The sequence below is a fragment of the Vigna radiata genome, chromosome 10 (genome assembly GCF_000741045.1).
Source record: "Vigna radiata var. radiata cultivar VC1973A chromosome 10, Vradiata_ver6, whole genome shotgun sequence".
Taxonomy (NCBI): domain Eukaryota; kingdom Viridiplantae; phylum Streptophyta; class Magnoliopsida; order Fabales; family Fabaceae; genus Vigna; species Vigna radiata.
This window is the reverse complement of record NC_028360.1, coordinates 18,635,442-18,754,027: the sequence shown is the minus strand read 5'-3', so window position 1 is coordinate 18,754,027 and position 118,586 is coordinate 18,635,442. Positions and strand designations below refer to the sequence as shown.

The 118,586-nt window shown below is 32.0% G+C and overlaps 15 protein-coding genes across 24 annotated transcripts; 7 read left to right on the top strand and 8 right to left on the bottom strand.

The window, feature by feature from the left end:
• Positions 1 to 1,638: 1,638 nt before the first annotated feature.
• LOC106774966 (polyphenol oxidase A1, chloroplastic-like) lies at positions 1,639 to 3,608 on the bottom strand. Its single transcript, XM_014661987.2, has one exon. The coding sequence runs from the start codon at positions 3,581 to 3,583 to the stop codon at positions 1,805 to 1,807; it is 1,779 nt and encodes a 592-aa protein (XP_014517473.1). The 5' UTR covers positions 3,584 to 3,608; the 3' UTR covers positions 1,639 to 1,804.
• Positions 3,609 to 10,553: 6,945 nt separating this feature from the next.
• LOC106775306 (stem-specific protein TSJT1-like) lies at positions 10,554 to 11,733 on the top strand. The gene is made up of 3 exons (XM_014662417.2): positions 10,554 to 11,070; positions 11,158 to 11,278; positions 11,388 to 11,733. Exons 1-3 carry the CDS (start codon positions 10,621 to 10,623, stop codon positions 11,570 to 11,572), a joined length of 756 nt encoding a protein of 251 aa, XP_014517903.1. The 5' UTR covers positions 10,554 to 10,620; the 3' UTR covers positions 11,573 to 11,733.
• A 2,157-nt stretch (positions 11,734 to 13,890) lies between these two features.
• On the bottom strand, positions 13,891 to 17,199 carry LOC106776271 (pre-mRNA-splicing factor SYF1-like). The gene is made up of 5 exons (XM_022786826.1): positions 15,532 to 17,199; positions 15,035 to 15,219; positions 14,783 to 14,953; positions 14,225 to 14,665; positions 13,891 to 14,136 (listed from the first exon to the last, which is right to left on the bottom strand). The coding sequence occupies exons 1-5, from the start codon at positions 17,030 to 17,032 to the stop codon at positions 13,990 to 13,992; spliced, it is 2,445 nt and encodes an 814-aa protein (XP_022642547.1). The 5' UTR covers positions 17,033 to 17,199; the 3' UTR covers positions 13,891 to 13,989.
• A 9,553-nt stretch (positions 17,200 to 26,752) lies between these two features.
• On the bottom strand, positions 26,753 to 28,158 carry LOC106774613 (dof zinc finger protein DOF3.2). The gene has a single exon (XM_014661658.2). The coding sequence runs from the start codon at positions 27,714 to 27,716 to the stop codon at positions 26,892 to 26,894; it is 825 nt and encodes a 274-aa protein (XP_014517144.1). The 5' UTR covers positions 27,717 to 28,158; the 3' UTR covers positions 26,753 to 26,891.
• Positions 28,159 to 31,962: 3,804 nt separating this feature from the next.
• LOC106775980 (splicing factor 3B subunit 2) lies at positions 31,963 to 39,288 on the bottom strand. Its single transcript, XM_014663255.2, has 18 exons — positions 38,943 to 39,288; positions 38,239 to 38,358; positions 38,029 to 38,154; positions 37,870 to 37,932; positions 37,628 to 37,735; positions 37,040 to 37,117; positions 36,331 to 36,423; positions 36,153 to 36,239; positions 35,474 to 35,575; positions 35,267 to 35,386; positions 35,108 to 35,170; positions 34,245 to 34,384; positions 33,188 to 33,269; positions 33,046 to 33,104; positions 32,897 to 32,942; positions 32,713 to 32,804; positions 32,557 to 32,626; positions 31,963 to 32,466 (listed from the first exon to the last, which is right to left on the bottom strand). The coding sequence occupies exons 1-18, from the start codon at positions 39,144 to 39,146 to the stop codon at positions 32,395 to 32,397; spliced, it is 1,725 nt and encodes a 574-aa protein (XP_014518741.1). The 5' UTR covers positions 39,147 to 39,288; the 3' UTR covers positions 31,963 to 32,394.
• Positions 39,289 to 42,771: 3,483 nt separating this feature from the next.
• On the top strand, positions 42,772 to 45,707 carry LOC106776274 (probable polyol transporter 4). Its single transcript, XM_014663672.2, has 2 exons — positions 42,772 to 43,329; positions 43,985 to 45,707. Exons 1-2 carry the CDS (start codon positions 43,128 to 43,130, stop codon positions 45,370 to 45,372), a joined length of 1,590 nt encoding a protein of 529 aa, XP_014519158.1. The 5' UTR covers positions 42,772 to 43,127; the 3' UTR covers positions 45,373 to 45,707.
• Positions 45,708 to 47,669: 1,962 nt separating this feature from the next.
• Positions 47,670 to 49,064, bottom strand: LOC106775580 (uncharacterized protein At4g19900). The gene has a single exon (XM_014662726.2). The coding sequence runs from the start codon at positions 48,962 to 48,964 to the stop codon at positions 47,726 to 47,728; it is 1,239 nt and encodes a 412-aa protein (XP_014518212.2). The 5' UTR covers positions 48,965 to 49,064; the 3' UTR covers positions 47,670 to 47,725.
• A 4,681-nt stretch (positions 49,065 to 53,745) lies between these two features.
• LOC106775047 (NADH dehydrogenase [ubiquinone] iron-sulfur protein 8, mitochondrial) lies at positions 53,746 to 57,276 on the top strand. Its single transcript, XM_014662080.2, has 9 exons — positions 53,746 to 53,836; positions 54,139 to 54,201; positions 54,541 to 54,619; positions 55,171 to 55,224; positions 55,321 to 55,412; positions 55,496 to 55,609; positions 56,536 to 56,603; positions 56,680 to 56,791; positions 56,968 to 57,276. Exons 2-9 carry the CDS (start codon positions 54,148 to 54,150, stop codon positions 57,061 to 57,063), a joined length of 669 nt encoding a protein of 222 aa, XP_014517566.1. The 5' UTR covers positions 53,746 to 53,836; positions 54,139 to 54,147; the 3' UTR covers positions 57,064 to 57,276.
• Positions 57,277 to 60,063: 2,787 nt separating this feature from the next.
• Positions 60,064 to 63,787, top strand: LOC106775944 (clathrin light chain 1). The gene is made up of 3 exons (XM_014663200.2): positions 60,064 to 60,538; positions 62,766 to 62,919; positions 63,006 to 63,787. Exons 1-3 carry the CDS (start codon positions 60,174 to 60,176, stop codon positions 63,429 to 63,431), a joined length of 945 nt encoding a protein of 314 aa, XP_014518686.1. The 5' UTR covers positions 60,064 to 60,173; the 3' UTR covers positions 63,432 to 63,787.
• Positions 63,788 to 64,376: 589 nt separating this feature from the next.
• LOC106775486 (putative serine/threonine-protein kinase) lies at positions 64,377 to 67,774 on the bottom strand. 5 transcript variants are annotated; one of them, XM_022787289.1, is made up of 7 exons: positions 67,522 to 67,774; positions 67,172 to 67,277; positions 66,886 to 66,998; positions 66,236 to 66,446; positions 65,885 to 66,122; positions 65,414 to 65,576; positions 64,377 to 64,885 (listed from the first exon to the last, which is right to left on the bottom strand). In XM_022787289.1, exons 2-7 carry the CDS (start codon positions 67,272 to 67,274, stop codon positions 64,580 to 64,582), a joined length of 1,134 nt encoding a protein of 377 aa, XP_022643010.1. In that variant the 5' UTR covers positions 67,275 to 67,277; positions 67,522 to 67,774; the 3' UTR covers positions 64,377 to 64,579. The 5 variants fall into 5 exon arrangements, with proteins under 5 accessions (XP_022643010.1, XP_014518099.1, XP_022643011.1 ...); XM_014662613.2 differs by having other exon boundaries at positions 67,172 to 67,268; positions 67,522 to 67,773; XM_022787290.1 differs by lacking the exon at positions 67,522 to 67,774 and adding an exon at positions 67,404 to 67,479.
• Positions 67,775 to 70,507: 2,733 nt separating this feature from the next.
• LOC106775794 (mediator of RNA polymerase II transcription subunit 16) lies at positions 70,508 to 85,396 on the top strand. 5 transcript variants are annotated; one of them, XR_002669977.1, is made up of 17 exons: positions 70,509 to 70,845; positions 73,674 to 73,742; positions 74,776 to 74,864; positions 76,069 to 76,181; positions 76,521 to 76,622; positions 77,095 to 77,185; positions 78,416 to 79,009; positions 79,264 to 79,882; positions 80,011 to 80,090; positions 80,263 to 80,345; positions 81,096 to 81,332; positions 81,659 to 81,830; positions 82,225 to 82,742; positions 82,901 to 83,077; positions 83,468 to 83,833; positions 84,233 to 84,550; positions 85,085 to 85,396. XR_002669977.1 is itself a non-coding variant. In XM_022787226.1 (16 exons), exons 1-16 carry the CDS (start codon positions 70,544 to 70,546, stop codon positions 84,292 to 84,294), a joined length of 3,720 nt encoding a protein of 1,239 aa, XP_022642947.1. In that variant the 5' UTR covers positions 70,508 to 70,543; the 3' UTR covers positions 84,295 to 85,396. The 5 variants fall into 5 exon arrangements, 3 of the variants coding, with proteins under 3 accessions (XP_022642947.1, XP_014518474.1, XP_014518475.1); XR_002669978.1 differs by having other exon boundaries at positions 84,233 to 84,578; XM_022787226.1 differs by having other exon boundaries at positions 70,508 to 70,845; positions 84,187 to 85,396.
• A 1,851-nt stretch (positions 85,397 to 87,247) lies between these two features.
• Positions 87,248 to 88,559, bottom strand: LOC106775052 (stem-specific protein TSJT1). The gene is made up of 3 exons (XM_014662087.2): positions 88,006 to 88,559; positions 87,798 to 87,918; positions 87,248 to 87,688 (listed from the first exon to the last, which is right to left on the bottom strand). The coding sequence occupies exons 1-3, from the start codon at positions 88,453 to 88,455 to the stop codon at positions 87,504 to 87,506; spliced, it is 756 nt and encodes a 251-aa protein (XP_014517573.1). The 5' UTR covers positions 88,456 to 88,559; the 3' UTR covers positions 87,248 to 87,503.
• Positions 88,560 to 92,127: 3,568 nt separating this feature from the next.
• LOC106776087 (acetolactate synthase 3, chloroplastic) lies at positions 92,128 to 94,393 on the bottom strand. The gene has a single exon (XM_014663410.2). It carries the CDS (start codon positions 94,302 to 94,304, stop codon positions 92,358 to 92,360), a length of 1,947 nt encoding a protein of 648 aa, XP_014518896.1. The 5' UTR covers positions 94,305 to 94,393; the 3' UTR covers positions 92,128 to 92,357.
• An 8,043-nt stretch (positions 94,394 to 102,436) lies between these two features.
• On the top strand, positions 102,437 to 104,609 carry LOC106774432 (CBS domain-containing protein CBSX5). The gene is made up of 2 exons (XM_014661424.2): positions 102,437 to 102,921; positions 103,492 to 104,609. The coding sequence occupies exons 1-2, from the start codon at positions 102,554 to 102,556 to the stop codon at positions 104,294 to 104,296; spliced, it is 1,173 nt and encodes a 390-aa protein (XP_014516910.1). The 5' UTR covers positions 102,437 to 102,553; the 3' UTR covers positions 104,297 to 104,609.
• Positions 104,610 to 111,791: 7,182 nt separating this feature from the next.
• On the top strand, positions 111,792 to 116,771 carry LOC106776104. Of its 2 annotated transcripts, XM_014663432.2 has the most exons (6): positions 111,792 to 111,992; positions 113,055 to 113,205; positions 113,298 to 113,364; positions 113,457 to 113,691; positions 113,936 to 113,985; positions 116,227 to 116,362. In XM_014663432.2, coding segments are annotated over exons 1-5 (534 nt in total). In that variant the 5' UTR covers positions 111,792 to 111,912; the 3' UTR covers positions 113,937 to 113,985; positions 116,227 to 116,362. The 2 variants fall into 2 exon arrangements, with proteins under 2 accessions (XP_014518918.1, XP_014518917.1); XM_014663431.2 differs by lacking the exon at positions 113,936 to 113,985 and having other exon boundaries at positions 111,796 to 111,992; positions 116,227 to 116,771.
• The last annotated feature ends 1,815 nt before the right edge of the window (positions 116,772 to 118,586 follow it).

Below are 118,586 nucleotides of genomic sequence, written 5' to 3'. Positions count from 1 at the left end.
TTTTTATCAATATATATTTTTTATACAAAATAAAGTTATTTTACTTTCGAAGAAACTAAAACATTAATTTATTATATATGTATTCCGCAAAGCACTGGAAATAGTTAAACCAATATAGGCTACCACGAATGTAAATACTAATTTATAACTCAAAATAATCAAAATTTAATATTAGATTTGTTTTTGTTTTGACATTGGTAAAAGGTCTCGACGTCTAATTTCTTCTTAAAAAAGTTGAAAATACTTTATTTTAAATGTTAATATTTTTTTTATCATATAAATTTCCTTAAATCACACGTCAAAGGTTTATATATAAAACTAAAAAATAATATTTTTATTGTCTTTAAAAGTTGACTAAAGCGTTCCCAACATCTAATTTGATTTAGATGTCAACTTTGCTTTTTATGAGTGTAAAAAATATCCAAAAGTACTTTAGAAGTAGCGTCAAAATGAATTTTTTTATCAATTAAACATCGGTGGTGGAGGGGACCGACGTCAAATGTCATTTTAAATACTAAAAACTCAGAACGTGAGTCTCACTTTCTTTCGCATTTTCGTTTCGTCGCGTTCGTCATTGATGCTCCAAGGTATGTTTGATTGATTTTCTTCCAATTAATTCATTTTGTATCGATTAACTTTAGTTGACAACGATTAAATTTCGTTTGCACCGATTAATTTTGACGTATGATGTAGTTTTTTTTCGTGAGTTGACGAATCTGGGCAACATTGAGTGGTCAATCTTCATTGCTTCAAAATCATAGTAAATATAATTTTATGATGTGCTAAAATCGTTTTCTATATTTCGTATGTGGTAATATTGTAAAAATAAATTAATTTAAAAAAAAAAAACAAAAAGAACGTTGGTTTAGGAAATCCGATGTTAAAATTGACGGCCGATCTAAATTGGACGTTGAATGTAAAAATTAACCGATATTAAAAGTCTTTTTTGCATGAGTGAAGATCAACACTAACTTGTAACTCAAAATAATCAAAATTTAATATTAGATTTGTTTTTGTTTAACTTCATTTTCATTACAATCTAATACTCATAGTTTTTTTAAAAATATTATTTCGATTTCCAACCTACTCCTTTCAAAAAAAAAAATAAAATTAGACATTTTATTGAAATCCTTTTTAAATTGTAAATTGTTCTTTTCTTTTTTATATGCCACATAAAGTGTCATCAACTATAACAACGTTTCCTCTTTATTGATGTTTCGACTCTAAACTTCATTAATTCCAACACAAGATTATTTGAAATCCAAATCAAATCAAACTATTAAAATTACACAAATAATAAAAAAAAAAACATACGGGTGAGCAGAAAAAAGTTTCAAATTCAAACTAATAACACGTCAATATAATGGAAAGTTTATCCTCTCGGAAACTATCAGGCGGCTGACGAACTCATTTAGGGACAGAAAGAACAATCAAAAAGAAAAATATTGTTTTATAATGTTATATATATACACGGCCAGTTTATTTTTTATTTTAAAAATGCATCCAGATTACAGAGATTAATATTATTTAACACTAACCAGTGTATAAGCTTCATAGTTTAGTCAATATATATAATAATTAAAAAGTTTAAGAAGCTAACTTAAAAATTGGAAAATGGCTTACACTCGTGGAAAAAAGACATGAAAACATTATTTTACTCATCAAGTGTTTTCATACATATAACAGTAAAACAGCATAGGATAGAAAATTAAAATAATACAAAAAAGTAACAATCATATATCTGTAGATATGCAAGGCTTCTCCTATGATGAATCTGGGAAAAGCTTATTTTGTTGAATATTTTTCAATCTGCAATGAGCTCTATTTTGATGTTTCTGATTGTGACACGTCCTTTCCCATACCTGGGAACTAGCGTCACCATGACACTGTCATCATCTTCCGCTTCCAACTCTTCTAACAGATCCGTAAGTCCAAGCCTCAAACAAGTTTTGATATTTTTGTTTCTGTGCTTGTGCGTGTGAGGCACACTCACAAAGCTTCCTGCAAATTCTGTATTATCTGGTCGGATCTGCGTATCATCTTCGTCATTAATAAACACATCAAATTTGACAGGTGTGTTTCTATCAAACTCGATCTCTTCAATCACCAAAACCTCTTCCTCCTCTTCCTTCTCTTTCTTGCTTCTCGACTTATTCGGCCTTTTAACCCTTGTTCTCACAACTGAATCCAACACCAGTGGAAACTTCACACTCCTTGAAGTCTCAGCAGCATGTGCTGCACCAACACCAAAATTTTGTGCCAGTGCTACATTCCTAGCCCTTGGCTTACGCAGTGTGGGCTTGGAATTTAACCATGGGATGTCAACATCTTGGTAAACATACCCTAGTTTTCGGGTGTCAAGACAATCCTTGACCTTTACACGCACAAGGTTCTTATTCTCATCGTAGAAGAGAAACCCGGATTCTAACCAATCCGAGTCGGTGAAATCCCTTCTGTTCCCACCAAGTGTTTTCCATACGGACCACAACCTATCAATATTGGAATGATGAGAATAGAAAATGGGGTCTCTTGCGGCCGAATAGAAGGTCCCCATGTTCTCGTTGTTGGGCTGGTTGAGATCACCGGTCCATCCATGAACGGGGCCATGTGGAACATTCTCTACGGATCCACCACCCGGGTCAGGTTCATCTCCAGCACGGTAAGCATTGCCAAGGAACAAAGTGGGAGTCTTCCCATTAGACACAACTTGCCTATACATTATGGTAAGGTTGGAGGAGATGTTTCCTTCGGCATCAGGATCATCGAGGTTGAAGTCAAGGTCGACGAGTGTTGGTGGTTGATGATTAGGATTGCGAAGAGGGTCATAGAGAGGTGATTGACGTTGTGCATAAATGGAAGGAAGTTTCATACCCCCGGGAGCATCCCAGTTCCAAAATGGAAGGGCAAAGGTTGGGTCATTGATCAAGCTACCCAAGATCCTTTCATAGAAATATAGATACCATCGATGGTAGGGAAAGAAGAGCCAAGAGTTATGGACTTGCAGATCAAGGTCAGGGAAGCCAACTTGGTGATATGCACCATCACAATAAGCACAATGGACGTTGGCTTGCTGCATGAAATTACGTGGGTCCTTAGATGGGAGCTTTTTCATGAGGTCAAGGGCTTTTTTGTATTTGGCTAGATAGTCGTCAGTGACCAAATGTGCGGCTGGTCTCACCCGCAAGGGTTGGTTAGAGGGAGGAAACTTGAAATCGATGATTTTAGAAGATGGAGGACAACAATTGGTGGGTTTTACACCTTCAGCTAGGTCTGGTGGGCCGCATGTGCTTAGATCCGGTGGGGAAATCGGAGCCGCAAAGGCAAAAGGACTGTTATTCAGAGAAACAGCCCCACAAAGCCCTCCTAGACCAACTAGAACCTTCCTCCTATTTCCTACAATATCAGCAACTTCTGCTTCAGAAGCTTTTGGTGTTTCATTATTCTTATTTCCACTGCATCTCACTCTTGTAACTTTTGGGTATTGGAATTGTGGAAATGGATGGAAGGAAGAAGGGAGAGTGATGGAGTTGGGACAGAAATTATTGACTGGGGACACAAAAGAAAGATGAGAGATAGAAGCCATTTTCCATCATAAAAAAACCACACCTTCTATACCTTTTTATAATGACAAATTTTCTTGGATTCCGTACCTTTCTTATCTCCCCAGAGCAATTTTTCTCTTAGGATTAAAATTGGTGGTTGATAATAGTTGAATTTAAGACCAACGTGTGCAATTTGAGCTCTGGCTTGTACTGATTTAGGGACCTCATTAATGGACATTTGTTGTCATCTATCTAATATCCACATACACGTATTCAGTTTATGAAGGTTTACACGCAACGTCCGACTTCCTAATGGTGGAGAACTCTCATGGTAGAATAGTATGCATGCATGAACGAATATACATAAAATAAAAAACTCTTTTTTGTGCGTTCTTTTCCTTTGTTATTACATCATCTTGTATCTATAATATTTATCTCCCTCGTAATTAACAGTGCTGATATCCTTTTCCATATTGAATTTATTCTTTAATTAATTATTCTCAATTGTAACACACTAATTGTTACAATAATCTCAAATATAAATGAATTGTTTTGTGATATTTATGATGGTAGCTCCAATATTTTTCCTTAGTTCCTCTTTGAGCATAAAGAGAAAATCCAAATCGACGGCGGCTTGAAGGCTTTTTATGACGAGAGTCCAGACTGCGATTTACATATGTATTATGTGTGAATTTGGATTCACTGATATATTAAAGAAACGAAGTTTCTGAGAACACCACGCAATCAATCTTACAATTCAGTATTCACGTGTTATTATTTGCTGGTAACATATATCATCACAGATTCATGTTGACCGGGTTAACAAGTTTGGCGTGGATTGACTAATAAATTGTCAATATTTTAAACTAAAGATAAATTTGTCTCGATTCACACAACGATATATATAGAAGAACTTATTATTCTTTATTTTTCCTCTTAATTAATTAATATATATTAGTTTTTTTTTTTTTACTTTTAATCCCATGAAATAATTTTTTCGATCGTAGTAATGTGAATATGGTCACTAAAAAATTAATAACCATTAACTTTTTATATGTTTTTTCGTACAACAAGATGCCCTTCAGTTTTACTTTCATCATCTGTTAATAAGAGATGAAGCGATACAGGAACAACGTTAAGCTGGGTTTTTTGTTTTGGTTAGTGTTGGTGTTGTGATATATAGCATTAAATTGGAAGTTGCAATATAAAATTGTTATGCTTACGAAACAGTAACAGTAGCAGAGGATATGAATTTCTGGTTGTTACAGCAGCGCTTATTATGGTATAAGTACTGATATTTAGTTTAGGTGTTGAATTTAAGACTCATTTGGGAGTTTCGCATCTTCGGGACTTTGAAGGAACTGCTTGGCTTGTCAAGTTTATTAAGTTGACTTTAGAGACGCCATTGGGTACATCAAAATCTGAGGTCTGTATGCAATGTATTATTTTTGCTGTACGTTGTATCGTACATCTCTTTTTGCTAATTAAATATGGTAAAATTATATTACCTACTTTTTTTTATGTAAATTTAAAAATATTTATATCTATTGTAGCATTCGTACGTACACTAAATCCAAACTTTCTCTTGTGTGTTTCGATATTTATATGTTTTTAATTATTTTTATTATTTAAGTGAATAGTTGAAAGAAAATGTGTATTTAGATTATGGATTCACCTTCTTCAATAACATTAAAGAGATACAAAGTTGATTTAAGAAATATAAAATTTAGAAAAAAAAGTGGAAAAAATATAAATTTAAAGAAAATTATTGATTAGAAATTTACTGCAACTAAACGCACAAAGCAAATGGTTCCTAAATATTTCAAATAAAAATTAAACTATCAACTTTTACAGTAGCTTGATTTGTAAACTTGTGCCTCGTGTTATGGAACTCTCCAAAATCTACCATACTTTATAAATTAATGTTAATAAGTTTATATTCATATATTATGTGAAGTCAAAGGAACACATAAATAAATTCATATAACACTTATCCTCGTGTATATTATATATAGAGAGAGAGAAGTCTCTTTAAAATTGTCTCTCAACTTTGAAATTGGAAATCAAATTAAGAAATATATGTACATGGAAATAGGTTCAGATAAATAAATATATGTCTAATCTATTTCAAAATAAATCATTTGTTAAATATTTATACACCATGTATATTACACTAAAAGTTAAAATTTACCTAATAATAAATATTTTGTGTTTTTTTATGATAACAAAAAATAATAAAATTATAATTATAAAAATAAATATCTTTTATTTATATCATAGGTAATTTTTATTTATTTAACTTAAAAAATAGTTAAGTTCAAAAAGATTAACGCTCTAACATAATAACTGAAATAGTTAAGTTTTTCTTTTCTTTTAAACTTCAAATGGAAAGTCGAATTTACAAAATTAATATAAATTGTTATGTTCGTTATTTTTTTTTTTTTCATAATCATTACCATCTTCAGAGCATAAATATTAATTTTGTATTTATGTTTATAGGCTGAGGAGACGTACTCAATATGCAATCCATTTTATATTTTGTCTTGCTTGACTACAGCGTTGGAGAGTAGCACAAGTAAATTTTAGAAGCAGGAAAAGTCTTGCATCACCTAAAATTTAGAAAAATATACACACATGTATATGATTAGTTTGATTTATTTTCCAATTATTTTTTATCCCATCTTAATTTTTAATATAAAGTTTATTTGAAGTAAATATGTATTGGTTTTTATATATTTTTAGACATTTGAAATATTAGATTGAAAAATAGAACAAAATTAAGATAGATTTGAAGCTGATGGGCCAAACCTAGAGTGGGGTTCTTGGAAAAGTAGGTTAGTGGCGTTAGGTTTGGTATCCTAAAGAAATTTATCACGGAAGAAATTTCTTCCGTACCAAATTATAAATGCATTTAAATATACAATTATTTTTATTTTGAAAAAGTAAAATTCATTTATTCATACAAACAGGTAAAATCCTAATAAAAATAAGTTAAAAATATACTTACGATTAAAATAAAATATTATCACTGTACCCAAAAGATTCTGATCATATCTATAATAAGAAGAGAATCCACTTTTTATTATTCTTTTAATAGAGTATGGAATATCTGGGTATTAAATTAATAATATTATTTTATAATTATGGTTACTACAATATTTTAAATAAACTAATCATACGTTTAAATATATTTAAACTATTTTAATAATGTTTTGTAAAACCTGGTTTCATGAGCTTGCTTACAAATTTTGTAGGAAAAAAAATGTTAACAAGGAAGATAAAGTTACAGAAAATCAGCATCTAATTAATATAATAGGTCCCAAAACTGAGATAATTAAATATTGTGAATCTAGGTTATTAGATTCTTTATTACCTATAAAAAAGATAATAAATATTTGATAGGTTTATAGGTTAGTACGTTGAACAAACTCCCAAATAAAATTGTCGCTATTAGATTTTTGTCAATGTTTTTTGAATGAATATGATTTACTTAGAATTTTTTTTCCAATGACAGCTTGAATTTTGCAAGTCTAATTTCACTCAATAAATCCAATTCTTTGATTGAAATTCCTTCAAACAAAAAATCTTTATTATAGGTAAACTTTTACTGAATAAATTTCTAAATATATTTATTTATTTATTTTAAAATGAAAAATAAGTTTAGATGAATAATAATATTATTGTATTAGGTCAGGGGTATGAAGACAGATCTAAGGTGTACATATTATTTAGGCTAAAACTATTGGAGGATGTAGCTTCTTTTTTTCAAACTCAAATGAAAGAAAGATCCCTTCATTAATGTGAAAGGTTGTATTTTCTAACTTGGAAATAAATTCACTCACTCATTCAATCTTTTTCTTCCACTATCACCTATGGATTCAATGTCTATGCAGGTTTTTTTTTTTCACCTCTTTTGTAATGTTTAAAATTATGCGTACATTATTTTCGTTTTATTTCATTAAAAATTATTACTAGTTAATCTATTTAATACAATTAATAAAGGTAATTTTAAAGAGAAATAATATTAAATAATTTTATTTCAAGTTTTTTTATCACTAGTTATTAATATTTAGAATAAAATTATGATTATTATTAAATAGTATATATATATATATATATATATATATATATATATATATATATATATATATATAGACACACTCATTGGCTGTAATTAATTTTTATTATTCTTTGTTATTCATTTTTGTATTATATTAATTTTTTATTCATAAAAAATAATATTTTTGACAGTAATTAAATTTATTCACAAAATATATATTAAATTCAACTGCAGAGTTATTATATTTTTTCACTGGATAGTTTTATATGTTTTTAGATAATATGTAAAACATATTTAAATTAAAAGGCTAGCGAAAATTTAATAATAATAGTATTATTATTATTATAGAGGTAATAATAATAATAATAGGAGTTGAATTAACAATTTAATCTACTTTGATATTTAGTATGAGCCTTCAAACTATTGGAGGAAGTACCCCTCTCTAATTCCTAACTGCACCTCTAGGAGAGTAGGGTCAGGCCCGTTCTGCATAGCCCATCTTTAATTTAGTCTTTTCATTCACCGAAAACCTACTCATTTAATAAACCATATAAACAGACACACCTTATGCTATTAAATTAAACAAAAAAACTACTAATCTGTATTCATCAATTCTACTAACTAAAATTTCTAAAGAAAATTAGTTTTAATTTAGAATGTTTTAAATAGCATTTTGAGGTGCTTTCCAAGGCTAAAACCAGCCTAAACTTGTTTAAAAGAAACTTACTTTGCCTAGTTAAAAATAAATAAATAAATAACCAAAATAGATTCTGTAGTATGAGGGTGGCTGGCCGGTCGGTAATGGGGCGTTAAGGGTGAGAAGATCGGCAAATCAGTTGGGTCAAGGAAGTCCGGTTGCAAGGTTGAATCGCGAATGAACGTTAAAGGAAGCATTAAAAGGTAATTAATGGTATGAGAAACACTGTAAATGGTCTTAATAGGCGAATGTTACTTAAGGAGAAACAGAAGATATAACATTTATGGGCAGTTAGTGCTAATTGTTGGGAATAATGCCTATAGATATAGCGTTAATGACTAGGTAAAACCATTTTTGTCTAATCACATTCACATTGACCTTTTTGAGACCTATCTTACTTAAGTGTCGGAGTGATTCTGCATATCACAACCGTTCGATATTATGAAGGAAATCTTTGACAGACATTAGAAAATTGGCAGATCAGAGGAAATTTAGAGTGTCTTCAGTCTTAGATCGTATAACTGAAACAGATTCTAAAAAACAAACTGTTAGATGATGTCAAAATTTCATCTTCCAACAATTTTTATACTTAATCTATTTCACAATAAAAAAAATATTTATTTTATAAATCAGATCACCAAGTATTTTGACTTTTTATTAACTTCTTATGTATTTAAAGTTTGTAATTTATAAAATAAATTAATGCGATTTATTTAATTATATATTATATAAAACGTAATCAAGTATCAAGTACCCGAATAATTTGTTTTTAAAGCTTATATCTACTTTAAAGAAATAGAGTTTCTACATAAAATTAATAAGATTAAGAGTTTTTAAATTAGATAATAAATATGAAAGAACATAAATAAATGTTAAAATTAAATCATAATAAAAAGTTATTTTCTAAATCAACGTATGTTGTTATATAATTATAATTCTATGCTCTTTTGAATAATTATTTAAAAAGAATTAGAACATGTGTTTATTTTTATTTTTTAAAATTATTTTGAATAAAAATTTTATTTGAATGAATTTATCTAATATGTATCAATTATTTTTTTATAAATTTAAATATTTTTATTTTTTAATTTAAACTGCTTTTATCTACAAATTATTTAACAATTTTTATCGTATAGAATTTATACGTAATTAGTACTATTTATTTTAATTATCATAATATTTTTTAATTGGAAAAACTTCTTTTAACAACACTTTTTTAACAATTTTTTGACAACGCATACGTGGCAGCTTGTGATTGGTCTGTTTTAAATATTTTTTAAACATAAATTCAAATAGACCAATAAAATGATGACACATGTCCCGTTGTAAAAAAAAGTTGTCAAAAAGTGTTATCAAAATATCATTATCCTTTTTAATTTAAGTTATATAAAAAATTAAGATAGAATGCAACAAAAATAAAAAATAATATAATAATTAATTTTAGTATAAAATTAAATACTAATAAATTAAGAATAGGAAAAAAATATTAAATTTAATAAATTAAAAGGAAAATAATTTTCTTTTTATATAAATCAAAATTAAACTCCTCAAAGAACGTGAGATGAAAATAACAACACTGTGACTTAAAAATGCATTTAAATTTATAAGATAAAAATAAAATAATATATCATTTAGGATAATGATATTTAGATAACATTTTTTTTTACAACATTTGAACATTGATTATGTGTCAATATGTGATTGGTCAAAAATTACTCCACAATCAATAATAATAATCATAAATATTATTGTGAAGTAATTTTTGACCAATCACAAATTATATAATCAATGTTCAAATGTTGTAAAAAAAATATTGTCTAAATATCATTATCTATCTTTTGTATGAAAAAAATGCTGCAGAATTTGGCCGGTGTCAGAAGGAGCATGTGAAATAGCTGAGTCAGATCATTGTCACGTTACATTCTGAAAATGGATAAGATTTGCTAATTTTAATGATTCTCTCCTAGTATTCAAATCCAACCACCTCGTTTCTACTCAACCCGTTCCCACAAATCAATGTCATAATTTTTTTTTTCCTTTTTCACAAATATTCATTAAGTATACTTTTATTAGTTACTCTAACTATTATAAAGAACTTTTAATTTTCAGCATTAAATTGTTTCATAAATCCTATCTGTCTTACATTATCATCTTTATCTACTTTTTTTGTTAGGATAGAATTACCACGTTGACACACGCTTTCTCTCTTCCTGTACCATCTGTATATATTAAACATGAACGACTCCTTCTTCCCATCACCATCATTCTGTTTTTCAAAGACATTCATCATTTGCAGCTGTTCTGATTCCTATATAGAAAACATGTTGGGAATTTTCAAGGAGAAGTTGGTCAATGCACCAAAGGAGCTGAAGAGTCCAGCTTCTATGAGTTGGTGCAGTAAGCCTAAGCTAAGCAATGAAATCCTGAATGATTTCATGTCCTCGAATTCTTCGAATGCTTTCTCCATGTGCTTTGGAAATGATGCTTTGGTAGCCTATTCCCCTTCAAACAGCAACTCCACTCATCACAGATTCTTCAGTGGTTTGGATGACATATACTGCGTTTTCATGGGTGAGTTGCACAACCTTAGTAGGCTGAACAACCAATATGGGCTATCAAAGGGAACAAAGGAGGCCATGTTTATAATTCAAGCATATCGAACGCTTCGAGACAGAGGTCCATACCCTGCTGATCANGTTCTCATTCAACTCGAAGGCAGTTTTGGATTTCTCATATATGACCACAAGAATGAAACTGTTTTTGTTGCATCTGTAAGTCTCTTTCCCTCATCTCTTCATACTTTTCCAACATCACATCACTTTTTTGGACTTACCCACGTCTTATATGACTTTCATCAGGGTTCCAATGGCCAGATTGGGCTCTATTGGGGTGTTGCAGCCGATGGTTCGATAGTGATTTCTGAAAATCTGGACCTTATTAAAGCAAGTTGTGCTAAATCATTCGCACCATTTCCAACTGGTATGTAAATGTGATTTGTCTTTATGTAAGGAAGGATTCTGTGATGTCAGCAGCATTGATTGATTGTAAGTAATAGAATTATAACGCATAAATGGGGTTGGAATTGCAGGGTGTATGTTTCACAGTGAACATGGTCTGATGAACTTTGAACATCCGACGAGGAAGATGAAAGCAATGCCAAGAATTGATAGCGAGGGGGTTATGTGTGGGGCAAACTTCAATGTTGACTCTCAATCAAAGATCCAAACGATGCCGCGTGTTGGAAGTGAAGCTAACTGGGCTACTTGGGGATAGTTGAAAACTTTGTGATTCATGCTTCAATGTTGAACATGACTTTCGTAATTTATAATATGAATGACAAGTTTTTGCTTTTCACTTGTAAATTCTTGGTTTGCTTATTATGTAATTGAATCTTTCATCGCAAAATGAAGTAAGAGAGAAGATAATTAATGACTCATGATTCCATTGAGTCTGGGTATATGTGGTCTGTCAACATATGGCAAAGACATCCTTAATACATTACAATATTGTAAAAAGTTCATATGGATAGGTAACTATTGTATAATGAACAAACGATTTAATCTTAAAACAAAAGAAAAACATCATCTTGTTGTACACCAATAGTATAATATTTCATACATTTTAACGTGAATTGAAATGAAAGTTATTTATTAATTCTTTCATTAGTGTTGTTAAAATACTTATTGATAAGCTTTGTATCCCTTTAGTAATTTTGCTATAAAAATTATCTATAAAATATAATTATCTATAAAAAAAATATATTATTTTCTTAAAAGAAGTAAATTATTTTTTCTACAAAAATAAATTATCTTTTTGTTTAAATTTACAAAATAGCCACAAAATTACTTTATATCAGGTTTGAAAATTACCAAACAAGTCATATATTTTGGTATAAAATAATTAGCTATTTTTTTAGAAAGAAGAAGAAAATATAGATGTAAAATAATTGATGCTTAATTACTATGAAAAAAAAAAGTTGTCTTTTAAATAAGACCCACTCCTGTCTTTAATATAAGACATTGTAAAATAAGTATCTTGAAACAACATTTTGTAGTTTTTTATAAATGAAAAAAAAAAACTGTTGCTTAATCCAATTAAATATTTGCATACATATATGATTTTTTATTAATAAATAACTATTTTTTTATAATATTAATAATACCTATAATTTTGTGTGGTTTCGTTTTAAAAGTTAAAAATTAAATAAAACAACTATTTGTTATTAATATATGTAACTTTTGTTAAAAGTGTTCTACATTATGTATAAAGAGCTTTGTATTTAGGACGAGGAAGAGTAATTAATTAAACTATTTGAAATTGTAATCAAATTGTATTTTTTTTTTGTAATTTAATTATTTTGGACATTTGTAATGAAATATAAAAAACAAAATTTTAAAGATAATTGGTCTTTAATAATTAAAAAAAATTCTAAGAACAAACCAAAACATTTATTTGATAGTGTTCTAATAAACTCTAATCATTCTTGTTAATTATATATAACTTAATTTGTAAACTATGAGAAGGTAAAACTGACTAATTTTCGTGAGATACAATTTTTATTATCAGTTGGTAATTTTTAATATTTTATATGTTGTCTTTTTTTATTTTAATAAAATTTCATATTATAATAAAAGATGGATGAACCTTACATATATTAAAACTCATAATAATACTTGATAGTAATACTTCGTATAAGTTTATTTATAATTAGTTTGGCATGTCATAGTTAAGAAAGTTCAAATTTTGGATTGGTTCCACGGTGAACAGCTCCACCACTCACATCAATTTTAAACTTTTTTTTTTCCTAGTGCTATAATATTTTTCCATACACTAATCTATCTTAACTTAAATATTCCTAGTGTCATGATATATTTCACAATCATTTATCTCATCGAATCTTACAATTCTTATCAATGATCTTTATAGTATGAAGTAATTTTCATTGTAATTATTATAGCATCATTAAGGTATAAAAAGTTTAATAATGTGATAGGATAAAGAAGATTAAAAGGGTAATTTATTTTGATAAACAATTTAAAAATAATTTATTATTAAAATATGTTATTTAAGTAAGAAAATTATAATTATAAATAATTTCTTAAAATTATAACATTTAATATTGTATTTTAAAAAATAATAGTTTAAAATTGTTCATATTTTTAAATTTATTTACTTTGTTTTCTTCAATTCAATTTTCGTTTAAGTGTTGTGGACTTTGATTAAGATCGAAATATTATTGGTTTGATTTTTCTTTAATTGACTTCATCAATTATTTTATTGTTATCTTATCATATTTATTTATTTATTTATCAATTAATACTATTTAATATTTTCTTATCTGTATTAATACTGTTTTGTCTGCTAATTTTAAATATTACTTCTTTCAATTTTATTTTAATTGAAAATATTTTTAATTGATGTTAACATTAATTTTTTTCCGAATAATATTGAAATAACTAGCTAGTTGTTAGTTAGTATCAATTAAATTTATTTTATTAATGTAAATAACAGTTTTCAATAAACTTTTTTTCCTTGAACTTATTAGTTTTTTCATAATAGGTATTCTGCTTTTATATGTATTAAGATCAGTATTTTAAGTCTAATTACAACACTAATTTATAAAATGAGATTTATGTACATAATAGAAACAGAGCTACCAAAATTTTATCCCAAAGACCTAGACCGAGTATTTAATTTCGTTTTAGCCTCTTTATTCTCTCAAGAGCACCAAGCCGATTTTCTTTTGCAGCATCTACCTCTCCGTTATTTTCATCATCGTCTCTTTTTCTAATCAAACCACCAAACACAGCAGAAGGAACATCTTTAATAAAATGTGCCTGGAAAAACAGTATAAATAAGATTAGAATATATGGCAAATATTAAGGTTAGTTTCACAGAAAATAAAACATTAAAAGGCAAAGTAACCTGGTTGTAGCTTAAAGAGATGTTTCGCTTAATACGAAGCATTTCTCTGAAAGTATCTTCATTTCCATGCTGAACCTCAAACTCATGCCACTTATTCCAAAACTCAGAATCTGCATACTGAGATGCAAATACATATACTGCACGGGCCCGGTCAATTTCACCCAAGCTTTTTTCCAGCTCAGCATACTTCAAACACATGCTTTTGACATCCTTATCTGTGAGACCAGATTCAATTGCCTGCTCATAGATCTCTCTTGTCTTGGAGACACCAAATATCTCAGCTGCACGAGAAATGTATATCTCATACATGCTTAACTTCTCATTGTTAGGAACAGCCTTGGTTGCTTGATCATAAACCTTCATAGCTCTTTTAGCTAGACCAAAGTCCTCCTCCAGCTTGGCATATTGCAGGTAAAGTGGCTTCACTTGATCAGCTGGAGCCTGCTTGGCAAGCATGATCCAGAAGACGGATTAGGTTAGAATTGCAATGCATTAAAAGAATTCAAAAGGTTCAACAAAGGAATATAATATATCCACAATAAAAAAAATTGTGCATACCGATTCAACTGCATTTTCAAATAATTCTCTTGCTCGCTCCAATTTATTCTTTCCATATCTTTTCACAAATTTAGAGAGATAAGTAACCCATATGTCTTTAACATGAGGGTACTTAAAGATCTTTACTCCTCTTTCAGAAACTTTAAAAGCATCTTCAAAGTATTTATGTTCCTGCATAAATAAATGAAAGAAATTGTCGATAAGCCAAAATTAGCTCAGAAAATCCAAAAGTGCAAAAAAAGTACTACCTACCTCCAAAAAGTATGCATAATTGATTATTATTTGTGGTGTGGCTATTCCTAAATCCAAAATTCGCTCATAAACAGCACGTGTAGATTCCAAAGAATCTAAGCTTTCCTCCAAATCAACATAAAATGTCCACAATCTCAAGGATTTATGTAGCTTCATCTGGACTGGTTCATTCCCATTCGCAGCCACTAAAAATAAGGCAAAAGGAAATTGAAAAGTTAGTCCACTCTCCATAACAACATTTATTGGGTGGGGACGACATGAATTGTAATAAATTCGATCTATATACAAACAAAAACCACTTAAAGGGGTTTGAATTTAAAATCTAATCCATTTTATTTAAAACCAGTTATGAAAGTTTTTAGCTGAACAGGCTTCTGTAGGATATTCTTATAAAGAAGCCCCTTTGTCAAGTAGATCATTAAATTGAAAATCAAAACTGAATGGAGATAAGAAACAAACACAACATTTACAAACCATTATGTGCACATAATAACTACCTTTTCGCTTCACCTCAACTGACGGCTCAGCTGTAGCCCGTCTTATCAGCTCAAGTGCTCCTTTGACATTTTTCTGCTTCAACTCCATTTCAGCCCACTCACACCACACACTAGCCAGATTATCGACAGTTTTGTAGTTCATCTGCACTGCCTTTTCAAATATGACACGGGCATTAGCAAGATCTTTGTGCTTTTCATACAATTTAGCAAACCCAACCCACAAAGTGTGAGGCTTTCCCACTGCCTTCATGGGATCAATCGTCCTCACCGCTTCAGTGTAAGTCAGTATNTGCTTGGTAGGATTCCCTTCAAAGAGCTTCACCCTCCTGTGCCACTGTTCTACATTATGAGGATTTTGACGCAAAAGCACGCTGTTAGCCAATTCCGGCCTCCTCTCCATAAGGTAATCAAACCGAGCTAACCTCAAGTCGATGTCATTCTTGTCATTCAACCAAAACCCATGCAAAATCTTCCTCTCAAAATCCTCGTCCACCAATCTTCCTTTGACACAAATATCCTCTTCTTCCACTTCCTCAAAGCCATTTTCCTCACCCTCATCAATTTCTTCATCACTCAACCCCATCTCCTCCGTCTTGTAAGCAAACATGCTCTCTTCAAACTGCGAGTAAGAATCAAATATAACACTAAAATCCCTAACCGTGATAACAGTAGACATACCCTCCTCAAACACATCCCTAGCCTTCTCATGCAAACCCCTCCTAATGTAATACTCAGCAAGCGAAGTCCAAAGCCTACCCACCTCATCAGTGAACTTCCTAATCCCGCCCCTAATGATAGCGTCCACATTCAACCCAGAAACCTCATTGGCATGGCGAGTGATCAAATCACATAACTCCAACCAAAGCCGGTGCTTGGTCTTACCCTTAATAGAGTAAAACTGGTCATCATTGAGGACAGAAGCCAAACTCTCAGAAGCCTCTTGCCAGAGACTCGAATTAAGCAAAAATTCAATAAAATCCTCAATGTGAGAAGGATCATACTTCAAATACCTGCGATAAACCCGAAGAGAAGTCTCAATTGGAATGCCCTTCTGGCTCACGAACACAAGATAAGGTTCCCAGATACGGTCGTGCTGGGTGACGGGGAGGGCGCAGAGAGCCCTGTCGAAGGTCCTGCGAGTTCGAGTAACCAATTTCTGATTGGTTAGGGTTTGCAGATACATAATCCAAATTCGCGGCATCTTGTGCATTGTGACTAATGCACGCTCGAAGGTATTATTGAGCGTATCGTATTGAGAGTGAGTGACGGGGAGGTTGCGAACGAGGTCGAGGCGCTCGCGGAGGTACGCGTGCCACAGCTTGTAGCTTCCGGGAAGCGCCTTCAGTGCCCGCTCGTAAATCACGAAGCGCTTCTTGAACGGAGCTTCCGAACGCGCAATTAGGTAACGCCACCATAGCTTAAGGCTGAAAGGGTTTCGAAGCAACTCCTCTTCGTACAAAAGGTCGTCTTCTGAGGGATACAAATCTTGTGCAATCGCCATTTACACTCTCTGTAAAAACTCTAACCAACTAGGGGTGTGAGTGTTACTGGGATTAGAAGACTCCACGCTACGCCCTATTTCAACTATAAGATTTTACAGGACCGGGAGACTAACCTTGAATCGCCTGCCTATGAAATTTACCAAACTTGGCAGATGCTGCAGCTACCACCATATAGAGAGCCTTTCGGATCTCTTTTGAAGACACTGGGTTGGGCCTGGATTCAAGTCACTGGGTTGGGCTCTCATATATTTTAATGTTAACTATCAAAAGTGAAATATAATGACAAAGGGAGAATTTGTATAATCTATTTTTGTTTATATAATTTTTTATTTCAAAAATAAGCATTTTTTAATGAGTAAATTTTATTTATTTCTTAAATAACTTATAAAATTATTTTTATATTGGTATTTATTTTAAATTTAATCACACTAATGTGATTTCTTTTTTACTTAGATAATGATACGAAACTATAAATATTTTACTTGTAAATAAGATGACTGAAATATGCTCAAATTATTTGAGAAGAGTAAATGAAAAATTGAAATTTCTTCATATTCAGTAATCACATCTTATAGAATCAACCTTCACAGATATGAAATTGAAAATTTTTGTTTATTTTATTTTATTTTATATTTTATTTTATTTCATTTTGTTTTATTTTATTCTATTCTATTTTATTGTATTTTATCTTATCTTATTTTATCTTATCTTATTTTATTTTATCTTATCTTATTCAATTTTGTTTTATTTTATTCTATTTTGTTTTATTTTCTCTCTTTTTTGGTTTATTTTTATATATTTTACTTTCATATTTCATTTATTTTGTTGTTTCCCTTTTAATCTGTTTCTTATATTTTAAATTCAAGAAAGGATATCTTCTTAAGTAATATATAATATTTCCTAAGGAAAAAAAAAAATACTAAGGAAAATAAAAGGAAAGGTGCCGGCAGCACCATCCTCATTCACGCCCATTTGGATTTATCAGAAGGACCTTTTGAGATGGAGCGCTTTTTCAATTACGAGGGAGCGCTTTTTTCAAACCTTTACGTTATCTCCCATTTTTGGATGAAGATCTTTTGCTCAGAACCTACACTATCTTTGGCTTAGGCTTATTACCACAAGTGGAAATACCTTGTTTGACGGTGAGAAGCAGGAGAAAAGAAATAGGGTGGCTGATGGCAGTGTGAGTGGCAGGTGCCCTGACCTTAGCATCTGCCAAGCATTTTTTGAAATAAAGAGAACCATTGGGGCTCCCTTGATAAAACAGAGAGTCGGGATTTGAAGAGAAAAAATTCCTCTGAGGAACTCTCTTTACTTCCAAGCAGCTGGTAACCATCATTAGCACTCACCACAACCCTCTTGCACCCACAACAACAGGAAAACGATATCACAGTCACATTCAAAAAAGTAAGGAAGAAAGAAGATTTGGCTATAATAGGAGCATTTGCACAGATACAAAGTAAAAAAACAAAAATCGTCTTTAAAGGTAAGCCATCCAACTCTAGCTTACTGGGTCTCTGCATATATAGATTGATGTTGATTTTGTGTATGCGAAATAGTTTTATGCTACTTTCCTTTGCTGTTCGTGCTATATATTGTCTTCATTGTCTGAATCACTAGCTCCCACCGCGTTGAAACCATACCAACATTACAAACATGGCCTCGCCATATATCCTCACCCTCACCACGAAATAATCACCTGGAAAAGAAACGTATACTCAAAATAAATTCCTTTCTCCTTAACAGCAGATACCACTCTAGCCCACCTCATTTAATCTGACCATAGCCTTTCATCTGCATCAAACAAACAAGCTGGATCAAATCACAAACCTCGTGCCAATCTGTTCAAAATTTGTTCTCTTGGGCAAACCACCAACATTCATCTTTTTGAAGTAACCATGAACCATTTCCCCCAATCCTCAACTTCTCTTTGAACCATTGGCAGCCACTGGTGCGTTTCCCTGTAACTATCACACCAGTCGCACCCCACCATTTGTTGTTCTATCTAAACCTGCATAGAGGAATGTAAGTCGGAAACCCTCACACCTTTGATCCCAAACCCCGACCTTCTTCTGCATCTCCGGTCACGAAACCATCCGCGTATCCATCAGGGCGAGATACCAACCTGATCAAACAGAGATTAGAGTAATAGGAAAGCCCATCGTCAACGGCGACGGTGGCGGTCGTCGAGTAAGAAGGCGGGAAGCGAAGGTCACGCGTCCTTGAAAGTCGCCGGCAATGTCTCCCGCTAACGAGTGTTAGGGCGTTAAGCCGTTAGGGTTCGCAAAGAAGAAAGTTGGACCGAGAGGAAGGGCACCGCGGCGGCTGGCTGGTCGGTAGCAGCGGCACACATGCATAAAGAAAAGACGACGCCTCTTTTGGGTTTTCTGATCACGAGATGATGAACTTGGCTCAAACCCTTTTCCTCTTTATCTTTAATTTTATTATATTTCATTATCATTATTTTTCTCGGGTTTTAGTTTGGACCTCTTCATGTATCTTTGGTTTCATTAGTTTTTTTTATGTTTTTATTTTACGCAATGTTTTTTTGTCATCACAGATACATTTTATCTCTACAGTTTATTTTACTCTGAAGCTAATAAGCGTTCACCTTTTAATTTATTTCATACTTTTATTCTATTTTAAATATTTATGTAATTATTATTTTGTCGTGGAATAAAAAATATTATAAAATTAAAAAACTACAAGAATTAGATTTCATAGTTTTTTAGTGTTTAAAATTCTCTTTTATTTAATAACTAAATAAAGTCTTATTTCATTTTAAACAATTATTTTCATATAATAGGTAAAAATCTATAAAGTTATAAAATATAAAAATATAAAGTTATAAAATCAAAAATATTTTTTTTCAAAAAATGTTTTAAAGGTTAAGTACACATGTGATCCCTCGTTCTTGTGATAAAAATCTTTTATCTTTCTTTTATAAAAAATAACAAAAAATGTTTTAAAGGTTAAGTACACGTGTAATTGTTCGGATCGTCTTTGTGTTAGAAACATTTTCTCTTTCTTATAAAAAATAATCAAAAAATGTTTTAAAGGTTAAACATACGTGTAATTGTTTGTATCGTCCTTGTACTAGAAAGAAACTTTTTCTCTTTCTTATAAAAAAAAATATAATTACTAAAAATGTTTTAAAGGTTAAGCACATATGTCATCGTTCGCATCGTATTTGTGCTAAAAACATTTTCTCTTTCTTATATAAAATACCATAAAATGTTTTAAAGGTTAAACACACGTGTGATCGCTCCCGTCTTTCTTGTGCTGGAAACCTTTTCCCTTTCCTATAAAAAAAATAACAAAAATATGTTTGAAAGGTCAAGCATACATGTGAACGCTCGCATTGTCCTTATGCTGGAAACCTTTCCTCTTTCTTATATAAAAATACCAAAAATATAAAACATCCATATTTTCGAACAACAAACAACCTTTCAGCCAGAAGTACGTGATCCTTGATTCTCCATCCAAAGTGCTTCACTTCCTAAAAATCCAATTTTTTTTCCAAACAAATTTTCTCAATAATTTTCCAAAAAAATTAAAACATATCTTTTGCATCTTTATATTGTCTTTTTTGTGATAGACAGTCATTTTGAAAATCACATCACATTCGTATATTTAATTAAAGGTACTGCCTTAGGGCAAGCGTTGTAGGGTGCTAATACATTCCCTACACGTAACCGACTCCCGAACCTAGAATCTGGTTTTCGTAGACCAAGCCTTATCATTTTATGGTTTTTCCGTAGTTTTCCAGAATAAATTATGGTGGCGACTCCAAAAGCTCTTTTTTAAAAAACCGCTTCTTTTTGGATCGTCGTCCCGTTGCGACACCGATTGCAACAATATACCATACATACTAGAGTTGTTAAAATGGGTCACAACCCGTGGGCCAACCCGGCCCACCACAGGTTTAGGCCAAGTTGGGTTTGAAAAAATTGTATTTTTTTTATGCGGGTCAGATTTCAACCCGACTCATTTAAACCTGACTCATACGGGTCGAATCTGTGGCGGGCCGAGTTGGCCCACCAACCCACTTACCTAATTTTATTTTTATTAAAATTTAATTTTAATTTTATAAAAAAATATTTATTATTTTTTTTGCTTGAAATAATTGTTTAAATTCCCTATTTTCAAAATTAATTGCACACTCATGTTGAGAGTGAAATTTGTTTAGATTTAAATTATAGAAAATTTATAATATTTTTTACTTAAAATATATTGTAAGTAAGTCAGTGAGACAACCCCTCTACCCACCAACTCTTGGTGGGCCGGGCTAGGTTCAAATTTTTCTGGCTCACTAATTGTTGAGACTTTGGCAAGCGTACCAAATCGCTCAAGTAGTAATACTGGTAAGACCGGATATCGTTTCCCAAGAGATTCGGTCACTACTTTACAATCGTATAATTGCTAACTAATTTAAGCTAAAGAATGATTCCATTTTAATGTGAGACTGTGCAATGAAAGTAAAAGTCATGCATAAGTAAAAGCTTGAACTACTTAGGGCCAAAACACGTGAAAATGAGATGATTGATGAATATGTTGAATGAATATGTTGGAGAATGATTTTAACTTTTACAATCATATGCAAATGCACCCAACCACTCTTCTTCATTAACTTGTTCTTGTCAATTAGCTAAGTTACTTAAACTCAATCTCTTGGTGAGAAAGTTTAGGTTCACTTGTAAAATCCCAATCCCTTGGCAACCCAACAAGTTCACCCGCATTAACAAAAGAAGTTTAAGACAACCAAAGGTCCTAGCTTTATCTCTAGACATTATTTCCTTTAGGTGTTTATGTTCATTTCAAGGTTCACAAAATATTTCCCAATACTAAGCAAACCCTAACATCATGCTATGGTTGATCAAGTCATAACAAGCTTTAAGTATAGAAATAAACACTAACAAGTAATGAGAAAAGTATATTTTCATTTAGAACAATTGCATTTACAAAAGGTTTGTATAGTTTACATCATTCCCCAACATAAAAGAACTTAGCTCTCCATAGTCATGGAGAGCTTGAGCTTACAATGGAAGAAAATGGGGTAGAAGGAGACCCAAGGAAGAAGAAGGGTGAGTTCCCACAGCCCAAAACTTACTCCAAGAGGTCCAAAACGATGCTTCAGAGCTTCAGTCGCCAAGAAGTTCCAACCCTCGAAAATCGTGTGCCTTTTATAGGTCTAGGGTGCCAACTCAGCAAAAAATCGCGCCCAACGCCCTTTTTTGGGGCGCCCCAAGCGCCACGAATTGAGCTCCAACAGCGAGTCCAGGGGCGCCCAGGCGTGACAAATCAGGGAAAACAGCGAGCTGAAGGGCGCTGGGCGCCACTTGTGCAGGGAAACATCTTTAAAACTTCATCTTCTAAACTTTTCCTTGGTTCTCCACTTTCAATAGCTTAAACGCCATTCCAAAGCAAACAAGGTTCCTACAAAATTTGAGGAATTAGTGATGAAAACTAGTGTGTATAACCTAAGCTGCACTTATTCACAAAGTTAGATTAAAAAGAGGATTAAGCATGTTTCAAGCTTCAGGAGTGTTGATTTGGCAAGAAAATTGCACCATAGATAATGGTAAAAATTACTGTTATCACTAATAAATGAGTCTGGTTGGGTTGACTCACTAAGTGACCAACCCGTGATGGGCCGAGTCGGGTCAGGCCGGATTATCTATTTTGACAGCTTTAATACATATTGTAAGGGCCTGAAAAGTATAAGGTCATTGGGCCTTATTTTGACAGCTTTAATACATCGTAGAGGGCTTTGCTGAAAATCTGATTCATTAATCTAAAACCTCTCTCTCTAAAAACAGAGTTCTTCACTTTGAGCTCTGCCTTCTCTCTAGACTTCCAATTCTCTGACTCAGTTCATGTTTTGTTAGGTGGTACTCCTGTGACCGCCCTAAAGAGCTTCAAAACCATCCGATTGGTTTTTCGTTTAGACCGGTAAGTAGTTTTTCCCTTCTCTGTTGTTTTATAACTTAGGGCATTTCCATTCTACCGGTTTCAAGCAACTGGGAGCATCCTTCCTCATATTTCTGTTTAAAGCTTTGTCCTAAAAGTTGTTCTATCACCATTGGGTGATCTGTAAGGTACTGTTAAGGTCTTGGCCGAGTGGGGTATTGCGAACATGTTGTGAGCTAAATTGTGCTTGGAGTCAAGATAAGGGGAGCTGAGTTTTTCTTTTTGATTTTTGTCCAATGAATTAATGTGTATGATTTAAATTTCCAGTTGAAGTTGTAAAATAATGCTTCTGTGAAACTGCCTTGTATGTTGATTTCTATATGTCCTATTAAATTGATGAATCTGTAATGTGCTGTGGTGATCTAGTTTGGATGAGCTTTGGTGTTGCAAATTGGGCAGGTTGGGAGTACTCAGGGTATTAAAACAGTTGCAGTTGAATTGGATAAAAGCCTAAGCGAAAATAGAGTGTTTTGGGTCTTTTAAGAGAAACTGATATAGTGATCTTGAGTTACTGTGGTTGAGGGTGTGTTTGAAGTGCTAAGACAATGTAGAGGGGTCATTTGGGACTTGTTGAGAACACTGTGTTGGTAGGATAGAGGAATCTTAAAAACCGGAGTTGGTACATCCCTGATCATAGAGCAGCCCTAGTCTAATCCAGCAAGTTATAATTAGTCATATATACCGGCGTTTATGGTGAGTTTGATGCGTCAAACATTTGATTCTTCTCCGATGACCAATTGGGCTGGTAAGGGCTGCTTGGGGTAAGATCCTGTTCTAATCTTAATTAGATAAATGGTCTAAAAATTAGGAAAACTTTGGCTATGTGAAGGAAGTAAGGTAGTGGTTTTGGGTTGTGAAGGTTCTGAGTGAAATTGGATGATTTAGGCAGTGTAAACAAGTCAAATGTGACTTGTTAGGAACCTTGAAGTGGTCTAAAAACATGTCAAATGGTAGAATTAGATTTGAACCTCTAAGTCATGAAAATTTGTGTTTTAAAGGTGAATTTGAGTTTGAATCACTTTAGAATGGAGCTAATAATGTTTATAATCAATTAGACAAGTTTAATTAGGCTTATACTACGATCTAGGATCATTAGAAGTTGGGGAAGAGGTCTAGAACGAGTTATGGAGTGGTGATTGCTTGAAATCTGCAGAATTTTGTTATGCAGAAATAAGAAACGTACACATCGAACAAATCGTTAGAGAGTGCACTAGGTAAAGTATGACGTCATACCTTGTTTGCATGAACTCAATCTTCAACTTGTTTTGAATTTGGAGGGAGACTGGAATTAGGTTTTGAAGATGAAATAGAACAAAGACGATTCCGTACATGTCTAAGAGAGTTGACACACGTTTTTGTCAACACCAAAAATTTTGACCAAAGAAAACTTAAATTTTTTATACATCCAAAAAAAGTTTCGTAAAAATCGTCTGAGTTCCAGATACAATATTCAGATTCTCTGTATATTCAGATTATCTGATATTAAGTTGTTGTTGTTAGTATAACTAAGATTTTTTATGAAGTTTATATTGATAAAGTTTTTTTTTTTCAAATCTTTTTTACCAGACATGCAATTATATGTATCACAAAAAGTGACCCAGAAAGCTTACATCAACCACCGAACTTTGTTTTGGTAAGTCAAATGTAAAGCGGGTCAAAAAAAGAGCCAAATTTGCATAGTCACTCCTAATTCATTCAATAGTTATTTTTTTTTTTTTGGAAATCACAGGTTAGGATATATCTATCATTATTGATTTCACTGCACTTATATGGTAAAATCTAAATTATTAATTTTATTAATTAAAATAATATAAAATCACATAACAAACTTTTTAAAAATAAAAATACATTTTTTTTTTGTTTTTTTATACCTACAATAGTTTTTTAAATACAAAACTAATACATTGGAATTTTTAAGTCTCAAAATATCTTTTAGTGAAAGTTTGAAATATGAAAGCTTAAAGTATTTCATTATTATTTTTTCGTAAAAATTTTATATATTTAACACTTTATTACTTGATAGTTCATATACTAAATTATTTTCTTATTTTATTTTCATATATTGTTTTATATGTTAATTTAAGCTTTTTTTATGTTTCATTATATTTTAATTTTTAGTAACATTAAAATTAAAAACAAACGGTTAAATAAAACGGTACAACGTTAAAATTATTTTAATATTTAATTATTTTTTAACTATTTTTTTGTGTACCAAATAAATTATATTGCATAATACTTACGGACATTTTTGTCCTCTAAATAAAATAAAATTATATTAATAATTATTAAAGTCAGAATTCATTTAATTTCACATTTAATTAAAAAAATTTGTAAAGTACTATGTTTATTAATTATTATTAAAAATATCCCTGTAACACTAGTTAACAGGATCCATTCTTTTTCACTTTATTTTCATGAAAATGTTAATTCGAAAGTAAGATGTAAATGGGAAATTAATTAATATTCTTTCGAAAACAAAGATAAGGAAGGATTTGCTTTAAAGCGTACACTTGTAAAAAGAAAAACGGTTGTGTTGCATTGGTATCGGAGGATAACTATCCAGGGATAGGTTGTACTATTTAATTTTAATCAATTTTTCACATAAATAATATATTATTTAATTTCTTTTTTGAAAAATCGAATTTTGAATTGCCATTTATATAACATGCTATTTGTGTATTATTTAATTTAAAACTTTTTTCTTATGATAATTCTGTAAGTGAGCGATTAATCAAGGTTAATCGAGCTTTCAGTCCAACAACAAAATAATTAGTGAATCGATCAGTCAAACAATTAAATAAGATCATTAGTGTATGGATCGCTAATATTAGATTAGTATTAATCGAAAACTTATTCTAAAAATCTATAATTACAAATTTGATATTTAAACACATTCTAATACTGATTTGCACGTGATATAATGACACCACATATAATTACACAGTATATAACATTTTAGTCACCATAATTTACCAACAAAAAGGTAAAGAAATAGAAAATCATATAATAACTCTTGTATGATATGGAATGGCCTTTTAGATATGAAAAATACATTTCTGTCAAGTAGCAGATTGTTAACCTTTAAACCACAAATTATCTGAATTTGATAATTACATTTCAAAAACCATAAGGATATCTTTTCTCTGAAAAATTTCAAATGTTAAAGGATTCTACTGATGATCCGTGGCGATGCAATCATAGAAGAAACCTTGAAAATGCAGTGGGCCAAGATGCCATACACTGTTGCATTAAACAGAAACAAATATGAGAAGAGCATGTGAAGTATAAGCCCACATATAAACATCCTTGAGGTATATAACAGTAACAGAATATCATAATATCAATAAACAACTCTGCAACCAGAATTCCTCATGGCCCAGGAGCAAACAATGATTCTCAACAAGTGGTGTTGATGAATCTTGGCCAATCAAATCCATATGTTATATCATTCCAACACATGCACAGTTACATATCCGCAAGAATCATCCATCACATTCTGTCAGTTCAGTGTGCTGGAGCAGACCCCATGACAAAGAACTCAAAAACCATTAAAATAAATACAAAATTTTCTGTATTTCTGAATAATGTTAAGTTACTTGAACACATTAGTGTAACATTTTATTACAGGAAATGATAGGAGAGATGAACAGGCAAACTCGTTTGGTTACAGTTAATTGGACGCCCTTGCTTGAATCTGAAGCTGAGACTAAAATAAGACAGCTCCAAAACTTCTCCATATAAGACTCATAAGAGCAGAAAGACAAGTGGATATTATGATTCATCTGAAAACATGAACACTTTCTACTCCTTATGAAACGCAAACACCACAGATAATTATCTATAAACATGGGTTACTGTTTTTTTTTTTTTTTTTTATACTTCCTCTTGTCAGGGTTTGATATCGGAATCATCCCAAGGATTATTTGGATAGGTTGAGACCAACGAATCGATGTCCTCCCAACTCCAATAGTTTGACATTTCCAAGCCAGAACTTGTTGCTGCGATCTCCCATGGTTGTGTCCTGCTGCCACCACTAGTGCAGGCCATTGTACTGTTCACGGTTGGTTCCTCCAGTATTTTAAACTCGTCACCGTAGTTATACACACTGGAGGATTGCAAAGAGTTGGATACTGCACACGTGTTTGTGTCAAAGGAGTTTGAGGTTGTGAAAGGGAAGAGAAGGCTTTGGTTTTGAGGAAAAGGCACGGTTGAGCTCAGAAAGATTCCATTGCCAATACCAAAGTCCTTGCCTTGGGAAACTTTGGTACTCGTCGGATTCTGTTGTGGCAGGCACAGAGATTCGTAGAGAGAGGAAGGTGTAGTTTTGTGATCATCCACTGCAAGAGGAGGAATTGTAACGGGGGTTCTCAATTCATCATCCATGCTTCCATTTGAGGTGGTGGTCGATTTCTTCGCTCGCTTATTCTTTCGACCACCGCCAACAGGAACGTTGCGCAGAGTTCCACCTTTGGTCCAGTGCCTCTTGCAAGCTCTGCAGAAATGGCGAGGTTGAGACTTGTTGTAGTTGTTGTAGTAACAGAATTTGGTGTTAATGGAGTCACATCTTGGACACTTCAAAGGCTCTGATGGCTGAGTCTGTTGCTGTTGTTTCCTCATAGGAGTAGGCTTTGGGAGCTCCAAGTTTTGAGCCTGCAACAAAGTCTGGTCCCAATCAAGCCCTCTATTAGAAACCTGCTTAGAACTCAACCCCATATCTTAAAGTGACCCCCCAGAAAGCACTATTAACCAGAAAAACAAAAATAGACTTATGTTCTGTACAATTAGATGAGAAAGGCAGTCGATTTGGGGAATTTTATCCCTTTGATCGAGATGGGAAAAGAGAAATGAATGTGAAGGATAAGAAGGCGATGAGATTGCTGCTTATAGCCCACACCCAGTGAAGGTGTAAGGAAATTGGTGAGTGGGAGAGGTTTGATAGAAGGAAAGGCCTAGGAAGCTGAGAAGAAGTGAGCATGTCTTTCTCCAATCTGTCTATGTCTAATACCTATTTAAGATCTTATCTATCTGTAAAGGATCAATAATTATAGGAAGAAGACCAGAAAAAAATTACTTGAAGTGGTGTGTGGTAGTAATGGAAGAAAATGAAACCTCATAAAACTTATGCAGACAATAGTAACAAGTTTAGTTTTGGTTCTCTCTATACAAGTAATATAAAAGGAGAATGAGGAGATGCTTAACCCCTAAGGTGAAGGTGGGTGGGTGGCACGTGGAGGGTTATAGGCCATTGATAGTGCTTTGTGTTTTGGCTGTAAAAGGAACGTAGATATGCATGATGCTGTGCTATAATAATTTAAGTGGCAAAGTTTGCCACCAATGCAAACACAAAGTTGGCAAAAAAGAAGGGAAGTACACTACGGTGTGTTTCTCTTAAGTTATTGACATTAGAGGAAAGGGGACCTATGATTCTTAGGAAGGTTAAAAACAGTTGGCAACACATGGTTTCTTGTGGGACACAAGGGAAAGAATGCATCTACTACTGATGCTGTTCTACGGACCTATATGTCATGTGATTACATGTTCTAATAAGTTGGGTATATCTCTATGTTCCATGCACGTGTTCCTTTGCCCTATCCCTCTTCTTCATTCAACCATTATATGTTAGCTTCCTGCATTTTCATTTCTTCTTTATAACAAAACCATCTGCGTTTTCTATTATGCTTAATCTTCTTTTTACTAGCTCTACTGTTTTACAGATTCAAGGATTTCACTACAAAATCATTATCCTGATTTGTATTCGCTCAAACATTATGGTGGCTGGAATTTTTTAAACAACAAAACCTTCAATGATATCAACTTATGTAAAAAGAGTTGAATAATTAGAGAGTTTTAAAATGACTTGTGGAAAGTGTCGTATGTGAATGTCTTGACACGAGTTCATATATATAATGAACTCATACCAGCCGACAATTGTGAGCAAAGAATAACACAAGTGTCTCGGACAGCCTCAATAATGTGAATTTCAAGCCAACTTACGTTATTATCACAATGAAAAAAAACATCTAAGAAAAGTTCCGGATAAAACATGGTTGTGCTTTTTCCTTGTTTGCCCTGAGACATAACCTTTTCTTCCAAAATCAGCAGATACAAGTTCTATGAACATTTGAATAAACTAATTGAGAACAGTACTTTGCACGTTATTTTCATCATTTTGTATTTTGAGATCACCAATCAAAGAAAGTAACAATAATAATATATTTCACGCATGAATGAAATGCGTACACTTAGTCACAATAATAATTTAGTGGTGAAGGGTGTCACAAGATTAGTTATCATTATGATTAATGGGAATAAGAAACCAAAGCCACATGCACATGTATAATTAAGCCACGAGTGGTAGAAGGAAGATCTAACAAATGAATGTGCTTGATTCCATTTTACAATTTAAAAAGAGAGGGTTTTGTAATAAACTAGTGTCTTAAAGAATCCATAACCATGAAGTACAGCAATACTTTTTTTTTTTTACTAATTTGAGGTTCTGATTAATATCATCAAAGATTACTAATCGAAGGGAAATCAATAATGGTGGGTTGGTTAGGTAAAGAGTGTCGTGCTGAGGTGCTACAAGACAAAACAAAGAATGTTTGTCGGATAAATAAAAAAAGGAAACACCCAATTGAGTCTAAGTTCAATTGCAGTCACTTAATTCCCAAGAGAGTCAATTTTGTACTTCTTGAAGAAAGAAAGTTAAGAGATCATAACACTTTATAAAAAAAAAAAAGTTAAAATTAGTATTTATAGGATTATTTTTGTGTAAAAAAAATTATGACTGAATTTTAAGTTCTTACTAAATTTGAATTTTTTTTAATTATTTTTTATTGAATTTTATTTCTATTGAATATATATAATTTATACATTTTTAATTAAATTTTACCATTTAATTTTTTTAATGTTATGATTTTCTTACTTTTTGTTACTTTTCTTACTTATATTTATATATTAAAAATATAAAGTTTTATGGTCAATATAAGATAGTATTAAAATAACTTTAATTTGGAAAGATATTGAATTATAATATTGTCATCATTTTTTGATAATTTTAATGTTATTATCTATGACGATAAAAATATTTTTATTTTCATCACTGTTGATGTATGTTACTGTGATAAAAGCAACTAATTAAGATGAGGGGAAAAATTAATAATTTTATAAACTCTAAACTTGATATAATTATATTTTTATGTAACCATTAAGCCGAAATTTAACACTAAATGAGAAAATCCTTATGATTAGCATGAATTGATTTGGAGGTAAACAGGTGGAGCCAGAAGCACGTGGGTTTTATAGTTTAGTAATGGGTGGAATCTATTGCTGGTTATTTAAATGGCATTGATTATCTTAAGAAGGACACGTGTCGCTCAATCATGGGGCAACTGGGCCACTTGATTAAACCGTTTGGGCCATTGATGCTTTCAAGAACATCTACGACCACTATCCTCTGTCTATATCTTATCGCCTAATAGACTTAATTTCACATTCTTCCTTTCACTGTACATTCTTCTATTATTTGGGGAGATGTACCTTAATTCTTGGGTCAAATTAAGTACATCTATTTTTTATTTTATGAATTAAATAGATTAAATTAATTTTTATTGTATTTATTTAAAATATACAAAAATTTAAATGAGGATGTTTCAGAAATAATGTCAGCAATGCTATTAAATTACCGAACTTATTTTTTTCCAAAGAAACTGATAACTATAATTGAAGAAAATTTGAGACGATAACTTGTCTATCATAAAAATGTATTTAAAAAAAGGTATTAAAAACTCTTTGAATTGATATAAGAAAAAGAAAATGAAAAATGTTTGGAGAAAGTAGTATGTGCGTGGTATGCAGACAAAACATATAGGATTTTTCATTTGAGGTTTTAATTAGAAAAGGAAAGTGACATACTCATTGTCGTCTGATTGATGAAAGAGACAGTACTTACAAACTATGAAAGTGACACTAACCATGCCATTTCAATATATGTTTAAATCAAAACCTGTAAGAACCAAAATGAGTTTCATCCTAATTTGTCTTTAAATTTTTAAGTAATGAACTAAAAAAAGTAATGAACCAATCGAATATTTAAAAAAAACGGATTAAATTTTTAAGTACACACATCAACGTTTCTTTCATCCTAATTTGTCTTTAAATTTGACTTTATTTACATAGAGAATGGATAGAAAGAAGAGCAAGAAGAAAAATAAAGGTGGTAATCCACAAAAGAATATAGTGTAAAAAGAAACATAAGAAAGGATGTATAAGAGGAGATAAAGACAAGAAAGTGAAAAAAAATATATTTTATATGCAGTAAAGTTTGAAATTATATGATTTCAAAAAATAAAAATGATTATAAAATAAAAAAGAAAAAGACTGAAAAGACACCGAAGAATGAAAAGAAAAAAAAATGTGAAAATTAATGATTTGATTAAATAATAATTCTATTAATATTTTATAAATCTGTTATTAATATTAATATTACTTTTAGTTATTTTTTATATTAAGTCATTATTATTCGATCATACTATTATTTTTAATATTATTATCTTTATTATGATTTTTATATTACTAACATTTTTATTATCTTATAACTTTACTATTTTTTGGTATAATTATTAGTACTTAATAAATCTATTAATATTATTTAAATATTTATTGATAACATTGTTAATATTTTCAATATTAATATTTCTTAATAACTATCCAGTTTTTCCTTAAAGGTCTCATGATCAATATGTGAAGGCAACCATTCAGATGGCAAAGTTGGAACTCGGACTATTCATCATGTTACAAAATAGGGCTTCCAAAACTATAACTACTGTAGCATTTTCACTTACAAAAGTTATGTCCTAATAAATTAATTTTCATTTCAACCTGACTTTCAGGTTTCATCTTACATTCAAGGGTGGACAATAAGTATTCTCAATCACAAATCCTTCAGCAAATTTCATCATTGCATATTGGAAAAAATTCTTTTCTTTCAGTAACTCACGCACAGCACTCAATTGTGCCATAAACATTACTTCAATGATGGAAAAGAAGAGAAATATAATGTTGTGTTGGACGCTGATTGTCCCAACAAACATCAACATTATGTGGTCAGAATACTAAATAACACTTCACGTGTATTGTAAAGCCTTCGAGAGATTCATGGTATTGACTTCTCAATTAAAGCTTGCCTACCGAGTTTTGATTCTACTATATATTCGTACATAATATATTCCTCCCATCCAAAACACTAACATTTTACTTCCAGGCAATAATACAGTCGCGTTAAACCGCTGCTAACAACATATTCTCAGCTCATGGAATGTGAGAACTGCCCCAGTAGAAAAGGGTAGCACAGCCCCATTTTCCAGCAAAAGAAACAAAAACAAGGCGCACCCTAAAACTTAAAGTCCTTCTTCTTTGACTTGCCCTCCTTTTCTTGCATCTTTCTCTTTCTCTTCTTTTCGTTCTGCACCAAACAACATTAGCTATAAATCACACTGGCAAAGTATAAAATCTAGTATGCATGTACACGATTTGAAGGGTGAGTGTAACACACCTCTGCAACCATATCACTGAAATCTTCACGCTGACTACGTAACTTCTCCTCTTCCCTTGCTTCTTCGTACCTGTATCCAGTAGATGTAAGAAATCACTGCCTTAAATCTGACCCAACTAACCAGCTATAAAAAATTGGAAAAGATAAAATCCATACTTCGCAGGCAAAACATTTTCCATTGCTTCCAACTCTTCAGGCTGTAAAGTGACATCCACTTTATCTGATTTCTGACCTCTAAGCAAATCAACCTGAAAGTGCCATAACCAGAACGCATGAAACATGCTACCCTTGAAAACAAAAGGAATCATCATATACAACCAATCACATAAAAAAGTCTTACCCTTTTAGCACCTGACTTGTCCTGTGCGCCTGTGCCAACCACATAACTGCAGAGTAGAGAATAAACGTGGCAACTCAACAAAAAAACAATGGAGGGAAAACCTATGATATTCAAATAATAAAAGAAAGGTAGGTGCAAGTATTGCATACGTGTGTGTGGTTCCAAGCAAAGTTCCAGGAGCAATTTTTTCTTCCTTCTCTTCAAGTACCTACATAGAAAACAACAAAACGATACATAACAAGTCAAATCAGAAGTTAAGACTGATGAAAAACAGCAAGAAAATATCCTCACTTGATAAAGGGGCCTTTCAGGCTCCTTCCTCTGTTGCTTCCGGAGGTCAATAACGTCAGGTGTTTCCACTCCCGTGGGAGTGCTGAGGTGAAAAATCCAAAGGAAAAGAATCAAGAGATGAGATGAAAGGAACAGTACATCATCAACCACCACCAAACCAAAAAAAAAAAAAAAAAACTCTTAAAAATCAATCTACACACATAAACCCAAAAAATTAGTTCATTCTGAGTGGTAAATGTTCTATATATTTATTTAATATCAATGATCATTGATTGTAGGGAATTACAATTGGGAAGCAGAAATGTTAAATGTTCAAATGAAACTCTACAAAACCACTTTACAAATTCTTGAACATCATTTGATTCTTGTTTCCTTTTCTTTTCCTAAATGTTTTATAAATTCTAGGAACCATTATATAAAGTCTTAACCATCGTTGGATGCTAGTGCATGTTTGATTGTGATTAAACCTTTGGGGGAAAATTTATTCTCTTCATAAGATTTCATGAAATGTTTTAGTTGACAAATTACCTAATCCAAAGACATCTAATCATAGCCACATCATTTGTAAATAATTTTCAGTAGTTATTTATCAAGAATGACAATGAAGATCACCAAAAAAATGCTAATTACAAGTCAGCCAGTTCAAAACGCCCATGCTACCATTATAATTTAATACCATTAAGAAAGGAGATTCTTCCTTTTTTGATATACACGATTTTTTTTTCAATTTTACCCTTTAAATAAGGACTTTTTTAAATTCAAATAGCTACTCATAATAAAAAAAACATCTACACAATAAAAGAATTACACAAAATAAAATTATAAAAAATATTTATTTTTATAATTATCTTTTTGTAAAAACATTTTATAATTTTAATAATATCTTCTATTTAAATAATTAAAAATCATTTTATAGTTTAATACTTTCACTTCAATAATTATTATATATACTAAGAATTTTTTTGTTATAATAAGAAAAAAGTGCACACACATGAGCATAGGGCATGTCTTTCCACTAGCATATAAATAAGAAAATAGAATGATAAAATAACAATACCTTGACAAACTATCAACTGACTGAATACCATCTTCAAGTTCCTCTTCCTCCATTTCTTCTTCTTCTTCCTCCTCCTCCTCCTCTTCTTCCTCTTCCTCCTCCAAGTCTCCCCAATGTTTGGTCTTATCAACTGGCTCTTCCTGCATAGTGAAAACATTAAATATCAAAATGAACTACCGCAATGAATTTAATAAGCATTTTTTAGTAGATATACTGCCACAGTCCTGTGTAAAATTGATTATCTGTATTTTTTTTACCAGCAGAAAGATAGCAATCAGTCGATGACATGACTGTCTCTTGAGAGCTAAATGAGATATATTACTGCAATCCTATGTAAACTTTGCTATATTCCTCACCCAAAGAAAGATTGCATTCAGTCAATGACAGAACTTTCTCTCAAGAGCAAAATGAGAAAAAAAAAAATTATTCCAATCACAAGGAAGGCTAAATCTTAAACGACTAATGTGTCTTCAATGAACCACTCAAGTTCTGTGAATTCTTGGCTCCTGACGTAAAATAAGTCTATCTGAGGCTCTTGACCACTTGATCTAGGAGATTAATCCCAGCTATTCAAGCCTCAAGCCCCAAAAAGATTTCTTAGGTGACAGGCAAGTTAGATAAAAAAAAAAATGTGAACTTTGAAAACAGCACAATTTTGGGATTGTGAATTCATGATAATAGGAATGGTGGAAAGCAAAATGACTTTATATACTGTTTAACTTTTTCCATTTCACTCGTTTTAATTTCTACAATGTTTTCCATATTAAAACACAGGATAAGAAAACAAAAAAATTACAAATGCACAGAAACAAGGAAGAATTCCATAAGCTTTAAGGAAATTTAAATCAGGCCTTAAACCAAACCTCATAGTTAGGCAGTTCTTGCTGTTGAACACCAAAAACATCTCCATACAGTGGACGTCCATACTGTTCACATGAAGACAAGTAAACAGGTCAATGAGATAAAGATCTGAAAAAAAAATTTAGTCTCATCAACCAGTGGATATGTAAAGAGTTATATACTTCGTCAACAGGAGGCTTGCCCCATCCACCAGGATGATAACCAAAGCTAGCTCCAGGGGGGATAGGAGCATTCAGTCCAGGAATCTTCAGATGAGGGTATGATGGTGGAGGCCCATATCTCTAAAAAAACATATATATGGTCAAATGGCAAGGAACAGAATAATATAAAAATTGCACCAGAAATCAGAAAACATGTAATGTTATTACCTGCATATTTATAAGCCAAGGAGGAGGGGCGCCCTCAGGCATGCCAAGAGCTTCTTTCAATTCATGAGATAACATGCCAGGTTTCATCTCCCTCAACTTCACCTGTGCACCAACCAATGGCATCATATAAAAATAAGAGCCATTTCAGTCAAAAGACATAAATAAAATATAAAAATCAAATTAACACTGCTCCGGATGCCAGGAACACTGACACTAAAACAAATCAATGAACACTTCTATTAAAAGGACAAACAAAGAAATTCAAACTCTTAGACGTGAACTTCAAAATGAATGCTTAAAGAAATTCAAATCCAAACCAAAAAAACCATAACATCCTAGCAAACACTACTACAAATGAAATAACTTTATTTAATTTCCATTGTTCATAAAATTTTCATTTTATCTAGGAGTGGAGATTGTACAAGGGAATTCCTATCCTAAGGTACAAACACTATATTCCAGCCAAACTCAATCAATTCATGGACTACCTACTGCTCCAAAAATATAGACTCCCTCCCAACTAAAATAACAAAAGAAAAAATAGTATAACACTATTCCAAGTCATAAGCTAATAAAGCAAAATTTAAATGAGAAATGCTGCAACAGAAAAATAGGCTCAACAAAAACAGAAGTTGACAACAGTTCAGATCTTCCTATGCTACTGTAGCATGGGCAATACCTCAAATTCTTTTCCTTCATGATAAAGGTCTCCGAGAGATGTCAGTTTAGGCTTTGTTTGGTATTTAAAGAATGCATCATGAAGAACCTAGTAATCAATAAAAACTATTAGAACGAATGGCACTTGGGTAAATAAACAACCAAGTAAGCAATCCAAATGGTGCAAAACAAAATGAAACCTGATAATCTATATCCATTTTCCCCATTTTTGGTTGCATGCGCTCCCTTTGCTTTTGTTTCAGCTTCTTACTATCCTCTTTCTCGATATAAGCCTGCATGAGACAGCATATGACACTTAACAAACCAACTACGGGAAGGAGTTAGGTAAATTAATTAAAAGGCACACACACACACACACACATAATATATATATATATATATATATATATATATATATATATATATATATATATATATATATCAGAGAGAAACTTTCAATATACATATGCTAAGTTCTTGGGAACAGAAAATTAAACAAAGGATGTGAAACGTAGCACAAGTCACTCTCATACGGCTATCCCATCAAGATCCCTTATATTATTGATCAATACTACAATGGGTTAACAATGCATTGATTTTACGGAATAACAACACCCTTACTTTGGAGGGATGCAAGCTTCTAATCAAAACAAATACCCATTAATCCATGAAATATATAAACAACAAAATTCTAAAATAGAAAAGAGCTTCTTACTTTAACCATCAGAAATAAAAACAGTAATAGCTTATGATACTACAGAAAATGTAGTCTCAAGGTCGCAAACAGCATGTAAAATTTGTAAGTCAATCACAGATAATGTTTTACTTATTTTGTAGGTCACTCCAAAAATAAGTCATAGCTTGTGAACACGTGATTTCTTGAAAAGCATATGCAAAAGATTGTATTACCTGTCTAATTTTCTCAATTCCAGTGGCAGCTATGAAATCGGGAAGCTGAAATGGTGGTTTCTCTATACCTCGTTTACCCTGACAACCAAAAAGAAAAAACTTTCGATGAGATAAAAGTACCTCGTGCAAACATACACTATGTAGTTGGCTAAGTTATATCAGTAATAAGAATTGAAGTAAGAGGAATTCAGCCCAAGCATTAAGCCCAATGGAAAGGTATCTGAAAATTCAAAGCAGAACTATTAGCATATTTATCACAAATAAATGCCCATTTACATTATGCAAAAATGTCATGATTCAAGATCCCCGATATGCAGCATAATAGAAGCCACATATTCCCATTTAATCTAATAAAGAAAATAAAAGAGAAATGACTCAAGGTTGCCCATTGCCAAACACCTACAAGTCCAGGATTGGTGATTGCCACAGCAGCTCCCCTGCAAGCACCACATACATACAGATAAGAGAAACCTTATCGACGTTATCTTCCTCACCCTATCACTGCATCCCTTATGCAGGCTACAATTATCAGACATGCTTGCATTGCATCTTGAACTCATTATTTATAAATTTAGAATGCAGATTAACCTGTAAAAATTTTCTCTTCTGACACCAATGCCTGGGTACAGGTACAGTGTTCCGATAAGACTTCAAAAACACCAGCAACTTTGGGTCCGATGCAGTAGCATCCCACACCTTAAAAGTAGAACAATAAAACAATTACAAAACTTTGGAATAGTGACCATGAGACCAAACTAATAGTGGAAACTGGGAAGGGGAGGCCGAACAACTTAAATCTAATCTCAGCAAGCTACACAGAACAATTCTACCTCAACAACATCTGGCCTTGAGCAAATTTGTTTTAGTTCAGCAATTTTCATCCTTCGTTGAAGCTGAACACATAACGGAAATTTATTTAAGGATATTTATGAAAAGGAATAAAATAGTAAAAAATGAATAAAAAAATAACATGCCACAAATTGCTACACCTTTTTCTTCTTGTTGGAGATGCCTTTCTCTTTTTGCTCGTTATCGTTTTCTTCTTCTTCAGAATCAGAATCAGCCTTCTTATTAGTAGCGGCATTTTCTTCCGAACCATCCTTCTTATCAGTATCCTAGATGTATAAAAATAATCCTCCGGTCAAACAATATACAGAGAAGATACAGTGAGAAGAAGACAATTGAGACATAAGGATTACCTCCAAAGCAGTAGCATCAGCGAAACTAAATTTCTCAAAGATTTTTCTAAACTCTTCATCCATGCCTTCAATTAACTCAGCCTTCTCTGGTACGTACTCAATTTCAACTTGTTCAACAACCTGCAAATGAAGAAATATAACGGCATAATATGCGCACTTGCGACTGTGTATTTTAAAAGTCATCAGCGAAATTTCAATATATAATAAGAGGAACAGGAATCTGCTACGAGACATGATCTAATCACTAAAATACCTTTGAAAACACTAAAGATTGAAAGAATGCAATAATTACAGTAATTATTCCAGTTTAAGAACTTCAATCAAAACAAAGTAAACTTGCAACAGAAGAGTAATTAGCGCAATGTTTGCAAGAGAATTAATCCACATTCCATGAACATGAGCAATGTCTTGTCCAAAGACACAGATCATTTTACTATCTTTACTCTCCAATACCCTTTCACCTGAGAAAGCCCTAGAGATTCTATCACTGCACTAAAAGCTCTCAAAAGCCAAATTCAAATACGGAAACCCTAATTTCGCTGTAATATTGTTTCAACAAAACGGAAATATAAACAGTCAGAATCTATCTATCCTTTCCGGCGATAATGGCGCTATCGATTACGAACCTCCAAAGGAATAGAAAAATAAACAACGCACCAAGCCTGAGAAAGTGTCAAAATAACATAAGTTAGATGGATGAGAACCTGATTTGAATCAGTGTTTTCTTTCGAATCGTCACTATCTTCAGCAGAGTTAGGCCTCAACGCCTCAGATGCTTTGTTGTTCTTCTTCTGCTTCCGGCGACGGCGACGGCGCTCGCTCTCCCGCGATTTTTTGGTCGTGGAGTTGGAGTCGTTGGAGTTGGCAACGACGCCGCCGTTCTGGTAGGGAAGAGTTTCCGCGGCCATCGTTGAAGGGTTTTGCGAAATCGAGAAAGTCGATTAACGAGTTCAGTGGCAGGGATAACGAAGAATCGGAGAGAAGAAATGTGAGAGACACGAGAAAGGAGCGGAAAATGGATTAATAATAACTTGCCACCCAAACAGTCTTCGAACCTGGGTACGTGCAACGGCGTTAGAAGCTTGGGCCTTTTTAGCTTTGACATTGGGCTGGCAAAGTGGAAAGGTGCTTCTCCCGGCACCTCCAAGCATTCTTTACGTACCTCCAAACTTTCTTTTAACTTTTAACGTTTAAACTATCCTTTTTAAAAAGAATAAATCCTTTTCTTTCTCATAATTACCTCCAAACTTCCTTAACCGGATTTAAAAATTTGATTAGAAAATTTATTAAATTTTAAAACTAAAATTTTAATCAAATTTTAAAATTCGATAATTTTCTAAATTGAATTTCAAAATCTATTAACTTTCTAAATTGAATTTTAATTTTAAATTTTGATGACTATGTTAGTCCTTTATGCTTTCTTTTTTTTCTTGCTCTTAAATCTCAAAGTCTTTATTGAGATAATATGTTTCATATTATACAATGAATAAGCTTTTTTCATATTTATAAAAATCTTTTTAATTATATAAACTTGAATATATATTTAAATTTAAAGAAAGCTTCTGAGCTTGTAATTCAAAATTTAAAAAAGGTGGTTTGAAATGTATGATTTTTAATGTCTTTTTATGTTATTCTTACATTTATTGCATCTTTTAAAGATTAGTCTGAAAGTAATTATTAATATAGAGAGTAGTATCTTCGAATCTTTTGAACGATAAAGACCTACAATTTTTAAGAGAATATAATGAATACTCTCGTATAAATTTTACGTAATGTGTATGTAAATTATGTATTTAGATTTGAGTAATATTTTATAAATAATTCCACCTATCGCAATTTAATTATCATCTCTCATTTAAAATATAAATTAAATATTACAACTTTTTTTCTACAGGAAATTACGATATTATTGATTAAATATTATGTTTAATGGGATAACATAATATTTTTTTCATAAAAAAACTTTCTTAAAGTGTTAATTCAATGTATATATTAAAATAAGGAGTCAAAATATTTTGAAATTCATTATAAGTTACATTTCAATGTTAGTTGGTTCGACGATTTCTTAATACGATAAAAAGTAAACTCTTATGACTTCATCTAGTATGATCATAGAATTTGTAGTATTATATGGTATGTTAAATCAATGAATATGGTTGATGAATCTCGTCACAGGAGTGTGTATTGTAAAAAAGAATGAAAAGTCTAATTAAACCATAACGTAAGAATTAGGGGTGGACAAAATACATTGTACTGCACTGCATTATAAAAGTTTACAGTTAACTATAAATCAATTTAAAAAAATTACACTCAACTAAAAAACAATTAAAAGTAACTGAACTAATTTACACTGTAGTACAATTAAGTTAACTGGTTTTCTATGGCTCCCATTCAGAATGTTACATTCCGTTGCAATTCAGTTCATCTTCCATTGGTCTTACATTGCACTTGCATTGTTCATAAATATATAGTTAAGCTGAAAGAAGACTCTTCTTCGATGCCCATCTCGCCCTCGAAGACTACACTGTTCATGATCATCTTCTCTTTCCATACTCTTCTTTCGGCTTCTCCCTCAACCACCATGAATATCCAATCCTTCTCTGAACCATACCTTTCTCTCTTCTCTACTTTACTTCAAACTCTATCTTTATACACTCTTCATTTTCTCACTTTCACCTTTCATTACTTCTACAATCTATCTGGTGAGAAGAGAGATACAGAGACAAAAAATCGATGAATTTGGAAATGAAATTCTAACTTAGGGTTTTCAATTTGGGAATGAAATTCTTAGTTAGAGAAAAATAGGTGGTTCACATTTAACTATATTGAACTGGTGTAAAGTTCAATTTTTTTTAACTGAACTGTAAAATAATGGTTTAATAGCCAATTTAGTTCCCACTTTGGTTGAAAAATCTCAATTTAGTCCCTTGTTATAAAAGTGTTTCACATCAATCATAACTTTTAAAATAGTGGGTCAGATTGGTCCCTTTCGTTAAATATAAGTTAACGAAATTAATGGACGACGATGTGACATAGTTTAAAGCTGATGTGTTAGATTGGTCCCTCGTTAGCTTTAAGTTGTGTCACATCATCATCCATTAATTTCGTTAACTTATATTTAACAGAAAGGACCAATCTGACCCACTATTTTAAAAGGTAGGACTAATTTAAAACACTTTTATAACGAGGGACTAAATTGAGATTTTTCAACCAAAGTGAGGACTAAATTGGCTATTAAACCTAAAATAATTTAACTAGTTTTTAGTTAAAACAAGTTTAGTTTTTTTAAGTATAACATAATGCAGTTAATTGTAGTTTTAGTACAATTTGATGAATTATATTAAGTCCTATTGAGAACAAATCAATTTTATTTTAACATCAATAAGAGTTAAGCAAGACAAAATATATGACATAGAATTCTTAATTGTTAAATAAATTGTATAAAGTGAACATATTTCCATATAACATTTGGGACAAACTTTGTGATAATAGATTCTCTTATCAAGACACTTTCTTCCTAAGTATTTCATTAGATATGTTACACTTATGGCTGTTTTACAATTTGATGAATTTTTTGTTTAATGGAAGTTAGTTATTTTTGTATTTTGTGTTCTATTTTCTATTTTATGTATGCAAATATTAACTTTTAGACATATTTAGTTTTATAAATATTTGATTTATTATTCTTCAATTATATTTTGTATATTAAGATTTTTTTTATTGATTTCATTGAGATGTAGTAAATATTTAAAAATACATATGAATAGATCACCTCCATATAATTTTCATGTCACATATCTCACGTGTCAATTATATGATTCTATCAACATTACTAATTATTCTCAAGATTAATCATGATTAATGTAATAAAAAATTGATTTGATTTTATATGATACGTAATTAATCAAGATATTTTAAATATCCTTAAGCCATATATAATGATAATTTGAATTTATTTCAAGTATAACACATTTATAAAGTTTTATAGATAAATAAATAAATATATATATATATATATATATATATATATACACTTTATCATATAACTCAAATTTTGTTATTAATCCCAATCTTAGCATGTTTTAATAAATAACTTTGATTATTTTTTTCATAATAATTAATACAATTAAATACAATATTTAAATTTTTTCTTGTTATTCTCATTGTTTTTTTGATGTATGTTTTTTATTATTATTGTTTACTCTTCCTTGTTTTTCTTATTGATGATATTGTTCTTATTATATGAAATACGCACTATTTTCAAACAATAATAATTATATTTTACTTCTGAAAGAAATCTCGTACGGTTAAAAATACTAAGTTGCATACATTTTGATTGAATTGCTCTCGAAAAATGGGATAAAATGGTTTACTAAACAACGTTCTCTTTCCGGAAATACCCTCGCCGACGGTGGAAGCTTCTTAACACAGCTCAGAAATACAAGGTCCAAATCGGAATTCAACAAGGGGTGATGACGTGTCTCAATTTGAGAGGCGATGTCATGAGAAAAACAGGAACAGCAGGGACAGAACCTTAGACATGGTTCGTTTTTTTCTTTCCGTCAAAATACGTTTCTTTGAAATGAACGAAAGGTAGAGAGTCCAGTGAGTTGACCCCACTGACCCTCCACACGACAATGTGGTAACTCTTTGCACACGGTTTGGCCAAAGCTCAAAGAAAACTCATTTTTCCAAAGGGGTGCCTGTTTCTCTTCCTCAATTCTTCTTCTTCATTCTATCGCTTTCTGCATTTCAGATCTAAGAGCTCAACATAGCCCACTGACGTTACAGGAAAAGGAACGGTGATTATTATTGGATCAAATGTATATTATCTTTTATTATTGTTATTGAATATTCAAGGGTTGGGGCGAGTCTAGAGAACGAGTGGAATGGGGTTAGCTGGGGTCCAGGAAAACGGGAACGGAGATGGGGTATCTGAAATTCCGCTGGGGACCAAAACAAAATACACCAAGATGACCTCTGATCCAGTTGAGGACGATGATGTTCTGCAAAACAAGAAGCACGAGGCCCATAAGTATGTCTTTGCATGTGCCGTTTTTGCCTCTCTGAATTCCGTGCTTCTTGGCTATGGTAGGTAATTCTAATTATTTATCTTCGTTTTATGTCTAATAATTCGATTCCGTTATTGTATTTTATTTATGCTCGATAAATTCCCCAATACGTGTCAATTAAAAAAAATTCTAAAAACGAAAAATGATTTGATTTAGTATCGTCTTTTGTGGGACTTGATACCTGTTTTTAGGACTTCGATAAGGTAACTCCCCACGCAGCGATGAATGTAAAACCCAGGGCTGTTTGTGTAATTTACAACAGCAGTTTTTGTATTTTTGGGTGGAAACTTTTTCCATGGCCGCTCATTATTCAGGAATTGAAAATTGACCTCGGAAGAACGCTGTTCAGGAAAAGCATTTGGAAAATGAATGGGTTATGATTCCCACTTCTAAAGTAATATATATGTGTATGCATGACTAGATGGATTAGTCTTATACTATCAGATAGCAGATATATGTGCTCAGTCAGACAATCACTAACAATTGAACGCAAAAAAACTTGCATTCTAGTCTAACTATTAGAAGAGAATCCATTGGTTGGTGCCTTGTTTGCAACGATTTTGTGTATTGATTTATTTATAATATTGACTACATCAATAAACTATTTTATTTATACTATTAATAGGAACCAAAACTAAGACCCTAGTTGGTTGTCTTTGCTTCTCATTTTGCAGATGTGGGTGTTATGAGTGGAGCAATTATATTCATTCAGGAGGATCTAAAGATATCTGATGTTCAGCAAGAAGTGCTTGTTGGAATTTTGAGCATAATATCATTGTTGGGTAGTTTAGCAGGTGGAAAGACATCTGATGCCATTGGCCGAAAATGGACAATTGGTTTGGCAGCCGTTATCTTCCAAACAGGTGGAGCTGTTATGGCTCTTGCTCCGTCCTTCAAAGTATTGATGATAGGAAGACTCATGGCTGGGGTGGGTATAGGTTTTGGCGTCATGATTGCACCTGTCTATATTGCAGAAATTTCTCCTGCCATTGCTAGGGGATCACTTACCTCTTTCCCTGAAATATTTATAAATTTTGGAATCCTTCTTGGCTACATATCAAACTATGCATTTTCCGGGCTTCCAGCACATATAAATTGGAGGGTGATGCTTGGCGTTGGACTTCTCCCATCAGTTGTTATTGCTCTTGCACTGTTTGTTATACCTGAATCCCCTAGATGGCTAGTGGTGCAGAATAGGGTTGAAGAAGCTAGAGTGGTGTTGTTCAAGATAACTGAGAGTGAGAAGGAGGCTGAAGAAAAGTTGCAAGAAATTCTGGTAGCTGCTGGGTCAGTTAATGCTGACAAGTACGAATCAAAAGCCGTCTGGAAAGAAATATTGTGCCCTACTCCTCCTGTTAGAAGAATGCTTATAACTGGCTGTGGAATTCAGTGTTTCCAGCAGATAACAGGCATAGACACAACTGTGTATTATAGCCCCACGATTTTCAAGAACGCCGGGATCACTGGCAACTCTGAGCTTCTTGCTGCAACAGTTGCTGTTGGATTCACCAAAACTCTCTTCATCTTGATTGCCATATTTCTTATAGACAAATTGGGGAGAAAGCCTTTGCTCTACGCCAGCACAATTGGGATGACAGTAAGTTTGTTTAGCCTGAGTTTGTCTCTGGCTTTTCTGAGTCATGCGAAAATTGGGATTGCATTAGCAATTCTTGCAGTTTGTGGAAATGTGGCTTCATTCTCAGTAGGACTTGGCCCCATATGCTGGGTCTTGTCAAGTGAGATATTTCCTTTGAGACTCAGAGCTCAAGCATCAGCTCTTGGAGCAGTGGGAAGTAGGGTCAGCAGTGGTGCAATCTCTATGTCCTTCCTCTCAGTGTCTCGCTCAATCACAGTAGCAGGAACATTCTTTATTTTTGGCGTTATTTCGTGCTGTGCCGTTGCCTTTGTTCATTATTGTGTTCCAGAGACAAGAGGAAAGACATTGGAGGAGATCGAATTACTGTTTAAAGATGCAGATGATTTGCAAGAAAGTGAGGTGGAAATGGGAGATGTAGAGCGTCTGGTGCAGAAATCACGAGTTGGTGTCACACCAAAACCTTAAACTAAATTCCTAGATATTCCAAATATAGTATTATACTCGTCTGGTTTTTTTGTATTAGCGGGCATTTCTGCTTTTACAACGTGAAAGGATTTGTTATGCATGGAGAGAGGGACATGGTATAAGTTTTCTAACCAAACAAGAGAGACTCCATTCACCCTGTGTTACACCCCAAGCCACCAGCACTACTACAAGCTTTATTATATCTTAATGTTCATATATATGTATTAAAATATTTTTTACACTCTGTTCAATGAGTTCATACGTTGTTTCATGTCGCCATAATGGAAAATGTGTTGTCCCTTTCGCATCACATGGATTATGTGTCTATATTTACATCCCTTCTCCCATTCTATTTATTTAGTGTCATTTATTAGCTTTTAAACTTTCACTATTATTTCATATCTCAAATTCATCCTATGCTTTCAAATATTAGACGAAACATAACAATTTCAGAGTTAAAGAAAAAAAATCGAAGGAGGAAGCAAATTTACTTATTTACCAAAAAGAAAAGTTAATTAGTTCAAAAAAATAGACAACTAAAATTTGATACCAAATTAATTCACCTTAATGTTCAATACTTTATAAAGAAGACTCAGCCACCATGTGTTAATTCACGTGTTGATACATCATTTCATTTAATATTTATCTCTCTTTAAATTCATGGGCCCATTATTTTATTTATTTAATATACAAAAAAAAATCAATTGAATATTAATTGTGACCCTTGTTTTTAGTCTTGACATTTTAAGATTTTGTAAAAAAATATTTACTTCGGTATTTTTTTCCCGCCGAGTTTTTCAATAGTAAAAACTTCCATTTAAGTTATATATTCTTTTCCGACTTTGATTTATGTTATATATACTTATCCTATACGTATATGATATTTTAGAATAATTGTGTATATGATATTTTAGAATAATCTTTTATAATAATAGTAATTTATAATTTGATCATAATTTTAATTTGAATTTACACCATTTCAATCATATATTTATTATGTTGTTAAAAATTATTGTACCCTCTGTGTTAGAATATCAATTGTATCCAATACTATTATCCAACATATTATATATTAGGGTTAAATATGTTTTTCGTCCCCCAACTATTGGCCGTTTTTGTGTTTAGTCCCTTAGTACAATTTAGTCCTTCAACTTTGGAAAACTATGGTTTTAGTCTTTTTACCAAATTTTTTAAACTTTATTAAAAATTTTAATAAAGTTTAAAAAATTTGGTAAAAAGACTAAAACCATAGTTTTCCAAAGTTGAAGGACTAAATTGTACTATACTTTGAAAGAGGGACTAAACACAAAAACGGCCAGGAACTAAACACAAAAACGGTCAATAGTTGGGGGACGAAAAACATATTTAACCCTGTATATTATAAAGAAATCTCCACATTGAACAATATCACTGCTATTTAAAATAAGATAAATATGGTCGGTTCTATTTCCATTAATATATCACATTCATTAAGGCATGTGGAATTTATCTTCACATTTTTACATGATTCTCTAGTATACATATATTTTTTTTTAGAGTGGAAGCTGATTATAATATTATTATAAAAATATTTCAAACTTAGTTTCCAACCCCTGAAGATGTGATGAGGCAAGAAGTATGTGTTTGAACTAACAGTGATTAAATTGAATACTTTGACACCCGAAAGTAGGTGAATCACCTGTACAATACTTGAAAAACACCCTTGTTGTTTCTTACCATTAACGTGAATAATCTCAAAATTTAGAAATTATAACAAAGTTGTATGATCAGTATCGTATAAAACAGCCTTCATTTCTGGTTTCATGGTTTATGCATTGGAATTCTTAAAAACACGTTTTCAGCTTTTATCTAAACATTAGTGAGTCAAACATTTCAATTGTAAAAGAGATCAAGATGTTAAGGATCTTCCAAACATATTCACAAGAGGTAAGACAAGAAGGTGAGTGTCACATGAAAAAGAAAAGTAGTTGCCCTATTATGATTGGAAGCTGAGAAATCACTTTCAGAATTTAATTGTCTTAAACAAGACAAATTCCTTCAATATCAATCCACTTTTACTTTTCACTTGTCAACTGAAATCCCAAACCACAGGAAAACACGCCACTCTCTTCACCATTCCGTGTTTCTCTCAAAGAACATGTCAGAAAACTTTCGCATCGTATTCCTCTCTCATCTTTCAAACAGATACAACAAAAAGGATATTCTTTTTTTATATATATAGTAGAGACACAACTGTCTGTAGCCACTTGCAACACAAACGTTGCTTATAACTTCTTTAATTTAAGACCTATTATTATTCTAATTCACTAATTACAATCTTTAATAACAAAATTAAAAACTACAAACTTCAAAGCTAAGTGTTGCAGAAGATACAAGAACTAGAAATTATACTATCCACAATGCTTCCCTTAACTACTTTAAGTTCCCTAGTATGCTTGTTCCACAAGTGCACTGCAAAGCTTTCTTTGCGAATTTGCTTCATTTTATTGACCAACCATTTGGAAGGAATCTCATCTCTAAACAAACCTCTAATCCCTCTCCAATCCACAGGATAAAACGCAGAAGGAGGGAGCACGGTGAAATTGAAACCCGGTCTCTCATTCACCCTGGACACTACCCTTGAGATCAGGTAAGGACCATTATGACCCCACTTGTTCCCATCAAAGGTGAGTGCAAACTCCTCGATGAACTTGAAAAGCAAAGGGTGCTTCTTGTCAAATATCAAGACTGCATTGTTCAAGCGGCTCCACTTGCCGGTTCTAACATCGAAGTTCTGTGCCCCAATGGTGTTTCTCAGCTTGGAGAAACTCTTCAAGACTATGATATCCAAGTCGATGTAAGTGCCTCCAAACTTGTACAACAGAACAAGTCTAAGCAAATTGGAGAGGTTTTGTCCCAAAGAGACCTCACCAGGATTCACATTCCCTTCCTTCAAACGGTTAAACCATAATTCAGCATGTGTGTCCTTGAATATGTAGCCAAAATCTGGAGCAATGGCCATGACCCTGAAGCCATTACTCACAAACGGTTTCAGAATTCGCGTTCCAGCGTGAGAATCAAGGGACTTTGACACTATGACCAGACAAGCATCAGGGTGAGACTTGAACAAGCTCTCTATAGAGACCAACTCCCTCTCACCAAAAGATTTCAAGGGAGAAATCCAAGTCATGAAGAACCTCATCTGGCATGAAGAAGTGTTGAAGAATGCTCTGAGTCTAGAATGAAAAAGTGAAACGGGGGAGCGAGGTTCTGAGCGCAAACTTCTAAGGCCACGCTTGTGCTTCTTCACTCTTTTGGCCCTTTGAGTGGAAAGGGAAAGGCTTTGGGTAGAGTTTGGAAGAAGAGGCGAATGGGGGTTCTTGAAGAGAGGTGAATTGGCGGAAGAAGAGAGATTGAGGAGCGTTGGAGCAGAGACAGGGGGAGGAGATTGATGGAGAGAGAAGACGCTGAAAGCGTTGTAGGAGAAGAGAAGGAGAAAGAGGAAGGCGAAGAATGAAGTGGGTAGGGAGAAGAGTAGAGAAAGCATGGATCTTTTGAGGTGAAGAACGGGGAACAGGGAGAGTTTGGCGCTTTGCTCCATTGGGTGAAACATCAATAAGCAGGGAGAGGTTCAAAATGTTTAAGGATGTTTTCACCAAGAAAGAGAAAAAGTCAGAGAACATTTTGCATTGAAAATGGCAGAGTAAGTGGAACCAAACTGTTTTTTTCTTTTAACAGTCTCAAACGTGTCCATACGCACGATTTGGTCTAAAATTTATTTATTTTTATCTAATATTTAATTTAAAATATATTAATGACTAGTAAGATATATAATAGTAATCAAATTAGTATATAGTAAGAATGTACATAATTATTTGAATAATATGGAAATAGACATTTAATTAATTGTTATCAATATTTAGTTTAGATTAAAAGATGAATTTGAAGATAATAAAAGAACTACTTTAAAAGATAAAATTGTAAAATAATCAAATTATTTTTATAGTAAAAAATATTATTATTATATTAACATTGTATAGATTATTAGTATATAAATATATTTATCTTATTATATTAGAAAAAATAAAAATAAACGTAAGTATAAAATGAATAATTTCTATAGTTTTATTTATTTAGGTAGTTTTTTTTTTACAATTATTAAAAATTTTTTTTTTTTTTACAATTATTTTTTGAATTTAACAAAAACCAAATCTCTTTACTCTCCATCCCTTAATAAATAATCTTACTTTTTGTTTTCTTTTTATCCCCTCAAATGTATCTGAAAGAAAAACATCCTTAACTATTTCATATTTTCTCCGTATAGGATTGAGGATACGAAAATATTCAGTCCTCTCATTTACGTCGTCCTTTCTTTTCTTTTCTTTCTTTTTTTTCATATCAGGCAAACATAATTCATTTCCCCCCTGTGCGTATACATTACATGTCCGAAACAAATTTTAAATGTCAGGTAATATTTTCGGTGTTATGAGTATATTCAAAAAGACATTTTCGGTATATTTTTATTATTTTATATTTTAAAATATTTTTTTATTGATGCTATGGGACATCCCAAAAATTACAAACTGAGTATAAAATATAGCATTATAATAAGATAGAACAATTTAAGGATATATATGGAGTTATATTTGGTATAGTCATCCAAAAGAATTAAACTTTAAAACTCTATATGCATAAGAGGTCTTATAAAATAATATAAGAGTTCTAACAGAAGTCCAGGAAAATTAAGTGTTATAAATAAACTACCAAATTTTTCAAAATAATATAACAGGTCTGTTAACTAGATACTAAGAAAGATATCCTAAGAGCTAGGAGTTGGGTCTTCTCCCTCCAAAGCCTGTTCTAGGGGAACATCCTCTGCCTTTGCTCACATCCAAAGGATTGGATGATCATCGCAAGGGGGAAGGCAAGCACATACAACACACATAATGCAAGGGTAAGCTAGGTTGGAAAACATGCAAGATAAGTCCAAATTTAACTAACATATACATAACAACATGCATACAAGCAAGCAAGTAAACATTCTATCAGATTATACATTAAATGGAACTAACTATCATGTTATACAATCACACACCACAACATGCAAAGACCATAACACAATACAGACTAAGACCGAACACATTTTGTTGATACCAATGACCGACCACGTGATTTAACCATCCGGGACTAGTATGAAATGTCGAGTTCCAGGGGTTTGTGCACTTGTTGTGGCCCTACTGCTTTGCAAAACCATTGCCGAGGGGTTTCACCCGACCACACACAAGTGTAAGCCCTTTACCGAATAATAGGCCTCCACGTAGCACCTATTACTAGGACCTTCTGCTATTCTCACCACATGACTCATCACTCTCTGATTGAGCATGGATGGTCATTAGAATGTTAGGATAAACCCTATATGGAATTTTGGCCATTCATACGGTCAATCACAACAACTACAGTGGCACCACCATGTAACCTCCCTTAGGTCTTGTTCACTTTAGTGGACTTGAAGGAGAGTAATTGAGAGGATTTAAGAGGATTTGAAGATAAATTTTTTTGTTGTTTATTTAAATAGATTTGGAGATAAGTGAGAGTGAATTTTGAAGTACGTTTTTTTAATTTGTCACATAAATTAAATCCTACATTAATTCTCACAAACTTTACTTCCAAATTCACTCTCATTTACCTTCAAATTCACTCAAATAAACAAAAAAAAAATTACCTTCAAATCCTCTCAAATCCATTCAATTACTCTCCCTCAAATCCACTCAAGTGAACAAGGCTTTAAGGATCATGAAATTACGTCCATCAATCATACTTTTAAATTTGAAACGCAACTCATGATTTTTAACGTTCATACACCTGTACATGATCATACATTGTCATTTGAATCTATACAGATCATATATAATTCATACATACTCAGACATTACATACTTTCGTAAAAACATCATTTATTAATACAAATTTCTTTATAGCATTTTATTACCATCACTTAATTAATTTAAAAAGCTTGGAGACCCTCACCAATGGATCCAGAAGGGTAAAAAACGACCTAAAAAACGTCCAAAACGGACGTTCAGAACCCCCAAAACGTCAAAAACATTAAAAACACTCAATCTCTCGCAGAAAATTCACTCAACGCACCACAGGGTGTGAATTTTTCCTACCAGTAACCCTTCGCAGAGCGCACAGAGTGCGCTAGGCGACTTTGCATAATCTGCAACGCGAAATTCTGCAGATTTGAGGAACTCACACACCCAAAACTTACTCTAGGCCATTTGGTGAATTTCTAACACTCCAAATTCAAATTATAGGTTGAATTAAACTTGCCTAAAGGTTCACACACACTCCTAACATCAATCTCTAGTAATTATGCATCAATTTAGGATCTAAAGTTTCAATTTCAGCTACTAAAAGGTTCAATTTCAGATTTACCATTTGAAAAGTGTTTCAGGGCATTTTGATGCTACTAATAAGTCATATTTGATTTAACTAAGTGACTCTAATTACCTAGACCAAACCCTAACCTCTAACTCTAAAAATCACCAGTTTAGGTCCCTGAATTTGGACTCTATCATTATAATAACTGAATTGATTTCCCAATAATCTACATGACCTGAAATTACAACTTCCAAACATTCAACTCACACACCATCCTATTTTCATACCAGTCCAATTTCATATAATTCAAAATCCCATAGTTCACAGTAATTTAAAGCACACATTCAAGTATACATATTCATCATTTCAATTCCAACAGTTACTACAGAAAATACACATGCATCAACTTAAAGCCTTTAAATAGTATCAACACAATCAAATTAATTTCTACTAACCAAAATTAAACCTAGCTTCCCTTACCTTGAATTTCACCGTATGACTCACAAGATGATTGGAAGAAACACCTTGCACCCTAGAACTTAACAGTACCTAAAATCCCCAAATTGGAGATAGATATCAGCTCCTTAAGTAGTGTAAGAACCAAAAGATTGGAGAAAAACCTAAATCAGGCACATGCAATAATGTAACCATTGCATGATCATTTTCCCTAATTTGAAGAGGAAAATAAAGGAACCCTTACCAGATAAAAAGAGAATCAAACAATTAGAAACTACACAATAAAGAAACCCTTGGATGACCTAGGAATTTTCTCGTAAGCAAAGTCTATGGGTTAAATTTTCGAAATATGCTATAGAAAGTATAGAACCAGAGAAAGGAGCAACATGAAAATGGAGTGAAACTGTTCTTCAGACAGAAGAAGGGCTGAACTTGAAGTGGTGTTAATTTGTTAAGAAAATCTCAACCCTTCATCAAACATTTTACTTTTCTCAGGTTTTACATGTTAGATAAGTGTAGACTAAAAAATAAATAAATCAGGGAGTTAACCTTAAAGAATCGATGAAAGTAATCACAATCAAATACGAAGTTTCTTCTTCCACCTTATCGTTTTCTTTTTTCATCTCTAAAATTTTGATTGATTTTCATTTTATCCCTTGTTTATTATATATTAAATAAATAAATAAACGGAATTATTTAATTCGGTGTACAACCTAGATTTAACCATATTTTGTATTATGGTGAAATCACAACTTAATCGAATTTTAAAAATTTATATAAACTATAACATTATCTAAATCGGATTTCGAAACTTGATAAACATATTTTCAAAATCCATTATATTTATCATCACCAAATTTTAAAATCCGGTTTAACTCATGAAAAATCACATTATACTAAATTTCAATATCCGATCACTCCTAACACAAGCTACATTTTAAAATCTGTTGAACACTATTATTGATTTTCAAAAATCTGGTAATCCTATTGAATTTTTAAATATGTTTTATCCCACGAAAATCACACTTTTTTGGATTTCAAAATCCAATCACCCTTAAGACAATTTGGATTTTGAAATTCGAATATCATTTTCGAAACTGGTTTTCAAAATTTGGAACATCCATTACCACCAGATTTCCAAATCCGGCTAAACCACGAAATTCACACTGAACCAGATTTTAAGTAACACAAACTGGATTTACTCAAACGGATTTCATCAGTCCCCCCACATTTCACAATTGTGTCTCAACTATGTCTACACAGTGGAGGAATGATTGAGAGGAAATGAAGATAATGGAATGAAAGAAAGATGTAGATGCTTGAACAAATGAAGAAAAGAGATGGAAGTGGGAGGTGCAGGATGGTCACACATCAGCGCAAACGAAAACGGGTGCAAAATAGAGTTTTTATCTCAGTCAAGATTAAAGACTAATTTAGACATTTTAAAAATAATTGGGGGTGCAGGAAGAAACCCCTCAAATTCCCACGATAATAAACGGGTTGGACCGGGTTTGTTGGGCCGTGCATTTCTTGTTGGCCCGTTGTGTAGTGCGAATCTCAACACCATAGTATTTCCAATTACATCCCCGTTTCTTCTCTGTATGCTTCTCCTCAGTCATTTGTCCTGAGATCAACCTTGCATCAGGTATTTTTCTCTTCGTTTTTTTTCCCTTTCTTAAACACTTCAACCATCAATGTTGAATGCGGAACCCATACAATTTATCGTTTTCTTTTATTGCTTCAATTTTTGCGCTATTTCTCAATATTAATTTGTGTTTGGTTCAACCACCACTTGTTTACCCCTTTTTGATTCAATATTCTCTTCCCAGTTTTTCGGTTCCTGGTTACACCGTCGAATCCTTGTAAATAATTGTTTCGCTCGAACTTAGTTGTTAAGTTTGAATTCAATACCGTACTGCATTTGATTCTTTAACTTTTCATTTCCAGGTTTAGGAAATGGCTGCGATTTTAGCTCGGAAATCACTCCTTGCTCTTCGTGCCCGCCAATTGGTAACATTGATACGGTTTCGATTCTTATTTATTTGTCGAAATGAAAGAAACAATTAAAAAAGACACCACTTAATCAGATGTTGAGAAGCTAAATTTTATCTGAATACCTTGTACTTCTTCCATCACTTCCTTCGAGCTGTGAAATGGATTAATTTTTTCTCCTTTTCGTTGTTACTCTGATTCCTATCTGGCTTTGTGATGCACTGTTACTATCAAATTACAATTTACTTTATAATATATAAGAGGTTGCTGTGAATTAGATTGGCATCATTTTAATTGTAGGATGCCAAATGTTTTGGTTAGTACTTGATACTATCCCCTGATGTTCTGCTTGTTTAGGCTGTAAGCGGTCAAGGCCTGCACAGCTCCCAATCCTATGGGCTTCGATTAAGTGCACACTCCTTCTCTACCAAACTAGGTCTGTTATTTCTCTTGACATTCTTGTGGGCATATTTCCTGCTGTTACAGAATAGTTAGAATTAGAAAGCAAAACTATTAATGATTGGCTGAATATGAATTTTGATTGTTTCCTGCATCAAATTGTCTACTATATAAAAATCATGATCCAGTTTCAAGAAATGGAATTTTTGAAATGGGATAGTGTGCTGGGTCCACACGTACAAATAAAGAATATATTTAATTATGTATTCCTTTAAACACTACAATGCACTCCACTTCCCCATCCTCAGATGATACTGGTCCTGTGAGTTTTTACCTAGTTTCCTCTCTTTAACATCCCCTTCCCTCCTATAAAGGCAGACAATTACGTGGGTCAAAGGAATGACTTTTCAGAATTGTGTATAGTGAACAAACACGGCATTTCTTTAACTTCGCAAACACCTTCACTAGCATGACCATTTGTCTGTTAATTGGGATATCTCTTGGATGTCCATTTTCTTTTCACTTGCATGTGTTATGTATTCATGCCTTCCTGCTATATATCATAATTCTGAGATGCACAAACTACAGAGGATGAACAAAGGGAGCAACTTGCAAAGGAAATTTCAAAGGATTGGAGTTCTGGTATTTATTTAGAATCCTCTGTTTTCAGCTTGATTGTTGTTCTTTTTGACTTTCTCCATAATGTAACTAATTCATTGCTGGTGTTCTGGATGATAGTTTTTGAACGAAGCATCAACACTCTTTTTCTCACTGAAATGGTTCGAGGTCTAATGCTTACTCTGAAATACTTCTTTGAAACAAAAGTTACAGTAAGTGTCTTCTGAAACTGTTTGCCATCCAATAGTGTTGCATCTTCTAATTAAATGCTGAACGTCCAACATTTTTAATGCAGATCAATTATCCATTTGAGAAAGGACCTTTGAGCCCTCGTTTTCGTGGTGAACATGCTCTCAGAAGATATCCAACAGGGGAGGAACGTTGTATTGCTTGCAAACTCTGTGAAGCTGTAAGTCTGTGATTATTTATAATTTTGGTTTGACTATGATCCTTGAGAGCATGCATATACCAAATGGCATATAACCTCAGCAGGACAACATTTTCCTGCTTCTTCCATAAACTGGACTACTAATAATGTTGCAATTTTAAAGACTATTTTGTATATTCCTGTTATGTGTGTATGTTACTAAGTGTTGTTTTTATATTGGTTAATGTAGAAAAAAAATGTGCAGCTGTTTTTTGTATTTGAAAAAACACTCCACAAATTGTAAGGCTTAGACCATTGTGAATTTGTGCCTCGTCATTTTGTTGAATCGGGCTTAGGAAAATATGCTTGCGAATTGCAAATACTAAGGGATAAAAATCTATCTAATCAAGCTATCCCTAACATAGCTGTAATAGTCAAATCCCTCTCATCCTTGGAGGAGGCTGTAATGGATATATTTTCCTATGCATCAATAATAGCAGTTTTACTTGCTTTGAATTATTTTCTTTTTGACTGAGACAGTAGTACTGCTGCAGCATTATCCCTCTACGGAGTATAAACAAATTAAGCTACTAGAGGATCGGGGTAAAAGGACATTAGTACAAATAGGGGGTTAAGGAGAATGTCTGGATAGCAGTTCACAGCATAGGTTTTGAGCTCAAACCGTGCCGCAGTCTCTAAATAGTGAAATCCAGTAAAGGATCAATCCATTACTAGAAAGGACTACTAGGAGCCAATCTAACCCCTAAGAAATGACCTATAATCTATACATGAATACCCTAGTTAATAATTACAACTAATGATCAATCCATTACATATTTGCATTCTCCTAATATCTCTTTTATAGGTATTCTTTCTCCACTTTGATACTTTCCCCATTTCTCTCCTTCCGGTCCGTAGAGTGAGCTGCTGTATGTTATTGTTTTCTCTTAATCGTATTTTTTTATTAGATATGCCCTGCACAAGCAATCACAATTGAGGCTGAGGAGCGAGAAGATGGCAGCCGCAGGACAACTCGGTAAGTTACCTGCCTTATCTGCCTCTCTTCTCTTCGCCCACTCCGTTCTTGCTCTCTTATCTGTGAAATCTTTCAGGTATGATATTGACATGACCAAGTGCATCTATTGTGGTTTTTGTCAAGAGGCATGCCCTGTTGATGCCATTGTTGAAGGGCCAAACTTTGAATTTGCTACAGAGACTCATGAGGTTCATCTTTATTTCTTTTATGTTGAATTATGTAAATACGTTTTGTTGTTTCTTGCTAACAATTCTCTCTATTGTTCTATATTATTAATTATATGTTTGACTACTATTTATTAGTACATGTCAGTAATTGTTTACTCGCATATTTATTTACTTCTATTCGTGTTTACCTGTAATAGGAGCTTTTATATGACAAAGAGAAGCTGCTTGAAAACGGTGATCGATGGGAGACTGAAATTGCAGAGAACCTGAGATCTGAAAGCCTTTACCGCTGAATTTTACCATGTGATCATTGCCTGTTACTTTTTCGGTGGCAATGATGAATAAAATGACCACTGAATGGTTTTAAAGTAGTGTATGCATTCACGATTGTTACGTCAGTTTTTTTGTCGATGTTTTTGCATTACTGTTAAGTATACAATATTGTTGATGTTTATCTTATTGAAATCTTGAACAGATATATGGAAATAATTGAACTATTCAACAAATTAGCTACTTGTAGGCGTAATTGATCCTTAGAGGATGGAAGTACTGACGCAGTAATGCAGTTTACAGAATAAAAAATATTTAGGATTCCGTATCAATTGTGAAATAGTAAAATCACTTTTCGTGGGGAATTTTAAAACAGGTAGGGATCAATATAGCTTTTGGCCCTGCTTTACTTTTAGATATTATTTTCTCAAAATTACCATTGTTCATTTTCTGTTGAGTATTTACAAAGCGGAAATTTATTTGCCTTTTTATTTCCCGGTTTTATTTTTATTTTTAATTACAAAAGTATATTCTTATTTTTAATATGTTTTTTAATTTGTACAGAAAATAGAAAATAAAATATTTTTGGTAGTCTCTGTACAAACTATTTAGAATAGGAAAAAAAAAGTAAGAGTTATATTGACACCATTTTAAAGCTATTTTTAATTATTTTAGCTCAAATTTCTTTTCTATATGCATAATTACATACTAGTGATACGAATTTGTTGTGCAATACCAAAATAAATTACATACTCACTATAACAACTCCAGGTCTTTTTACACCTTGCCATTATGAATAAACCACGATCACCTTACCATTGATATATATATATATATATATATATATATATATATATATATATATATATATATATATATATATATATATATATATATATATATATATATATNTATATATATATATATATATATATATATATATATATATATATATATATATATATATATATATATATATATATATATATATATATATATATTATTTCTTCTAATATTAAAACATTTCGGTCTTCACAAAGTTTTTAAGGGTATATTTAACTTTTTATTAACAATTTCAAATTTAAATTATATTATTCAAATATAACTTTATTATGTTAAATCATAAGAATTACTACTGTTATTAGATAATTTGAACCGCTTATTGTTACTGTAAGTATTTTTTATTTTCAAATTTAGATAAATAAAATTTATTTTAAATTTCTAATAATAAATTTACTTGCGTTTAAATATTGTATAAACTTATTCTCATTTAAATACAATTATTTATTACTGTTATATCAATCTAATTCATGAAAATATGATGTAATAATTTTAATTTATATACCTAAATTATGCATATGAAAATGTTCACTTCACACGGTTTCATATATGTTAAAATGTTAGTACAATAAAATTTTATAGAAGCTTATCAAAGTTGATGAAAATAAAGGAAGATTGAAAGAAAGAAAAAGTTATTTTTTCTACTCATGGATTTTTATTTTTCTTCATTCGATAATTGGCAGGAAATGCTTAAGTTTGAAATCTTGCTTAAAATATTGAATTTATACTGACCATTACCTTACTGGTTTCTACGAAAGATTTATATTTTATTTTTTCATTTCATAAAAATTGTAATGTGATCCTCAAATGTTAATTAAAAGTTTTACTCATATGTTTATTTATAATAATAGTAATAATTAAATCTCGATTCAGTTATAATAAAGTTAATGAACCATAAGTAATATCTGTATCGATTTGTGGATGTAAATGTTGTGAGTTGGAATTGATATGAAGGTCATAGTTGTCTGAATGAATGTTCGAATTTTTCCATCTCAGGCAATGGTGAATTTCTCAAGGATACACCATATTAAACACCTGTCCATCTCATTTATTTTTATTTATATAATAATCATTTTATCAACGAAATGTTACCTTTTGATTTTTCTACATATTAAACACCTAAAGAAAAAAAATACTTGATTCTTTTCGAATTATTTTATATCTTGAAATAAAAGTACTATATCATTAATGCTGGATTAATGTTTACTACAAATGGGCATTTGTCTATATAAAATAAATTAACGAATCTTCTGAAATAACTGTCATTCAAGATTCTATATAAATTTTAAAAGAGCAAGCACAATTTTTCTTATGGCTAGCGTAAAATTCTTACATTATTCAAAACTCCTAAAACGACATTGGATAAAATAACAATGACAATAATTACTGTTATTATTAACCATTGGAAATATCTTTTTATGGTAACAAAATTAAAGTATAATTAACAAAATTAAAATGAAATTCATAAAATTAGTAAAACATTGTAGAGAAAAACTGTTAAAGAAAACTACATTATTAACTGTTATAAATAAAATATATCGAAGAAGATTAGTTAATATCAAATAAAACAATTAAATGGCTCGACCATAAAATAATATTTCGATAATAAGTTTCTTATCTTGGTAACAAATATTTGCATAACTAATACTGTCTTATTTTTGCAGCCCTGTTCATATTATTTATTTTCTGTTTCAAAACTTACTGTTCTTCCTATGAATATTCATTTAAATGAATTTTTTGTTATCAAAAGTATTATGTAAATGTTAAGTTACTTATTTAATACTGTGGTTTAGTTGGATGATCAAAATTACGCATAAACTCTCATATTTTTCATTATTTTGAAAAAAAATAGAACACAGACTATCATTATATGCAAATCTCTAATGACAAAATTATAAACTATCTTATTTTGTAATAATTGTCGTAATAATATTGAGTGTATAGTTTTTTAATATTTTTTTTTACTCTTTAATGTATAACAATTGAATTTTTGTTTTAATGTGAAATACTATATTATTATTTTTTAATAAAAATACTATATCAACTATGAATTATACTTTAATTATTTATTTTTTGTCATATGTATTTCATAGTATTTATTTTTTTTTATATATAGATTGCATATGAATTTTCACATTTTCTTTTGTATTATTATTCACCGTTAAGTATTTAAAAAGCGGAAGAGTTTAGTGTGCTGAACCTCCGTCAAAGCAAAGCCACAGTGTTCCCATCATTTGCGTTTAACAGAAGAGAGAGAAACCATTTCTAGAGAGAGAAACTCTCAGTCGCAGACATGTCTTCCTTCGATGCCTTCACTGACGACTTGAACGTCAACTCTTCTTCAACTCACCAACACGACGACGACGAGGACAACTTCTCCGGCTACGGCGGCTACTCCTCCTTCACCGGTGGGTTTTCTGCCGATGGTGATGTCGCCGTCGATCACTCCGCCGCCGCTTCGCCGGAGATCTACGGCTTTACTGATCCGGCTCCCGCTTACTCTCAGTCTCCCTTCGAATCTGCTTCCGTAGAGAACGGAAACGAAAACGGAAACGGCTACGGTGACGGCGACGGAGTTTTCGTTTCGGACGGTCCAGTGCTTCCGCCGCCGACCGAGATGGAGCCGGAGGAAGGCTACGCTCTTCGCGAGTGGCGCCGGTGAGTGGTTGTTTGCAATTTCCTCTTCTGTGTCGTGAATTTGTTGGATCTCACTTGAATCTGCTTAGATCTGCGATGATTTTGCTTTAATCCAGAAGTTTCCTCACCGAGAGCCTCGTGCTTGCTAGTAAGCAATTAGAACTGTGAATCGGGAGTAGGCGAGGTTGATCTTGTGAAAGCGAATTGGTGAACTTAGGTTGATACGATTTTACTTCAAGCAGTTACTTGAGCTGTTGTAAGATATGTGATTATTTCGCCGAGATTTAGGGTATCGATTTTTGTATGCTAGGGTGTCTGGTGGATGGAGAAAGTTTGGAAAATAATGAGCGAAGGGGTGGGTGGTTGATTTTTCACTCATGGCTGTTGGATTTCTATACTCTATATTTATTGTGAGATGAGGTACTTTAGAGTAAATTGCGTTATATGAAAAATTTTAAGGGTGCGGATCGGATTGATTTCTGTCCCTGAGATTTGATGGTTTTTAGGGTTTTGTCTATGTGATCACTTAATTTGACTAGATGTTGGCTGGAAAATAATCATTGTTTGATTCCTTCTCCTTGGGAATCAGATGATCAGTCGATCATATGCTAAACTTGACCCTTGTTGTCTGTCGAGCTTAGAGCAGGCAAGCAGCTTATACTGAACTTAAACGATGATAAATCTTGATGAGGGTTGTATAGGATCCTCTTGATCTTGGTTTTTTGCGAGTGTGCTATGGAAGTTATACTTCATATTTATACAGTTTAATTCAGTATCCTAATATACCGAGGTCGCTGATTTTGTTTATCTCTTTTTCTTTTCTTCCCACGTGCTTTAGGGAGTAATAGATATTTAGCTATCTGGTTATGCAAATAAGCTTGATTTATCATGCGCATAAAAGCTGAAAAGGAATTTAACTCATGCAAATGTTTGCTAACTGATGCTAGTATCATATCTTCATACCCTTGAAACATTTTTGCTTGCGCTGATTAACCAGTGTGTTCCGCATTCTTTGAACAGAACTGAATTTTCCCTCATTGATTTATATAGTTTTTCAATGTTCTCTTCTCTAATATGATGGTAGCTCTCATAGTAGTCAATGGTGTGCTATAATGGAGTACTAGATTAGAGCAGACCAGTTTTTAATAGCTATCATTGTGGCTGTAATAGTTGTTAAAATAGCAGTTTTTTTGTGTTATGGTAGTACTACCATGATATAGGGAGTCCAAAAACCCATTTTTTACCCCGTATACAACTTCAAAAGCATAACAGGATTTGGAACCCTTCTTCCTTCACCATTCCACAAAAGTTTACCTTTTTTTATCTTCGGCACTTCACGCCGGACTGTTCTTTCTCGTGCTCCAATATTTTTCTTCCTTTCAACATCACTTTCTCCTAATTTTATTTAATTTTTTTATTTTTCTATTACATTCTTTTTGTTTACTTTATTCTTGTTATTAGCTCCTATATTGATGGTGATTGTGTGCATAATCTGTCTTACTATTTATCATGAATTTCTTTAATTTTTTTTGTTTGCTTTTGAATTTTAATGTGTAGTATAAAGTATCTAGTTTGTAATAACAATTAGTAATATTCAAAATGGCAGCCATCCCGCTATCTTGCTATAGCCTTTTGACAATTGGCTTCTGCATCCTGGTATCTGAAATTAATGTCTGCGGTGGCTGTTATCCTAATATTTCTCTCCAATTTTACCACCGAAGCACAGGCATTTGATATGGGAATGAAGATCTTCTAATATTTGATTTATCACACACAACAATTTGATCTGGCTTGAAAAGAAAATGCAAACTATCATTGTTTTTTCTTGTTTACTGATAAATCTGGTCAAATAAAATAGCAATTCTGAAATTAGGATTCTAATACTTATGTTAATTATATGGTGCAAGACTTAAACAGTCAACGTGTTATCTTTTTCCGAGTCTAGATGAAGTTTATTATATTTTAGATATTCGATCCCAGGTACTGTTTGTAATAAATGTTTACGATAATATGTTAATGTCGCATTAATAAATTTAATACCATTAAATAATTTTAACCAAAGAAAGTTATTGTTATTAATCTAAATCTCCACTTTATAGAGTTATCGAGGGCAAAATAGTTCTGAACCTGATGGTAGAAGATCAATTTCTCGATCTCTCATCTTGGGCCAATAAATTTTAACATCTTTTGTAAGTTTACCGAACTCAGTTGTCATAAAAAACGAATGCCTTTGGCTTTCCTTGTGCAGTCAAAATGCCATTCTCCTAGAAGAGAAGGAGAAAAGAGAAAAAGAGATGAGGTTGAAGATTATTGAAGAAGCTGAGGAGTATAAGGTGGCTTTCTATGAGAAGAGGAAGGTTAATGTTGAGTCTAGCAAGGTTCAAAATAGAGAGAGGGAGAAGGTAAGTTTTATTTGCATTAGGACATCATGTGCGCCAGATGTATCTTTTACTGTTCTAATAGGAAATGTAATTTTTCTGTGGAGCAGTTATTCTTGGCTAATCAAGAGAAGTTTCACAAGGAGGCAGACAAAGCTTATTGGAAAGCAATTGCAGAGCTCATTCCTCGTGAAGTTCCCAACATTGAAAAGAAAAGAGGCAAAAAGGATCAGGACAAGAAGCCATCAATTACAGTCATTCAAGGCCCAAAGCCCGGCAAACCCACGGATCTGTCTAGGTTGCGGCAAATACTGTTAAAGCTGAAGCATACACCACCACCTCACATGATTCCTCCGCCACCTGCTCCTGCTAAAGATGCCAAAGACGGTAAGGATGGAAAAGAGAAAGCAACCAAAGCAACTGGATCTGCAGCAGAAGGTGCAACTGCTTCAAAACCAAAGGATACCGCCTCTAATGGCGCTGCAGATGAACTCCAGAAGGAAGCTCCTGCCGCTGAGGAGCAGGCTGCTGCATGATTTTTGCTTATCATACCTCAGTTCCCCTTCAATCTTTCTTCTGCCATCTCTTTCTCCACATGCTGTCTTTAGTGAATCTTTTTGCCCTGTTATTAGCTTCTAATGCTTATTGGTTACATTTTATTACCAACTTTAAGGTTTTATATGAATTAAATCCATTGACAATTATGACATGGAAATTCAATGATCATGGGTTAATAGATCCTATTAGACAGAAAGTTATCTGTTGGGATTGCTGATTGGTGGTGGTGTCAAACAGACTCTTTTACTGTGTTTAAAATTTCCGTTGATATATTTGTACCTCATCCTACTTTCCTTATCTCTGATGTAAAATTAAATTTTATTAGCCTTGATTAGAGTTGGCTTTTGCTTCTTTAGAAATGGTTGATTTTGGTATTTAGAATTTTTTAATTTTTGAAAATCATTTATATCATATTTGTTCAAAATATGTAATAATATTTATACGTTGCGCATTTTATATTAAAATCGTTAGAGATATTCTATTGTTTGATATACCGTATCTGTAGTTGTTGGAATTATTTAAAAAGGTTAAGAGTTGAAGACTAAAAGTAGAAGAGTTTAGATTAATATTAAATTATATTAATAAAAATTTGGAAGTTGTTGGAATTATTTAAAAGGTTAAGAGTTGAAGACTAAAAGTAAAAGAGATTAGATTAATATTAAATTATAATGAATTTTTATAGAAAATAGAGGTGAAGACGAAGTCGTGTAGATTAAGAAAAAGATATTAACAAATGAAAAGAAAAGTGAAAGAATATTCATAAATTGAAAAGTGAAAATGAATCTACCATTTATTTAAATAAAAATATTGCATATTATTTTTTTCTTTTTTATTACATTTTTTTTTTCACTTAAGAACTCAAAGTCTTTGTACCATTGAGTTTATTACCAAGACAGAAATAAAAACCTTAATACGAGTAATCACATGAACACATAATCAACATAAATAATACAAGATAAACCAGACATACGCTACAGGTTTAAACATGCACTAGCAAGAAATTGCTTTCATGCCAGGTTATATTTTTTGATGCCTAAATTGAAAAAAAAAAAAAAAATCAAACAATATTTAAAAAACAAAAAAGTACTATTTTTTTTATACTAAATTTGCAACTCTGCAATACACATCATCGTGGGGTGACCTGAGTAATAGCAAGATGAGTAGAGGTAATTAAAGGGACAGGTTGTGAGTTCCTACTAGAAGATTCTCTTTCATCTGTGAATAATCCTGGTGCTGTAAGTTCTTTCTCATTGAGTTGGATTGCCTTGGATAGCATATTAACAACTTGTATCATCAAAGGCCTTCTACTTGCTGCAGACTGTGTACAGAAAAGTGCAACTTTCATGTATCTCAGTACCTCTTCCTCAGGAAACTCTTCCATTTCTGGATCTACAAACTCCAACAGTTTCCCCTCTTCATAAAGTTGCCAGGCCTATTAGACCAAATAACTATAATTATGTCCACTCCAAACTTCCACAATATGAATACCATAAACAAAAATAAATACCATCAAAGTCAAATACAAATAAATTTCAACATATTATTCATCATCTTCTAAAATCAATTTTCTTTTTTATCATTCTGTCTCACTATTTCAACTCTAGATTTCCTTTTTTTGTAAAATGAAATCCCAATGTTTTCTATCCCTAATAAATTGGGTCATCATTGATTTTAATCTCAAACTTTAGTCCATGATAAAATCTCACCCTATCAGAAGTTGCAAAGTATAATGGATGAAACTTAAGATTTTAAGAACTAAAACCAAAGATGACCCATTTTTAGGAACACACCAATGTATTAGGTTCCATGGAACAAGGTAGTGGAGAGATAATGAATAAACAATATATTGAGGAACAAGGATATGATAGGATCTCATAGGCTAAATATTATTAACCTGATATCTATTGAACATAAAATATATAATGTTGCAAAGTAACTCATAAAACTAAGACTTATGTACCCATTCCAAGAGGAATTTGGGTGATCCTTCTCCGTTTGTCCCGTTTGTCCTCCTGGCACTGCTTCTGCCACTAACTATTTCAAGTATAAGAACTCCAAAGCTGTATATATCAGCCTTCTTGGTTAACTGGCCTCCTATTGCATATTCAGGTGCTAAGTAACCACTGCATAAATATAAACCAAAGCATGTATCCTATTAATGAGTTCCATGACCAGTAGTTCAAGTATAAATTGATCAATTCATGAAATGCAAAAGTTGAAGTATGTTTAATCCAATAACAATGTAGAGATAGGATTTGGGCAAGAGACAAACACAAGCAAAAAAAATCTACTTTTATACTGTCTTTTTATACTGTTAATCAATCAGAATCATGACAGATGTAACTTTTAAAGTGTTTATTGTAAATGACAGTGTAAGAATTCTTAACATTTGAACTGCATGGACTATGTATTCTAAAAACTCTTTACATACGTTGTTCCAGCAATTCTTGTGCTAACGTGAGTGATACCATCTGGAAATAATTTAGCCAGCCCAAAATCACCTATTTTGGGATTGAAATTTTTGTCAAGTAGTACATTACTAGCTTTGATGTCTCTGTGCACAATTGGTGGTGAAAGTTCTTCATGAAGAAAAGCAAGACCCTTAGCAGTACCTACACAGATAGCAGATCTTTTTCTCCAGTCTAGTTTAATGTTTTCATTCCTTGTGCCTACAAAGGAAGGAAAAAGGGAAATAAAGTTTACATGCACATTTCATTCTCTCATCTGTATCTGGAGTTAACTTGTGACTGCATAATTTACTGCAAAAATTTGACATATTTACCAAGTAGTGCACTGTTAAGGCTGCCATTTTCCACATACTCGTAGACTAATGTACGACTAGGTCCTTGGATGCAGAATCCAATCAATTCAACAAGATTTGGATGTTTAACATTTGACAAAGTTTTAATTTCAGTCAAAAATTCACGAACTCCCTGCTTTGACCAAAATGAGAGAGTCTTCACTGCTATACGTCTTCCATCTTTTAAGGTTCCCTAGAAAAATTGTCACATGATGGCTTTTTAGAATGGCTTAACATCATTAAGAAACCTTAAATGCTAAAGTGACACAATTACTCTTCAATAGCTTAGCACATATTCAATAAGAAAGAAACATTTTAACGTGCAAGACTAAATGCTAAACAATGCACCTCAATTTGACATTTTCGTTTTATGGCGTGTATTCATCAGATAATCAAATTTGAGTTTATCATGTTTTATTTGGGGGAAAAATAGCTAATTGGTACTAGAATCCCGTATGTATGTATGTTTGGTCATTCCTCAAGGAGCCTAATGCTGAAAGAAGAGTAAAAAAGAGTGTATGTGTGATGATGTTCTTAATAACCCAAAAACATTGTATTAAGGTTGGTCTCAGAATGAAGAATTTAAGTGGGTAACATTCATATTGATTTCGTGCAAGCATCAAAACTTATACCTGGTAAACTGTTCCAAAACCTCCTCGTCCTATCTTATTGTTTGAGTGGTAATTATCAGTTGCCAATCTCAGTTCTGTATCAGAAAATTGCCTAACATTATCAAGGGGATAACCTGCACAACAAAATAATACAAATGAATATAAACGGCAATAGAAGAACTCTATAGATCAACATATTGCCAGTTAATAACAGTTGACAACAGAACCATTAAAACGAATTTATTCACAATATTTAGCACACATAAATGATCATGAAAAGCATAGTTAAAATATGAAAACATCTAACCATCAATCTCGCCAGCAACATTAGAAGAGCGTATTTTCTTAGCAGATTTGGCTCCAAAGCAGCCACAAGTCATAATGGTCCTGGTATACTCTGCAATCTGCATAATCTAACGTTCTAACATGAGATGAGACCATTAAGAGACAGATATTTTCACCCAATTGAAAATTAGGCCATGCACAGTCTCTTCAAATCAAAGAATCAAACACAAAACTGAAGAATAAAACCCAGAAACCTTTTTAGAAAAAGATTTGGACTTTTAATAAGAGCAAGTTCAGAAACAAAGTAAAACATCTTTTTCCTTTTATTTTATTTTCTAAAGAATGTTAATCTTGAGATTGAGAAATGGGTACCTTATCTGGGTTGATAAGAAAATTGAGGCAGAAACAGAGGTGTGGTAGTATTGACTAAGGCTTAAAGTTGAATAAACAATGAGAAACAAAAACTGAAACGTGATAGAATGTGAAAATAGAGTTTATAAGTGTTCAGATGATTAAAATTTGAAAGCAAGAAAATGTGGAATACAGCCGCCAGACGGCCGGTGATTATTTAAATGGAAAATTGATTCGTAATTGCTATTTTAGTTAGTGTCTGCCTCTTCTGTCGCTAATTCTCAACACCATTTTCAACGCCCACCTTTTACCTTATCTTTCTGGTTCATATTCACTCTTCTTATAATTTTTTCATAATCCCAATTAAACTAACCCATAATTCTATTAAAAGAAAGTATATCATTTTATTCAAAGATGTTTGATGTATAATAAATATGTTCATTTGAATGAGATGTTTTGCTTGAATGAAATTATTAACAGTCACATATGCCTGCGCCCATTCCCGCTTGGTCACACTGCCACTTTTGCCACTTTTAGTTAAATCTCCACCTTTCTCCGGTCAATGCTATACTCTTATTTGGTGGATCAGTTAAGAATATATCTAGAAACACTTATACTTTGAGATTCTATTTGGAGAGGGCAATATCTTATGGTCGTTGCACCTAGAATCTGAAATGTCTAGAGAAACAAAGTACTGAGGAAAATTGTAAAAAATATGTTACAGAGTTGAAGGTGAAAACAAAATGCCTAGTTCAACTATAGTATTATTCAATATAATCCATAAGAATTACGTAAAAAAATCTTAGAAATATAAAAATAAATATCTTGAAAAAAACCATGATTGCTTAGTCATGACTTGTGGCGGCTACATACTTAATTACTTGAATCTTGCATTACCACTACAAGGATCATTTTCATTCAAATTTCAACTTTTTTGTCCACCTATAAAATAACATATATAACAACGTTAAATTTTTGCATTATAGTCTAATTAACTTGTATCTTTGACTAATGAAAATAACATGTTCACAGTCAAACACACTTTTTTTCTTTTGTCAAAGAATAGAAAGAGTTAACTAAACCACACGTCATTTTATTTTAAAATATGCCTTCATGTTTGAAACCTTTCTTGAACAACTTTAGGCTGATCAACACATACCATATACCTTTTATATATATATATATATATATATATATATATATATATATATATATATTATAATCAATAAATACAAATACAATAGTACTTCAATGAAAAAGAACGAAATGAGATGAAGGATAACGAAATAAGACGAAAGAGAATAAGTTCAATGCTCATGAAGAAGAAAAAAAAAGCTGAAAAAGAGAAAAAAAAAAGGCTTTGATTCAAAAATAACTTGGGAGTGTAAGGTGGTCAATAAATATAAGACTCTGCAGTAATAATTAATGTTTATTTAATTTATTTTATATTATACATATATATATTTCAAAAGACAAAATTGAAATCACAGTTAAATTTAGAGGTGCAGGGAAAAAAACTTGAAAGCAAAGATGCAAAAATTATATTCCCTTCAAAATTATTCTCCTTATTATTAGAAAATTGAGTTTTATTAGAGACCACAACACTTTATTATTAAAAAATAGTCAGTTTAATTTTGTTTTTGGTTTGAATATTTTCCCTATGCAAATTGGACATTTGCTTTTTTAATTTCAATGAAATAATTTAAGCTTTTTTTATTAATTTTTGAGATTGTATAGTCTTCGTTATTAGAGTTGATTTGTTAAAAATGCCCAGATGATAAAAAAATGTTACACTATTACACCACATTTATTTAATCATATGCATTATTGGTAAAAAAGTATTCTGTAAGTTAAAATACTTATAGCATCCTTTAAGGTGCCACCAAATTTCATAATCAACGAGCTCCATTCCTTCATCTTACTTTTCTTCTTCTTTCAAGGATATTGGTATCAGATCCTTTTTGCATCACTCAAATTATTGGTAATTCATATTTTTTTAGTGTTTTGTCAGCAGGTTCTTTGAAATTAGCCTATACAATATTCTTCGAATATTATCATCGTGTGTTGTTGTAATATAAAATAGTTGAAATACTATTATTATCTATTGATTATAAAATTATCGAATATATAGTTAAATATACTGAAATATATTATTGATGAGTCTTTTAAACGTGAACAGTATTACAGTTATGCATATACATCAAAAGCATTGAAATGGGTTGACCAAACAAGAGTCTTTCACAGCGTAATTTTTTAATGCAAAATTTGGCCTTGGGGCCGATTACTTTGACATAACATCTACCCAACAATATTCACCAAAAAGCTTTCCCAGTACTTTACGTTTTTCAAATGAATATTTAAGTTTTAAATCTCTTTTTTGTCCTAAGTTATGAGTGGATATGTTTAGTTTAGTCTCTGCTTTCAAAAATGTAAACATTTGGTTCATAAGTTATAAAAAATGTATCAAATGAGTCGTACAAAAAATAATATAAATTGTTGTTATTATTAAAAAACAAATCAGAACAATCTAAAGATGTAACAGTTATTAAAAAACAACAAAAAACAGTATTTCAAATCAAAAAAGACTCATCTAATACATTTTTTATAATTCAGGGAGTAAAGATTTACATTTTAAAACAAAAAAGGTTTAAACCAAATATTTAATAACACATAAATAATTTAATAAATTTAAATAATATTAACTGGCATGAAATGGATTAAATTTATTTGAATATGATATTTTGGGTGATAGAGAGAAAAGAAGCAGACACATGCCTCTGCCGACGACTCCTGTGCCCTCTTTTGCTTGCAATAAATAACTGCCACACATGCAAAAAAAACCTTTAACCTTTCTTCATCAACAATCGAGTTTGTTACTTAAAATTTAAATTGATTTATAAACGGTTAAACTTTTTAACAACTTTGTTGTTAGTATTTGTGAAATTGTTTTATTATGGTATATAATGTGATTGTAATTTTATGATTTTAAATACAATTGAAAGAGCAAAAAGTGTGCAAGAGTGCTATCACTTCTCAAATGTAAATGTACAGTATCCCCACTCATAATCACGTCTTTTTTTTTTTTTTTTCTCTTCATCCGTCGCCATCAACTGCGACTTTCGGTCACCTGCGCCTCTTTTTCTTTTCGGTTATGAATCAAATTGCTGCTACTAAGGAGCCAGAGGAGGCTTCCGAGAAGACGAATGAAGCAGTGAGTTACGAAGAAGAGGAACCAATGGAGCAGGAATCGGTCATCCCTGCTACTGTCTTCTGCATTAGGCTCCGCCAACCTAAGTCCAATTTGCTCTACAAAATGAGTGTGCCTGAAATTTGTCGCAATTTCAGGTATCTCTGCACTGCAGTGCTTCAAGACTCCTTTCATGGATTGAATTTTACTGTCGGTGTTGGGTTTGAGTAGTAATTAGCAAACTGACTTTCGTTATATCGGATATAGCTAGCTTTAGTGTTTTGTGTCGTTGAACTTGGATAACCGTATCTATAGGAGTAAGATGTTGCTGTGTTTTAAAGTTTGTCTGATTAAATACATGTGTTGGCTTCAAGAATTGGCTCCTGTGGACTAAAGAAGTGGGAATTTGATTAAAATGAAGATGATGGTGTGAGGATGTTGCCGACGGAAATACTTGATTCTTTTATTGATTTTAGGAGTCTCGGGGGGGCATGCTTTCGTGTTTATTAAATAATTGCATCGTGTTGTTTAAATGAAAGGGAAACGGAAGAATAAAATATTGCCCTATATAATTTGGAAAACAATTACGAAGAAGAAAAAAGTGCCTGCGTGTAGTTGGAAACATAATAGCTTGAAGAATTAAGAAAAATAAATGTTTGATGGAAGTCATGCCAAACAGTTGATCTGCAGTTTCCGTTGAATAAGTTTCATAATATTTAGTATTTTTCTTCTGAAAAGATCTGGATTTGGTGCTTATATGAGGGGAGAATATCAAGAAAATTAGTGCAGTGGTGTCAAAGGAATTGATGATGTGCTGCTTAAAACTCTTAATTGGTGTTTGAGATTACACCTGGGTCTTGCTCAGATGGTGTACCGTGATGATGATGATGATGGAGCAGATGGGTGATCCACCAGCAAAGGTATTTGTGCGGGCATGTCTGTCAAGGCAGGATAAGATGTTAAATTATTGGGGGTGAACTATGCGCAGCCAAGGTCTTTAAATAACTGTTAGTAACCTCATTCGTCGATGCAGAGTCAGGGTTTTTTTGGGGTATTGTGATTGCATCAACTCATTTGTCTACATTTTTCTACGATATACATGATGACAATGATGCAATGGAACCATAAACCTGATTGTTATTACATTTTAAAACCTAGAGTGTAATTGATAATGGAGGGTCCCCTTTGTATAATATGGTAATTGTGGGGTTGAGTTAAACCGTATGTCCAAATTCTAAAACCAGCTAAGAGTAGGAGATTAGACTACTCTGTTTTCTGATTTATGCCATGTAGATAATCTGTACGGCATTTGGATACCGGATCCTACCTTGAGGTATCCAGTATCAAGGGATATTTGCTGAAAAGAATGTCTCAAAAGACCATTTATTGCTATAAAGCTGCATAAATAGTTTTGTCCCATAACATATGTACAGGAAAGCAATGTCATAGAAGTGCAGACATTTCACCACAACCAAATACACCAGAGAATAGCATAAAAGACAAACAGACACAAAGTTCTATCTTCCTTATTCTTGCTGAATCCATGGATAAGTATCATTTGAAACTTCTTCAAATTGGCACACAATAGTCTAGAAATATGTACCCATTGTCAAACCAACCATAGACATACACTGCAGAACTCATTTACAGTGATATACACACATTGATGCGTGGTCACCAAACAGAGAATTTGACCAGAGAACTTTGTTGGCTACCAAATAGGCTTGTCAAGAAGGAGGCCTCCCTCTTAGAAATAGTAAAAGTGTGAATAGGATTTGTTCTAGTTCAAAGTTAGGATGACTTTAAGTCAGAGAGTTCAAGTGTCTTTGGTTTTGGACTGTTCTCCTATTTATAGAAAAATTGATTGTAGATTACAACAACTAATTCTGTTAAGATAAGAAGTACTGAAGAATTTACTTGATCGATTTTTATCCATAAATTTTTGGTTTGATTAAAAACAGACTTGTCGACTTAACGCCTACAGTATTACAGGGATCCTAAAACTTTCGAGATTATAGGGAATATTTTCTTCAGTTATTTGTTACCATAAAGTTGGCCCCAGTCCAACTTTAACCAAACTCGGTTTCATTCTCTATTACTTGATTATGATTGGATAATTTCCCATATGATCCCTAAATCTCCCAACTCGGTATATGAGCATTGTCCTATTATGATAGTACACACCCCTGAGCCTTGAGCTAATTTAGGCGCAAATGCTTAGGCGATTAAGAAGCTCATCCATATCTTGATGGTACAGGAATATAACAGTGCATACCATGAGTGTCAGAAGTCTAAAATATTGTATTTTGATAGGACGGCAGGCAAACAGAATCATGTAAGTCTGAAAGGGGTTATAAATAAGTCATGTCTGAAGGATTCCCATTTCGTTTGACCACTTTAGTGAAAATGTCCTTTTATGTCTTTTGGATTTTGTTCATCTCATGATACCTTTCTAGTCTGGGATACTTATTTGGATAATACTGGCTCAGTTAATTATTTTCCTTTTAAGGAAATCATAATTTTAATGTCTGGGGCAGATAATCACGAAACAATATAAAATTTAAGGTATAGCTTTTCTTGAAAATGTGCATTGAGAAAATTTCGGATTTTATCTTGGGCTAGAATTTTTTAAAGAAATATTATTCTTTCATATTTGTTTGATTGCTCCAAATTATCATAGGAAGATATTTATGGAGATTGTACTATCGGTCAAGTCATAACCTTCTATGTTGTTTGGAAATCAACATAGTAATAATTATGGTTGGGTACGTGCTGATTACCTCACAAGTCACAACAATTTCTAAGTTAATATGGGCTGACCTTTCATGGTCAGTAGCTTATGAATCTGTTGTAATAAAATTGAGATTATGTATTTGATTTTCTGAGCATTTTAATAAAGTCAATTTGTTTTGCTATTGTTTTGGCTTGTGCTATTCTAATTCTGGTGCTGTCCCTTTTTAAAAGAACTTCTTGATTTTCTTTCTAGTGCTGTTTCCTGGTGTGGAAAACTGAATGCTATAGCTTGTGCTTCAGAAACATGTGCAAGAATTCCAAGGTTAGTTTTATCCATTGATCATATTTCAAGGCTGAAAATATTTCATTATGTGCTAAATTATCATTTTGGATCCTTTGCATTTTAGAATTTACAGATAAATTCAAGACAATTTGATTAATGTTTTGAAATTCAAACTTCCACCATTGCTTTTATTCTATTGTTGTACTTGGGCCGGAAGAAGCACTAGGAAAAGATATTATTGACAGTATTTTTTTTTTTTTGTATATTTACCTATGTGCCTGCCTGTCTCTTAGAACTTATGTTTTTGATGGATTTACATAATATTTTTCTTGCTCTTACACACTTTACTCATTTATTGGCAAATGACTTTGTCAATCAACTTTAAGTTTTGTCTTGCTTTTGTTTCTACGTTTTAGAAACATTTAGAGGGTTCATAAAAAAAAGTGTTAAGAGAACGGCTGCAACTAGACCTTCTTATAAATATGAGTGTATATTATGTTCATTTTATCCACATATTCTTTTGTTAAGAAGACCCACAAGCAAATTTGAATGGATAGTGCTCTTGGCAAAAAAGTGTTAAAAAAACCGCCGCAACCGGACCTTCTGATTAATATCAGCATATATATCATGTGCATTTTATACACATTCATTTGTTAAGCAGACTCACAAGCAAATTTGAATGGATAGTGCTCTTGCTAGAAAAAAGTGTTAAGAGATTGGCTGCAACCAGCCCTTCTGACAAATATCAGAATGTATATTATGTGCATTCTATACACATTCATTTGTTAAGCAGACCCACAAGCAAATTTGAATGGATAGTGCTCTTGGCAAATAAACTTATTCACATACTAAATAAACTTTGCATAATGATGTCTAATGTTTATATCTTTTAATTAATTATTATGCTTCTAATATTTGTTCGAGTATTAAATTTAAATACCTAAACAGTCATATTATGTCTAATACTGCCTTACTAGTATTCCGTAGTTAGTTTGGCTTGCTAGCACCCTTGTATGTTTGCTTTTTCTGGCAATTGTGTAATGGTTATTATGAGTGTTTCTTTTCTCCAAAGCTCAACTGGAAATCCACCATTTTGGATTCCTATACACATTGTGATCCCAGAGAGGCCGACTGAATGTGCAGTATTCAATGTCATTGCAGGTATGCTAATGTTTATCCACCTTATAGATTCATGGATGTACAGTTTACTGTTCTATTTGTGTTAGATTTAATGCGCAAGAATTTCAAAATTGACTATCTTCAGTAAAATTAGGTGGTGTTCTTTTCAATTTCGTTGTGATATTATTGCAGTAAAATGGATTTAAAAAACCTTCAGTATTCTTGATTTTGCGGATACTGATATTAGTATACTATCAACACCAGTGGGTGGATAATAAAAGGTAAATACTGAAAAAAAAAAAAAAAAAAACAGAAACAGATGAAGCAGGTTATGTGAGAAACCCTGCCCTCTCCTTTGATTTCTTCCTAGCCTTCTGTTTACTGATATCCCAATCCCCTTGTTTGCATTATTGGCAACCTGTCACATCAATTTTTCCTGCCTGAGATTTCAATACCGCTTGATTGTCTTTTTTAAATCTGATATATTCAAAGGCCCGTATCTCCTATGCCCCTTGCTAATGTAACCCTCCGTGATTGGTGGTATCCTATCACATTACCAGCATAATGTTTCTACTAAATCCATGAGGCTGTTCAACCATGTAATCCAGCATAAGCTAATTATGAAATTCGCAATATAAAATTCAGGTATAAGGCAGGAAGGTGAAAGAAAAGACAATCTTTTAATTTTCGGAACTTTTGGTTTTGAAAATTAAAAGATTTATCTGGGTGGCCTTTAACCCTCCGATTTATGATGTTATTGAAATATCTGTCCTCTCTATATGGTGCTGTTTTGCAATCAGTGGGGCAATATAATCAATTTCAACAGAAAAGTCTGAAGGATTTTCATGATGGCAATATTTTAAAAATTGTCATCACTGTCATTATTATTATTATTGTAATCATTTTACATTATTATTATTGTAATCACTTTACACAGAATATTGTTTTGTAAGTTGCATTTCATTTGTAATATTGGTATCACGAAAAAGTAGTCAAATTGAATCTAAATAATAAAATTTAGAAAATGTAGGAAATTGAAGTCCTCTGTAACAGTAGACAGATCTTCTGTAAATTTCTAGAAGGCATGTTTGTAACACGGGGAAATAACATTTTGATGTTCTTTCTCGTCTTTGTTTTATTTTTCTGGCATTTTGTTCCTGAACTGAGTTGGTTTACTATATATGTAGGAGTGTATGTGTATTCATAAGTTTCAAAATTTGACCCGTTGAACTGTATGCCTTTGCAGATTCTCCTCGTGATTCTGTCCAGTTCATTGAATGGTCCCCCACGTGTTGTCCCCGTGCATTATTGATCGCAAATTTCCATGGAAGGGTAACTATTTGGACTCAACCGTCTCATGTAAGTGAGAGTTATAGCATATCATATGTGCAGTATAATTGGAAGTGCTCTGCCATAGATTTTTACGTTGCCAAAAATTTATATATGAACATTGTTGTTTGTCTAAGAAAACATATTAATAATAATAAACTTACCCAAAACTCTAGCTTTTTGTATAATTGAGATGGTTTTTCTAGATCACAGAATGGGAAGTATGGCTATACCACAGGGAGGTTATGTACTTGGCCCTTGTGTATTCCTGTGGATTGATCTTTTGTCCAAACTTTAACTATCTCTGGCTTCTCCGCTATTTATATATGCTTTTCTTATTTATCTGTTACGGATTTCATGTTCATTCAGGGGCCAGCTAATCGTGTACTCGATACTGGCTGCTGGCTGCGAGAGCATGAGTGGCGACAAGACATTGCAGTTGCTACAAAGTGGCTCTCGGGAGTGTCCCTGGTATGCCAGATAATTTCTCTTCCGTGTGATGTTTAAAATTTTAGCACATCATTTTTGAGGAATTGTTATAATAATTTTATTTGTCCAATTTTTCCCTTAAACAATCTTCTCTAGAAACCCCTTTAAAAACATACTCTATTTTTTAACATTTGTCTCTAAAAAATTTGTAGAGAAGGTGATATTTTTTTCTAGAGAAAAAACTTAGTTTAGAGGGACAATTTTTAAGCTAAATGAGTAATTGATTTTATGGCTCAAAAATCCCACAATAAGCAGGAACATTTAATAGTTACCAAAATATGAACTAAGGTTAGTGAAAAATCATAATTCTCCTTTAATCACATTGTCTTTGCATTTTCTGAGTTACAACATATACTGTAGCATGCTTGCGTGCACTCACATGGACCTTGTGTAATTCAATCTAGTTAGTCTGTTTCTTTTTAATCCGAATTAATTGTTTGTTTTAAAAAATCAGTATAGGTGGTTTTCATCTAAACAAAGTGCTCCTGCCAATTCAAGGTCAACATTTGAAGAAAAGTTTGTTTCACAACAATGTCAAACGTCAGGTCAGTTTTATTTGAATTTGCTATTATGATTTTTTTTTCCAGTAAAATTGTTCGCAATAAGATAAAAAGAAATACTACTGTTGGCATTGTTTTGTTTCAATTGTTGTAATATTTGTTTATTCTTTTGTTTTTTTTTCACTGAAGTATCCAGAAAGGCGCAAGCTAAAATTGTATCTTCCATGATGCAATTTGGCAAGATACTTTTCTTGCCGATTAGATTGTGGAAGAGGGGGGACTTGTGTGTTGTGTGTCGGGATTAGGGTCTGAGTGTCATATGGATACTCTGTCTCTTAGTTGATCATAGCGAATGATTCTATTTCACTGGAGGTCACAGGCCTATCAATTTCTCTTCTAATTAATTTCCACTGCACATTGGTTGTAACAATTTTCCGTTTTCTGTTCTGATTTAGTCAATAAAAAGTATCTTCATAAAGACAAGTGATTTGAAGTGAAGTACCATACATCATCTTCATTGCACTAATTATTCAGTCTCTCTTTTAGTTATAATACTCAATCATCTTAGTGACTGACTGATGCTTTTCAAGCTCAGATTCCTCAAGAGAACTATGCTTATCAGACACCATGTCATGATGACATTTGTAATAACAGGGAGAAAGTGGCCAGATTTGAGTCCATGCATGTATAATGTCCTGTATCTGTGCATGTTAGTCTTACACTAACAAAATTATATCAACCTAATTTGTATGTTGACAGTGGTAATGGTGACAGTCATGGCAATGCCTGAAATTAGAACTCTGTATCTCTCTTTAGTTGGTCACTTCTTTCAGTTTCTTAATAATTTATTTTACATGTTCATTTGTTTTTTCTAATTATAGTGAAATATGTATATAATAGTAACTGGCTGATGCTTACGAATCACTCATTCCTCAACAGAACTATGCTGTTTTAGATACCATGTCATGATGATATTTGTAATAACAGGGAGAAACTTGACAGATTTGTGTCCATATGTGTACCATGTCCTGTATCTGTGCATGTTTGTGTTATACTAACACGATTACACCGACATAATTTGTGTGTTGACAGAGGTAGTGATCACAACCATGGCAATACCTGAAATTAAAACTGTTTATTCTCTCTTTATTTGATGCGTATTTTAGATTTTTAATAATTCATTTTACATGTTAATTTTTTTTCTAATTGTAGTGCAATATGGATATTAAAATTACTGTTTTCTATTCTGTCTGACACATGGAGTTGTCTTTTCAGCTAGATGGCCCAATTTTCTTTGTGTATGTTCTGTGTTCTCATCAGGCACTGTTCAACTTCATTGGTCCCAGTGGCCTTCTTCGAATGCAACACCACCCAAATGGTTTTGCACTAGTAAAGGACCATTGGGTTGTGGCCCCAGTGGCATTATGGCTGGTGATGCTATCATTACAGAGAGTGGTGCCATGCATGTGGCAGGTGTGCCAATTGTTAATCCATCCACCATTGTTGTTTGGGAGGTTATGCCTGGGCCTGGTAATGGTTTCCAAGTAATTCCAAGAACAAGTACCAATAACGGTGTCCCACCTCCAATTAGCTCGCCCAATTGGATTGGTTTTGCACCATTAGCGGCATATTTATTTAGTTGGCAAGATTATCTATTATCCGAAGAAAAACAAGGGAAAAGCCAGACAAACCAAAATCATGGTGGTTCTATACCACTTCACTGTTCACCAGTTTCAAATTTTTCGGCATATGTCAGTCCTGAAGCTGCAGCTCAATCTGCAGCAACCACTACATGGGGCTCTGGTGTAACAGCGGTAGCCTTTGATCCAACTTGTGGTGGTTCTGTGATAGCTGTTGTGATAGCTGAGGGTACGGAACCGATTCTTGATCTTTCTTTCGCACTGCATATTTGTTATGTGCATGACATACCATCAGCTTTCACACCCTACAGTAAAATACTAGAAGGACCTGTATATTTTATCTATCTTTACATCTCTAGAGTTTGTGACAATGCTACATGTGATTTTTCATTTGGCAGAATTTATGCCAGTGTCTTGTGCATTGACCATTGAGCTTGGAAATTGATCTTTTATTTATCAGTGTAATTTATTTTACATTTATAGGACAGTACATGTCCCCTTATGATCCAGATGAAGGTCCATCAATCACAGGGTGGAGAGTACAACGCTGGGAATCATCTTTACAGCATGTTGTACTCCATCCTATATTTGGGAATCCCACTTCCAGTATGGGTGGACAGCCTCCTATGCAAACTGTTTGGCAGACCAAAGTGGACCTGAGCATTCCACCGACAAATGATTTCAAGAATCATCAAGCTTCTGCGAGTGGAATGAACACAGATGTACAAAAGGTAGCAGAGTTTGGTTTTGATAAATCAAAAAGAGTCTATTTCGATCCTTTTGATCTTCCAAGTGATGTTAGGACACTTGCACGAATTGTATACTCTGCTCACGGTGGTGAAATTGGCATTGCTTTTCTTCGGGGTGGAGTCCACATCTTTTCTGGTCCAAATTTTACTCCAATAGACAACTATCAGATTGGTGTCGGATCTGCAATTGCAGCTCCTGCTTTTTCTTCAACAAGCTGTTGTTCTGCTTCTGTTTGGCATGACACAAGCAAGGATCAGACGATTTTGAAAATAATCCGGGTTCTCCCTCCTGCTATTCCAATTAGTCAAGTAAAGACCAACTCGTCATACTGGGAGCGTGCAATTGCTGAAAGGTGATTTCTTAAAGCCCTTCTAAGTGTGAGGCTTTCTCAATTTTTACATAAACATCGTGGAGGTTGTGATTTATATCCCTTTTCAATGGCTTATTTTGTTGCTAACTGGAATCTGTTGGGAAAAGCAGGTTTTGGTGGAGCCTTTTGGTTGGAGTTGATTGGTGGGATGCTGTGGGCTGTACACAGAGTGCTGCTGAGGATGGTATTGGTAAGGAGGAGCAAATTATTTAGTCCTGTTGAAGCTAGTGGCAGGAAAATTATAGAGAAGGAATAATACAATTTGCTTTATTTCATATTAGCAGTCTGTTATGAAGCATCTTCACAATGTACCATTGATATGCTATATTAATGAGTTTCTGTTTTTCCTTTTTCTGTTTCAGTTTCACTTAACAGTGTTATCGCAGTCTTGGATGCAGATTTCCATTCTCTTCCTTCAGCTCAGCATAGACAACAGTATTGTCCTGTATATTTCTGTGAACTATCACCATTAACTTTCGTAGTTATCTTCATTGGTTTTTTTATTTTGGGGATGGAAATCTTCTTTATTGTTATTTCTAGGTTGTGTTATTATTTTTCTGTTATTCCATAGTGTTTTAGTGATATAAAATTACCTGGATAATGGACCTTGCAGTAGATACTTGTTAGTAGCAAGATTATCCCTATCTTACAAGACATAGGCACAATTTACATTATTTGTTCTAATTGAAGAACTTGTGGATAATAAAGTTGCTAATTATATTGCATTGCTCATAACACAGTTCATTTGAGGCTATTTTTATGTTATAATACTTTAAAGATTGGCTTCCTTATGGGACTTTCTGCTAACTCAACGTGAGGTTCATTTTCACCTGATGAGATACTGTCATCCCTATTGGTTTACCATCCTTGTTTTTCTGTGTTTCCAACTGGCATATAGATGTCTCTCCCCTGGGAGTTCTTAATGATCTAAAATTGTTCCTTTTTAATTACTTTTAGCCACTGGATTGCTTCAATTTATTCTAGTGTAGTCTGAATTTGATTTTTAAAACGTTTGAGTTCCTTCTGAGATCCACTTGAACTAAAATTTCTCTATCCCTGTTCTGTGTCTTTCAGATGGGACAGGTGTTATTACAATTTAACCTACAGTTTCTCCTGTTTTTGTAGTGTTTGGCATGTTGAAATGGCAGTTTTGCTACTTTTGGGCTAAAAATAATGTGGATTTCTATTATTGCAGAGTCTAGACAGAATAAAGTGTAGGCTGCTTGAAGGGGCAAATGCTCAAGAGGTCAGGGCAATGGTTCTGGATATGCAAGCTAGGTTGTTATTGAATATGCTTGGGAACGGAATTGAGTCTGCTTTGATAAATCCATCAGCTTTAGTGCCCGATCCATGGCAATTATCAAGTGAGACATTATCTAGCATTGACCCAGAAGCAGTGGCCGTTGAACCTGCACTAGTTCCATGTGTTCAGGTTTGTTTGGTTAACTGTTGTAAATCATGTTCTTCATATTTTGTTTAATGAGAAAATTAAGTGTCAACTTTCTGGTGTAGCAATGATATACTGCTGCATGGTTCAGTCCGCATACTCTGTTCTTTTAGGACTTAGCATACATTTTATTTATGTTCACTAGTGTAAAAGAACTGAAATTTTTTCACGTAATTAACTGTTCCTACCAACCTATCAAATATGTAATATTATTAAACCCTTTGTTTCTCTCTCTTTTTTCCATAGGTTGACATTTCTTTAATTTGCTTAACATTGCATATACATCTCATGATTGTTTCAATATTACGCAGGCTTATGTTGATTCAGTTCTTGATCTAGCTTCACACTTTATCACAAGGTTGCGGCGTTATGCTAGTTTCTGTCGTACACTGGCAAGCCATGCTGTGACTGCAGGGACTGGAAACAACAGAAATGTGGTTGCTAGTCCTACTCAAAGTTCTGCAACTCCTGCAACGAGTCAGGGTAAGTGTGCAATGATATGAAATTGTATTCATTTTTTGAGTAGTTTCTTTTATATTAAATTTTATTTCATATATAGACCATTTCTAAAGTATTGTTTTTCGGGATCTAATACTGAAGCATAGATTTGGTGGTCTTTGTTTTTTGTTGTCTCAAAAACTGATTTGGTCCTTCCTTGTTTGTCTTTAATCATCAATACCTTTATTCTTTATATTACACGTTGATAGTTACATTTTTTTCCTTTCAATTTTAATAGTTTTCTAGAACTTTGAGAAGAATAAAATCAGATTTGATAGAGCTTTGATTTTCTCTCTAAATCAATGAATAAGAAAAGCATTCTCCTCTAAACTACATTTCAATATTAAGTACCAACTAAAGCAAAAACATCGATGTCCAGGGGGTCAAAATGGGACAACCAGTTCTAGTGGAAGCACACAGATGCAAGCTTGGGTACAAGGGGCCATTGCCAAGATTAGTAGCACAACTGAAGGAGTATCCAACCCAGCTCCTAATCCCCCTATCAGTGGTCCTTCTTCCTTTATGCCCATTAGCATTAATACAGGAACTTTTCCGGGAACACCTGCAGTTCGACTCATTGGGGACTGTCATTTCCTCCATAGATTATGCCAACTGTTGCTCTTCTGTTTTTTCTTTCGACGGACACAACTATCACGGTATGTTGGGGGTGTACAGAGAACTACAGACACAAATACACAAAAGCCTCAATCCAATGGTTCTGCTCCTGCAAAGGTAGAGGAACCTGTAAAACCAGGGTCAACGTTGGTTAGGTCAGATGATGGTCAGGCTGGTCGAGTTCATCAGCTTGTGACTGCACCAAAAGGAGGTGAAGAACCGTCTCCAGGGCGTTCAAGAATTGGTACTGGAAATGCTGGCCAGGGATATACATTTGAAGAGGTATAAATTTATTTATGAGATGTCTGAAAGCTCTTGTTTCAGTGATTTATGATTGAATCTGAGATAAATGCGTTTCAAAAGTCATCAGAATTCTCTCTTGAACTTACGGAGACTAACTATTTCATTTAACTTATGGTCTTACTACACTGGTAATTCAGGTCAAGGTTCTTTTTCTAGTACTTATGGATCTCTGTCGCCGAACTGCTGGCTTGCAACACCCACTGCCAGTTTCTCAAGTGGGGAGTAATAACATTCAGGTTAGGCTGCATTATATTGATGGAAACTACACTGTACTGCCCGAGGTTGTGGAAGCATCCCTTGGCCCCCATATGCAGGTTACTTTCTATTTTCCCAGTTCAAAGTCAGTATTTTTGGGATTTATAATTAGTATTTTCAAGATGATATATTATTACCTCAAGTTTATGATGCCATTTAAATAGTGATGCAATAGTGATAGACATTAGTAAAGTAGAACAACAAAGGGCTCTGTTGGTTTTCTTAAGTAGTAATGCTTTTTATAGAAGATATTGTTTATGATTTCGTGATGGAGCACGCTGTGAGAATACATTGGAGAATCTACTGATTAAATGATGTCGTTTTGATAGAAATACATATTTTTGTTCTTTTTGGATGCCTTAAAATGAGTTTCTTTCCTTGGATTTGATGACTGCCTTTCCTGTGAATGACACCTACCCTCAAAAACTAATGAAAATGCGGCTTTGCAGAACATGCCCCGTCCTAGAGGTGCTGATGCTGCCGGTCTTCTACTACGTGAGCTAGAACTCCATCCTCCAGCCGAAGAGTGGCATAGGCGGAATATGTTCGGTGGATCTTGGTCTGATTCAGATGATTTGGATTCTACAAATGAAGCTCCAAAACTTGTTAATCTTGATTTCAGCTCATTGGAAACTTGTGATGTCTACGATGGAGCCGATGTCTTATTGCCAAGGAAACGCAGGATGTCTGAACGAGATGCAGCTTTTGGGTTGAACACTTCCGTTGGCCTGGGAGCATACCTTGGTATAATGGGATCTCGAAGAGATGTTGTTACTGCATTGTGGAAAACTGGCCTTGAAGGAATCTGGTATAAGGTATGGAAACAAACTTTCGTTAGGCATTTTGTGTTGTTTTCTGTCCATGTGTGCACATAAAGTTTTATAAACAATTAAATGCTCGTATTGAGTACAGTTCAAGCGTTTTTCTTTTTAATTTTTAATGGTGTCAAAGCCCGGTTTTCTCTTGATGGATGTAAGAAAAATTGCTAATCGTCCATCATATAAATGTCAAGTGATTGAAAATTTTGGAGATCTCAGATTTGTGATTTGGATAACATGGACCAAATTTGCAAACAAAGCCATTCTTTCAATGCTGCATATAAATTAGTAAAAGATACTTTATTCATCTTGCCGTCTGCGAACTAATTTCATTATCCGCTTGCATGCAGGTACTATTTAATTTTCTCATCTCTTTTTTACTTCTGTTTGGTACAGTGTATAAGATGTCTGCGGCAGACTTGTGCTTTTGCCTCACCAGCCTCCACCAATCTTCCTAGTCAAAATGACAAGGATATTTGGTGGATCAGCCGCTGGGCTCATGGCTGTCCAATGTGTGGTGGAACATGGGTTCGTGTTGTATAGCTGGTTTAAAGACAAAATTGTTACGTGAGTTTCTCTAGGTCAGGGAAGAATTGCTCGTATTTGTTGCTAACTGCAGAAACTGGAGGTAGATGAAACACTGGAAGAAATTGTACAGGAGAGGAAACATGTAGATTACCTGACAGGTTCTTTATAATTTTATTATCATTACAGGTAGGTGACCGAACAAACTTGGATTCGGGTAAATATTCTACTAATATAATCACTTTGTTAAGTTCCAAGAATTATCAAGTAATTCACCTATACCTTAATTTGTTTTGGAATTATGGTCACGTGATTTGCCACACCTTCAAAATTAGGTATTATCCTCGTAATGCTTGTAGTTGCTGTTGCTCCTTCCAGAGATATATATGTTTCATTCAGGATTAACTCTTAAAATTGACTTGATATCATGCAATGCATATTAATATTCCATTTACTCATTACAGCAGTTGGATAGTCATCTGGTCATAATTTTTTTCCTTTCACTGTACTCCTTTTCCTTTCGTCCATATTTGGATTTAACTTTTTTCCAGGTTATTGAATTATTTTAGATAGTTTCTTGAGTGAGTTTTTAAAAATATTTCTCCAAAATACTGTTATCAAACATGCATAAATATTCTGTTTTTTTTTTTTATAAATTATTCAGCTGACAATGCAGAATGTGGTCTCTCTCGTAACCCTGGGGAATAAATTTCATGCATGCAGATGCTAGTCTTTTCAGATAAGAGGTTGGTGATGGTGGACAAGTAATTAGGAATGTCCCTGACTAATCCCAGAGAAACTTCTGTATGACTTTCCACATCAATATTATTGACTGCTCGTATTTATATGTGCATAAGAGGAGCAGGAGGTGGTAAGTGGAGTGGGTACTATACAGCATTAAATGATAAACTATATATGTAAATTGATAAAATAATTTATTTAATTTGGGCGGGTGAGGGCAATGTCATATAGGGTTATATTTATGGCAGTTATAGATCAATTTTATGTACTATTTTATGGTTTATATTTGGGTCATTCACTGTCTTAGTTGATAATGGTATATTTTACAAATTAACTTTCAAAAGCAGAACGATTATGTTGTCTTGTGTATTTGGTTTCAGACACGCTTGCATTGCATACGTATTAAAATTTGGACCAAATCTACACTTTGATCTGGAACCGGTCTAACAATTGGTCTGTTAACTTGGGGAATGTGTGAAAATTGATAGAGATCAAAGTTGTTCGAAAATTGGTCTGACCTGGTATTTTTTCTAATCCTTTTTATTTAATCCGAAACATTTTTAAGATGAAGGTATACTCTTAAAGATTTCCCACAAATATATATTATTTTCTAATTACTAATCATTTTTATCTCATAAAACATAATTTAATCATTTATATTTACAACTTTTGAGATTTTGTTTCTCTTAATTTTAGCTTGTTATTTAAAATATTCTGTAATATTAGAAATATAAATTTAATTTCATTAGTTTGGTCACAATTATCCAAACGATTAGACTATTTAAATTATCTTTCGATGCTTTTGAATAATTTGTTCAACTCTGAAAACATGAATTAAAGTAGTATATAATTAATAGCATGGAGGAAGAAATGTTTAATTACAATACTTACAAAATAATATTTATATGGTGAGCATTAAAAAAAAATATAGTTGAATTGTTAAACATTTAATAGTTTTGTTATTTTAAATGTGCTGAACTTCATCAAGTATGAAACTTAATGAACATATTCAACCCGATTCTAACTAGACCAATAAAGCAATACTCAACTTAATATACTTAAGTCCAACCTAAAAAATGTAATGGTTAAATACCTAATTTTGATAAATGACAAATAAATAAACAAGTTTCAAGGTATCATGAGAGGTTAATGGAACCCTAAATAAGGTTTAGTAGATTCCAGACCGTTAACAAAATACTTCAAAACTTTGAACATAACATAAAGATTTTAGATAGTCTACCAAAGGTAAGAGCAATAGTTGAAAGAAAACATAAGGACAATTATCCTAGGGAAACTTCTCCGAGTATTACATGCTCAAGACACTAGACAAAAAAATTCAAACTCCTTAACCCTACAAACAAATAAACTTCAATAAAGTAAGCATTTTGCATCTGAGTTTGATAAAATTAATTAAAAACAAAGTAAATAAAACCCCACTAATAGAGAGTAGAATATCTACAAAGAACATGAAATCCCAGAAAATCCAAGAAGGAAAGAAGTTATCAAGCTACATGGAAAGATCTTAATAGAATAACTCTAACAATATATCCCATGGCGAAAATGGAAGAAGCTACTATATTACTTTCTTAAGATTATCCTCTCAAAATCGAAGGACATCAGCATATCAAGTTGTCAATGTCAGAACGATATTTTATACAGATTTCTTCCTATATGATGTAACATGCATTTCCTTTTTTAGATGATTTTAGTTTTTATTTCTTTTGTTCTTTGTCCCTTTGTGTCACAAAAAAGAAAAGTGTGGGCAACATGCACATGTGAATGGGATTTTAAACTCATTCTTCACGCTATTTTTTGCCGTCTTGGAAATATATCACTTCTATTACTAAGGAACAAACGAAACGTTGGAAGGATTTGATGAAGCTAGTGTTTTTTATAATCTATATTCTTATACGTTACTGTTAAAATAAAACTTATTCCATCACCCCACCATGCCGATGAATAGTAAAAATATATATCAGAATTTCACCACACATAATATATCACTTTCAGTTCATTTGTGTCGAAAGACAGATAAAACATTAAAAGCAGACGTTTTCTTTGTGTTTTATACCACTCGCAAGTCGGACAAAAGCAACCAGCGGAAATTTATTTACACACTTATATGTGCTATTTGTATGCAAAATATTCTAAGCAAAGGATTATAGTTCAGAATCTATTTGCCGCAATTTATGTTGACGGATAACATAATCAGACTGTGAACATTCATGGGAGCAAATATGTGCATCTGTACAAAAACTATGTTTCTAAAGCTCCACTTCATTTTCTGAATACAACGAAAGCAAATACACGCCTAATCATTTCAAACTGAAAAACTAAAATCTCCTGTTATTCATATTAGAAAAAACCATAGTCATCTTCAACATTGCAGCCTGGTTTCTTACTATCCCCAAGTAGCCCAGTTAGCTTCACTTCCAACACGCGGCATCGTTTGGATCTTTGATTGAGAGTCAACATTGAAGTTTGCCCCACACATAACCCCCTCGCTATCAATTCTTGGCATTGCTTTCATCTTCCTCGTCGGATGTTCAAAGTTCATCAGACCATGTTCACTGTGAAACATACACCCTGCAATTCCAACCCCATTTATGCGTTATAATTCTATTACTTACAATCAATCAATGCTGCTGACATCACAGAATCCTTCCTTACATAAAGACAAATCACATTTACATACCAGTTGGAAATGGTGCGAATGATTTAGCACAACTTGCTTTAATAAGGTCCAGATTTTCAGAAATCACTATCGAACCATCGGCTGCAACACCCCAATAGAGCCCAATCTGGCCATTGGAACCCTGATGAAAGTCATATAAGACGTGGGTAAGTCCAAAAAAGTGATGTGATGTTGGAAAAGTATGAAGAGATGAGGGAAAGAGACTTACAGATGCAACAAAAACAGTTTCATTCTTGTGGTCATATATGAGAAATCCAAAACTGCCTTCGAGTTGAATGAGAACTTGATCAGCAGGGTATGGACCTCTGTCTCGAAGCGTTCGATATGCTTGAATTATAAACATGGCCTCCTTTGTTCCCTTTGATAGCCCATATTGGTTGTTCAGCCTACTAAGGTTGTGCAACTCACCCATGAAAACGCAGTATATGTCATCCAAACCACTGAAGAATCTGTGATGAGTGGAGTTGCTGTTTGAAGGGGAATAGGCTACCAAAGCATCATTTCCAAAGCACATGGAGAAAGCATTCGAAGAATTCGAGGACATGAAATCATTCAGGATTTCATTGCTTAGCTTAGGCTTACTGCACCAACTCATAGAAGCTGGACTCTTCAGCTCCTTCGGTGCATTAACCAACTTCTCCTTGAAAATTCCCAACATCTTTACCTTTCTCTGTGAATGAACTTCCAATGATTTGTTTTGTGAATGTAAGAAAAAATATGAATGGGTGATAGAAGGAGATGAAGAATGAGATGTGGAAGAAAGAGTGGATGATGGTTTGATATATATAGGAAGAGAGGAAGGGTGTGTCATATGAACGTGGCAATCCTATCCGAACAACAGTTCGGATAAAAAGGTAACGTGCAGAATATTATAATAACAACAATGATATTTTGATACCATTTTTTGACAACTTTTTTTACAACGGGATACGTGTCATTATTTTATTGGTCTATTTGAATCTATATTTAAAACGAACCAATCACAAGCTGCTACGTACGTGTTCTCAAAAAATTGTTAAAAAAGTGTTGTTAAAAGAAGTTTTTCTTTCTAATAATAATAACATGAAAGTGTCATAAAAGTGATTTAAAGAATTCACTGGCAGAGAGTAAAGAGAAACTTATATTAATTACAATGAGATTATGGATGCAGTGATGATCTGGGCCACATGATTCCTTCAATTTCTTTCCATTTTTAAATATATATTTTTTATTTTAACGATGTTGAAGGTTTTTCTTGAGAAAGGGATAAATCATAGTATTTATTTTATTTCAATAAAATATTTATAAGACATTTGAGAACATATGAAGGTAAGGTAAGTCATGCTTATAAGTTTAAAACGAGTTTCATAACATCTTCCATTAATACAGGTTGGTGTATGATATCAAATTTAAGATTTAAATTTAAATATAAATCTAGATCATAAAAATACAATGATATATTTTATAAACATATTTCTTTATCAATTTATAAGTTTAGGATTTAAAATATAAGATTCTTCCTGAGACAAAAAAAAGTTGTATAAAGATATTAAAAATGATTTGACACAACAAAATTTAGAAATAAAATAAGTCAAAATCACATTATACTTATATAATCATTTTTTAATTTTTACATAATTATATATATATATATATATATATATATATATATATATATATATAAAATAAAGATTAAGTGAAGACTAATAAAAATTAATTCATATAATTAACTTTTTATATATTTAAATAAATTATCTCTTATATTTCTTTCTTTGGTTTTTATTATAACATATATATTTAAGTATTATCACAGTTTCATTCTAGTTATGACTAATTTTCCTCTATTCATAACTATTAAATTAAAGGTCTAATTAAAAATTGTATCTTGGGACATAAGGTTTTATTGAAAAGTAATATTTAGAAAAAGCATAAGGAGTAATATTCACTATAAAGTGGATTTGATTGAAAGATGATATTTCCGAAACGAGAAAAAAGAAATTTGTTAGTTGGAATAGTTAGGAGAATCTGTGTGCAAGAAGTGCTAATGGTTTTGGAATCCTATGATGTATGACAATGATCTGACTCAGCGGATTCCACGTCAGCTCTTGTAGTCCACATATTCAAATATTTCTTTTATTGCTTCAACAACCACATTTATTAATTCATTATTCTTCTCAGAGTACTATTTACTTCTTTATCTTCCAGTAACAAATTTAAATACCCATTTTTAAATATTATTTTTATTTGTATTTAAATTCGTCCAAATATTAAATTTCATGATGGGTATAACTTTATCAAATTTCGATTTAAATAGTAAAAATAAAGCAATTGGCTTAATTTTGTTGATAACTTCTTCTTAAACTTAAAGGTTTACAAACTATTACTATTATTAGTATATCAAAATATTATTTTATTTTATTTTTCCGTGAAATATATTATTTCATCGTTAAAATAGTACATCAGAGTAATAATAATGTTCAAGACTAAAAGGTGGTGCATCACGATCAAATTAAAGATTTAAATTTTACAAAATAGATTCATTTAATTATATCGATATTGTATAAAATGTAAAGATTATAAATGTTAAATAAGATGTTGAATTTTAAAAATAAAAATTCATCATAAAACTTCTAATTTGTCAAAGATAAGCATGGATAATTCATTAAACATTAACAATCTTACAAGTTTGATAGAGAAAATCTACAATAAAAATAATAATCAAATAAAAGATCTACAAAAGAAAAATAAAAAAATAACATTAGAGTAAAATAACTCTAGTAATAATAAATAAAAAAAATACTAGAGAGTTTGAGTGACATTAGGCCAAGTTAGAAGTTTTCAAAATGAACTTTATGTTTTGGTTAAAAAGTAAAAAAAAAAAAAAAAAAAAAAAAAAAAAAAAAAAAAAAAAAGTCATTGTAAAAAATAAGGTACAACATTGAAAGATGCCAAATAGTTAAGAAAGTCATGGTAAAAAATAAGATAAAACATTAAGAGATTCTTGTTGAATCATAGGTACATTTTTTCTTATGAAAATATTATGAGTGTATCAATCGTTCTACACTAGAGACCTACATAATGATGCAATTAACCTTTACCACCATTTTAAGATGTACAAAATATAAATCCACCTATATACTATATGATCATCCTTTATATAATTTTCCCAAATATTCAATATTCTAATGTATTATAACTATTTAATCAACTCAATTAACTCCTTTTAAATGCGGATTAATAGACTCAAAGCTTCCTCTGCATGGAGTCAATCTTATCGTGGAAAGTCTTAAACAAAGAAATATTGAATCCTTTAGTGTGTTCATGAAGAGATTATGAAAACATTCATCCTCTCCGAGTTAGCAATGCACACATTGATGAGGTTGTTAGAAAAAAACTCCAACAACTTGGTCCACTCAAAAAACAACTTTAGCAATAATTAAGTAAGATTAATATACATATTTTAATGTAAACATCTTCAACAACAAACCAATTCAGGAGATATTTCACAATAATAACATATAAATCAAATCTATATGAGAAAATTATATCATCTCCCACACTTAAAACTAAAATAGGTTAATGACCTTAAATCATTGTTAAGATTTCGTATCGTGCTTATATAAATTAATTTACTAAATCAAATTATCAACTCTAATAAATAAATCTTTCAAAAAAATCCTTGGAGAAAATTTATTAGTAATGACATAAATCAATCACATACCTTAAAACAATAAGGTTACAAGTTTTTTTTCGTATATTTATTTATTTTTTTCAACATAAATACGTATTTTTAATAGTAAACTTGTGAACTTTCAAACTATACACGAAGTATGCACGAGGCAAGCTTAGATATATGAAATCGATGTTTGAGTTATTGCATTCTAAAGTGAAAACGTTTCATTCTGATTATTTATTTTAACTTTTCTGAACTAGATGTACATTTTCTATTCAATGTCAATGATTATCTTCAAACATTCGCTTTTTGATATCTCTTAACCTGAAAAAAGGTCCGCTACTTTTTATAACTGCTCTAAAAAATCTCAGAACTTCAATAAAATTGGAAAGGATTTTCCATCTTCAAAACTCCATACTATTTTTTTTCCTTCCTCCACTTTACAAGTCATGTAAAACGTTGAAAGAAACGACCGATTGGCTGCTTTCCTTAAAGATATTCTCACTTTCTTACCTTCCTTAGATCTCATGATTGATTGTTCAGTTACTTTAAAATTTAAAAAAAAAAACGATGAATATTCAGTATCCAGTTCTGCATTGGTACGAAGAATTTTTCTTCTAAATATTTATTTGTAGTATTTTCGTCATTTAGCAACCATGAATGATATTTTCAATACAGTTTCAGTGACAATCATCCAACTAACTAAGGGTAGATGTGATTTACAAAAAGAATACTACTAGCACTGATTATCAGTAGGAAATAAATATATTTAGTAAAAGGAAGGAAACTTGTATGGAAAACAAACAGCCTATCTTATCTTAGTTGCCCAGCATGAACATAAAACTTCAAAAGCTAACAGATTACTATAATTTTACAAAACCACCATGAAGATAAATTTGCTTACGAAATCAGTAACTTTTCCTGCCATCACCCTCAGTTATCACGTCCTGGAAGGTTCCATTGCTAGGAATCATGGGCAAGACATGCTCTTGATGAGGCACAATGACATCAAGAAGATAGGGGCCAGGGGTATCCAACATTTTCTGAATTGCCGCTCTAAGGTCTTCCTTCTTGGCCACACGAGCTGATGGTATCCCACAGGCATCGGCAAACTTCAAGAAATTTGGAAATATGGCCTTGTCATTAGAGGGGTCTCCTAGATATGTATGAGCTCTATTAGACTTATAGAACCGATCCTCCCACTGAACAACCATACCCAAATGCTGATTATTCAACAACAATATCTTAACTGGAAGCTTCTCCACTTTGATTGTGGCCAGCTCCTGAACATTCATGATAAAACTTCCATCACCATCAATGTCAACCACAATAGCGCCGGGGTTAGCCACCGCAGCACCGATGGCAGCCGGTAATCCAAATCCCATGGCACCAAGACCACCAGATGTTAACCATTGTCTAGGCTTTTTGTACTTGTAAAACTGAGCAGCCCACATTTGGTGTTGTCCAACTCCAGTACTCACAATAGCCTCTCCGTTAGTCAATTCATCAAGCACCTGTATAGCATATTGAGGAGAAATTTCTTCCTCAAAAGTCTTGTAACTCAAAGGAAACTTCCGTTTCTGCTCATTCAGCTCTTCTCTCCAACCCCTAAAATCAAGTTTACCCCCAGCCCCTCTGCTCTCCAACACTTGATTAATCCCCTTCAGTGCCAACTTCAGATCCGCACAAACCGACACATGAGGCTGTTTGTTCTTTCCAATCTCAGCCGAATCAATGTCAATGTGAACAATCTTAGCCCGGCTCGCAAAAGCCTCAAGCTTTCCAGTGACACGGTCATCAAACCTAACCCCAAAGGCAAGCAAAAGATCACACCTATCCACAGCATAATTAGCATAAACAGTCCCATGCATCCCAAGCATCTGAAGAGAATTTTCATCAGCAAGGGGATAAGCACCAAGGCCCATCAAAGTACTAGCAACAGGAACACCGGTGAGCTGAACAAAACGCCTCAATTCCTCACTAGAGTTCAAACAACCACCACCTACATACAAAACTGGTTTCTTGGCTTCAAAAAGCAATCTCACAATAAGCTCCAAATGCTTCTCATTGGGGGATTTAGGCAACCTAGACATGTAACCAGATAACCTAATCGGTTGATCCCAATTGGGAATGGCAAGCTGTTGCTGAATATCTTTAGGTATATCAATCAACACAGGTCCAGGTCTTCCTGAGGTGGCCAAGAAAAACGCTTCGTTGACGATTCTAGGAATGTCATCAACATCGAGAACGAGGTAATTGTGCTTTGTGATGGAACGTGTTACCTCAACGATGGGCGTTTCTTGGAAAGCGTCGGTGCCAATCATGCGGCGGGGGACCTGACCGGTAATGGCAACGAGGGGGACGCTGTCGAGGAGGGCGTCAGCCAGGCCGCTCACGAGGTTGGTGGCGCCGGGACCGGAGGTAGCGATGCAGACGCCGGGGAGGCCGGAGGATCGCGCGTAGCCCTCAGCAGCGAACACACCGCCCTGCTCGTGGCGCGGGAGCACGTTGCGGATGGTGGCGGAGCGCGTGAGCGCCTGGTGGATCTCCATGGACGCACCACCCGGGTACGCGAAAACATCCGTGACGCCCTGGCGCTCAAGCGCCTCCACGAGGATGTCGGCGCCCTTGCGGGGCTCCTCGAGGGCGAAGCGCGATACGAAGGGTTCGGCGGCGGTGGATTTGGCGGCAGCGGCATCGGAGATAGCGCGGGAGAGTTTGAGAGAACGACGTTGGGAGTGTAAGGGGGCGTTTGGGAGTGGGGAAAATGGGAGAGCAAAACGGATAAAGGGCTTTGGGGAGGGTGATGAAGGGAAGGCGGTGATGGCGGGTTTTGGAGCAGTTGCAGCCTCCATTTTCCGATTGCACAAAAAGACCGCAGACCCTAATCTATGGAATGGAATAGAGTGAATCTGTTACTAGGATACCACACATCTAATTCTTTATTGTCCTTTTACACCCACACTTGTACTATTTTCTGTGGTTTTCAACCATTATCTTTATTTAGTTTATTGTACTATAACTATTATTCTTTAAAAACATTTACTTCACACTTGTTTTTCTTATCAAAATAATAATTTATATAGTTCTAGGTTCAATATAGAAAAAAATAAACTACCTGTTAATGAATCGTGATCATTCATTTTTTTTAGTTAACTTATATTTTTATGGTTTAAAGGTAAAATAATATTAAAATGAAATATAAAAACTAAAATAGTGTGTGTATAAATCTATACTATCACATAAAACAGTTTTCTCTTATAGTGTACACATTTTGCTTTTAATTTTACTTTTTAAATTTTTTTTACATCAAAATAAATATTTTATCAATTTTACCCTTTAAATAACTTCTTTTTTTAATTTAATCATTTTTTATAAATTTTAACTATATTTTTAAACTAAAATAACTATTTATAATAAAAAATTATTTATAAAGGTTATCTAAAGTAAAAATGTAAAAATAATTTAAATTTATTTTTAAAATAATAATAATAATAACAATAATTTAAATTTATTTTTATAATTGCAATAATAATAATTTTATTAAATTTTGTTATAACAATAATTTACTATTTTATATAAGTAAAATTTCTTTCTTTAAAAAAGAAGTTTGTGTTAGTAATTTAAAAAAAAAAAAGTTTGTGTTAGTAAACCAACACATTGCTTCTATTTTTTCAAATAATTTATTTTTGTTTATCTTTATCTTTCTTCTTTGTGATATCTCGTACTTAGGTGAAATTGAATTGAATACAGTTACTAAGTTAATTATACGAGGATATAGTTGGAATCACCAACTAATAAGTTTATGAGTTGAGAAAATTTACCCGCAACTAATCAAAGTTAGGAAAAAAAATAGATTTGACTTAATAAAGATGATACAATAGAAACTTAATGACTCAATAACCCGAAAAATTCGAATCTTGACCCATCTATTACGTATTAATAGGTTAATTATACTTTTAAATTAAAAAAATTATAAATTTTTTATAATTTAAATTTAAATAATTTCACTTTAAAATGACGTTAAACTTCAAATATGATTTAAAATAAAAAAAAATTAACATACAATTCAAATATAATTCAAAAACAGACTCAAAAAATTAATAATTACGTTTATAATATTGATAATATGTGTCATTTATTCATCTATAATATTAGATGATAAATTTATAATATTTTGCTCCTGAAACATTTTTTTCTTTATTTCATTTATAATACACTAAAAAAATGTTAACTAATAATATTGAAACATAAAGTAAAAAATAATTAAATTAAATTAGGTGGGTTGGGGAGTCAACCCACCTCACCACAGGTTTAACCCAGATGAGCCGAATGGAAGATTGATCAGTATAAAAAAATTTAATTTTTTCAAACCCAATCTGTCTTGAACATTGGTGGACCAAATTGATCTGCAGATTTTAATCCATTTTTACAACACCAAACATGATGTAGCCAATTTAATTTGGTGTGACATTATCTTATTTATATTAGATCTAATATTAGTTTTATATTTTTAAAACTTTAGAAATTATTCAATTTATATATAATTGAAAATAAATTAATTTTATTAAATTTAATATATAAAAATTCAAATTAAAAAATAAAAAATTAGGGTTGAGATAAATTTATTGATAAATTTAGACAATTGTAAACTAATTTTGAAAGTTTTTTAATTTCATTTCATCTATAATCATATATGCATATTTTTTTTAGATGAAATTGTTTTAAGATTTTAAAGAATCAAGTTAAGCTTTTTAAAATTTAAAAAAAAATAAATTAAAACATAAAAAGTAAATTAAAAGGACCTACTTGGATAACGAGGCATATTTACTTATAATATAAAAAGAATAATATAAAAAATTCCTTTCAAATATTAACGTAACGAGTCTTATCTACTCGTTATTAAACCTCCTATAAGTATTTCATGATTTTTTTTTTCTTTGATATTCTCTTCAATTATTTTTGGTAGATATTGACCCCGACGTCCAGTTAGCTTAAAATTTGAATAGAATTTTTATTCAAGGTATGAATTATTTTATATCTTAAAATAAAGTCAAATAAGCTTGCTAATTATGTTTATTTGAAGAAAAAAAATTATAAAATTAAAAATAGATTTTGTTTCAATTTAAAATCTGTTGAAAATAACTCTTTCATCATTTTGCCCTTAAAATGAAAAGATCATGAGAGAAATATGAATTTAAATTACGAGTAAATAATACTTTGACACACGCTATATTTATTTAATAATAATTTATTGTAAGAATAAAATAATTATAAAAAAATAATTTTTATATCTGTAAAGAAAAATAAAAGTAAAAAATAATATTAAACGAGTCTAAAAAGAATCTGTATCTGAAAGTATTATGAGTATGAAATTAATCGTATCTTTGAATTTTAAACAGTAATGACTTAAAGAAAAATTCTTTCAAAGCTACAGAGCTGAAGACCACAAACACTTACTGTCAATACAAAATATCATCGTTCAAAAGGTGACGACGGTTCAGGTTTGAAAATGTTAAAGTTGAGAATGACAAAGAAGATACAGAGTTGAGATTAAGCATTCATAGTTTATTTTATCTGAGAATTCACACAGAATAAACATAAAAAAATAAAATACTATATAAAGATAAAAAATCTATTAATGTGTTATCTTAAAATGATAGAGATAGTCCGACGGTTCTTTTATTGTTATTCAGTTGTCGAAAGTTGATACTTACTGTATAGCTGCTGAGTGACTACCGAACGATCCGTTCGATCCTAATAATTTTTTTAGTTTTTTTTGTTGTTTCTTCTTTTCTCCTTTTACATAAATTCTTTGCTTCCGTTGTACTAAAAGATTATTCTATCAGTAATATTCATTCATAGTTTTTTTGTTTTCTGGAATTCTCGTTTCTCTCTTTCAAACACACATGGTATCAGAAGAAAGACAATAATTAGGGTTCTTCGTTTGCCTTCTTTTTCTTCATCTTCTTTCTTTTACTCTTCTAATGGCTTCTTCTGACGCGTCCACCACCGCTATCGTCTCTACCACCGATCATCTCACTAATCCCGCCCATCCTTTGTTCCTTCATTTTGGTGAAAGTCTAGCCCTCATTTTTGTCAATCCACCATTCTTCGACACCAATTATCAACAATGAAAGCACGACATGCTTGATAATTTTAAATAAAAAAGAGTATTAATATCTTATATAGTTAAACTCAAATTTTATTAATATTATTTCTCCTCGTGAATCTCCTTCTCCGCGTGGTATCGATAAACAGTAAAGAAAAGGAGACACGGGTATGCCGAAGCCATACAAATACTAAATGGTTTGTCCGCAGTCATGTTGTCTTGATCCCAAATTGTGTGAAAGAACACGTGAAGTCACTTTCTTCGTCAATCTCTACAATTATCATATACCACACGATATCATTCACAGACCACCCTAAATAACAGATATTTTAATTCTTAAGTTTCATCGTTTAACGTATAATTTCAGGACCCACTTAACACTTAAAGGAACATGCACGTCTTCATGTAAAAATACCAATAATGAGGCATTAATTTTTGTTAACCATGCATGCATCTGACTCACTGTCCGAACTTACTTATATTGTCTGTAAGGCTCTAAAAATCGTTTATTTTGTTAAAATTTTCATATAGATAACAAAGTAACGATTTTATAATATATAAATAAGTCTAAATTTTATTTTATAAATTGTTTTTTTAGAGTTAAGTTAAGTTTAAAATATATTTTTAATATAGTATCAGACTTTGCATTAAAACTTATTTTAGTGAGATTTTTTGGTTGTTTGATTTATTGTGTTATTCGTTATCAATGATATTCATTAATATTTAATCATATAATGTATATTTCTTGAGGTGAGGAATGTATATTGAAAATCTTAATTAGATTAAAGATAAGATGATTTTGTAGTGTATAAATAAATGTAAACTTTACCAATAAACTAGTTTTGATTGAATTAGATTTAAAATTTACTTCTTAATAATTTTTCTTTGGATACCGACGGTTGTGAACTTGTGATTAGGGATGACAACAGATCAGGTTGGACATTCATAGTGTCTACCCGCAACTTGACCCGTAAAAAAAATCGGACCTGTAACTCGTCCACTATCCGCACGTGTACCCACTTAGAAAATATCTGATACCCCAAAAAATTAAAAATATATATTTTATACATTTTTTAAATAAAATTATAAAAAATATATAATATAATATAAAGTAAATTAAATATAAACTAAAATTTAATTTTAATTAAATGTAACCTAATGAAATATAAATTAATTTTATTTTTAATTAAATTAAATTTATAAAAAATAAAAATTAATATTTTATTATTATTTTTTGTGCGTAGCGAGTACCTACGGATAGTTTAATAACAGGTATTAATATATTCGTTACCCGTTATTTACGAGTAATAAATATTTATAGATAATAACTACTCACCACGAATTTTATTCGTAAATATCTGTATCTACATTTTTTTTTTCATTTGAAAATTGTACACATTAAACTCTTTAGACCAAGTAATGTGTTGAATTTTGGTTGAGTTCTTCTCTTAATTTTAGGTGAACCACCCAAAAGAGTGATGTCGTTGGTTGTGGGCTGGGTGATGGGATATTGTACTTTATAATCGTAATAAAACAATTTAGTGCGAAGTGTGAGTTGTGGTTGTTACTTTGTATCGTTGGTTAAATTTACATTTACATTGTGTGGTTTATACAAAGAGATCCTTTGTTGTGTTCTCGCTTAGTTTTAATATATTTTTTTAACTTATTAAGGAATTCACAGTTCTCAAACAACTCCATTTTTCAAAATAGTTTTCGATGTTGTCTTCGTAAAACGTTTAAAAGAGCTAAATTGTGAAGAAACATTTTTACTTTCATACTAAAAGTACTCTTTGATTCTTTTGAACTTAAGTACAGTCTTTATATTTCCTTGATCTGAAAAAGTGGCTCCTCAAGTGACAAAAAGTGTTTTTTCCTTCTATCTAGGTTTTCCACTTCTTAATCAATCTGTAGGTAAAGCATTTCAGATATAGTGTTAAATGTTGATTGGCTTAACCCTTATTGGTTGCATCAATTATATAGTGAAGATTACTCGATTAAATTAAACTTATAATTTAATCCTCGTGAGTTAGATACTTCTAAATAGATAAGAAAGGATCGATCTGGCAAATTTTAATATAAAAGATAGGTATTTATTTTGTATAATTAAATGTTATATTTAAATGCATTGTTTTAGTATAACTAAAATTTTTAATAAATATTTTTATTAAAAATAAAAATCATATTTTGTATTTTAATGAATAATTTATACTATAATAATACCAGATTGTCTTTAAATATTGATATCTTATTTTGAAATTATTAAAACTAAATTTAGAAATTAAAAAATAGAATAACGTGCTTCTTGTCGAAGGAAAAAAAATAAAGTGTTGTCATAGAATAAAAATCATCATTAAATAACGTTTATAAACAATACTATTATTTTCTGTCAACATAAATATTATTTAAGATGACTGCTCTAATTTATTTAATAAAAATGTAAATTTTTAGCTTATGTTTTGTTGTTATAAATTTTCTATTCAACTTGTTTTAAGAATATTATCTACAAAATATTTTTAGAGAAAATAAAAAATTAATCTATCTTTAAGTTAAAAAAAAAAATTGTGAGATCAGATACACGAAATACTTGTAGAAATGTCTGAGGGAAAAATTATTGAAACATATAATTTTACGGTATATTTTTTTAAAATTTAAAGTCAAAGATCGGACGTTGATGTAGAACTTGTTATGGTTTATAGACGGTGATAATATTATTATTATTATATTTTAACTATAAATATATATATATATATATATATATATATATATATATANTATAAATATATATATATATATATATATATATATATATATATATATATATATATATATATGGGGTATATGGAGTTTGTTAATTTAAGTAAGGAGGTTTTTTAGTTGGTACATTTTAGTGTATCAAGTTTTAGGGTACAAAATGATCTTTTTTAAAGGAAAACCAACTTTAAATCTAATAGTTTTTAATAATTTTAAAATTTAATTTAAAATAAAAAAGTAAAAGGTAGTTATTAAAGATCCTGATAGAAAGTTATTAGCTTCTATTATATATTTTTTAAAAGGTATTTGTGTTTTTAAAATAAAAAATAAAATAAAAGGTAATTATTTTTTTAACCGGATACTCTAAATCCTAAATCATTATATTTTTTTAAAAGTAATTGTTTTTTAAAATAAAAAGTAGTTATTCTTTAAAAATAAAAATAAAATAAAAACTAATAAAAAGTAGTTGTGAATGAATTAGAATTTTCAAATAACTATCTTTTATTTTTCATCAAATTTTTTATAGGAATAAAATTGTGACTAAACTTTATATTCTAAAATGACTTATATTTCATGTACATGATAATTGATCATGACAATTTACGATTTCATTATAAAATTTCATCACGATTTTGTTTTTTAAAAAACGTGTCAAAGAAAAAAAAATTATTTAAACTATATTGATATACGATTAATAATTATTATTATTATTATTATTGATTTAGGAAACCTAAAATCATTAAAAGAAAAAAAAGCAATGAAGATAAATAGGAGGGTGATGGATGGTAGTTGTATAACAAGCGTATGTCAAAACCAGAAAGGGAGGACAATGACAAAAGGGTCGCACTTCGTTCCGTCATTCTCTCCTAATTAAGTATTCTCATATTTTAGTTTAAAATTTAAGGTTTAATAGATTCGAAATATATTTGGGGGTTTGTTTCAATTGGATCCTTCAATTTTGAAAGTGATCAATTAGGTCCCTAATTTTGTCAATTTGAATCAATAAAAGTCTTTCTGTCAAATGCAGTTAATGCCGTGAATTTTTTAAACATGTGGCACGCTGACTTTTCCAGATGGCATCGTTTCAAGTGCATAAGTGGATTATAAAAGGGTGAAATCTTTAAACCAAAATTTAAAGTTATCGAAAATATACTACTTTCTTTTGCCAATTACAATTTATATTTTTACAATAAGAAAAGTGTTTTTCTCACAATTTTTTATATGATTTAATTTAATCCTACAAATAGCAACATGATTTCTGCATATATCTTAATACCTTCTTTCGTAAAAATATTTAGATTGCATTTTATCTTCTTTCGTTTATATCAGACGATCTTTTTCTTCGTATTGTCTCTTCTTATTAAGAAAAAGAAAAAGAAAAAAAAATATATATAATATATATATATATATGAATTTGTTAATTTATGGAAAAAAAGTTTTTCATTTAGTATATTTAGCAAACTAAGTTTTAAGTTATAAAAATATTCTTATTAAAAAAATTTTAAATCCAAAAATATTTTAATAATTTTTAAATTTAATTTAAAATAAAAAATAAAAAATAGTCATTAAAAATCCGTCATTAACTTTTATTATATATTTTTTAAAAGATATTTGTTTTTTAAAATAAAAAATAAAATAAAATGTAATTATTTTTTTAATCCGAATAGGTTTTATAAAGTTTTATAAATCCTCAATTATTTTTTAAAATAAAAGATAAAATAAAAAGTGGTTATTTTTTAATTCAGACAGGTACTATAAATCTATAATGGTTCTATAAGTTCAAAAAAATTCTATAAACCCTAAATCATTATTTTTTTAAAAAGTAATTATTTTTTAAAATAAAAAATAAAATAAAAAGTAATTATTTTTTAAAATTAAAAATAAAATAAAAAATAATAACAACCAATCAGAATTTATAACAACTACTTTTTTATTTTTTTATTTTAAATTAAATTTAAAAATTATTAAAATATTTAAAGTTGGTTTTTATACATATACGTGGTTCATGTTACTTGAGAATTGGTTGTCTAGTGGCCACGTCTCCATCCTACATAGACGCAGTTTAGATGCATGCTCTACCGGCTATTCCGGTAACAATCTCCCTATAAATATGAGAGTCTCCCTGGTTCGGGCCAGAAGACAGAACAGAGTCTCTCTCTCTCAACAATTCTGAATCTTGAAAGTTTCTCCCCCTCTTTCTCTCATTTTTCCCTTTCTCGTTCTCGGCTGATTTAATTGTGTATGGCAGCTAGATTGTCGAGGCATGAGTTATCCGACCTCTGTCTCGGGAAACCGCCACTCAGATCCCTCTCCGTCGACGACACCGTAGCCGACGCCCTCGCCGCCCTAAAAAAGATCGACGACAACTACGTTTCCGTCTGGAATTGCCATCACTCCTTCATGAGGAAACCACAACCAAAGAACCAAACCACCGTTTCCAAATGCACCACCTGCACCTGCATCGGTAAGGTTTGCATGGTCGACATCATCTGCTTCCTCTCCAAACCCCAAAACCTCTCCTCCCCTTCCGCCGCCCTCCATTCCCCCATCTCCGCCCTCCTCCATCAATCCTCCTCTCTCCTCGTCCGCCACCTTCCACCCACTGCCAGGTATGCTTCCTCTCTCTTTCCTTCTTCTCCAATTTCTTTTCCGCCTGTTATTTTTCTTGACCTGTTATAATTCAACAAAATACCTAACCATCCACACTTTTCTTCTTATCTACTGTACTGATATTTAATGCCGTTTCCCCCTTTTCACTTTTCACTTTTCATTCACCTGTCACCTACACCTGCAACACTGTAACGTTCACCCTTGCAAATTCCAACCAAAATTCGACCCTGCATCACAGCATGTCAAATTTAATGATCAAACTAAAAAGGAACGGTCGCGACAAAATATTACTTGAACGAAACTTAATTCCAATTTTCTTTCACCTTGTTTTTTAAATCAGAATTGGATGATATTCTACGTACATACTAACATGCAGAAATTTGATGGCAGAAGGTTATGGTTTCTTTGTGTTACATGACAAGTTGGTTGTTGGAAATTGGAATTTTCGAATGCAGGCTTAGTTATGTGAAGTTTGATTGAGACTATGGATACGAATAATATGAAATAGGGAAGCGATACATTGACAACGATTTTTTAACAACGTTTTGATGTGTTTGGTCTGTTTTCAGTTTGGCGGAGGCTATAGATGTTATGCACGAAGGGGTGCACAACCTGGTGATACCAATACAGAATCAGTTCGAAGGTTTTGACTCCAACACTTTGCGGCACGATGACAAAACCATCTACTGTTGGCTCACCCAAGAGGATATCTTCCGATACCTCCTCAACTCAATCGGTGTGTTTTCCCCAACAGCGGCGAACCCCATCAACACCTTAGGCGTCATCGACACGCAAAACCTCTTTGCAGTGTGCTACGACGACCCTGCGTCCTCTGTTTTGGACCTCTTGTCCCTGTCCCTCATATACCAAAGCTCCGTCGCCATTGTCGACCCCAACGGCAAATTCGTCGGCGAAATCTCGCCATTTGTACTCAACTCCTGCGATGAGGCCGTCGTGCCCGCCATGGCAACGCTCTCCGCCGGCGACTTCACTTCCTACATCGACTGCGGCGGCCCACCGGAGGACTTGGTGCAGTTGGTGAAGGAGAGGGTGGAAGACAAGAACCTCTCAGAGTTGCTCCCTGACGAAACGGGTCTTTGTTCATGGTCTTCTTTTTCTTCTAGTTGTTCCTCCGACGAAGATTCTTGCTCCGGGAAGAATTGGAAGCTTGGAGGGTACTCTGGGAGAGTGGGGAGAAGGTCTGAGGCAATGGTGTGCTACCGGTGGAGTTCTCTGGTGGCGGTGATGATTCAGGCTCTGGCTCATCGTGTGAGTTACGTGTGGGTTGTGGAAGAAGATGGAACCTTGACGGGCATTGTTACTTTCCAAGCAATGTTAAAAGTTTTCAGAGAGCACCTTAAATCCATGTGCTAACAGTCACTACATTTATAGATGATGATGCAAATAACACTGCTATATTGCTTCAGCTAATTTGTTGTTATAAATAAAAGCAAGAATCGAACGTAAACTAGGTTTCAGGGATCTGTGTTTATCCACAGAGAGATTGATACAAAGAGATGTTACTTGTATAATATTTGTACAACATCTTATATAGTCACCAGAGAAAGGGAGAAAAAATAGAGAGATCAGAGATTTAATCTCTTGAGAGAGAGAGAGGGGGGAGAATGGTATTTGTATAAACTATAAACTGATCACATCTCAATCAATTTTGCTCATTGTTTACCTATTTCTCTTCCTTTTTACTTTTGTTTTAGAAATTATTAAAACATTTTTTAATTATGAAAATGCCTAGATATACGAATTGATTTTCATTTTATTTTTTTAAAATACTAAATTTAAGATAATTAATAACTATTACTAATACTATACTGCTTATTATCATAAGAAGTTGGTACTTTCATTGCAATGAGTTTTACAATGAAAATCTAAAAAAAAAAACCTGTTTTTCAAGGAGGGCGGGTCCTAAATAAGAACTTTATATGAATTTAAATAAGAAATTTAAAATTTCTTCAAAAGTAATCCTGTTCTAAAATTGAACGATAATGTGATTTTTTTTTCTCAGTATTAAATAATGCTCTCTTTAGCTTTGTTTGAATTGTATACGAGAATAAAAAATAGATAAAAGAAAATGATGAAAATAATAAATTTTATGAATTTGTTTAAAAATATTAAAAATGGTTATTACGTTAATATATTTTGTCAAATGAAAATTGAGTTTCTAATTTATTACAATATTTTCCCAAATGTTCTCTCCAAAAATATGATGTCATCTAATTTAAGTTTCAAGGTAAATCATTGAAAAAGTGTGAAGATTTAAAAAAAATACATTATTCACCATTTTAAAGACGAGTATTATAAAAAAGTAACTCATTTGTCATTGTGATAACTAGAGTGACATCTGTTTATATTTTCTTCCAATTATTAGTGCATTTGATGAAACTCATTAGTAAATCGTATTTTAAAATTAAAAATTAAATCACCTAAATTTGCTTAATCTGAAAAAAGAAATATATATGCACAAAATATTACATTTGCATTAAAGAGTTGATTTCTGTTTTCCAAAATAATATTTTTAAAAGAAAATTTTACTATGTAGACCTGTTGAAAAGTTATTTACTTAAATGGATCTCTAAAATGTGGAATTGAAAGAATAGAGAAAAAGCTGAGGAAGAAAAATACCCTTTAAAAAAAACTGCATTATTGTATATATTCGTTTCATAAAAATTGAATTGATTTTCTGAGGTAGGTTTGTTACCACAGAAATATGAAAAAATTATGCACTATTTCATATTATAATAATTTTGTATAATAATATTTTAACAACTTTTTTTAATAATTTTTTATAATAAAATATGTATTATTATTTTATTAATTTGTTTAAAATTATTTTAAAAAAAGATTTAAAATAAACTAATCACAAATTATGAAAAAAAAATATTAAAGAGATTTTTTCTTAATTTTATTTCACGAAGAAAACAGTGACGTGATAGATTTTTATGCTGCATGTTTGGACAAGGGCATTGATCACATCTTTAATGTTACAGCTACGCATCTTACAGAAAGAGACATTTTATGATCAACTATTCTTCCAATAATTTATTTTTTTCAAACTTGTTATTTCAGAAAAAAAGTTGTCATTATTTTCAATGCCACCTACCGGAAGTCTTGCTATTTACCCTCACTTGCAAGTAGGCTTTTCTTTTACTTTTTAGTTAGGACAAAAATGCCTTTTCACCTGACTTATAGAGATACAGGAAAAAAAATTAAGAGATGCTGAAAACACCTTCCAAAAATATTGCAAACCCAATTTCGAAATCACAATAGCTAAGTCAATTAATGGAATGGGCCTCATAAAAAGATCAGTGAGCGGGGCCTCCAGCTGGTACAGTATATTGATTAGTTTCAATCAACTTAAATTTGAATTTGGTTCTATTTTTATATAATTTATTTTTTATTTTATTTTAGTATTTAATCAGGTCTCAATTTTATTATTTTTTCTAATTAATTTTTTTGTTAATATGTACTAAATAGTTAACAATAACACAACGTGATCCATTACGGTCTTGTTCACTTGAATGGATTTGATGATAAATTTTTTTATTGTTTATTTGAATAGATTTGGAAGTAAATTTTTTTAATCTGTCATATAAATAAATCCTACACTAATTCTCACAAATTTTACTTCCAAATCTACTCTCACTTACTTCCAAATCTATTCAAATAAATAACAAAAAATAAATTATCTTCAAATCTTCTGAATTACTCTCTCCCAAATCTATTCAAATGAACAAGACTTACATTTTACCCAACTTATGATGAAGAGATGATGAATGTAGTGTATTAAGTAATACTGATTGATCTCACTGCACACCCTATTTTTAATTATTTAAACAGTATTAATGAAAAATATTAGATAACAAAAATAATAAAAATTAAAAAAACATTGTGACAAAATAAAAACTAAATTCAACAAACTATATTAAATTAATATTTAATCCTTTTCAGTTTCAAAGTTCTCAACAAAATACCAAAATAAATATAAATAGCTGGTTCAAAAAGTAAAACTGTGTTTTGTTGTCTACCCCTATGTGATTTCCCCTGGTGATCAAGTTTGACTTCTTCCTTTAGGCATTTTCATACTTTTTCTTCTCTCATCCCATGATTATAATATATTTATTAAAACACTTTTTTCCATTATTTGAATAAAAAAAATATTTTCTTTTAAAATACGTCAACCACTTTCTAGATTATATGTTTTTGATAGGTTATACAACAGTCTATACAAAGATACATAACAAAATTGTTATTTCTATAAATTTGTGATTATTATTTTAATGATGGTTTATAGATTAAGTAATTTAGAACGCCTTTTTTGGTATGGGGTGCAGAAAGAAGGAACTTTCACTGAGGATTTTGTCTTTCAAAAGAAAAATATATAGGCTAGGATCAAATATGGGCTAGTGGCTAAGCCCAAATTCTGTTAAATAAGAGCGTATATTTCTTCCTTTGGTAGTGTCTTTCCTTGTATTTGTTTTTGGGTGTCATGTATTAGGCTCAACGTTCGTGTATATTTTTTTTAGTAAATAGCAACACAAAGGTATAAATGAAAGTTAAATAACATCGTCGTAGTTTAAATAGTAATTCTCACTTTTTTTGATAAATTAATCTTTTAACAAGATGTAGTTTTTATATTGAAATAATGAAGTTTACCATGAAATAAGTTTTTAAAAATAACTAATTCGGATGTGCATTCAATTTAATTATTACTATAATTTGTATAAATAACTACTAAAAGCAGATGCATCTACATGCGTGTATTTACTTTTCTTTTATTAAAATAAAACATAAATAAATTTTATCATAATCATTAAAATAAATTATATATAAAAATATTTTGATCTTAAGTTTTTTTAAGATAACATGTTAAAATAAATCACTTTGAGATATTCTCTAATATTAGTTGATCATGTATTAACATACGATATATACATATGTTCGTGATACATTATCATTAAAATCAGAGATACTGTGATTGAATTTTTTAGACTATTTAAAATCTTTCAAACATAATAAATATTTATATAAAAAAATGTATATGTAGGAATACATCTTATATATGTCATTTTGTTATGACCAAAGTTTTACTCAATGTCACTTGAGGAAGAGTTGTGGATATTACTAGTCAATCCATTGAAGAACCAAAACCTATAACTTTTTAATGATTGATTTTGTTCTCGAAGACCTCTCATAAAATTAGAGAAGAAGGTATATTTAAATTACCTTTGATTCAAAACAAACAAACTATAAATTTTATTATAAGTAATTAATTAAATTTAAAAGGTGAAATAATAAAAAATTGATATTGATAAGAGGAAAATCAGTGACAAAATTTGTATATCGAAAAACTGTCATAGGATAATTATAAAACTAATCTTTCTTATTAACAAATATAGATGATAAAATAATTTATATTAATAAGAATGAAACTGGTAAGAAAATGTGTTAAAAAAGAAAACAATTATAAAACGGTTACTTAAGATTGAGTAAGAAATTATTAGGATAAAGATATTTATTTGATTATGATTGGGTTATTATTTTTTTCTACCAAATTCAAACAAAATATATTTATATAGATATGAAAAAGAAAAAATTAATAAATATTTGATATATCATGATATCCTTAATCTAATGTTAAAATTCATATTAATAATGATTAAGTTAAGAATAAGTATATCCAGGTTAACTAACATTTTTTTATTGAGTGTGTTGGAGACCATCGTTTAATGTTAAGAAAAAATTATTTTAATCGAAATTTGAGTGATTAAATTGACTTACAGTTCATTAATCAATCTCAACTCATTCTTATAATAAGATTTTATCTTATTTGTAAACACTTTTCAAAACTATACATTTTTTAAAATGTTTTAAACTATAAATTGATCATTAATTGGTTTTTTAACTTAATTGGAAGGTTAGATAACCTAATCTATTTTGTTCTAATTAGTCATTCAACTTTGTTTGACATAGATACAATTTTGGCAAACTATGTATAATCCTAAATTAACATTGTTTTACCTGAACATGACTCAACATAACTTTACTTACACAATTATATCTCACTCAACGTGAGTATGACACATGCGCCTGACCCAACTTGATCCAAGGTGGACCAACTTGATTTAGTTTAAGGTAGACTCGACTTGAATTGATCCCATGTGAATCGACTCAATTTGACATGAGTTTAACTTAATTAGATATGACATAAGACTTAATTCAATATGCATTATATGGTTCCTACTCTAAACCCGATGTGGACCAATATGAATCATCCTTATTGAGTTTGACTCAAATACGTTTGATGTGAGTTTGACTTGATTCAACCTGAAATAGATTTGATTGATTATAGGTTAATGTAATTATAACTAAATTGGTCTTGACCCTGAGTCAGATTAAGCTTGGTACAACTTAAACCCAATTTAACTCAATTTAATGCGGTATAAATTGAATCAATTATAGGTGAGTTTGGGTTAACCTATACAGCTTTGTTAGCCTTTTTTTTTTCTTGTGAATTTTTTTTATGTAAACGTTTTAATTTTATAAACTTTTTTGAATGGAATCCAGGTGGGTTAGAGCAATGTTACTGCCACGGATCAAATGGAAAAATCTAGTCAAAATACCGTATATACATATTAGTACGATAAGATACGGTGATGGCGTTGGGTTGGATCCCACCCAACTATTTTTGAATTGAATGGAGCCAATCTTTGTGGCATTCCTCAAAAATTACTTTTTGCACGATTTGATTGCATTCTAATCCTATAGTCTATGCTTCAAATCATTTAATATCATGTCTACCTTATTACACCCTCTTACCTTCAAAAACACTTCATCTCAATCTTAGATATTGTTTTCTTCTAATCATAACTTCCAAAAATATAACACTTTCGTAATGCTTTTTTTATCTCAAATATTATTTTCTATTAATTATTTTTCAGAAATTTATTTAATTATTATCTACAATTCGTCTTTTTATTTTTTCCCCCAAATTCAGTCTTTCATATTTAATACATACATAATTTAATTCAGTAATCAATATGTAAATGTTTCTTTTTTCTTTCTATATTTCTATCCATCATCATGAATCATTTGGGAATTAAACAATAATGACTTCTAACGTCAAATGTATATTTTATAAGTAATTATTTTTAAAGATTACATTTTTAAATTAAACTATATATTTGTTTCGCACATGTAATTTATGAAGTCATATAAGTTATTTTTCGTAATAAACATTTGTGAAGTGTTTTTTTCTATTTAATAAATTGAATATCGTAAACTATAATATAACTTAATAAACTTATTTGTAATTAATTTAAATTTTAAAAAGGCTAATTTAAATAATACTTCTTTCTTTTATTTCTCAAAATTTTCCTGATATTGAAAATAAAATATCTCGTTTCTCCAAAAGTGATCTATGGGAGACATGCATGGATCGATATTCTAATTTTGGTCCCTTTCAGTGTAGATAAATCATCATTAACTAGCACGTGATACTTAATAAATGGATATGAGTAGCTAATAAAGTTTTTAGTTATATTATGTATTAATTATTGCCAATTCCTTAAATTTGTATCCTCTTTTTTGAAAAAAGAGGAATCACAAAATGACCACGATATATGAAATTAGCATGGTAGTATCATAAAAAAAAACCACATCTGAAGTTTTTTAATCACCGAATGTATTTGGATTTACAAGAATTTGATAAGTAGCTTGATCATCATTAAAAGTATCAACTTAGGGTTCAAGCAATATCAAGTAATTGATATCCACCACTCATTTTATCAATAATATATCCAACGGTTTACAGTAATAATCCTCCGGTGAACCGCACCTTAAAAATATCTGCTACTGATATTCCTTGATTTACGTGTATTTAATTAACTATCATATCCGGCTGACTAATCATAACATTATTAAGCATATTTCACATGGTACTATAGGAAATTAGTAAAAATTATCAAAGTAATACACAATAAATTTTTTGTATACAATAATTGAATTTATGCAATTTATTATTTTATAACAAAGAGAAATGAAAATAAAAAAGAGAAAGGCATGTGATATAATAATCAATAGGTTGAACGGCCATAAAAGAATATTATTAATTAAAACTTGTACGAGTAATATACCTCATTATAACATTTAAAAAATTATTTATATAAGTTCATAAATTATTTAAAAAGGTATTTAGAAATTAGCAAAAATAAAAAAATCCAAAAAACTTAAAAAAAGGGAACAAATGAATTGTTCCATTCCAATCCAAATAAGAAGATAAATGACAATTAAAGACAGACGCCAATTGCGACCTTTTGAAACAGACAGAGTTACAAAAATGCCCTCAAGAAAGTTGAAAAAGTAATAGTAATATCTTATTTAATCCTCTTAAGTCTCAACTTATCGCGCTATAGAAAAACAATTCTAAATTAATTTTGTCAAGTGATAAGCTTCTGTAATTTTATATTAGTAAATATGATTCTTAAAAAAGTAGAAAATTGACCTGTTTAATTAATAAACAAACTTAGACTTAAGAGTAAGCTCGAATATTTAGATAAAATATTAAAAAAAACTCTAAGAATTATTTAATTATTCAATGAAAAAAAAAAGTGGTGGCAAAAATGTAAATAAATATGTATAAATGGGGGAAAGAGGAAGGGATGGGATGCGTAGCCATCAGTGGTGCGTAGAGGGAAAGCTATCAAAGCCAACAAATAAGGTAAAGTGGATAAGAATTATTTAATTAGTAATTATATAATAATAAATTAACAATAATAATAACACAACTAAGAATAATATTTGAGGTAGTTGTGCCACGTGTCCTACCGAAAGCTTTTGGTGATGGGTTTGAAGAAGAGTGTGCGTGACACTGTGAACGTGGGTATAGTGGAGTTGAGAGAGAGAAGGCATGAAAAATTGTAGTGGGTTTTGGTTTAGGAGTTGGGTTTAGAATCTTGCTCGGAATTGTGAGAGTTATGTACATAGCTTCCATGGGAAGGTCTTTCAAGGACTCTCTGAAACTGCTTGAAGCTGATATTCACCATGCCAATACCCTGTTAGTTTCTCTCTTCTTTTTTTCCCTTTCATTTCAATTTTTCGCACCCCTTTAAGAAAAATACGTTGTTGTGATCAAGTTTGCATTGTTTTTAATATGGTAGACTCAGACACCCTTCATTTATCTTTTCTAAAAATAGTGTTTTTTATTTTTTATTTTTTTATTTCATAATTGGATCATGATCACGAGTGAAGTTTATTTTGGTCTAGGGAATGATTCTCTGGGGTTTATCCTCTGATTTTTGCTTTCCTTCTCAGTCAACCGTCAATTTTCGTTGATAAAAATATGGCGCGTTTAATTTTGCTGCAAATACATCGTTCATGTAATTTTCAATTTCCGTTATCTGCACTTGTGGAAAATTTAGGACTTCAGGAACCCGGACCTAACAAACAGGGAAACCTTTGATGGAGTTCTTCATCTGGCTTGTTCGCTTGTTAGTGACATATTATATTTTTGACTAACTTCTGATTTTTAATATTCTAAATGACTGTATTTTACTGTTTCGTCCTGTATATTGTGCCCAAAACTTTGACAATCTGGGCTTTCGTTATGCTGGATTTGTGTGGTTGCGAGAAGAGAATTTGTTATTGCTTTCACAGTTTCGTTTATTTGTCTTGTTTGTGTCTATAGTGACAATATTTTTCTCCTGTCATATGTGTGGCATTTTGACCCTTTGGCAGGGGTTGGATGGTCTCTTGAGTGATTTGGTTGACAATCAAATAATGCACGATTATTTTTTATAACGATTTACGTCTTCCTGACATCTGATATGCAGTGCATTATCTTTTTCTGCGACAGCGCCATGCTGCCTAGTTGCTTGTGTGTGTGTTTTTTTTTTTTTTTTTTTTTTTTTTTTTTTTTTTTTTTCTTTTTTCTTTTTTTGATTCAGTATTTTGAAGTTTGTTGTGTTTATGATGAGCCTTTAGAGAAACTTGTCTAGACAAGCTACAGATAACATACTTGAGTTCTGAATGGTGTCCAATGGAACGTTGCATTTTTTTCCATGTCGCCAGTCATTCTTCTTGCTTATATTTATCACTTTATACGCAATTGGGTGTGCAGGGCATCAGATTTTCCAAGGGAATATGACGGTGCATGCCTTCAAATGAGAATGTCATACAGTATGGCAGCACACCTATTTCTCTTTTTGGTACAATGGACAGATTGCAATCTTGCCGGGGCCCTAGGATTGTTAAGAATCCTAATATACAAGGTATGGTCTAAGGCGTTTTGGGTTTTGGATGTTCGTATTAAACTCAGAAATTTGGTCAAGGTGACAACTGACGAATTTTCCTCTCGCTTCAGGTTTATGTAGATGGGACAACTACCATGTCTACACATGAAAGGAAAGCAAGTATTAGAGAATTCTATGGTATATTTATACCTTTTTATGTAATAACTAGTAAGTTCATTTGCATTTAGTCTATTTGAATTGTTGATGTACTGAATTTCTTCATTGATCAGCGGTCATATATCCCTCATTGTTGCAACTGCAAAAAGGTGTAACTGATACAGAGGATAAAAAACAGAAGGCTGTATGCTTGGAGAGGTATCGGAAAAGAGACGAAGATGAGCACAGACAGCCTTCGGATATAGACATTGAAAGGGAAGAGGAATGTGGAATATGCATGGAGATGAACAGTAAGATTGTGTTACCCGACTGCAACCATGTCATGTGCCTGAAATGTTACCACGAATGGTACTTTCTCTCGCTGATGCTCACATTTCGTCGTTTATGGTCATGAATTGTTCATGTTAAGAAGTACGAAATTGTGAGGCTGTTTCTTCTACTTCTAGATTCTCTCTACTTCTCTTGGAAAATGTTTTACGGTAGCTTTTTGTTTGGTTCTTTTAGTTTCATGCCTACTAATTAGAACTGTGTTGCATAAAGTGTCACTTCTATAAACTGTAATTTGTTGAATCTGCTTGGTTTTTTTTTGTAGATTTTGGATTTGCTCAGTTTGCTTCGACCATAATTGTTTGATGATGTTAAGTAAGATGGTTTCTTTCATAGCAGCCTTCGCAAGTAGTGTAGTAGAATAACAGAGCTTCCACATAATTTCCTTCATATTGAGCTGACCTCTGTTATGGTTGTCATTTGGTTCAAAGAACCTCTTCCCGAACCTTACTTGAGATTTTCATCTCATTCGGCTCCCCCGTTTTGGCCTAATGATAAAAATACACAACATAAAAAAGGATTGGGGTATTCCATTATCTGCTGAACAAAGCTACTGTTTTTAAAATAAATTATTAGCCAACCTTCTTGGAAAAATTAAAATAAGTATTCAATTAAAAAGTAGCAGATATGGTAATGAATCAAAGAGAAGTTGGTTGCAGCTGTTATGTCTAGTAAACTTGAATTTGCATTGTTAGTATGCATGTAGCTCTCAAAGTATTTGTCAACCTAAAAGTTATTACGCAGGAACTTGGAAGAGGGAAAATGCATTAATATAGGTTGGGATCGGATGATCATGTTGAATTTAGGAGGAGATATACAATGAAGTTGCTAAATGTAGAAGAAAAATTTTCAGTGAGGTTTTAGAGAACGGAAATGGTTCTTTGAGTATGCTAAGAGTAAATGAATGGACTTCCTATAAATACTAAATTCATTTTAATATGTGATACATGTACTGTGCGTTCAAACAGATTAGGTGTGAATAAATTTTATTTTAGTTATGAATGTAGACATTTTAATTATTTATACTGTCGCACTGGTATCTTTTTTAAAGAAAGGCTACCTCTGTCTTTGTGCTGCATCAGATACTCATATTTTGTTCTATGCAAGCTAAGACCCAAGGCTCTGAACCAATTAGTTCTACAGTCCACTAGACTATTGTGATAGGTAGAATTGAAGAGCTAAAATGTTAAAGACACCAAAAGGTCCAAAGGCATTGTATGGAAAGGGTCCAATACCTTCTTCTATGAGGTTCAACTACTTGAATTTAAGGGTGATTATGCCTCATAGCAAAGGTGCTCTTAGCAACTACTTGATTTAAGACATTGTATTTGGCAAAACTCAGCCATTAAAAACTTTCAGGTTTTAATTTCAAAATGTTGGCCACCACTTGAACTAACAGGCACATTCACTCATTTTTTATATGTTTTTCTATTCTTCTGTATGCATGCTTATATTTTATGTGATAGTTTAACACTTGTTTATCTTTTTGATTTAAAATGTTTTTTTTTTCACGTGGTAGATTAGTGTTATTATTGTTTATTTTGTATCTCACTGTCCCACAGATGTGCATTTTTTGGTGTCTGCAAGTTTTTACTGTTACCTTTTGATTAGTTTTTTTAAAGAACTTAATGATTTCAATATTGCATTGGTTATGGTAAACATCAATAGTTGTAAAAATGGTGCTAGGTTACGTGTTTATGGACTACTGCCTTTTTACCAAATATTACATGGTCCTGTATTCTCTGCATTTCTTCAGGTGAAGGAGTTAATTTTGTATGGAAAATGCTATGGTTTTTCGACAGTTTTTTCCTATTTGTATGTTTCATGGGATAGGAGGGTGGACCCTGATTTCTAATTGCAGTTATCCACAAGTACTATTTTTTCTTCTGATATGTTGCTGGTGCTGAAATTGGTGGGAAAATATAATGTATTATGTTTTGAATAAAAATGAAATGGGTCTCTGTATGGTGCCTAACTGGGAAGCCATCCAAGTAATATACATGTATCTTGCAACTTGCGCTTTAGGGATAATTTTTTTTATTTTTTCTAATTGTGCTTTAGGGAAACATTTTTGTGAAACCTTCAATGTTGTATTTTAGTATCAAGTCAGAGCAACAAACTTTAAGGGAAAAGGGACTAAAGTTGTATTATAGAAGGAAAAGAAAGGGCTAAAAGGGTAGCAACAGGAGGTTAGGAGAGTTAGTTAGTTCAGTTTTCTCTATAAGTAAACCTCCTTTGGGTAGAGAGGGGACTATTGTTGTAAAACTGGACTGATTCCAGTGGAAAGGAGTAGGTCTCCTTTGGAAGAGTAGTTGTATACCTTGGTTCTTGGCTTGTAACGAGTTTTCAGTAATAAAGAGAGGAGGTTAAGAATATTATCTTTTTGTATACTGTTTTTTTTTTTTGTCAGGCTTTAACCTTTTCAATTCTGAAAAGAGGATTCAAAGAGGAGGTTAAAAATTTTATTTTATATCATTGTACCTGCCAGTGCGTGCTTTGCTCGAGTGTTCTGTTGTTCAGTTCAAAATTACATCGTTGTAATTTGCTGTTTTGCAGGAGAACAAGATCACAGTCATGCCCCTTTTGCCGCGACAGTCTGAAGAGAGTAAACTCAGGCGATCTCTGGGTGTTCACTGATGGTAGGGATGTTGTAGACATGGCAACAGTGACAAGAGAGAATCTTAAAAGGCTTTTCATGTACATAGACAAGTTGCCTTTGATCATTCCAGACTCTCTTTTTGACACTTATGACTCTCATCTAAGATGAGTGGTTTTAATCAGTGTCTGGTGTTGGAGGGGCAGTTCCTTTCAATTTAGTAACATAAACTCCGAATGTCATTTGGTAAATTTAGTTTATAGAGTCGCAGTGTTGCTTCCCACGTCTTGCAAAAAAGTTTCCAACCCTGAGTTTACTGTGGGTTGGTGGTGAAGATGAGTATGTGCTCATTTGTCTTTGTATATCCTGTACAGATTCAATTGCTTGTTCAGAAGAGGTCTGTTTCCATATTCCGTGTCTCAGAACAGTACATTTTCCATGGATCCCACCTAAACGCCTATTTAGCTTTGAATGGAGCAAAATGAGTATCTATAATGTGATTCAATTCTCTTCACAAGTATTGTACCAACATCCTTTAATGCATTCATTCCACCATTAATTGCATTTTGTTTGAAACTATAAAATCATGAGATAAAGGCTTATCAGATCCACAAATTGTTTTGTAATTTTCATAAAATTTAAACTAATAGATAATAAAGAGTTTGTTAAAAAAGAGTGTGTTCAAAAGCAAGAAATTTCCAAGAAATTTCAACCCCACTGCTGTTCTGATTCATAGCAGCTGCCGTGCAGCAAGTTGTTTTTTTTTTTTTTCTATATTGTAATTGTAAGAGCTAAAAATATTGTCCATATGTTGGACAAGTGTTCGTTTGTTATTGAAGCAAGCTAGAACCATAACTTCTGGATGTAAAACCACTCATTTTGGACAAGTTATTGTACATATTAAGAAGGCGAAATATTCTAAAGCATATCCCCCATCTTTGTGAAGAGCTTGATATACCGAAGGAAAGTAAAACATATTAGATGCTTTCAAATCATGAAAATTAGAAATAATAATCATATAGTGGAGGGCAAAATGGTCACTTTCGTGTTTGTGTCTATATATATTAGAGCCGTGAAAATAGGTCACAATCCGCGGGTCAATCCGGTCCGTCATGGGTTCGGGCTGGGTTGAGTTTGAAAAATACAACCTACTTATATGCGGGTCAGATTTCAACCCGGTTCATTTAGATCCGACTCATGCGGGTTGAACCCGTGGTGAACCGGGTTGGCCCACCAACCCACCCACCTAATTTTATTTTTTAATTTATTATTTTATTTATGAAATCCTAAAAAATAAAATACTCTCTTCACTCACTGTGTATACCAAAAAAGTAACATTTGCTCTCATAAATCACTCTCACTGTACTTGCTCTCATTTGACAGTGTCACTTCACTGAAATTTTTCAAGGAGTGGGTAAAACACCCTTCCTTTTTTTCTTCTCTTTTCTCCACATTTTTGTTTTCTCACTTCTCTTTCTTTTTTTTTTTTAGAAACCCTATAATGACAAAAATAAGAGTTTGCGAATTTGTTTTTTGTTCTGGGGGATTTGAAGACATGGAATGATTTTTTTCATGTTCTGACATTGCTTGTATCAGATTTTGTTCATTTTATGTAAACAATTTCACTATACATTATTTGAACAAGCTCTTTTTGATATATTTTTGAATTTGAGAAATTATGTTACAGATTAAACTATTAATTTTTTGTTAATGTTATTGAATACTGGTTCTTTTTTTTTTACTAATATTTTTTTATTGATTGTCGGAATTGTTATGATATTAGGAAAATCTTTATTAGTGAATTTGGAGACAATAAGAACAAGGGCCAAGGGTTACAACAATTGAGGAAGAAGATGATTCAAGAGAGCATAATATTGTGGATTTATCTATTCAAGATTCTAATATCGTAAATGGATAAGGAATAAAAAATGATGAATATAAGAAACTTATTTGTATGTTTTTTGTGTTTGTTTTTGGATGACATTTGGATTATATTGTACTTTTTATTATTATTTTGAATTGTCTTTGACATAATTTTTGGGAGTAAAATTTGTTTAAATTTAAATTACAGAAAGTTTGTATTTTTTTTATTTAAAAAAATATATAATTAAATGGGCTAGTGAGCCAACCCGTTTACCCACCAACCCGTGATGGGTCGGGCCGAGTTCAAGTTTTTCGGGCTCGCTAATAAATGAGCCGGTTGGGTTGGCTCACTACGTGATCAACCCGTGGTGGACCAGATCGAGTTGAGTCGAGTTACCCATTTTGACAGCTCTAATATATATATATATATATATATATATATATATATATATATATA

What these genes read in the sequence shown, in the direction of transcription:
- LOC106774966 (XM_014661987.2), bottom strand. Translation starts at nt 3,583, where the DNA reads ATGGCTTCTATCTCTCATCTTTCTTTTGTGTCCCCAGTCAATAATTTC.
- LOC106774613 (XM_014661658.2), bottom strand. Translation starts at nt 27,716, where the DNA reads ATGGGGTTGAGTTCTAAGCAGGTTTCTAATAGAGGGCTTGATTGGGAC.
- LOC106775980 (XM_014663255.2), bottom strand. Translation starts at nt 39,146, where the DNA reads ATGGCCGCGGAAACTCTTCCCTACCAGAACGGCGGCGTCGTTGCCAAC. An exon ending in CTGATGCTACTGCTTTGGAG is followed by an intron (nt 38,155 to 38,238) that starts GTAATCCTTATG and finishes TTATACATCTAG; the next exon opens with GATACTGATAAGAAGGATGG. An exon ending in GCAAGCCTCCTGTTGACGAA is followed by an intron (nt 35,171 to 35,266) that starts GTATATAACTCT and finishes TCATGTGAACAG; the next exon opens with TATGGACGTCCACTGTATGG.
- LOC106776274 (XM_014663672.2), top strand. Translation starts at nt 43,128, where the DNA reads ATGGGGTTAGCTGGGGTCCAGGAAAACGGGAACGGAGATGGGGTATCT. An exon ending in TTCCGTGCTTCTTGGCTATG is followed by an intron (nt 43,330 to 43,984) that starts GTAGGTAATTCT and finishes CTCATTTTGCAG; the next exon opens with ATGTGGGTGTTATGAGTGGA.
- LOC106775580 (XM_014662726.2), bottom strand. Translation starts at nt 48,964, where the DNA reads ATGTTTCACCCAATGGAGCAAAGCGCCAAACTCTCCCTGTTCCCCGTT.
- LOC106775047 (XM_014662080.2), top strand. Translation starts at nt 54,148, where the DNA reads ATGGCTGCGATTTTAGCTCGGAAATCACTCCTTGCTCTTCGTGCCCGC. An exon ending in CTTGCAAACTCTGTGAAGCT is followed by an intron (nt 55,610 to 56,535) that starts GTAAGTCTGTGA and finishes TTTTTTTATTAG; the next exon opens with ATATGCCCTGCACAAGCAAT. An exon ending in GGCAGCCGCAGGACAACTCG is followed by an intron (nt 56,604 to 56,679) that starts GTAAGTTACCTG and finishes GAAATCTTTCAG; the next exon opens with GTATGATATTGACATGACCA.
- LOC106775944 (XM_014663200.2), top strand. Translation starts at nt 60,174, where the DNA reads ATGTCTTCCTTCGATGCCTTCACTGACGACTTGAACGTCAACTCTTCT. An exon ending in GCTCTTCGCGAGTGGCGCCG is followed by an intron (nt 60,539 to 62,765) that starts GTGAGTGGTTGT and finishes TTCCTTGTGCAG; the next exon opens with TCAAAATGCCATTCTCCTAG. An exon ending in AAAATAGAGAGAGGGAGAAG is followed by an intron (nt 62,920 to 63,005) that starts GTAAGTTTTATT and finishes TCTGTGGAGCAG; the next exon opens with TTATTCTTGGCTAATCAAGA.
- LOC106775486 (XM_022787289.1), bottom strand. Translation starts at nt 67,274, where the DNA reads ATGCAGATTGCAGAGTATACCAGGACCATTATGACTTGTGGCTGCTTT. An exon ending in TGTTGCTGGCGAGATTGATG is followed by an intron (nt 66,999 to 67,171) that starts GTTAGATGTTTT and finishes TTTGTTGTGCAG; the next exon opens with GTTATCCCCTTGATAATGTT. An exon ending in ACAAGAATTGCTGGAACAAC is followed by an intron (nt 65,577 to 65,884) that starts GTATGTAAAGAG and finishes ATATTTATGCAG; the next exon opens with TGGTTACTTAGCACCTGAAT.
- LOC106775794 (XM_014662988.2), top strand. Translation starts at nt 70,544, where the DNA reads ATGTACAGTATCCCCACTCATAATCACGTCTTTTTTTTTTTTTTTTCT. An exon ending in AGTATTCAATGTCATTGCAG is followed by an intron (nt 74,865 to 76,068) that starts GTATGCTAATGT and finishes ATGCCTTTGCAG; the next exon opens with ATTCTCCTCGTGATTCTGTC. An exon ending in CCCTTGGCCCCCATATGCAG is followed by an intron (nt 83,078 to 83,467) that starts GTTACTTTCTAT and finishes GCGGCTTTGCAG; the next exon opens with AACATGCCCCGTCCTAGAGG.
- LOC106775052 (XM_014662087.2), bottom strand. Translation starts at nt 88,455, where the DNA reads ATGTTGGGAATTTTCAAGGAGAAGTTGGTTAATGCACCGAAGGAGCTG. An exon ending in AAACTGTTTTTGTTGCATCT is followed by an intron (nt 87,919 to 88,005) that starts GTAAGTCTCTTT and finishes GACTTTCATCAG; the next exon opens with GGTTCCAATGGCCAGATTGG. An exon ending in ATTCGCACCATTTCCAACTG is followed by an intron (nt 87,689 to 87,797) that starts GTATGTAAATGT and finishes TTGGAATTGCAG; the next exon opens with GGTGTATGTTTCACAGTGAA.
- LOC106776087 (XM_014663410.2), bottom strand. Translation starts at nt 94,304, where the DNA reads ATGGAGGCTGCAACTGCTCCAAAACCCGCCATCACCGCCTTCCCTTCA.
- LOC106774432 (XM_014661424.2), top strand. Translation starts at nt 102,554, where the DNA reads ATGGCAGCTAGATTGTCGAGGCATGAGTTATCCGACCTCTGTCTCGGG. An exon ending in CACCTTCCACCCACTGCCAG is followed by an intron (nt 102,922 to 103,491) that starts GTATGCTTCCTC and finishes GTCTGTTTTCAG; the next exon opens with TTTGGCGGAGGCTATAGATG.
- LOC106776104 (XM_014663431.2), top strand. Translation starts at nt 111,913, where the DNA reads ATGTACATAGCTTCCATGGGAAGGTCTTTCAAGGACTCTCTGAAACTG. An exon ending in ATTCACCATGCCAATACCCT is followed by an intron (nt 111,993 to 113,054) that starts GTTAGTTTCTCT and finishes TTGGGTGTGCAG; the next exon opens with GGCATCAGATTTTCCAAGGG. An exon ending in TAAGAATCCTAATATACAAG is followed by an intron (nt 113,206 to 113,297) that starts GTATGGTCTAAG and finishes CTCTCGCTTCAG; the next exon opens with GTTTATGTAGATGGGACAAC.